This window comes from Myripristis murdjan, chromosome 23 (assembly GCF_902150065.1).
Source record: "Myripristis murdjan chromosome 23, fMyrMur1.1, whole genome shotgun sequence".
NCBI lineage: Eukaryota > Metazoa > Chordata > Actinopteri > Holocentriformes > Holocentridae > Myripristis > Myripristis murdjan.
The window spans coordinates 13,014,637-13,133,460 of NC_044002.1; the positions used below are offsets into that span (position 1 = coordinate 13,014,637).

General features: G+C 41.5%; 3 protein-coding genes across 3 annotated transcripts; all 3 read right to left on the minus strand.

Moving 5' to 3' along the window:
• Positions 1-56,401: 56,401 nt before the first annotated feature.
• Positions 56,402-77,540, minus strand: rassf8b (Ras association domain family member 8b). Its single transcript, XM_030045941.1, has 9 exons — positions 77,239-77,540; positions 65,331-65,500; positions 62,596-62,946; positions 61,987-62,192; positions 61,453-61,656; positions 61,103-61,177; positions 60,135-60,257; positions 58,788-58,914; positions 56,402-57,793 (listed from the first exon to the last, which is right to left on the minus strand). The coding sequence occupies exons 2-9, from the start codon at positions 65,440-65,442 to the stop codon at positions 57,678-57,680; spliced, it is 1,314 nt and encodes a 437-aa protein (XP_029901801.1). The 5' UTR covers positions 65,443-65,500; positions 77,239-77,540; the 3' UTR covers positions 56,402-57,677.
• Positions 77,541-84,711: 7,171 nt separating this feature from the next.
• Positions 84,712-97,922, minus strand: pkp2 (plakophilin 2). The gene is made up of 13 exons (XM_030046384.1): positions 97,575-97,922; positions 95,857-95,927; positions 94,257-94,876; positions 93,813-93,951; positions 93,453-93,660; positions 92,989-93,166; positions 90,331-90,448; positions 89,820-89,981; positions 88,042-88,218; positions 87,320-87,473; positions 86,768-86,960; positions 86,444-86,531; positions 84,712-85,786 (listed from the first exon to the last, which is right to left on the minus strand). Exons 1-13 carry the CDS (start codon positions 97,765-97,767, stop codon positions 85,718-85,720), a joined length of 2,370 nt encoding a protein of 789 aa, XP_029902244.1. The 5' UTR covers positions 97,768-97,922; the 3' UTR covers positions 84,712-85,717.
• Positions 97,923-98,903: 981 nt separating this feature from the next.
• Positions 98,904-115,111, minus strand: nudt4b (nudix (nucleoside diphosphate linked moiety X)-type motif 4b). The gene is made up of 5 exons (XM_030046184.1): positions 114,629-115,111; positions 107,835-107,945; positions 105,141-105,185; positions 103,586-103,673; positions 98,904-102,701 (listed from the first exon to the last, which is right to left on the minus strand). Exons 1-5 carry the CDS (start codon positions 114,725-114,727, stop codon positions 102,487-102,489), a joined length of 558 nt encoding a protein of 185 aa, XP_029902044.1. The 5' UTR covers positions 114,728-115,111; the 3' UTR covers positions 98,904-102,486.
• Positions 115,112-118,824: the final 3,713 nt, after the last annotated feature.

The window sequence follows — 118,824 nt, forward strand, 5'->3', positions numbered from 1 at the left end:
CTGGTTTCATCAGAAAAAAAAAAAAGACGGCTAAGGCGATTCCCCCAGACAACAACCAGCTGGTGTGTGTAGGCGAGCTCTGCTGTGCAAAATCCAAAAGAAAGTGAAAGACTCATGCTGTGCCTCTGCAATTCATTCCGTGCAGAAGTCCTCCCCTAAACAATCCTATCGGCTTATGTGCCGTTTAACAACTTTATAGGATAACATGGTGCAGGAAGTAATTACATGTTCATTTTCAACATATCAGGGAAAGTGATTGTGATGCAGTGATGGTCGATTTCATGGATTTATAACATATAGACATGCACTGTGCTGCATGAGCAATTATGGCAATGACTGGAAATGTGAACAAATCATAAGTACTACAATAAACAGCTTTAGTTAACCTAAGGCATATATGATTTTATTGTCACAGCACTTCTTCTCGTGTCCTTCGTTTCTATTTGATAGTATCCACATGTAATATAAACCTACTGATATACTAATTAGTGCTTTATGATGCTTACTTACCACTAGTTTTTAATCCTGGTACTAATATTGTACCACTTCATTGCTGCTGCTTTCCCATGTTACAGTAACTAACTTGCTATTTCGCTGCATATTGTGCACATAAGCCAGCCTGTGCTGCAGTTATTGCCTTGTCTGTGCTGTCGACTTTTACATTTCCTCAAGGATCAGTTTGTGCCTCTGAGTTTAGAAGCATGACTAGCGGGAAGAGATCAAAACTGTGTACAGGCTGTGTGTCCTGTCTGTGAATGCTTGCATGTGTTTGCGTGTGTATTTGTATGTGTATGCGCGCATATTGTGTGTGTGTGTGTGTGGCATTTGAAAATAAGTTTGATCGAGAAATTAGACAAGAGGTATGCATCAGGTTGAACAGGCGTGATTCATAATTTATTGAGTAGCACTGAGGTTACGACAGGGAACAAATGAAACACAGAGTGCAAAAGAGCATTATTTATTACAGAAAAATCAAAGTATACTGGAGGCCGGAGGAGGGGAGAGATACAGGGGCACAACACTGATACAGTACATGTACACAACCACACTAAATACCTCTTTGCAGTTGTCAGGAGAAAACCCCACAGCACCAGTTTGGGTGATTTTCATCTTTTTTACCTAGACTGAAAGAAAGACTGTGTGGTCTTGTAAAGGCTGAGCAGGTGTCATGACTAAAGGAGCCACGAAAGCCAAGTGCAAACCCAAAACGAGGCTGGTGTCTTCTTATTCAGCTGAGAATTTGGAGATATGAGGTTTACAGTCGACACCCAGATCATTACTGGGAATACAGGAGACGCGTACACACCCTCAGGCAGTGAAGAGGATGGCAGCAATCTATTCAAACACACTCTCCCTTCATATGCCAGCGCCTCGTCGAGTACATTTTAAATAATTCAGACTCGTTCCCATAGATGCCATGATGGCTAAGACTCCACCTTTGGATGCCAGTGGACCCCTGCTGGCCCAGGATCGAATCCTCTCACAGCTCCTCTGGCGTGTTTCCCCTACTCTGCTATTCTCTCAGACTTTCTTACGTCTCTATGAGGGGGGAAAAATACCTAGTAGAGGGAACTTGAAAAATTAAACTGATGCGTTATGCAAGCAAAAGAAACTTCTCATTCCACCTACTAAATATTAGATTATAACAAGTTACAGCGTTGAATTATTGAACAACCAGCTGACCTTATCAATGGCAGTGTGAAGTTGAATAATTATCCACTCCTTATTGGTGCAGAAATAGCGTAACAATTGCAAGTGTGTGTCAAATTATTTTAATATCTAGGGATTAATAATTCAGTTTTTGGGCGGCAGGAGCAATCCATTTAGGTTTAAGTCAGAGTCTGGTCAAGGGTTGTGTGAGCCATTTATCCTGCACCAGAGAAATACAAATATAAATAGAAGTTAGAGCTTGACATTTAAATCCAAACCCCACAGGAGCCGAAGGGAACCAACAGGAATAAAATAGTTTTTGAATTTCCTCCTTAATTGCTTGAATTTGGGTTTAGTTCAGGCGGAAAGTTTTTGCTCATAAATACCATTATTAGCAATTCATTATTAGTCATTTTGGGCTTTTGGCAAATTTAGGCTCACAAGAAGTGCTTTTTTTTTTTTTCTTTCTTTTTTCTTTTTTTGTCCTGGACCTATTTTTGGAGCAGGTGGACAGAGGGCCGGGCCCAATTTTTCAGGCCTAAGCTTTAAAGAAGCAGTGTAACTCCACAGTGAGCGTAGGTCTGATCAGTGCAGAGAATTTAAGAGCCTTTTGGAGATTTTGCAGACGTAATCCCATAAAACCTCTAAAACAGGAGGTCTGCATTTGATAAGTGCCATCGTTTCCTCTCCCTTGTCTTGTAATATTTCAGCCGGGCTTCCATGTCGTCACTCACCTTAGTTTTACAGCACAAGGGACAGTCACATCAGACGCTGAGTGTTAGTAAATAACACCCATGACTTACCTTGGAGAGTTGTTGCATCCCAATTGTAGCATCCACTCCTCCTGTTCTCTATTTTGAGAACTTCCCAATTCGTACAGTGACCCCAGGGCAGAGGAGCGGAGGAATGAGTTTGAAATTCAGGGCGCATGTACGGCACCCTGCATGCAGTTGGGAAATCTTTGTGAAAAGTAGGTCCGTTCACAACCGAGCATGCACTTGCTCAGTCTGATTTCTCAGCCCAGGAGTCATGGCCTACTGTTGTCGACGTCAAATCGGTCAATCAGGTAGAATATCCATTTAATTATGACGTTTGACGTTGGCGTTTAAATTGCGAAGCAGGTCTGAAACGATGACCTGAAATACACTGCCGCTCTGCAACTATTGCTCTGCAGCGCTGTGCTATTTTTACTGTACGGGTATTCTTTATCGCCGGCAGGGCTTTGACGTATACGTGGCAGCTGTCACATCCACAGGAACCTCACCGCATGTGTCAGGCCTGCGTGTTGAACACTCACCGTGTGTTTAGTGGCTTCTACTCCTACATGAACCCATCTACCATCACGTAGGAATAAAAAGCCATAAGACACAACAGCAATCTCACAGGAGGGAGGTAAAGGAAGGAAGGAGGGAAGGAATATTAACAGAGGACTCCGTGTAACAAAAAGGGAGGTTGTGCGCTGACCCAGAAGGTTTAGAGGAGTGTGGAGATTGATCCTCGAGAGAGCAGGGAAATGGGGATAGCGTGGTTGAGAAGAAAATGCAATTTGAAGAGGCGGGTAACAAAGAAGGAGAGTAAAGTAAAGTAGTTGATTTCACAGGCATGCAAAAGGCAGAGGTAACCCACAGGTGATATTTGCCAGGCCGTGCTCTATATTTCTGCCTATTTCCCATATGTCTCTGTCTCTTTTTTCTCTGCATGAGTGTGTGTGCAGGAGTCAAATGCTAAAGGCTTTGTTAGAATCTGAAATCCCTTCAGATGTAAAATGTTTGATATGCTCGGGGCAAACTAACCAAAGTCCATCTCCCCTGTTTCGAAATATTAAAGTATTAAAGAGAACCTCATGTGCCCATAGTTTGGGGCAAACGAATGCTTTTGTTTCTTCAGAATAGCCCTGAGTTACAAAAATAAATCCAGGAAAAATAGATATGGTACCTCTGTAATGGGCTGGATTTGCAATCTTTGTCCACAGCTCTGTAATAAACTTCCTTACTATCTCCTACAGTAGAATGCCAAAGCGAGTCATGCTGCTGTGTACAGGGATACAGTAGGCTACAAGTGTATGCATGCACAAGTCAGGCACGTCCAGATAAATATGTATGACTCCACCGCGGTAGGTTCCCTGCTTTGTATGCTAATGAGCTTATACAAGTTTAATAATGCAACCGTGGTGTGCGATGAGCCTGGGGGTGGGGGGGCTGACACACCGAAGAGCGGAATATTAAAACACGCAAATCCTCAGTTAGTCCCGAAGAGGCAAAGCCTTGACTTGGGTCTTTGTGCCGTGGCATGCAAGACTCAGGGGGAGGTAACAGATTACATGTAATCTTGGTGCGCTAATCAGATGGCAAAAATTTGGATTGCAATTCTGAAAAATTTCCATTACAGCCACTGAAGCTGCACTCTCTCCCAAAAACAGTGCATAGATTACTGTTACTGAAAAGGCAGGCTGCTGCTTGTCAAGTTACTGAAATAAAGACACAAACATAATTTTGCACAGCTTGAAATAATGGATGACCACAGTGGCAAATTATGATAGTGAAAATTTTCAAATTATAGCTTTCAAAATAATAAAATGGCCTTTTGCTGTAAGTGACTTCTGTTTTAACTGTATTTTCTTGATTACAGCAGGCAAAGTAGTCTGAGAGAAACTGACAGTAATGTGACTATGATTATAAATCGGTTCAGTCAAATACACCAATAATAAGTAGGTAATCTGTAATCTGAAGATGTTTACATATGGAAGTCAACCTACCTTGGCCCTACCTGCTGATGTGATGCTGTGACTTTCGAGGCCATTCAGCACAGGCTTGTTAAAATGCAGGAAAGGAATTCCAGCTAAACCGTAGTCTGTATGACCAAGGGTTCAAATTGATGTGTATGTGTGTGTGTGTGTGTGTGTGTGTGTGTGTGCATGTGTGTGGAGGGGAGGGGGATTTAGCTCATTCTTACTGAGTGTATGTGTACTATGTATGGTATTTTATGTAATTAGCTATGTGTTGTGTATGATTGAGATCAGTGTGTTTATGCTGGGGTGGTGTGAGGTGAGCTTGATGTGGCCAGCTGTGCTCCAGTCTCCTGGTGTCGTGGGTGTCTGAGGCAGGAAATCTTCTAAATCCGCGCCCGGAGGATCCTGTTACAAAAACAAAACAGAGATGTGAGATGTCTTAGCAAAAGAAAATGAAGAAAACTCCAGCTGTAACGTGAAAACTTTATCACTCCATTTCCGATGGTGGATTATTTACTCAATCAAATGCTTATTGGCTGATTATTGAATCAAGGGTTTGCATGGTTGTGTTGCTGAATAAATTCAAAAACACCGCAGGCCCAGCCAGCCCATTCACAGTGCTTTCTATTCTCAAACTGTTTGTCAATCTGGAAAATGTTGTTCTCCCACTTCCTGAGAAAAATTCAGTCTTTCGAGCTGTGAGGTTTAAAACTAACAGCAGTGAAATGTAGATGGATACTTTGCATGGATATAAATATTTAGTGTAGAGAAGCCATACTGCTCCTACACTATATTGCACTTAGAACTGCACTATAGCAAAGATGTCACAGTGAACTATAGAGCATTTAGTGTTGTAAGGCTAATAGGGAGTCACTATTAGGCTTACAAGGCTGTGTGTGTGTGTGTATATATGTGAAAGCACAGTATGAGGTCTTAATCAGTCATTAACCACAAACCAATTACGTCCCTTGTTGAGCAACAACCACCTCTTGATGACTTGTATGGTTTACAGTGCCTAATGAAAACTGAATAGCTAACACACTCAACAAAGACGCTTTATGTACCTACTAATGTCTCCACTAAAATAAAACGGCTCACAATAGTTGAATTGGAGACTGAAATGATGTGCCGTATGGGTGCAAAACTCCCTGTACTTTCAGAATACTTTCCTCTTACTTAGTGCATGCCGACAATATTTTGGAGTGGAGAACCAAAAAGTTTAGCTTTTAATTTATCATCGAAAATGGTCTAGAAATTGTTTGGGATAACACTCCACACAATGAGCTGTGACATCTTCATTGAAAAATGATTGATTGGCCTGCCAGGGAGAGAGGCTGTTTGAGAGACAGATCACTCACACAGTCAAGCTGTAAAAGCCCAATAATATGATGAATGGTCTATTTACCCAACACAAGAGGAAAGACTTGCATAAAGATTAAACGTGTGGTTTTGGACATGTCCCGGTCAAAGAACAGATAGAAATATGAACGATACGTCTGCGTTCCTGGTCAGAGAGCAGGTTGGAAATGAGTTTTAGTTTAGCTGATCTTTGACTGCGGATAACACAATTGGGCTCATGTTTCATTTCGGATTGTCTTTACAGCTGAAGAAATGGTGTTGTCGATTACGGGGGATTTGCCTCACACCCAAGCTTGGATTCCTAACTGAGTGTGGAGCTCATATCCTGCAACCATGGACCACCACTGACCCTGAAAGATCCTGATCAAGTGTGGGAAATGTAAATGTAAGTGGCACAATCCATCCTTGTCCACTCTAGTTTGGATTACCATTCATTCCCTCTGCTTGCAATTTCTTTAAGAGAGAAAAAAAAAACCTAATTCATGGCGATGCTTTAGACACATCATTATAGCTGCATACCACTTCTCTCCTATGCCGAATGACTGCCCTTGTCTCTATATACCCATGTGTCATAAACAGAGCGTTTAATACTTCCAACATGCGCAAACTGTGTCTAAAAGTCAAGTTGCTAATCACTTAACCAAACACTGTCTCTGAGGATCGAGTGCGTGTGTTGATAGAGCGACCCAATTTTTTACACATACCATCTATAATTGATGCGCAGTAGATGTTGCCGCCTCAGATCTGATAAGAGGCTGGCTCTGATGGATCTCCAGATAGGCTTTCATGGGGGGAACAGATGTAGAGTCGTGCATCTGAGAGGGATGGGGTTGCCTGTGATCGTTTCCACCCTGCAGTGAACAAAATAGCCCTCATATATCCCTGTAATCTGCATTAGCGCCGGAGCACAAGCCAGGAGACAGCGCGGAGGGGGATGAGTAATGGGGCTACCGCTGATTTGGCAGGCCTATATTACACCTCAAAACTGTGGCATGCCCAACTGGCGAGAATATGAAATGAGGATGTCACAAATGAACATCATCTCCCCAACACAGCATTTATCCAGCATCTCCACATTACAGCCCCAACAACAGGAGTTTGAGCAAGCTACTCTGCTACTTTTGCTCCTCTTCTAACATATTTTCTAATCAAGCATCCTTTCCCTGACTTGAGTAACATTTAAGCGAAATACTAGCGCTTTTTTTTTTTCGTCGAGTAAAGAAACGTTTCAACAGTCTTTCCACCTCTGCCCAGAATCTCAGTACGTAGGGGGAATGAGTAATGACCTACCATTGATTTGGCATCCTCTGTATTATAACCCAAAACCAAGCCATGAGCAATTCTCTAACTGGCGAGAATATGAAATGAGGATATCACAAATGAACATCACCCCTGAGCCAATGCTAGAAACTAACTTTTTTTGTACATCAGCCATAGCCGCCTGTAAATCCCAAAATAACATCCCAGATGAAGCGCATTGCGTGCCAAAACCAGATATGGAAAGCGATTAGTTACAATTACTTTACATCTAAACAACTATTTACTCTTGAATCTTGAAACTTGAATCGCCTTTGATATTATTTAGGTAATTTTAGATTGAGCACTTGGGTGTTTTTAATAACTTTTTTAAATGACTAATTGTGATTCTCAAGACACAGAAGTGTTAGATCTAACCTAAATATCAGTTTGTCTTCTGCATATTTCAGTAATCTTTTCCATCTGTCGGTTTCAAAACAGCTATGACCTGATAAGTGAGAAAACGAAATGTGAACAAAAACAAACATCATCTCCAGCGCAGCATTTGGCATTTAACTCTTGTATTGGCTTGTAACAGGACATGCTTACTTGCTTTCTGAAATTAAAGGGTAGATTTTACATCCCTTGAGGCCAATCAAGTAGTTATGTACATTCTGCAGGGACGTTAATGTACTCCTTCACAAATGTGTGTGTGTGTGTGTGTGTGTGTGTGTGTGTGTGTGTTTCTTTGTTGTTTCTCTGCATGTGTGTCAGTTGGCACTTTTTTCATGAATATGTTTGTGAGAGCAATTTAATTTCCTCTCATAATTTATGGCCTCCCACATTAATAGATTGATTCTGGTGCAATCTTGTTTCACTTTAGAATTAAAATCTTATAAACAACAGACACAGCTGAGGGAAGGAATATATCTGCACCCTGCTAATTTATTTGTGGTCCACGTTGAACAGAAATTCGATTATCGTGAACAGCAACTGCCGTAACTTATCAAATGCTGCAAAACTTTTACTTTCCTCATTTGTAAGCGAGCCGAGAAATTCCCGGCGTGAACTTTTTCATCAGATATAACCAAATCATCCAATGACTGGTGCCTAAAAACATCTGCGTAAGGTGATATTGAATTTACATTGCAAAAAAAAAAGTGCTTTACTTCACCCCAACTGCAGCTCATATAGGATATGAGTGCTTTTGGTAGCGTTTCATTATTTAAGCGACAAATCAGCAAAATGGAAATGCCTCCTGCCTGAAATAGAACTGAATTAATTAAGGGGAAAGTCTGTGTTCAAACAGTAAGAGCCGAGATGCAACCTTAAATAGATAATTAGTCCGTAAAGATGAACAAGATTGTCTCCATTAACTTAACTTAACTGGATGGTTCAGTATAATGAGGACCTTTATCAGACACCCTGTTCAGTCCTATGGAATCCTTAATGGTAAAATCATTCACTCCAAGGCTTTACTGGGCTTCAGACAAATATCTGTGTGTGCTGATGTTGCTTAAAGACTGTAGGGTTTTCATTAGGTCCTTGTTGAACTGCCTTGTGTGAAACGCCTCTGGCAGTAACCTTTATAAACCAGCAGGCCTGGAAGTTTCTGCTCCTGCTGCTGTTTTTCCACTGTATTTATTTTGCACTGGAAGATTGAGTTCTCCATTTGACATTTCTCCATGATACAAATTGCTTGTGGAGGTGTTTCGCTAGTGAATAGAAAAATCATTCCAAGGCTCCTGCTTTCCACCTTATAAAGTAGAGTTGTGTCAATTTTAGATTTAGGTTTTGTATTGTTTATTGGACTTCAACTGTAAGTGGGCTTAATCCTTTGTTAAGTGTATGTTAGCAGTAATGTAATGGTAGCAAGCTATTATTGGTAATTTGGTTTTATTACAGTCTGCATGTAATAAAGGCTATTTGCAATGCAACATCATTTAAAACAGTTTACAATGTGCCTTAACAAGCATATGAAGCAAAAGTCAGACTCAGTGAAATTAAATCAAATCACATAAAGGAATAATGCAACAGAAGATAAAAGAGATAGAAGCGGATAAAAAATAGAATAAAAAAAAAACACAAAAGGCATCACGTAAAAGCAAATCTATAGAAATGCTTTCAGAAGTGGTTCAACAGAGGATTCTGCCGGTCTATAAGCTCCTTATGGAGGTTGATCCAAAGCCTTGGGGCCTGGTCATCTTGTGTCAGTGTCACACCTGCAGAAGAGTCCTGGGCAAATGTTCCTCAGGAGAGGGACGCAGGGGACCAGTTCACTCTCCTTACAAAGTGTTTAAAATGTTCATGTTGTGAAACATTTTTGATAGAAATTTACAAGAGTCGGTACCATAAATCATATGAGACTCATATGAGGAAAAGTGGCTGCTCTTCATTTATTAGTGTGGACATGTTTTTATATTTTTATGAATGTAAAGTGGTCATTAATGCACACGCAGAGTACTTGCCAGCTCCTTTTCCCTGCAGAAAATCAGGTTTTCTTCAGGAAGTGAAGTATAAGCCCATGTAATTGTGAAATTCTGTTGATTTGGTTGTTGTTTACCTAAAAGTGTGGTGGAATATGAGGAGGAGAGAGTTTGTTCATCACATCACTTGTTTTGCACTGACAAATTTAGTTTGTTATTGTGTTTTCTTTGCACTACAGTATTTCTCTAGCTTTTTAAGTCTACATAAAATGCCTTAGTGCTGCATAAGATTAAAGACCTAAGATAACGGTGTATATTCTCCCTTGACTGAGGCCAGGATAATGCTACTTGCTGCGACTTCTAAATCACTTTGCCCATGTCCAGGTCATGAGCTGCTGAGCAAGATTGAGGCTCACTTTCTTCTTTTTTTCTCGCCATTGAATATTACTGTAAAGACTGGATGTTTATGTAGTGCGGCTTGTAAATGAAGACAAAATTAATGGTCTAAAAATCGAAATCGTCCCTCCCAAGTATTCAACAAATCACCCTTATCTACTCTGTCGTTCTCTTTCACTCTCTCCCCTCTCCATCCCCACTTTCATTATTCATTGAAGGTTTTCTCTCTCCCGTTGACTCCAAAGCGAGAACATTTTCACGGAGGCAATAAAAGGCTCATCAGCAAAGGGCTGAAATGATTTTTTAATATGACGACGTTTTAATGAGGACTGAAGGAGATGGCTGGTTTGGCTGATGGCAGCGCCTCTTTATCAATGAGTGTCAGAGAAGAACTAATGGCACTGAAACAGACTGGCTGGCTAGTCTCTGCCTTTTCTCACACACACACATCATACAAACATATATATATATTTTATTTATATTAACTAAATTAGAATTTACACAGGGTTCTAGTATTACAAAGGTTTGATGTGGCTTCAGGATAAAACAAATACAGAACTGCTTTTGCTGTCGGATTTAAAAATTGCTTGTCAGGCTGCCTATTCCTTTCAGAAACTGGATACAGTTTTAGTAGTTGTTTGTGCTTTTTTGGATAGGCATACACACACACACACACGCACACCTGTCTCCCTCACTCCTCCTCCTCTCACCGTCCTCCTCTCCATCCCGCTGTTTACGTGTTTTGTCATTGATTGGAATTTAATCTGAGCACTCTACAGTTTTGCTGTTTGAGAAAATCTGTCAGGGGTGCCTACTGAGATTGAGTGGAGTTTCATCGGGTCACGTTATTGGAGGAAAGAGGTTATGATGAAATTACAGATTGTGCCAGACAGGTTTGAAATAGACGAGTCGCGAGGAGGACAGCTTTGTCGCCTGTTGCCGCGAGTGTTACTATCTGCATTGGCCCCAAAAAATAGTCTCATGTATCATCTGCATTGTCACTCAGGATTTATACTGTAGCTTTTCACGTTCAATGGAAATTACATTGCCCTTTGTAAGGATGACCTAAACCTCAAAACTTTAAGACTATTTTGCAGCCGGGATATGTGGCAAATTAATGTCACATAAGGTGAAAGGAGATGTATTACTGCCAAAATATGTGCTAAATGACTGTCAGAATATGTATTGAATGCAATGTTCACTTGAAGTCTTGAACCTAATGAGTTGTCAAGTAAAGGAAGCTTTGAAATTGTATTATAGCTATGATAAGTGGCAAATTAATGCCAGAATAATGTCACTCTAAGATGCTCTACTTATTACACTGTGTTACATAATACAGTATAATAAGTAGACTGCTCACTGCACTGTATTATGCACTATGTAGCTTAATATATTTTTAATGGGACTTCAACTTTACACCCGATGAGTGGTCAGACTTGGCTGACTTTGCTGCCCAAGGTCAGGACAAAGGCAGCTAGCGGAGGAGAGCCCCCTGCCTGGCAGATGATAAACAAAACCACTTCTCTGGCTCCTTCCTTATACCATACAAGGTCGTCTCATGCTGGCTACGCCTCCCCAATTAGCATGCAGCCTGTGGCGTGGCCTGTCTGGCGGCGAACACGCAAGCATGGCGCTCCGCTATCCTAATGAGATGCCAGTCAGTGAGGGTGCCTGCGGGAGTAAAAAAAAAAAAAAAAATCCTGGGGTGTTTGCGCTCCATCTCAGGGGTGGTAGAGGATGGTGGAGGAGACTATTTAAGTGCACAGCCGGCCCAGGCAGGGCAGGCAGCTAATTTTACATAACATATACTTAAATCCAAAGTGCCACACTCTACCATGAATGCATACATTTTTAGCCCGGGCAGCCCCAGTGGGTATTGCAGACCTGAACCTGACTTTGCAAATGCTCTCTGAGCTACACAGGGCCACTATAGATGGGGAAGAGAAATTCAACGGCAGTTTTATCAGCTGAATCGGACTTTTAAACAGACAAGAACGAGTGATGATGGTTGATTACTTAACAAAGTGGTTAGTAGAGTCATCAAACTCACCAGGCAGTCACATTTTGTCATTTGGATGATGTTTTATTCAATTTCTGAGACCGGGTGTTTAGTGAGGTTGCTAAAATCAACATGGGCAATGTGTCATTTTGCCTAGAAGATTTTCTGCATTGGTTTCGATGGAGAGTTTTAAAGTCATGGTCTAAATTCTACTGTAGAGGCATTTTCACCCCAATATGAAAAGGAAACTCTGACAGAAACACCAAGATGACAAATTTGAACACTGCATGTTCACATTTCGCTTGCTCCTGCAGTGTGTTGTGCTGCTGTGTGTATATATAACTACTTAGATATGTACCATTCCTCAACGCTGCATGAGGCACAAAAACACTGAGGACTGTTTCCTGGTGAGTGAAGTCATTGTAATGCAACTCCAGTCTCGACTGCTACCTACAGCAAAGGGAGGCTCTTAGGTGACATGTGCCCATTTTAAAACATAATCCCTTCCACCCAAAAAACAAACCAAAAACAACAACAACAACACATTAAATGATTCTGTTTGATGCTATGAAAACATAATATGGACAAATCGGTACAACATTGAAATGACAGTGTAAATTTGTCAGTTCAAAAAGGCAAATGGAAAGTTTCTGTCTCTGGCTAGAATCTGGGTCTGATCCTCTGAGGCATTATGTACACACAGTTATGTACCATGTTTTGACCCAAATCGCTTCGTTCTGCAAGAGGATTGATGTAAGTAGGCCTTTGGAGGGATCTGCACTAGATGTTTTACCTTGTTAAATGACATTTTCTTTTTAAAAAGGTACCGCTGTCTGTTGAAAACCATGTACTTCCAAAATGTCAAATTTTCAGCAGCGGAGAAATAACAGCCGTGCATTTTTGAGTTTATCCAAGAGTTTTTCAAAGAGTTTGGTAAGCCCATGAGGACAGAGCATTTTCTCAGCCCACAGAGGAGCATGTAATCCTTGAATCCTTCACTTGTGATAACATGGAAAATCATGAAATTGGAGTTAAAGGGCTTTCACACGATGACAGCGGTATGTTTTAAGGACATTGATGTAATCTGGCTGTTTATTGGTCTGTCTGCCTACTTAAGAGTAAGTGGCAAAGAACACACACAGGATGGACAATATACAGCTCTAATACTGCAAGTCTTAAAACAGCCCTCTGGGCTAAAGGAGTGAAGCACTAACATGCTTCACAAAGCCCTGGTGCCTGCTAATGGCCCCCTGTTTGTAATGGCATCCGTATAGCAACGCTTGACGAGCTGCCAAAGGGGGTGTTCTGTTATTGCGGAGCCAATCACCCACTAAGTATTTGCTGGCTCCTATTTCCTTTCTGCTAATGTGCGAGCCTCCCCAATGCCGCAGCTAAATCGACTCTTTACGCCTGACTTATCACCCTGCAGCGACGCGCAGAGAATCCCAAAGATGCATCGTCGGAGGGCAGCCCAACATCTCTGTTGCCATGGATACGTTTATGGGGAGGGATGTGGCTGGGCGGGTTATGACGCTTTTACTGCAACCCTAAATCACGGAAAGTGATGGTCTTCAATGATTAGGATGATGAAGCTGACATGACCTTTGCGGGGATGTTGTTAGGCAGTGATTGCTCAACCTTAATGTATCTTTGGATCCACTGTGTCAGATTGTGTGTGTAGAGGCAGCGGTTGCAGGCGTCTAAACTGTGGCAATAAAAACTAGAGAATCTGTGGACCTCGGTAAAGTGGTTGCTTTTCATTTAGTGTGGATATCAGATGCTTTTATATTCTGATTAATGTAAAGTGGTCATTAATGCACACATAAAGCCTATAATATGAGCAACTTCATTAAAGTTTAATGTTATTTCATCGTTGTTACTACACACAACTGTATCCAGGGAACCGATAAGAATAACAAGGAGAATGAAAATCACTTAAAATGATTTTACTCCAAGATGTAAGTTTTAAAATAGAGGTTGCTTTTGTTTATTGACTAATAAATATTCTGAAAGTACAAAATATCAGGCACAAAATATCTAGAGCTCTTTTTATGTAATATTATCCCAGATATTCAAAGTTTAAAAATCCTATAACACACATGTTCATCTTTATCTATATCTCCACCTTGGCAAGTGGTGTAGATTTAATAAGAAAAAGAAACTAGTGATAACAGCCTTTACCTGGATTCACCTCATCAATGGGCTTTACGAAAGGGGCAAGGGCCCATAACATTTTGTATATTCAGTGTGTATTATGGCATTGTGTAAATGTTACTCATTTATAGGTAAAGACTGCAAGATAGCTGAAATGTTCTATGATGATCAATTTAACTTTTACATATCTGGCCAGGCAGCAATGTTGAAAGTCCAGCTGCATGGTAAACAGGAGGGTATGAGGCTGATAAGAGCGTCAAAAGGCGAGCTATGAAAGTGAGAGGCAAAGATGTGAGTCCTCAAGAGGTCTCTGTGAGAAAGAGAAATATGTGAAAGCGAGTCGACAGCTAGAAAACCCAGACATACTTTGCCCCCCGTTATCGGCCCGCGCAGATGTGCCTCAGCCTTCTCCGCAGCGCTCCCCTTCGCCACATCCATCACAGAAGTGCACCTTGGGAGATTGAGAGGATGGTGCAAGCGCCAAGCCCACCATCTGCCGTCGTTTAGAAATAAATGACAGGCCCAAACCTAGTGGGAGCCCGTCTCGTTCCACTGCCAGCGTTGGTGTGGTGACGGGTCCGCCCAACCTTCCCTTTTCCCTGAAATCGATGTGTGAGACCCCTGCCAGTCATGCTGGAGTGTGCCTCGGAGAGAGACTTGGAGTGGATTTGGTCGGTGAAGCACAGCCCTTTACTCAGGGGAGCGGGCAGGTGGAACAGTGCAGTGAAACCAGCTGTCTCCCCACTGATTACAACCGCCAACATGGAGAGTTGGAGAAGTCGAGGCTCAAAAGTGGATCCGACTGAAAGGCAGCCTTGGCTCCACTTTATTTGATTAGGCTTTTATTGATGATCTACAGATAAAGCGAGTTAATTATAACAAGTTGGGAATTTTATGGACTGTCAGAAACGGCACGCTCATCCTCACATATTCCTACAAATTGATACGTGCAATATTTCAGGCGTGCAAACCTCATGCCAGAAGGAAACAAAAACTGTCGCAACCTTACAGCTCCCCCAAGGTGGAGATTAAGATAAATTAAGTAGTTAAGTGAACCGAACGAGCAATTCAGCTACGCCATGTGAATGATAAATGAAGAATTCTAAAACTGACATGTTTTGCCTGACGCAGCCCTCATCCGGCGAAAAAGGGGTGCAACCTGAAAGACTGTAGCCCAAATATTGTTCGCCTCAAACAAACGACAAGAACAACTGCAGTTTTTCTCCTTGTCTTTCAGCAGCTTGTGGCGGAAGATTTCCTAAAGCCTTTCTTTGCCAACAGTAAGGGCAGACAAAGCACTACTTCACTGAGTTCTCGTACTCGACAGCTAATATAAGTTTGGTCCCTGAACTGAGATGGGAGGTAGACTTTATTAATTTCATGGATTTGGAAATGAGCCGTGGTGATAAGGCTATCACTCTCTTATCTGGGGATGGCGGGGGCGTAATTAAGCCGATAGCCAGCAATGATGAGGAAGTGGTGTGAAAAAAGGCTGGGGGATATGAGGGCGGAATCTTCAGGGCTCGTTTACCAGAGGGATGATTAGATTGGCACTTAATTGCCACCTTTTCTATTTTTAGGGCGGGAGGTTTGCTCATTCCAGGCACCCTCCCCCACTTGTTCAATTTTTTTTTTGTGTGTGGTCAAGGTCAGTTTAAAGTACGTCCCTGTTCGATTGTTAGATGGGCTGAGGCTAAGCCAAAGGGGTATGTGGTAGGCGTGATTGAGAAGGAGGAAAGCGTCCACATGTAGCACCACATCCACCTCCCCTGCCTCTGTAGATGTCTGAGAGATTGGGGTCAAGAGTAGGTGGACCGCCACGTAATAACAGAAACCTGAATGGTTGCGAGAAACGGTAAAGTTTCATCTGTTGAACTTTACCAGGAGCCTCGAACTCTTGATAATTGTTCAGCAGCACAAAGCCGGGCTTACCAATCATCGGTTTTTATTGATCCCTCGTCTCACTGTCTCACTGCACCGGTCATTACAATCGGGCCGTTGCAGCGGCACAGACAAAACTCAAAAGCCTGCCAAACCTCTGAATCTCTGGATCCTATTTCCTGTGTGGCTATTTTCACGCTGACCAGACCGGAGCTTCAGCCAGAGAAAATAGGCTCAATATTCTCGCCGCGGCTCAGGTTTGGAAACATAATACATTCCAATCAAAATCTGGGCCTTAACAATTACTGTCGGGGTAATCTTGAGCAAGGCAGTGGAGCTGCCCAGAGGCCATCAGCAGAAGCCTGTGCGGTTGGAACTGGACAGATTCCAGCTATGAATGTGAAGGTGTGAAACAGAGTTAGAGAAAAAATAACAATAATAATAAACACATACCAGATTCCTCCTGCAATTCCTCCTGCATGTCAAAAGTCCGGTCCACTGTCTGTCTTATCTCTGGTCATACATTTTTAATGGAATTCAAGGTATATCTAGTCTGCCCTCAATAGGCTTAATTAAGGTCCAAAACCCACACTGTATAATTTTAAAGACTTGTGGATGACAGGTGTTTTTCTTGCCCGTGTAGAAACACAACCATGGGACAGCAGGGTAATGTGTCTCTGCACCAGTGTCACTGAACAAATTCCTGCAGATTTATTGTACTTGGCGACTAAAGTGATTCTTATTCCAGCCGTGATGCAGTTGCGCAGAAACCACTGACAGTTACTGAACAGAAACAAATTATGAATACAGTCTTGTGTACTGTACATCTTCAAAGTTATTATTTCTCCATGAATCTTATTATCATAGGAATGAAGTGAACTTTGATTTCAAACTTCTTGTACATGAGAAGATGCAATTATTTCGAGGTGCAACAAATTCTCAAAGTTAATGAAGACCTTTGCGCAACACAGATGTGAGAATATTTTTTCCTGTGCCCCTGTGACACCCACGATACTGTCCTATGTCAACATCCCAGTCTGCAGGAAAAGGGGCTGCAAATCAGCAAAGCTTGCCTGTAAACCCATAATCCCTGCTCCTCAGACAGACACAGAGGAGAATAGAGTGTTATCATCCCGGGTGACACACTCCTGTGTTTTCTCCCAGCATCCTCGGGGGTTTATCACACTGCGGCACCCCGGCATTTCATTCCATTATCCAGAGCGCACCGGGGCTGTCCTCGGAGCAGGGGAACGAGACGACTTGTCAGGGCCGCGGAACAAAGAGGGAGCATGTAGAGCCACGGATTAGACCGGGAGAGGAAGTGTGGGGCATCGTGGAAGGGAAAATCAAGGAAGGAGGGATGGAGGAGAGGATGTGTGCAGGAACAATGAAAGGATAGCAGGGCAAGGGTGAGGAAAAAGAAAAAAAGTTGCAGGTAGATGGGAGACAAAAATGGCATGTTTTTCATGGTGGATACCCCTCTTTCTTACCTTCCTCCTCTATTTGTACCTGATCTAACTCTTATTTGCATCAACAAAATCCCCTTTGTTCTTATTTTTTGGCCTAGCTCTTCTGTTACCCATAGAAACTCCAGGGCCAAAAGGATTTTTTTTCCCTCTATTGTCTGGATGCTGTTTTGATTAGTGGACTGTGATAGGATGGCCAAAAATATTTCACAAAGGAAAGCTGAGAAAAGGATGCACCGTAGGAGGAGAGATATAAAAGCATGGCAACAAAGAGGAGCTTGGACAGCTGTTGCAGGCTGATGGGAGAGACTTTCTAATTTTTGGACTTGGATTTTTTTTTTTTTTTTTTTTTTTTTTTTTGATTTGTGGAGGTAATGTGGTGTATTCCCTCCTCCCTTTCCTCTGCAACTAATCTAAGCCCTATCACATAAAAAACTGCTTAGCTCTCATTTTTCAGCCTTCAACACTTCTGAAATATACATGAATATTCAAAGGGGACACAAGTATATTTTTGCTGTAACTGTCTGGGTGTTGTGACTGCTGAGATACTGTTTTCGGCCCGTAATGCTGCAGATTCAGACAATTAAGCTCATTCAACTGTCACGGTGATCCCAAGCCAAAATGCCTGAAATCTGATGTAATATAAATGTAATTGTGAGCAGATTCACAAAGATTACATACTTAAGAATTCCTTCACATGTTGAGCCTGACGAGGGGGGATGAGACTTTTTTTTTCTTTTGTTTAGGCTAATATGCAAACTCATGCTCTAAATTTAAATTGGTAAACTTGGCATTAGCATGTTCCATCTGCATTTTGAGCAGCTCTGAGGTAGGACGCCTTGAAATTTAATCTTTTTTTTTTTTGCAATCTGCATTCTTCTAAATAAAATCCAAAAAAAAATGCACTTTGAACTTGAGACGCTGCAAAAGCGTTGCATGAATGTGTAATTTACATATCAAGGTGCGCCGTGTGTAATTCCAAGGTTACGGGGTGTCGAAAAAAAACTGCAATCTATCAGAAGATGGGTTTTATCAGTTCGAACGATCGCAATATTTCTCTCCACAGCAGTCAACCGGGCGATCAATTACTCACTCAAGCAGAGTATCCTGGACACAGACCTAATTTTGTGCTTAACCACCGCAGAACACACCTTACCATCTGCATGCAAGCACGTACACACACACACACACACACACACACACACACACGAGACAGGTGCGTGACAGACACATCATCACACAATGCATCCAAAAAGCTATAAGGCGCAGACAAGCGCACGTGGCAACCTCTAGATCCCACACTTCATTACGCGCCTAGCCAACCTTGACTGGAGTAAATCGATGCAGGATAATAGCCAGCACCCTCACCCCTCCATCTCTCCCTCCTCTATCCCTCCATCCCTATATCCATCCACTCCATCTTTCCTTCCCCCCTTCTCTCTGTCCTACATTTCCTCGGTCCGCTTATCCTTCCATCCTACCATGCCCTCTTCGCCTTCTTCCCTCCTTCTCTCTATTCCTACCTCCTTCATCCTGCCATCCGTCCTTGTCATTATCCCGTTAGTCTGTCCCTCCATATCTCATCTCTACATCGTTCTTTTGCTTCTTCCCTTCCTGTTCTACAATCTCACCTTTCTTCTCCCATCTTTCTCCCTCTCTGGCCCCTCTGTTTTCCTATATCCTCCATTCCAGTAGCGCTCTCTTGTCATCCATGCCTGTTTGTCCTGCCATTTCTGCATCCACCCCTCCCTGCCTCCCTCTTTCCTCTCCATCCCACCTGTCTGTTTTCATCAGCAGTGCAGATCATTCCTCTTATCAGGCCCGGGACAGTAATACCTCTACCGTATATAACATGTCTGTTGTGATCACTGACAGCTTGGCTGCACTACATTGACAGTAACAGGGATAATAAGCTCATTTCGCATGCGTTTCTGTGTCACTTCTGTCTGTCTGAGCCGTTTCCTATAATTTAGGCCCGTTCCCTCTCAGGGGAAGGAAGTGTTATTGGTCCACTGAGGATTGGCCAGGGTGTTTAAAAATTCCATTTCGTTAAGCTTGTCGGTTTACATGCACGCAGAGAACCTGCTCTGTGCTACTCTTTGTAACGGCTACATTACCTTCGTTTAACAAACTAAATTGATAATGCTTGGCGGTGGAGGGCTATAAAAGCCATTGCAACGGTCAAAGTTTTTGTAATTCTTCAAACAAGCTTGGGAAATAATTTATTGTGGTTAATGGCCCACTGCAGGCTTGTTGCATGCAATTAAAGCTGCAATCCATTATCGCCAAAAAACAATAAAATGGCCTGTCATGCTTGCTTTATTCACATTCATGAGGTTCAAACAACATTTGAATTAAACAGCCTTATCGCTGTTGTTGGACAAAAACACAAATCTGCAGAATGTTTTCAGGAAGGTAGAATAGAAGTTTTTTTTTTTCTTTTACTTTGATTTTCAATTATGTTTTTTTTTTTTTTTTTATATCTTTTGAGAGTGTACAGTGAGTGTTTATCAGGTTGAAAGGGTCATGAACTCACCTTAAATGACCTCATGAAGTTTCAGTTCAAGTAATAAATGCACCAACAACAGTATGTGTTGTTTTTGGTGACAACAGCAACACACAAGCATCCTAAACTATTACAAAATATTAAATAGCTCAATTCATTCTGCACCATTCAGATCAGGCAGCTATAGGCCAGCAAGTTCACTTTTTCTGTCAATCAAACAAAGAGTTCAAAAATACAGAATATTTACTCTTTAAACAAGAGGATCTGATGTGGTTTAAGATCCAAGGGGTTTCTGTTTATTTCACAATGATCGTAGCTTGGAAGAAAAAAAGATAAATGAAAAATTCAAGGGAGCTGTCAGAGAAAAGGGCTCACGTAAATGGCAGGAGGACAAGGCAGCTCTCTGGGAAAATTCTGTGATCAAAGACCATGAACCTCCCCTGAAATATTTCTCATATTCAAGGTGCAATCCATCCCTGTGGTCTGAATCAAATTTACTGTTCACCAAATATAATAAATTTGCAGAAATTTGTCTTGGTGGACAGTGCAACTCATACATTAGAGAGTGGGCCACTCGACAAAATGAAGAGTTTTGCTCCTAAATGGAATATTGGAAAAAAGTGAAATGTGTGCGAATGATGTCAGAGTCATTTTAGAGTTAAGACTTTTGTTTACCTAAAACAAATATATTTATGGTAGGAATCCATATTATTGAACCAATGCATGAAATTCTTCAAGGATTATTTGTGTAAATATGGATTTACAGCATTATGCAATGAAGACCTTGAAATATGCAAACAAAATAACAGTTTTATTAATCATTTATGAAAGGGAATGAGTTAATTATTAGTGGATCTGATGCTGGGCAATGCACAAGTTAACTATAAAAATACAATAGTGGTCAGTTAAGCAAAATTTAAAACACACGCAGATTTGCCAAAGCAAAGTTGAAATAAGTCAAAATTTGCATCCTAAATACCAAGAGTCAGATATTGACTTCTCCCTGAGAGTCTGGCTGCCTGAGCAGATGTTTTAAAACAAAAATGTGAATTTGAGCTGGGGTATTCATTTGACCAAGGGTCGCTGCGATTTTATTGTTTTCTAATGTGTTTCTGATGTTCTGTACTTGTATTTTATTGCTGTTGATTTGTCTGCCCAAGCGCCCACCAAGACAAATTCCAGTGTTGCATTGAAAAGGCAATAAATTTATTGAATCTTGAATCAAGCATCAGAACAGTTAATAACAAGCTCGATGGTAAAATAATACCATTCACAGCCTCTTTAAACCGTCCCTAACCCTCCATCTTTAAGTCCTCGGGTGATTCATTTCTCTCATCTTAAAGCTGAAATTGGACTTTAAAGGTTGGAGTCAGGGGAGTCGTTCTGACCCACGTCCACAGAGGACTGAATAATCATTATCTTTTCCATGAGAGCAACCTATAGACGAGCTCGGCTGATGCTAACAAGCAGGATATGAAGTGGATGTAACAGGCAAAGGGTGAGGCAGAGCTAATACTGCGGCAGCAGCTGCTCTCTGCAGTACAACCATTAAGACGGGAGGAGGCGACGCTCCTACGAAGAGGTGCATAATTAATGTACACTGGTGACGCGCCTCAACATCTGCGCACCCCTAAGCCCCACCGTCCCTGCACCCTCTGTCTCTCTGCCTCAGCCCTGCTCCCACCCGGCGCTGCTCCCTCACCAACTTAATTTACTTTATCTGTTTTTTGTTTTGTTTTGTTTTTTTACTACACCCAGCACCGTTTCCCTGTTTAGTGTTCATTTTTCATTCTGCATTTGTTAGTCTTCTGCTGCATTTTCTTGTGTGTGAAGGCAGGGGCAACGTGGAAGGGAAGGGGTGGCGGTGGTGGAAAGTTAAAACTCGAGAGAGAGAGAGTGGGGGGGGGTGACAGAGGGATGGAGAACATCCCCATCATCCCTGCCCCCTTCCACCCACCCCCTCCACACCCACCCCCCCCGCACCCTTACAACTTCTCTTTGGGGGCTGCTTATAAACCAACCATCTATCTCCATTATGCCCCCGAAATTGCTATTTGTCGCTTTGCGGGGAAGAAATAATCAATATGTCTTGTGGGGGCAGCGAGCGCATTAGAGGAAGCAAATTGATGTCTCTCGCCCCAGCGCTCCTCACCCAGCACACTGCACCACAGCTAATGGGAAGCCTCGCTGGTCTGGCAGACAGGGAGCCAGCATGTGTGTGCATGTGTGGCATGTGTGTGTGTATGTGTGTGTATGTATGTGTGTGTGTGTGTGTGTGTGTGTGTGTGTGTGTGTGTGCATGACTGAATGAATGAGCGAGTGGGCAGGCAATAGGGAATTTGTTAATGCAAAGTGAATGCCAGTGTTTGGTTGCGTGTGGGTGTGTGTTTGCGGATGTGTGCACGTATGATTGTATATGCGTGTGGGCAAGTGTGTCTGCATCAAATATGTGTGTGTGTGTGTGTGTGCGAGTGTGTGTGTGTGTGTCCTGTCTATTTGTGTGTGTCCAGTGCCGACAGAGCCTTATCTCTCCCAGCCATCCGGTTTTAGGTCTTTAGGCTGTCAGAGGCAGATAGCCCTGTCACTACCCCAACATCCCCTTTCCCAGAGAGCCTTGAAGGCTTCCTATACCCAACTGACACTTCCAGAAAATCCCCCACCTGATAAGTGCATTGCAGACAGACGTGACTCGCCCAGTGGTCTATCTTCTCCCCTCGGCTTTTACTTCATTACCTAACACTTCTCTATCGTACGTGATCACAGGAAACAGAAAGCAAACATCCTTTTCTTCATTCGGAAAAACAGGCTTTTTTTTTTTTGCATGTTTAGTTTAACAGCAAATTGTTAAATCGATTGTCTGAGCACCCTGGATTTGACCGTTTACACGTCTCTCCATCGGCTGCATGGTGGCAATCTAGGAATTTAAGCTCATTCTGTCGCCCTTGCACTCACTGTAGATTGCGCTCAATAAGAACAACAGCCAAATGAGCGAAAGTCTAAAATGTAAAAAAGGTGTAACGATTCGTTCATTGTATCAATTATCGATTCAGCCAGTTCAGCCACATCAATCTACTGGAGGGAATAAACAGAATGAACTCTGACTTTGGCCTGAATCAATATGAAATGCTTTGGATTGATTTGTTAATGATTCTTTAAAAAAATAAAAAAAAGGGCCTAACATTGTGGTGATTTAGCAATACTACAAGTTCGACGTCTTGACAGCTTTTTATAGAATAAGTAATGTGAATACAAGGCTTTTACATTTAAGGCCTGGATTGAATTGTTGACTTGGATCGCGGTGAGCTCAAGTTGTTCCAAAAAAGATAAGACCTTTGTTAAATCACCAACAAGTGAACTGTGGATAAAATCAATGTTAAGCCAAAGGCTCACACCCCTATGAAATGCAAGATTTTTTTTTTTGTTTCAGATGGATGGTTTCGGTCAGTTTGGGCACTTTTGGAAACCGTATTCCCTGTGATCACGTTGGCCCTTCTTTTACACATTCTTTTTGTTCTGGGTGGGAAAGAGTGGATGGAGAGGAAAGTGCAGAGAAAAGGTGTGAGCTGGATTCGAATCCACAGCGTCACCTGTTCACCAAGACCCCTGATATTTGCTCTTTTGATGTACACAGAAAATGCACAACAAAATTGATGCAGCAGAGGTAGCAGCAGAATAATATTAGTGTCAGCGCATTATGATATGAGAAATGAATATGTAAATGATGTGATTGATACTATGAAGGTCAGGGAATGAATTCATCTTTCTCTCATTCTCCCACATACACAGGCATGCATATAGTCACACACACACACACACACATACACACACAGAGAGAGACACAATCAATCTCTGGCTGTGTCATCCGAGTGCTCAGATGGCTATGTGTCTCATTCCAGACTCAGGATGGGGGGCGTCACAACAGGATTCTCGATTATCCATTTTATTCGCTGCAGAGGGCATTAAGGCCTGTCAATCATAATTTACCTGTGCTACTCTAACACAAAACTAGATGCAAGACCGCACACACACACACATTTGGTATGGGCCTGATGCTGCTTTTGCACAATGCCACACAGGATCCAGCACTTTCCCACATGTGCCAGTTTCTCATTTCTACACCAACAGCTGAAAAATGAAACATCCTCGCTTAACAAAATGTCTGCTGGCATGAAAAGAAAGAGTTCTGTGAAATGCTATTGGTTTTATTAAGTTATGTTGAAGTGGTTATCTGCAAGATCCTGTTTTTTTTATTATTATTATTTTGTCTCCATCTTTGGTGAGCAACATGAACAACACAAACATGAACCTGTCAGTCTTTCTCCTTGGATTTTCTATTGATAAAGCTGACGTTTCTGTAGGTGGCGCTCTTCTCTTTGTTCAGTTGTGGTGGCTATCAGCGCTAATGTTCTTCTTCTTCTGTTTATCCCAAAATAACCCCCGTTGCTGCTGCCAGAAACGTGCAAAACACTTCCTGTGTGCCAGAGGATTTTAGCCAGGACAGACCTACCAGACACCACAGCAAAATCAAAAGCCACTGTTGTGTCTGATCAATCAGTGATTAGTAGAAAAGCAGCGATTTATTGATTAGAAAATGTCCCTGATTATCATTTAGGATGTTTTGGTTACACCACAATGATGTATTTGGTAGGTAAAATCATCTGTAGTTTTGAATTACTGAGGTGTGGCATAGCTAGTATGACATTTGTTTGTTTTTAAAAATGAAGTGTAGCATTTTTGTAACAAAGCCTTTGAGTCACTGTGCATTGTGTTTGGATTTGGGCAGGTGAGGGGAACATATTCAGTGTTCAAAAATGCTCAATACCACTGTAAGACACTTTTCAGGGTCTTTCACAATATAACACAACGGTGTCAGAGAAATAATTCCACTACCAGCTGCATGTGACAAACAGAACAATTGTGCGGCGCTGCAGGTTAATTCATGGCTTTGATGGATGCCGAATCTAGGCTGTCGCTGCAAGCACAGAAGGAACCATGGCAATTAGAAAAGCCCTGTGTGTGAGAGTTGGCTGCTGCATGCACCGCTGGGCATAAATGAGTCTAGCAGCCCGGGCAACGTAGGCAGGGCTTTAACACAACACCACAGACACGCCTAAGACTCCCATTGTGCCTCTCGCTAATCCATTTCCACCCTAACAAGCTGCTGCCTTCGAACCCAGCCATCCAACCGCAAGTCTCTCCACCGTCTGCTGGGCTTGATTCGGCTCCAGTATTCTGAGTTACAGCGGCCATTTTAAGCTCTATCTGGCAACACTTAGCCTTATGTCGCTCTCCTCTGTATTGAAACAAAGCTGTCATATTTTAATATGGAAGTGGTGCTACTGTACTTCTTAAAATGCAGGCAGTGAGAGTGGCTGGCTTGGGACAGCAGTCATTTTTGGTGTGTGTGTGTGTGTGTTTGTGCGTTTTAATCTGGTGGGTTTTTTTGTGTGTGTGTATGTGTGTGTGCATTTGTGTATATCTAAATTGATATTCTGGCACTGACAAGTAAGCCAGAGATATCACGATTTGCTCTTGATGTGAGATAACAGAGCATAATAGAACACATAAAAAAAAGGACAGAAAGAAAATGAGATCAAAAATTGTCCTTTGCCTCATCTCAGCTCAGTTTTATTATATTTGTTTAGCGCCTGCATTATGTAGATCACTTCTCTAACCTCCAGGTACCAGTAGTTTGGGTATTTGCTTGTGGTCCCTGAGTGGACTGTGCCTTTTCTCACCCACAGAGGAATAAATAAACAGAGGAATAAATTACCCTTTAGTGCTGTGTTAGTAAAGTGGCGGTGACGTACCACAGAGGAATCAACAGAGCATTTTCTCTATTGAGCTGAAATTGTTGAGGCCCTTGAACAGCGTAGTTTATTGTCCTCCTGGCGGTGGAGAATGTTACCCCAGGTGACAAGAGCCGAGTAGCCGGCAAATACAGTATCACCGAGCACAAACAATCGGTATAAAGAGCACCCAAAATCTGCTGTTTTAGTTTAAAATAACCACTTCCTGAGAACAATCAGTGCATACTTAATTCAACATTTAGTACATAAAATAAGCACTTTCCTTTTTTTCTGTCATAAATATATGTATATATAATATTATAATGTTGATGTGCATATCATACATGGCCAAAGTTTCATATAATAAGGTAAACACAAAATGTTCCGACTTCACACTGCTCTGAATACGAGGTTTTAAATATTTTCTTCAGCACGCAACGAGAGAGAGAGAGAGAGAGAGAGAGAGAGAGAGAGAGAGAGAGCAGTGGTGGTCGAACCAGCTAGAGAGTGAATGAAGAGAGGGACTGGCAGTCGCAAGAACAAAGCAGTGAATCAGAGAAATTATTTTCTGATTGTCTGACAGCACTTACGTTCTAGACCACAAATAAACAAGCACAATTCAGTGTGAATGCAGCCTTAGCAGGTTTATAGTTTGTTTTTGGAGCTTCCACACCAGCATGCTGGAGCTTTTTTTGTTTGTTTTTTTGCTAGGAGAGCGATGGGATTTTTAATTAACTTACATTAATTCTCTACAGCCTTTCCCTTATGTTAACCATAACCAGCTTATGCCTAACCTTAACCTTAACCAAACAAAATCAATTTGTCCACCAGCACCACAGCTGATTTAAGAAGGTTGGCCAATGAGAAGGAAGTAGACTTTTAGGGAGGGGGGTCTTAAAGAGACCAGGGCTGTAATGCCTTGTTTCAGAAGAAGAACAGGAGGCGTAAAGGGCCAGTATGAGATAAATAAGGATTTTTTAAAAACTGTGAATTATGCAAAGCTGTGGAATCCCAGCATAAAAATATCAGGCTAGAAATGAGCATAATAGGCCCCCTTTCAATCTATTGTTTGTCTTCCTCTAACTGCACCTTTTATCACACCTGTACCACCATTTTTCTATTAAATAAGGTGACAAAGTTCCCTGCTGGCCTGAGCACCCACACACACTCACATCCAGACACCGGCTGAGATGAGATAAAACAAGAGCAGCAGCGACGATGTGATATGCTGTCGGAAGTACGTAGGTGTTGAGTAACTTTATAATAGAGCCAAAATGCCTATTTCCTTCTTCTTAATGATATCTGCTGAACTGAATAAGAACAAAGCAAAAAAAAAAAAAAAAAAAAAACCTTGAGTGCTAAATAGATTTATGAGTGTTAATATGATTCATACAGTGCATTTTTAGCTGAGATTGTAGGGCTGCTCTTGTGGCTGCACGCCCCTCAGATTCAGGCTGTTTAAAGTAGCTGCTTCTTGACACACTGGCAGACACAGTGAAAATGAACAGAATAAACTCCAGACAGAAAAAACAAAGCACATCAATAGCTGCAAGTCTGGGCTTAGCAGGGGGGCTTATTGGTTTCATTCTCAAAATATACTGAGATGGGAGACTGCATAAGAACAAATAACTGAAGGGTGTGTGTGCGCGTGTGTGTGTGTGTGTGTGTGTGTGTGTGTGTGTGTGTGTGTGTGTGTGTGTGGGTGTGTGTGTGGGTGTGTGAAAGTGTGTGTGTAAGCGTGCGTGCACAATCCAATCTACCATCTTTTTAAACACGTACAGCAGGCCTAGTGCAAATATTAGCACTGCATCTATTGGGAGACAATCTGGCTGTCACCATATTGTTTGAATTTTTCAGTGGCGTCAGTAAACAGAGCTGAGCAGACAGAGAATGTTGCCTCAGTCGTTCTGCTGCACTAAGAAAGGTTGTACTGGTAATGAGCAGCGAGTTCAATGGCTCCCATCCTCACTGTGGCTCTGCCTCGCTTGGCTTGTGCAGTGCTTTGGGGCACCAGCACTGTTTATGTGTTGTTGCACTTGAATGTCATTCTGTTTACAATACGAGCAAAATGAACACAGTGCAGGGCGCAGAACACGCTGGTTATTTTGGTGGCTGCTAACCCAACATGTTAGTTTTACAATCTGGTAATCTGGTATTAGTCAGCGTTTCAAATTGGAGTATCATTTCTTCAATTTTTCTTTAATGTTGTTTCATTTTTAATAGCGCAAATTAAAGTTCAAGTAGAAAAACGCAACAAATCCTCCAACCCACCAACAGGAATGTTTCCTAGACTAGCCACCAAGAATCCTTAAGGTTAAAGTTAGGATAAGGTCATGGTTAAGGCTAGGGACACGTTTGTCATCATGGTTGAGGTTAGGAAAGGGTCATGGTTAACATTAAGAAAGATTAGCTCACATTTGCAAACATTAACTAACTCTAAAAACCCTAAAAACACACACTGTTCTTGCTTCACGAGATTCAAAGTCCAGTCTCGTGAGTGATTGTCCTGTTGATCGATCCATACACCACCTTCCCTTTGTCAGTCTTTATAATACAGATTACTGTTACTTAAAAGGACCACTAGAGCTCGATGAACTTTAAAACATAACTATAGGTCATAATGAGCTGCTGGTACAAACAACCATTTTGTGCAGTTGTTGCGTATTGGAAAAAAAGCAATCTATGTCTGATTTAAAAACTCACAGAGCAATAATCTTTTATTGCATTTTAAAACAATAACCAACAGCACAAGCCATATTACTCTGGCATGTTTTTGCAGAAGTCCTCTGATGAGTTACTTTTAATAAAGAATATTAAATTAAGTAGTCACTTTAAAGAGTTCTTTGTAAAGTACCTAGTTTGATTTCAAGGTAAGTAACAACAGAAAGTAATTTCCCTTTAAATTACTTTTAGCATTAAGCTTCTTTAGGAAGCAACTTTATTCAACACTGGAGCAAGACGGTGAACACACACACACACACACACACACACACACACACACACACACGCATATCCTGGTCTGCCTGACTTATGCATTGCAATGTAAGTATTAGCAATGGATAGTGAGTATCTGCTGAATGTTTTAAAATGTCAGCATGCATAAATGCACATGAACACACATGCACACACTGATGCCTCCGTGCCATACATTTTAACATCAGCATCAGACACACACATACACACACACACCTAGAGATGTGTGCTGTATTTTTGTGTGCTTCCACTCTGAATTGGATCATGGTATTGGGTATCTATTATGATTATATCTGCTGAACATTTTTAACAACAGCACGCATGCACACAAACACACACATACACACACACACACACGCACACATGGACATGCCCATGCACACACCCGGGCAGGCGTGCTGTGATTGGATGGTAGAGTTGTCTCCGTATTCCTGCCCTGTTGAACGGATGACTTTCTCTCAGTGATAATGTGAAGCCTCTATCTTAGGGGGGGAGCGCTGACGTCTATTAGATCTATAAATCATGTTAGCTGAGAGGTGGGGGGGCGGAGGGGGGCAGCGAGAGCTCAGGGTCGTAAATCTCATTACCTGAGACTGCTGGCTCCCCCTCCCCTACCCCCCCAACCCCTCCACCCTCCCCAACCTCACCCTGTCCTCAATCTCTCCCATTATCAGCTGACCTTGACCGGCAACGCAGACACTTACACTCAATCAGGGCTGCAGGGTGTGTGTGTGTGTATCTGTGTCTCTCTCTGTGTGTGCGTGTGTGTGTCTGTCTTTACCTGCCATATTTGTGTCCTGATATTTTGCACAAATGAGCCCCACCTCAATCATAAATGAGGCCCACTTTTTTTTTTTTTTTTTAATGAAAATATCAATTTATTCTTGGGCTTGTTATTGGCTTATTTCCCTCTCGTCTATCGCTGGCTAACACTCTTAAAGGTGAACACCACTTAGGGATATCTACATAGGTTATTCCGTCTGTCTAGACAGTATAATTAATATTTGCCTTACACATAAAAGGTGCTGAAAATATGATACCTACTCTGAGAATATGATTGATTACACAAAATAGATGAGTGACTTTTAAAGGCCAGTGGCTCACCTAAGTCCTTGACTGATAAAAAAGATAGTTCCTTCTACATGGTGAACTTCAGGTAATGAGGGTTTTTTTTTTTTTTTTTTTTTTTTTTTTTTTTGATATAATTCTGTCGTGAGAGAGAATTGAGGCAAACTTGCGATATCTAAAGATATAAATTGTCCTCTGGAGAGAGAAAAAAAAAAATGATAGAATGACGGTGAAGGTGACTGGACAAAAAAACCCAGGGGTGTTTTCTGGTACAAAACTGACAACAGGCACTATTAGCATAAATCTCATTTGGGTAAACACCATAGGTACATAAATTTACTCCCTCATCCACTGTTTGTGATCACTACACAGATTGTTCCGGTCCTCAGCTCTGATTGCCTGAGTCATGTTTGAAGCCATTGTGAAATCCCATGAAAGCTCACCTGTAGCCGCATAACAGTTCATTTAACTATTTATGATAACAAATAATATTTAAAAACAGGCCTGTGTCTGCACAGGAATCATGCACCAGCTGAAAATTATCACTCACAATGCTTCCTGTATGTCAAATAGCAGCCATGCTGTTTAGCTAATGTTTAAGAGGTGCACTGCTCTCCAAAAGATGAAGCATTATAGATTTTAGTAAACATTTGCATGCTTCCATTTGTGAAGCTTATCGTTCTGTGTTTTTGCTTTCATTTGATACAGTAAACATGAGGGAGAGTGAGAGGGATGATGTGTTGCAAAAGTACTCGGCTGGATTTGAACCACTGATGTCGCAATTACACGGCTCGCTCCTTTGCCAGCTGAACCACCAGGATGCTGTTGCTCTTTCCTCTTGAATAAAACGGTGCGTTAGTGTTGTTTTATGAAAGCGCTAAGCGATTTGAAGAAGCGCCGTACAGTGATAATCTGTTGTTCGCCATGCCAAAACGCTGCCTCTTGGCCCTTCTAAAAATACTGCAGAGTGCGGCCTCTCGGGGGCACATTGCCTAACTTTATACCTGATGACATCACGGCTTTGATCTGCAGTCAATACATCTGCAGTATGCATAATGGATGTCAAGGGAGCACAACTGCTAACAATCAGCAGTAGTACTACGGTAACATTTCCTTTTGGCATCAACAGCTAAACTTGGCAAAACTTAGAGAAACAAAAAAAAAAAAAGTCAAATCCAGGTCACATAGGGTGAGATGTTTTGTTGCTGTGTAAATCAAGCCTTTGGCGTTGCCCTTGGTTTCTCTGCTGGCTGGCTGAGTTCCCCTACTGCGTTCCATCTACCAGCACCGGGGTGAAACAGACATAATGAATGTTAGACTTCCAAACAGAGTCTGGCACTGCTTGCAGTCTCCATATTTCTCTGTCTTTCTGTCTGTTTCTGTCTCTTGTCTGATTTCTCTCCCTCCTCCTACTCCTCTCTCTCCTCCTAGATCTTTTGTGTATTCTGTGTCTCTCTCGCCTCTCAAAAACACACACACACAGGCTATTACAGACCAGGTCACTGCTGATTGACGCCCCTCCGAGCTTTTTGGTATAATTTGCTTTTGGAAAAACACAACATTGCATACAATTTCATCCAAGAATATCCCATCAAGTCACCACGATGTAATTCCTTTGTAATCAAGCTTTGCCTTTCAATGGCCAAAAAGCAGCAATGATTTAATTACTGACACAAAAATCATTTAGTCAGAATTAGTTCAAATGAATCCAGCATGCAAGTGGTAATAATTCTAACGTTTATTATGCAAAGTTGTTCCCTGCTCTTCCTTATATCATTGCTTCAACTCCTTCGTCGCACGATCCTTCCTCCAATGCATCTTAATGGATTTTCATGCCTAGAGCGGATTCAAGGCGGGAGCAGGAATCTGTCGTATATTGTAGACCTGGCTGCTTCAATAATAACTCAAATGACAACACTCTCCGCTATCACACAACCTCGAAACTGTCACTGTTCCACCACTGTACCCTAAGGATAGACATGGTGTAATATTTTTGCAAGTTCACCCTGAATAATTTACCCATAGTAGTCAGTGAACAGATCTGCCCAGAGGAACTTACTGGAAAGTGCGCCACGTCTGCCCTTAGGCGCACACCGTGGGAAGGTGACAATCTTGGTCATGTTTGATAGCCGAGGATGTGCAGGACTAATCACTGGTAAATCCAGGTATATCACGCTATAATAGAGTACCTGGCTCGGGGCATGAGAGTTCATGACTGTTCAGTCACCCTGACAGTGAGTTATAAAGAGGTGATTCAAAAATCGTCCTGCTGTCTGGATGGTCATGTCTCAATACAGCTGCTAGTCACATGTGAGGTGCCTCCGCTTCACGAGATGACTGCTTGTTTCACATTACCCATATTGTCACATTCATTTCACATAAAAACCATCAATATATACAGTTATAGATAATGTCATGTTTTATCACTTCAGGTTTATGGGGTCCCGTGTAGAAACAAACAAAGTCAAAGGTGGAACACGTATTCCTGTGTGAAATTTGTGTTATTTATCTCCTAAATTCCATCCCACTTTTATGCAGACATCCAAAAAAATGATACACGGAGACAGAGATAGAAGAAAATTCAGAAACTGGGTTCATTTTCTCTTTCACACACGCATACATAGCATTTGTTTCTACTCTCTCCTTTTTTCTCTATGTTTCACACACACACACACACACACACACACACACACACACACAAACAAACACACATTCCAACAAACTCCTCCTCCGCTCTGGCAAGCTCTCAGGACCACCTGAGGGTAGCACATCACAGGTTTGTTTTTCCTGTCTCTGCTCCATCAGAGAGGAGCAGGCCTCATTAGTGTGTGGCCCCTGTAGGTTCCCGGGGCCGCTCACCCCACCCAACCAACCTCCAGTGTCCCCTTGGGCCCCCGGCCCCAAACACAACAAATCACTGAAACAAAAACGCGTGCTAGCTTCCCTAATGCCCGGATCTTTACACTTCAAAAACACAATTATGCTAATGCCAGGAATCATTTGCCATTCCAACTCTGATTTAATGCGGCCTTTTAGTGGGGAAAGCTAATTAGAGGCTTTAATTAACATGTGCGACACAAACTGAAGAGAAGCGCGAAGGAGCCTGTCGATCATGGAGGAGCACAGCGAGAGTGGCGCAAGCGGAGAGAATATGGGAAGTCTGAAAGCTATGCAAATGAGGCGAGGGAGCGCCACGGGGAGGCGTGGATCTCTGCCGCTACACCGGTTTCTGTAAATATCACAGTGACCCGTAGACGGAGAGGAGTCATCTCATTAACACAGATTGGAAGGTGTCGCCAGAGCTCGGTCCACGAGGGTCAGAGCTGATACGTTGCAACCCGAGCTTAGCGAGGGTATCATCATTATAACAGTGACAAAACACAGGATTTATGCCTGCGCTTTATAGTGCTAATAACTTATTCCGTGCACATCTTTCGATTCAGTGCTACCTCAGGGCAGACTGATACAATGCACGGCTGGACACTCGGCATACCGCCTCTGTAGCTGCAGCCATACGATGTGGCATGCCGCCTGAATGCACATTTTGATTGAATTTATAGTCTGCCCACAGTCGTATGCACTGTGCCCTTGGTTTCTGTAAATATTACTGCAACATGTAGACAGAAGAGCTATCTCATTAACACAGATTGGAAGGCGGTGCCAGAACTCGACGAGGCTACAAATTGATGCAGCGTAACTGATGCTCAGGTAGGATATCATCATTATTACGGGAGGCAGACACAAGCAGATACAAAAAAGGTATTCCCTTCGGTCTACAGCAATTCTGCAGCATTTCAGCTTAAAATGGACTGAGCCACAGACAGTGTATATGAAAAAAGCACTGAATATAGGAAAGACGAGGAATCATGTAGGAAATCATCTCAAAGAGCCGCATGTCACTAATGGACGTTTAAGCTTTAATTCTCTTCTCACTTAGATTCTCGCTTTTCAGCAAAAATGCCACTGAGTCAAAATTAGGCGAGGCTCTGCTGCATAGAGAGGGCCGTTTAATAGCTGATCTAAAGGTTATTTCAGTTCTTTATGTCCATTTCTCCTCTTTATTGGCTAAAGTGACCTGGGTGCATAGAGCTTGAGAGTGGCTCTCTCTGGAGTCGCATTAAAACACATTTCAGTGAGGATTAGGCCGTGGGGGTGGGATGTAATTTTCCATGCTTGATCTATCTTAAACTATTACCCTCTGATTAACAGAGTTGGATATGAAGTATTTGGTGCCAGTTTGTTATTTGGAGATCAAACTAGAGGCTGCCTATAACCAAACGACAATGCTGCAATATGAAAGTGGACATTACTGAAAACACAAGGTATTTCAGCTTTCCTGCGGGGACCCATTCACATCATTCTGGCACGTAGCAAAGCAGACATCGTTATCCTGCAGGGTGGCCGGAGTCTTCGCAGGTAGCCGTCGCAGAAGTCACTCTGCCTCAATCCTGCCTGAGCCCTCAAGTCGTCATCAGCGCAGGAATTTACCCACATTGCCTCAGTCCTGTATCAGCAGTGCAGAGTTTTTCAAATATTTCTCTTGGGGATTTAGCACAAAAAAGGGCTTAAAAAGTGTTGCTTCTCTGATGGTGATGTGTGTACCACTTTAAAATTCATAGAAGCAACAGTCTAGCCAAGACTTAAGCCAAGGATTATGGTTTCAGAGTATTGATTCTCTGTCTCAGAGTTTCTGACCGTTTTGACTTGTATAGCTCCCATATCTAATAGGCTCCATGCACTGTTTGCTGTAGTGCTTCCCTTTATCTGAACGAAGCCAATACATAATAAGAAATCATTTCTACTATTTACTACTTTTTCGTTTTCTTTTTCTTTTTTTCTGCTTTAACAGGTAAATGGGGTGACATGACAGAAAGGGCATTACAGGCTTATAGTCTTAAAACAATGACATAATGAATACATGACACTGAATGTGCCACAGAGTGCAAACCGACCAAGATGCTCTTTTCATCAAATTCTTGTCGTTCCTGACAGATCAAGAACAGATGACTCACAGGCCACAATGGATCATCTGTGCCTCTCTAAGCTTTGGCCGGCCAGCCATCATGTCAAGGGTGGTTCTGGTAGTCCCTACACTATAAGAGCAGAGAGACTCACCTGTGAATTCAGGACTTTCCTCTGAACGCTTTTCAGGTTGGTCAGCCGACTTCATGGAACATCATGTCTTCCTCTTTTCCTGGAAAAAAAAGGCAGACAAAAAAGGTACAAAATTGCAAGAAAATACCAGCATTGGCAGAACATTCCTGTAACTCTAGTGAAACTAAGTGATGACTTGCCGTTAGCTAGAAGGCAAAGAAAAAAAAAAAAAACGTAGTTCAGTCAGTTTATGAGGTGGTTGTCAGAATTTGAACAAATCTGTTCAAATTCTTAAGTCTGCAGTGAGACAACGGAGCAGGCTATCTTTCTGTACATCCATCAAAGGCAATATCACAGCTGCCACCTCAGACACATCGTGCCTGACTGTGACGAAACTAGTAGGGATGATGTATCCTCACACCGTGTTGCAGCATTTAAAAAACTACACAAGTTGGTTCTTTGCTTGACGGTGGGGGGAGTGTGTGTGTATGTGTATGTGTGTGTGTGTGGTGACATAAATCAAGGTCCAGTTTTCAGGCTTTGAAGGGCCATAACTTATACACCATCAACATGATTTTGATCAAACATTTTGGGATGATGCATCTTGTTACCCATTGGCTCAAGGGGCGCTGAAGTCATTTGTGTTTATTTGGTGAAAAAAATGGACCTGAATAGTCATTAATGTGTAAAATGTTGTTTTAATGTATTTGTTGAGCTGATTAATTGAAACGTGAAATAGATGTGAAACAGCATTTTTGACGTTTAAAGAAAGACAACAGCATAATAAAGGCTTTTTAATAATTACCTAACTTCTGAGTCCCAAAAGGTTTTTTTTTTTTTTTTTTTTTTTTTGTTTGTTTGTTTTGGGGAGGCATTTGCAGACAATAGCAGTGTTGGATTCAGTGTGACTCAGTATGACTGCAGTCATGATATATCAAACAAGGTGCTCTTGTTTAAATGATTTGAATTCATAATGCAGAAGGGTAACATTCATATGCACTTCGGTGCATCACGCTCAAGGTCAGTGACTATTAAGTGGTTATAAAATATGTGCTTCGCTAATATGATACAGCAGAAACATCCTTGCCTGAGGACATCAGGAATGGGCAGTGTTACTGGAGGTGGGGGAAAGAGTGGTGTGTGTGTGTGTGTGTGTGTGTGTGTGTGTGTGTGTGAGGGGGTCTACCATATCTAGAGGGGTGAACTGATATCGTCCAACACCACGTCTTGGTTAAGATCCTAGAAGTCCTCGCGGTTGCTCGGGGAGCAGAGCACATCTCCATGTATAGATCTTAGGTAACACTTGAAGTTTTGCTCCCAAGGCATTTTAAGCGCTGTATAGCATCGCTATTGAGTGAAAACTTTCAGAAAGTGAAGTTCCTGCAAAGCACTTCCAGGAATGTAGGAGAGAAGAGCAGAAGAGAAACGCTCATATTGGCAGCCAAACATTTTTATCTTATGGAATTCAAAGGCCGTTGCATCAATCTTAATACATCTATAACTGAACAAGTAAGTGTACTGGGTGTTATGAGTGTACTGTGTTCATTTTAATCAAAATATGCTATGATCACAAACTCGCAAAGTGCAATATCGCCAGTGAGTGAATGTCTTCTGGCTAATGCACACAAAATTAATTATTATTAATCATTAAACAACAACCTTTTACAATACTCAGAAAACTAGCCTGGCGTGCATTCAGCAGTTATTCCGTCCCATATTCAGTGTTAAAATCTTGTTTTTCTTGAAGTAGTTGAAAAAAAAAATCTGTGATTGGCATGAGGTTTTTGCAGCGCGCTCTGCGTTAGCGACATATTTTGGGGTCGGCATGTGACGTTATTAACACCTCCTGTGTGTGTTGCCCCAAACGTGCTCAAAATGACACATCCTTTCTGAAAGTGCATTTTAATTTATATCTGTCCTGGAAGAGCAATAAACCCAAGAGAATTCTCATTATGCTGGGTAACAGAATTTCATACCTCGCTCATGAGGAAATCAATATAATTTAGAGAGAGATGAGCAGGAATAAAAAAAAACAAAAAACAAAACACAACACAAAATGGTAGCGTTGCTGAGGTTGGCATCAGAGGGGCCTTTATACTGAACTTGATTAAAAGAAAATTGCTTTCAAGTGCTCTCAGCAGGCCAGGAGGTTGAGTGGGAGGGCACTTGTGAGCAGCACTGGTGGAGTTTCACAAACTAGGCTTTCAGGGTGAGGAAACAAGATGAAGAAATGCTTTGAAACTGCCAGAGGACAAAGAGCGTGGGGGCATCGGATAATACGGTGATTACTATCATTCTCATTGCAAAGGCCCGTTGTGAGACTTTTCACTGTTGGCTCAAACATTATATATTTTTTTAACACCCATCCAAGTTTTAGGCAAATATTTGATTGGATTCTTCTGATTTAAGACACCCCGTTCTCTTGTTATTCACACTTTATCATGTTGAAAGAACTATTATGTGACTATTTATGTATTTGTATGCACTTTCACCATGTATACTGATTCCTCTACATTTTATGCACATGAGGCATGTGACTGATTTGCAACTTTTTAATATTATATGATGCCCCAAAATCAGATAACTACAATATTAAACATCTTCATTTCACTGATAGATATTTTTCAGCTTTTCAATACCCAACCACTGACACTGTAGGCTAAATGAAACAGCAGGATGTGCATGTATGTGCGTGTGGGTAGGTTTGTGTGCTGTGTGCATGTGTCACATCACATCTCACACACACACACAAATCACATAATTGGGGATTTTAGTTTGTTAAGTATTCACCTGACAGAAGTGTCAGATGGATGAGGTTTTTAATTTTGGAACTGTCAAATTTGTGTAATTTATTCCCTCTTGAATTCAAAATGACATCAGGAGATCAAATACTGTTCCCTGATTTCCATGAAACGTTCACCTAATTGGCTTTAATAGGGTGGAGAGAGCTGCAGTAAATCATTCTCAGCTACTTGAATTTTAAAGTATTCCAACTTTGGTGGAAATGCTATCAGAAATCCACTAGAGCACTGGTTTGAACCTTTTTAAAATCCTTTACAAAATAAAATTGGCCTTTAATTTGATTAAAATTTAGTTTCTCACCCTGTATCGCATTAAAACATATTGCTAGGTTTGTCAAAAATGGGCCCAGCAATTTTTTTCTGACTGGACGTGCGGTTAATTTGGGGAAAAAATATTTGAGAAATTCTAACATTGTACGGGCCTTTCTACGGCAATTTATTAGCTCTACCAAAAACCATCTACTTTCCAATGTTTGCAGTGACAGATACGTGAATTACATCACTCCATTATTGGGCGTAGGATTTTCCAAAAGCATCTCAGTAGTATTAAGATAATCTTTTTCCATCGCCTCGCAGGTACAGCAGATCAAAGACTCCACAGATGACGAGAAGATTAGCTGCAGTTTCACCTCTGTGTCCAGTTCACTTTGATGCATGCTAATGTTTTAGCACACACTGTAGGCATATTTAATGATACAAGCAATCTTCACCTCATGTGAAATGCATTAGCATACAGGATGCACTGTAACACGCTAAATATCAAAATAATCCTCTCACTGCAGAATTATAAGCTCTTCAATGAGCCTGTTTGCCAAAAAATAAATAGTATATCCTTTGAAAAGATGCAAGGATTAGATTTTTCAGATCAGGCTCCTTTGTTGGTGTTGATCACAAATATTCCACAGTACCGAAACGCTATTGAACTGTAGTGAGTTTGAGTTCACCTGGCAGCAGTGAATGTTCCTCTGTAAGATTGAACATCCTGAACATGGAGGTTGAAGGATTTCGTTTCTCCTGATGTCCTCACCTGAAGTTCATCTGAAAATTTAGGACCCGGTCTGTGCGATGTTATCATTTTGTCCGACGAATTACCTTTTACCTCACCGGGCCAACCGTACGTTATTTTTATATTGTGTTATCAAGCACTTCGCAAATGATCTCGTTTTGAAATGAAAGTCTTTATGGGAGACAGAGCTGATGGTACTGTGGACTTGGCATTTGCCAGAGGATGTAGCCCACGGACAGACAGAGACAGCAGGGGACACTTCAGTGACCACACCCGGATGGGTGAAATCCCCTGGTCCAATGAACTCATCCCACACAATCAATAACCGCTGTGACAACAGCCCCTCTCGTCACAGGCTGAAGAACAAGCTGTTGTAGAGGCCTGACAATGGAAGATAGGCCCCGGAGGGGAGGCTTGATTTACGAGCTAGAGTCAAGATGGAGGCACACTCGCCCACGTACTGTAGAAGGCCTTCCTGCCGCATCAGTCTCCCCCTCCCTGCCTGCCTCTGTACTTGTCCTCCTTCCAGTGTCTATTTGCTTGCCTGTTGACAGGAGTAATAGTCTACCCAGCTCCGGCTGAAATGACATGCCACCCAGAAAAACATCATTTCATCGTGTTTCTTACCTTGAGCTAGTTGTATTGGATGGTAGCATAAACCTAAATGTCACCCATTGCTTGTTTTAGTTATTTTTTACAAATTTAGCCGGGAGAGGTGCTTGTCGACGTGGATAATGCAAGACAGCTAATTTGGACATGTCATGTAGCCGGCGACCACTGGGAGGAACAAGGTAGTGACATTCAGGAGGTTAACTGCGTTCCTGTGCAATACAGCCTCCTTGAGATAAGACACACAAGGAAATGTTGTGGGTTTTTTTGTGGCTGGCATATCACTTTAAAGCATCTGACCATTGGGGATTGTAGAGTCAGTAGTATCTGTGTCGTAGTGGAAATTATAGAGTACACACATTTGTAGGGTTTTTCCATTGCACCAGGCCCACTCGGCACCTCACCGGCCTGAGTGTCGTTATGGCACAGAGTCAGCACCCTTAGCTTGTCCACTTATTGAGAGCATTGTTTGCTTGTCACTAATGTAATAATAATAATGTGCCTGTAAGCACCTTTTTGAAAGTGGAGCTTGTTGAAATTGGTTTCACCTCTCGCGATTGCTTTCAAAAGAGGAAAAGAAAATGTTGTATAAGAAAGATAGCGGTGAAAATCTCACAGTTCAGCAAAGGATTATTTTGTTGTGTGATTGAAAGTGGTCCGTCTGAATATCACTGCTAGATACACACACAAAGCCCCGCGCACTTATTCATTCTCTCAGACAGATCAGAGTGCAGCACAGCATCTTATCAGGCTGTAATACCTCTATCAAGTGTGGGGCTGATATAATACCCCAAAACATAAATCAGTTACTCTGTTTTGTTGCTTTTAGGATTGTACTCTTGCACTCATACGTTTTCTAACTAAGGGTGCCAGCCACAAATAAAGACTGTAGCATGTAGTTAGACCCAAAGCTTTAACACCTTTTAGAAAACTAAAAAATGGTTGACTGACCGCACATTCTGGCTACGTTCCTGTGGCAAAGTAAAACGGGGTTTTAAATCCAAAGTCCCTCCAACATAGAGTCAGCCCCCCCCCCATCTTCTCTAATTTATCGGGCTGCTGATGAGTGATTGAAGATGCCCTGCCTCCATCTCTCTCCTGAGCCGTATCAATATTCATGGGTCTGCCGGGTGCGTTTGTGCGATGGCTGTCTCATTAGCCTTTGATCCCCTTGCGCGAGGCCTGTCGGAGCGTTGCCGCACCAACAACAGAGCGCCGTTTGAAGTGAGGAGAGAACAGCTGCTTGCATTGATCTCCATATACTTTCTTTGCAGTCCACACACACATGCACACGCGCGCACACACACACAGATGCACCCACATACAAACACATATGAACATTCGAAGGATGCACAGACGGAGTCATGCCCGCAGGCGCACAAATACATCTGGGCCTTTACTCACTACAGTCTGAGCTGAATCAATGATGAAACTGCATGGACGGCAAGTGTATCAGTCTCATGATGTCTAGCTGGTGTATAGTCTGTAGGGTAACGGTGCACAGTATAAGCTTGCAGTCCTTGTGTTACATCGTACGTGAAATGCAGTATGACAGTATACAGTATGAAATTAACTCCGATTATCTGTCATTTTAAAACAATACATGTAGGTTTCCCCGTAGACTTCATTCTGCCTTGTCAACAGGTTAAGCATAAACCATGTCCAGTAAATAAAAGGTGGACGCTTTAATAGGTGAAGTGAGAAAACAAGGAGGAAAGACTTGTTTGAGCCGAAGTGACACAAACTGCATCATGAAACGGGTTAAAAATAAAAATGAGGTTATACTGGAGGAACGCTGTGCCACTAAACTGTAATGCAAATCGGAACATGGCAGTAAAAAGCTCTTATTGGGTGTCGCAAGTCTGTAAAAGAGCCTTATTTCAGCCCGGGTGAGACGCTTTGACAGAGACTGAGCTACCATAAAATTATGGAATTACCTGTTATAATTACCTGGGATATTTTGGTCTCTTCCTAAAAAAACTCCAATCTGGTCTGTGACAATTAATAAAACCTGTTTTTTTTCCCCCCTTTTTAAAATGTTTTACAGTGGAAATGACCTTGTTCCTGTGTATTTTCAACAATACTTTGCTGTTAAGACAGAATACAGGGAGCCAAAAAGTATGACATCATGACATAAGCCTGCAGTATACAGCCACAGCACGAAAACTGCTGTACCAAGATTACACTGAATAACCTCTGCTCAATTCCTATTTTTTTTTTTTTTCATGAAATGCTCCCTATAATGCACAAAGAATTAAGACAGGGGGATTGTCTGGTCCTCAAGCCAAATTTCTTTCAAATGATGTTTCAAATGAATCAACACTCTGAATTATCAAATTTTCATTTCCAACCTTCTCTACTTTGGTGCTCCACTCTGCTCTTTGTCTGTAAAGAGAGTCCCAACCTTCTCTTAGTGTTTTTGTTAGGATATTTGCTACCGAGCAGACAAGAAAGAGGTCCAATAGGCATGACATCATGATCTGGCCTGTTCAGCCACAGGACAAAGACAGTTCCTGCGCCAGTCCACTCACAAACTCTCCACTCTCTTACGGATTCTGAGACGGTTCCTCCTACATTAAGAGCACAGATAAAATTAAGACTAGGAGGTTGTCTGGTCTGTTGCCCCCAGGGGAAAAGGTTAGAAGATCAATATCGCCAATGTGCCTGATAACATTACCCTTGCGTTAATGGCAGTAATGAAGAGAGCTGCTAACAGACAGTGAGGGAGAGTTCGGGTCATGGAAACAGTCTGTTAGCTGCAGTGTTTTCCCACATTGTGGATTTTTTAAACAGCACGGTTTTAACATTTTTAGACAGATTTCAAATGGTTGCACTGAATACGTACGGACTGTTTTTACAGAAATTGTCCTGTAGCACATTTTAAAGACTTGCCACTAACTGCAGGTCAAATCCCAACTTAATCTTAATCACCAATCTTTCTTTGGCTGGAGATGCACTGGAATTTCAGCAGCAGAAGATCAAACGGCAGTTGTGGAAATATGCAACAGTTACACATATATATCTCCTTTTCTTCATGACCAGTCACGAGTAAAATATTCACAATGACTATAGCTGAATGTAAATAATTTTAAGCAAATGATTCAAAACCTGACACCTGACTTGAGAGTAGAGTTATGACAGCATCAAGCTTTGGTCTGCCCTGCACAGCCAAGAATAAGCTATAAGAATATAAGAGCGACTGTTTATCGCTCCAAGTGATGCACAATAGCAATTATTAGTCTCTGATAACAATTACACATAATTCCACACCACTGTATAGCTGTGAGTAAAAACATGAAAGAATGCAAAAACAACACCAGAACCAAGTTACAAGGTGATCACCTCTCCTCTGTGTTGTTTATTACCTCAGGTCTCTCTGCGCTCTGAATATATTTGATTGCAGAAAATCTAATCAGTCTTCAAATGTCAACGAAACAACATCTCAACAGAATCACTGCTGACATTTTGATAAATCAGACCCTGTTTTGCTCCCTGTCTTTCTGTGCCACACACACACACACACACACACACACACACACAGCCACACATACACACAGCTCCAACCTGGTACTGAGCAGCACTGTATCTCCACACATAGACCAACTCACACAGAGCTCCAACCTGCTGCTGAAAAAGCCTTGCACTTGGCAGGATCTTTACACCGTACTGCTGCACTCGCATTACTTAACACCCCCAGCGCCTGACTGAAGCCGGTCCACAGTCTTGATGAGGGGAGATGAGAGGAGAGGCACAAAGGAGACAGTGAGGGGTAACATACCTCACAGCGGACATCTTCATTTCAAGTTGAGGAGCCGCAGCAGCTGGGATGGACCGGTAGGATGGGACTGTGTCGACTTCTCTCTCCCTGTCTCTCTCTCTCTGTGTATCTCTGTCTGTCTTCTTCTCTCTCGCTCTCCCTCAGCTCTGGGATGAAGACTCAGCTTCCCCTCAGAAGGAGAGCCGTTCCCTCCTCGCCTTCCCTCCCTCTGGCTCGCTCAGCTACTGTCTCAGCCCCTCTCACTATCATACCTCCCTCCATGCTGCCCCCCCTCCTCTTTTTACTCCTCCCCCTTTCTAACCTGCTCCGTCCTGTCTCTCCTCTCTCCTACAATGGAAATAAGTAGTCATAATACTTTCTTTTTCTTTTTTTTTCTACCACCTTCTTTCTCCAACAAGGTGAAATCAAATCAAACAACAACAAAAAAATCCCAAATCCTGAAACCTAGTGAGCAGAAAGGTGAGCTCTCTTTATTCCCCAGTTCAGTTCATGAAGAAATCCATTTTCTGTGGCGATGACAATTAAGCCAAATATGCATGCAAAACACGACTGCCCAGATGTGGCACTGTATGTTTACATAATGTAATAAGGTGCTGAGGTGATAATGGTGCTGTGTAGCTCAGCGGGTAGTGTGCTGCACCACTGCTGCCACGGTTGGAACTGTGTTTCTCTCTAAAAAATCTCACACTGAATGTACAAATTATCAGGCAAACGAAATGCACTGATGAGGTGAATCCAGGAAGAAACTGTTTTTTAAAAAAAATTGATTTCCATTATTAAATCTATGCCAGCCACAAAGGAGGAGAGGTAGATGAAATAATGCAAGAGCAATTTTAAAGCTCGATATCAGGAAGATGTTCCTAATATTTTGTTCATTGAATTTGTCAGATGCACTTCACTGGTCTGAAATCACATTCGATTCTTCTCTATTGGGCGTCTTCAACTCTATGTGCCTTATAGCTTTCCTGCAGTCTCATTATAACCTCAATAAAAAAGGAGTGGACTGCTCACTCTCAGAATAAAAAAGCAGCACGGTACGGTATGGATCAAATTTAATACCTAACAGAACAGCTGTGCATCTCCAATACTGACTTGCTGAATAAATTTTGTTTTCTGCCTTCCTTTTTTCAGTCAAATCTGAGTCAGAGCACCAAAGCCAGATTCCACAACAGTAGCCAGTTCCTTCTCTCTCTCTCTCTCTCTCTCTCTCTCTCTCTCTCTCTCTCTCTCTCTCTGTCTCTCTCTTTCCCCCTCACTCCCATAGAGAGCCCTCCACTGCCTCTGCCCCTGTTTCCATAGTGACACTTTCCCCGACTCTGGCTCGACATAATCAAGTAAACGGGATAGGGGTGGGGGTTGGGGGCGAGAGAGGGAATGCCCAAGATGAGGGGGGAAAAAAGCGCAAACAGCGAGAGATAAAGGAGCAAATAATGAATAAAGAGGATGTCAATAGAGACGTTTTGTTGCTGGAGGTGGCAAACATTGCTCCGGCACTGCTCCACCTCTCACTGGTGCTGGGTTCAAATCAGGTGATTTAGGCATATGGCTGCTATAATTATCATGCTCATTGAACAACTGGATGGCCACTTGTGCTCTGTGACAATGCTCCCATCAGAGCAGAAATGAATTATGGGATAGAGCTGATCAACCTGAATTTCAATGTGAGTGGTGCTCAGCATTGGTCTGCTGCATGATGCCAGATGGAGCTAGTGTAAACTAGCTTGAAGGCTGGAACACTTTAAAATTTAGAAATAATAATAATCAAAATATTAAAACTCTGACAAGTAACTTGCTTCAATGCATCTTTAACAAATGAATAAAATTTAATAAAATACAATATCCAATACCTGCAGACAATGTAGCCACAAAGACCTTTCACCATGGGAAGACTGATATTTGCATTATTTTGTCCATGCAGTATAATTATATAACCGCATATTTATATTTAACAGCTTGGACGGAAATGCATTCCAACCATGCCAATCACTCCTCAAAGGAACAGCTGGCCTTCCCCAGATAAAATAAGATATGCCAAACATGCTAAACATTCCCAAAACATGCTCATCATTGGCTCTATCGCTTCGTTTCAGAGTAAAAAAGGTCTCCGCTCCCTTGCCTCATCGTTTTCTGCAGTGGCTTCTCCTCTTTATACAGAGGAGGATGTTACTAACTCAGATTATGGGTCCTCAGTCAATGCTGAGGGTGGTCTTCTCCGCCTTGTACCTCACTACATCACTGTCATACCCATTTTAACAGTAAATAATGGCCTGTTGTCTTCCTGCTATAATTTACCAGAGGGGGAAAAAAGCACTGGGATGCCCTGCTCAAGAAGAATTCCCATTACCTTGCTGAAACTTCACTGCAGTGTACGTAACCTTACTGCAGCTGCATTTTAAAAATTAAAAGTTGCTAAGTTACCCTCCAGAAAACCGTGCACTGTTTCATGTGATCCTCTTTGTGTAATCTTAAAAAAGAAGAAGACAGCTGAGTACAAATTAAATTCTTTCAATTGCAAAAGAAAATTACAAATTAAATTGCGCAAACAAACAGACAGAACACTTGAATATATAAATATATAAAAAGCTGCTCAGTTATAATAACTGGAATAAAAGCCAGTAAGTCCTCCAATCCATATGACCACAAAGGTTGTTTGTTCCAGCCCTCTGATACGAGCCACAGGACCGTTTCCTGAGCGATTCAGCCATTAGCTCACTAGCAACTAAAAATATTTGGTTAAGGTTAGGAAAAGGTTACTGGTAAGGTAAGGGAAAGTTTAGGAGTAACGGTTAACGTTAGGAAAAAGGTCAGGGCTAAGGTTATGAAACGTTATGTTAGTGAGTGTTTACTAAAATTAGGTTAGAACAAACACAGCTGTAATTTGGATTTGAACTGGGACTGGCTGAGTGAAAGGTGTGTTGATTTTTCACGCGGGGCGATTACATTCAAAGACAATGCAAAGATGCAAATTTGCACCAGGCGATGTGAATGAATTTCAATGTTGGTAATTTGCATATTCGCATCAGTTTAATTTTTTTTTTTTTTTTAACTCCAGCAAAAATTTGACCATATTCATGCGAGTCCACATGGCGCTTAATACTGCACCACACTGTTGTTATTTACAGAACCACTAGAGGTCGCTCAACTTTAAAACATAACTACAGGTAGCAATAAGCTGCTGTAAAAAAAAAAAAAAAAAAAAGAAGAGATTTTTTGCCAGAGGTTGGTCTCGTAAAAGGAATTAGGTTTTTCCACACTTGGTATGTACCGTGATGAGCAGCAGGATTGCAGCCGAAAAGTTGTAAGATTGAATCCCAGGTGAGCAAAGTAACACATGATAACAACTTAACTACAAACTTTAATGCTCTCTTGAGTGAAATACTCAAAATCAAATCGTATCATATCAGTCCAGTGGAAAAATGCAGTGACCAGGAGGAGACTGCAGTTGTGCATGTAGCGCTCAGGTGTGAGTGTGCATGAATTTAGCAGGGCATTGTTTAAAATACAGTCCACATGCTCAGTAAACCTCCCCTGGACAAATGAAGCTTATCCTCTTGTTCCCCAGCTAGTCCTTAGCTCCTTTAAAGAATCGCACAGCTCTGGATCTGATGACAGCATCTCTCAGCACAGGTGGGACAAGTATCATTGCTTCAGTGCAGCTTATCATTTTGTTGAATTAATTTCTGTTGAGTAGGATTACCCTCTACTGTTGTCCTTCTTGTGTGGTCAGCTGGGGGCTGCAATATGGTTTGCGAACTTTGTAATTCTCCACAGATCCCTGAAGCATTGTGTTATTGCCTCGGTGGCTGCAGTAAGGTCAGATCACAGGGTCAGCCTCAGAGGAGCGCTCCCGGGGCTGGGAGGGATTCGTGATTAAGGACACTTCAGCAGGCTGGACACTCGGGGTCATGAAACCTGGGACCAGACTGGTTACCGGATGCTCTCTCTGATCACTGCTGTGGTTGTCATCAAGGAATCATAAGAAGAAAAAAAAATCACATTACCACCACCAGGAAGAGCACAGAAGCAGATCTGGATGTTGTGCTGCCTCTCAGCACCAAGTCGGGACAAACTGTGCGGCTGTTTGCTTGTAAGATTCACACAGAGACGAGGCCTCCAGGGAGAAATACAGCAATGGCACACATTTATGATTAACATCGAAATTATGTATTTCAAATTAGCAAAACAAAACATCTGTTCCTGTTGGGCTGTCTTGATGTTGGCCACATGACATTTACATGTTTGTAACAAATAAAAAAAAAGTTCCACATCCTCTTTTCCTCTGTGAAAGCAAAATTGGATGTTGTTTCCCCTCGCCACCATGTTGGCAGCAGCCCTATCATCCAATTTGGTGATAGCGCTGCCTATAAAAGTGCTACCTGCCCAGCACAAACTTGTCGGAGAGATTTATGTCTGTCTAACTCTAAATTCCAATCCCAGGCTGTTAGTTATCCCCGGCTTTAGTTTAGTTGGCTGAATGATTGACAGCTAGCTGATTGGGGAGCTGTGGATTTCTGTGCCCTGAAGCTGGATTCTGGAGGGATTCAACCAATTACCGCTCAAGGGCATCAAGACAAGGTGCAGAGGGTTGACACCAGTGCAGGTGCCTCTAACCCCTCATGGCGCCTGTGCACGCCAGAGGGGAGGATGCACAGAAAAGGAACAGTAGAGATTACTGAAACACAATCAAACCTGGCAGGTTATGTCTCTCGTAATTGGACATGGAAGACTTGGACAATCTCTTTCAGGGGTTTTCTCTCAAGCAACAGAAACAAAAAAGAAGGAAGGAGGAGGTGTGCGAGTAACCTGTGGCATTCACCACTACTGTGCATTTCTGCTTTAAAACAATACGCCTCACTTTGGTAGCACAAGCAGGCACAAAATGTATTGAAATGTATCATCTGGGACTCAATCAAATAATATGACTAGGTTTTTGTATTTCTCCATCTTTGCAGATGTGCTGGGATTGAAGAATCTATCCATCTAATCAAAACTCCCTGAACTATTGTCCCAAATGAAGGCTGTGTTTTTGTGGATGTAGCCATGCACTTAAATAAATACAAAAATACAGTTGTGTTCAGCACACATATGAATACCAATCCATTTAATGTCAGTGTGCTCTCTAATTAACACGTTGTGTTGAAAGGTAACGCAAGAGGTGTTATCTCATTAAGTCACATCCATTTTGAGTGTTTGCCTGAACCATCCATGTGGGTTTTCATTACTCTGCATTTCATGCTCTTAGCTGCTGCTGTGATCCTGAATGATTTACAATTAATTACAACAGCAGAACATCACGTCTTCCACCGCTGCGAGATGAAAACTACCTTTCAAGAAAAAGCAAGGTTATGTATTTAAGCAAGAAATTTAAGTGAGAAAGTAAAGTGAGTGTATTTCTGAAAAGGGATAATGGGGTTCAAGAGGTTTCAAGGGCCCAATTGTCACCAATCCCATTTGACACAGAACATATATAGACTTTAGTGAGAAAATAAGTAAGAAAAAGGAGATTTTCTCAGCAGTGATGTGCTTCAAACATCTGTTGCCATACTGTATGTGCTGTGTGCAATATATCTGTGTGGGTGTGTGCATGCATAAGCTCCACTTTTCATTCAAGCCGTGTCAGGGACCAGACACCTACTTGTAAATGATGTCTTTCATCTCCTGACTTCAGATGTGGCTGTCATCCACTTCCATTATACAGTAGGATCAACTGAGACACACAAGACAGACTCAAAGACAGGAGTGTGAGAACAAAGGAAGGCAAGAGACTTGTGCACGTGTACAGACACACACACTCACACACACACACACACACACACACACACACACACACACACACACACACACACACGTATGCTCATGAGCACGCAGGTTACATATACCTGCTGTACATGTGCATGCATAATCACAGAAATCTGAAAGGAAATTCTTTCTACTTGAGCTTGAAGTATTAGATTTGAGGACAGATAATCTGAGAAAATCTTGGTGGGGAAAATGAATAACACTCTCTTCTCTCGCAGCAAATGCCACTGAGGTGCCCTTGAAGAAGCCACTAATCCCCAGTTGGTCCAGTGGAGCTGCTAAGTGCCCGGCAGCAGCAGACTGTGGCTGTACTGGGTGGCTCCCAATATGAAAAGGTGCACAACTGGATGAATCTGAAGTGTGTGCTGAAAAAGAGCAGTCACACCTCCCCACCTGCCCACCCCCATAACAAATGAAGGTTTGACAATTTTTTTTTTTTTTTTTTTTCATTTTCTAAGATGGTTAGAATACACACCGAGAATATGAATCCAGCACCGGTGTGCAGCTGAACGTCACTACATGCAAGCAGGAGCCACAAAAGACAAAATAAAATTCCCTGGGGTGTGAAATTCAAGTTGTGATAAAAACAGCACATTCAGATATTACACTAATACAATAATCTGTGCTCACCCAGGATATCACAGATGCCATTGTAATTCCATTAACACTCACGCACCAGAACCGCTTTATGTTTTTCAGTGATGCCGCGGACAGCAGTCAACGGTGACTTCAAACTGAAATTGCTTTATGGTGTTTTCAAACTCGTGTTTTCCTTTTTGTCCTATAGTGCACACACATCTACAAGACGCACATTTCTTTGTGTATGAGTTATCCATGGCCAGACTTCATAAGAAAAAGCCTGTCAACCCTAAACAAAATAGTTCAGTGTCCAACCCAAGACCCAACTGTTCTTTTTGGCTATGTACAACACGGTTTTAGATCAAAAAATAAAAGAAAATGTTACATACATACATATTTCATAAGCAGATGCTGATAAAAGATTTGCACCTGAGAAGTTTATATGTACATTTCCTCATATATCTAAGCTCATCTGGTCTGCTAAACTTTCATTTTTAAACCCAGTTGTAGCCCCCGTTTAGCCTATTCATCTACAGCCACTTTGGACCCGTTTGATTTATATAAGCAATGAAATTATTCTTTTTTGGGATGCAGGTTGCCAAAGTGTCTTCCAAGCTTAGGGGCAAAATGATAAGGGAGAGCACCTTTCAGCTAGAGGCTCAAGCACCCATGACAGCAAATGCAGTACCCACCCCACTGAAGTAAGAGACCAAACAGAATTTCTCAGATGTTAATAAATTACATTTATCAGTATTAATAAAGTAAAAAAAAAAAAAAAAATGGACTGGGTATCAGTAGAAAAAAAACCCCACTCAAGAAGCTCCATTCATGTAACGTCTGTTAATTTTTCCACTGTATTGGATTTTTGTTGGATCAAATAACGCCAATGAAAAGTGCACAAATGGAATTTTCAGGATGTGTGTTTTGTTTACTTATTTATTTATTTTATTTATTTTATTAAGGACCCCATTAGCTAATGCCAGAGGCAAACACTAACCTTCCTGGTGCTCAGTGAAAAACACAATTAGGACAAATTAATGGTACAGTAACAATTCTCACAGTGATAGGACAACAGTGTCAAATAAGTTTAACAGACATTTGCTTCAGGACAGAGAAGGAAGAGGCAATAAAAAAAAAAAAAAAAAAAAGGAAACGGGAGGGGTGATGTTACTACCAGCAAGCAAACATGATCTTAATGAGAGTTTCATGCGGAAAGGGTGAGAGGCACTCTTCACCTTGCATGCCAAGACCCTGGGCTGCTGAGACGGCTTCATTAAGCACGCCGGACTATGGGCTGTCACTCCTGAAAACGGACGAGGCGGCCCAAGGAATGGGAAACAACAACACAGTAATAACGTTGACATTTACAATAGGCGTCGGATATCATATCCAATTTCTTCCTGCACACCCTTAATTCCTTTTTAATTGCTTTTCCGAGTTGGTTCCCGAATAAGGCTGTCTCTCTTCATTTATGAATATGGAGAGATGGGGACAGTGGTGTGGGGGGATGGAGCGTGGTGTGTGTGTGCGTGTGTGTGTGTGTGTGTGTGTGTATGTGTGAGGGTGGGGTATCAGATGCCCAAGGGGGTGTTGGTTGAAGGAGTGTTTTCCAGCAGCTTCTTTGGTGTCTTCTAATGTTGAGATAATTGGTAGCCATTTCAAACAAATCTAATTAAACATATTTAAGAGGAGTTTCGTAAATACCACAGAGAACTTCTTTACAATTAGATGTTTATGTTACATGTAATTAACCGTCCTGCAGGGTACCAACGCATCAATCTGGTCGCCGGGTTCAAACACACACCCTTGAAACCGGATTATGGCGCCGAGGAGCAACTTGTAGGCCAAAAATAAACCACAAACTCTTCAGAATAAGAGCATGATGAAAATAAAGTGATATTTTTAGATTAACTTAAGTATTTTAGTCGTCAATAATTACAATAACATACCAAAATGTCCCTGAAAGACTGTTGAATCCTATCAGAGTAAGAGTGATATTTGAACTGCAAAGAAATAAAAAAACTGATAGAAATGTCTACTGAACATTTGGACACACTTTCGCTCAAAAAAAAAAAAAAAAAAAAAAAAAAAAGTGTTTTTAGTTTGTGTTTTCTAGATTGAGCTGTAAACAACATCAAACATGGAGCGTAACCTACCAGTGAAGCCACACTCCGTTCCATCACACTGCTGACTGACTGGTGGCACAGCCCAATGCACCACATAACTTGGCAACCCTGGAGTTACTTTTATCCAGCAGAGTGTGTGGTGGTTAATCAAAGCCCATCATTTCCATAATTCATGGATGCCCATCTGTTTGCCACCTACTCCTATGCCCAGTGCAGAATAAACAAATTCAGGAGAGGGGCCAAGGGGCTATTTAATGACAGCTTCAACCATGGCATGTGCAATTACACACACACACACACACACACACACACACACACACACACACACAGTAGTCCAATCAATCTTCTGCAAGAACTATAATTCTTTCTAAACACAATCATTTAATCCATCTAAGGTACAATATCTGCATCATAATTCAGAAAGTGAGGATGACTAATTGGGCTTCACAAGCGTAACGCTATGACTCATTCCGGTCATACCACGCCTTATAAGACTTTCAAATAACTCGCAACCCGGGTACCATCTCACATTTAAAAAAAAATCCCTGATCTCCATCCAAGCGGTTTCCCACAAAAAAAAAAAAAAAAAAAAAAAAATCTTATCACGCTACAGGATCATACAGATTTTCTTCTGATAAAATCAAACATCTTTGATGTTATTGCAAGCCTTGGGACGGTTCGATGATTGAGTCAGAGGAGCTCAGCCTAGAAATGGGAGACGCTATAGCTTAACAAGAGGGGGATTTATTGTATGATTTAAGGATAAATTCTCACCCAAAGAACAGTTAAGCAGAGAGCCACCCAAAGTAGAGCCCAATCTGACTCTTCCCATGATTCTTTCTGGGAGACATAAGATAGACCCTGCTTATTTTTTTCTTTTTTTATATATTTGAGAAGTGATTTTGATATAACTGGGGTACTGCAAGTGTTCAAGATGACATATGGTAAGTGAGATGCCAACAAGAAAAATTTAATGACTGCACTGACTCCAAATGACCCTTGTCCAATCCAATTTAGCCCACAGCCTGTCATCCAAGTTATGTTTTGGCATTTGGCCTTCTGCGTGAAATCCTTGGGCAGCAGTACTTGAGCAGAATATAGTTTTGAATCGTATAATGCTTTACTATTTTAATAGTGAGAGGCTTGCTCGGTGCCTGGCTGGTGAGGGCTACTGCCACAGACTGGAGAGGTTCATTCCTTAATGACATGTGCACCATCTAATGAAGTGATTCCGGCTACAAATGATAGCAAAATATTTAAACAGATGATGGTTAATATAACAGTGGTAAACTAAGTCTCTGCTCCCGAAAAATAAAGCAACTATCACAGGCTGGATGGACACACAGCATTTTGGAATAGAAATCTTGAAATATTGTGTGGTGTGAGGGGGTCATAGATGTAATCAGAGCCCCTGTGACCCAACTGCTCTGCTCTATTAAAGTATTAAAGCTGGAATACACTGGGGAAAGACTGAAGGACAAATCAAGAAACTTTTCTCCCCCAGTACACTAAGGCGTGATAGCCAAAGTTCTCAAACTTTGCAAAGTATCAAAAGTATTCCTTTTAAGTGTTAAAAGTTGAAAACAAATCTCAAATTGGTCTTACTTCGCCCTCCCGACTCCAGAAACTATTCCGATCGATCTTGGTAGTCTGTCTTCCAACACAAAGCCTGCATAGTCGGAAAGCTAGGAGTGGGTTTGACAGTATCCTGACTTTTGAAGAGCAGGTAAAAAGGGAGGAAGTGCAGTCCAGCAATTGAGAAACATTAAAAATTAAGTTGTTTTTTACCCTTCATTGAGTTAGAGAAGGTCATCCCTGCTTTTATCTTATTTTGTTTAGACAACTGCAGAAGTCATGGCGAACCCCTCACGTCTGCAGCTCGGTCAGGGCAGCAGCAGTTTTACAAGTGTCAGTTTCTGTTACTAGCCCAAAATCTGGTAAATCAGCTTTTCCTCATGGACCGAATGTCACCAACATTTTCCACTGATACTACCAGCAATTTGTGACCTCACTGCTTTGATGTCAAGAGGAAAATACACAGTAATGGATGCAACACTTGGAGTCTGGAGCGTTTCGATGGCTACGTATGCCGTAGCAAATATCATGTCACTCTTGAAGAAATGTTTACTATACACCATGTTTAGAAGAAATGCCATAAAAATACTCAGGAGACATCACAGTATTCACAGCACAGCAATTTGCAGGTATGCATTTCTGGCTTTTTTTTTTTTTTTTTTTTTTTTTTTTTTTTTTTTTTTAATACATTTTATTTATTCATTTTACATTGTCGTTGTATTCCATATTTTTGATACTCAGAGCCTGAATGATGAACCAAAGTAAAGGTAGCTGTTATAAAGTTTTCAAAGCAACAAAAAAAAAAAAAAAAAAAAAAAAAAAAATGTATATATATATATATATATATATATATAGCAGATGCAATTGCAAATAAACAGTGATACAAAATGGCAATAATAATAATAATAATGATAATGATAATAAATAATTGTCTAAATGGGGAGTTAGCGCAAGCACAACAGCGATGTTAGCCGAGCACAGTTCATCTAACCAGCATGAAGGTTGAAGCTGTGTTCATGTAAACAGTACGAGGGGCGTTTGAAGAAGCAGTATTACACCAGGAACCTGATGGCTTTCAGAATGATCGGGGAAACCAGTAAATAGACCAGTAAAGACCAGTAAATAGTCTCTTGATCTCCCTGGGAGCCATCTTTTTTTTTTTTTTTATTCTATTTAAAACCAAGCTCTTATCAAACCATTATCAACGTCCCTTAAGAGCCCATTTTCATTTTATACATTTTCAACTTGTCAAATAACTGAAGACATCATAAACAGCACTGACCATAATTACTCTCTCCCATTTCCCATCAGGGTAATTCTGTTTCTTGAAATATCCCCAATACCTTACCCTTTTTTTGCAAAACTTCAACATTTCTAGTAGCTTTTGACATGACTTGATGGCTGTTTCCATAATAGCTCCATCGCAAAATTTGTACTCGCACTTTATTGAGAAGCATCCTTAATGGCACAATGGAAACCAATTATTGGCTTTTTTTTTTTTTTTTTTTTTTTCTCAAAGCATCAGCCAAAAATGATGCAACCATCACTATTAGCAACCTAATGCTGTGACAGAGGAAAACAGGCAATGTCTGAATGCAACTTTCATCTCTATCATTTTGCTTAATCTTGTTTTTTTTTGTCACAATAAATAAAAGGAAAACTTTCAGGGTACAAATTTGACCATTTGTCAGCTGAGTCACACTTGAACCAGCATCTTCACTGGATGCTTGCACACATCTTGCCAACAATGTGATTGTATATTTACTGAATTGTACCTTTAAAACAAAAAACAAAAGTTTCCAAGCCTCAGATGAATCGGTGCATCCCTCGTAGCCACTAATTGGAGTCCAAATAAAAGGAATCACCCATCATTGCATGCACACAGAGCTGCCTGTTGAATGGCGGCGGTAAATGAGGCGAAACTCAGGAAAAAACCCAACCTCTTCAGCCCTGTGCCGATTTCTGATTTCAAAACTCTTAGAAAATACTCCATAAAGTGGCGTGATATGCAGACGTTATTTACAGTTTTTCAGTAAGGCATGCCATTAGTCAAAACTTCTCCAATCAACAGGAGCTGTGGTTCTTGTGTTAGTGGGTTACAGTCTCTGTGTCACAGCCGAAGCAGTTGCCATGACGATAATACTGCATACTGGGTGGGGTGTAGGGACGAGGGAAGGGAGGGGGGGTCTTCTGTCACTGAACAATCTCTGAGATAGTTTGCCAACTTCTGATATGAATTCTTCAAGTTACCTTTGCACTGCAGAGCAAAACAACAATCCTAGATCCTTGGGAGTCTGGAATTCACTTTCTTATCATACGTTCACACTTCCAATACCGGCTTCTCCCAATCCAATTAGTGTCAATCTAAACTCAGAGCGGAATCTCTTTTGTCTGTAGCCAGAGATTAGCATCACCTAGGAAAAACACAGGCAAGTACATTAGGAGCCAGACCTCAGTCAGATAGTAGTCGCAAATAATTTTTCTGCATTTGTTTTAACCTGTACCGGGAGACCAGGGGGCTGAATGTTTTCCGCCAGTTCAGACGGAGACGAGATAGGATGTCAATCACTGAAGAAGAGGAGCACTTGCTTCAGTTTCAAATGCTGTCCAATCCTGCGAGACCTTCTGTCATGCACTGTTGTTAGCATGTGTGTGACAAAACCTGCCCGTCTGGCCCCTGAGACTAAAACAAACCATTAAAAATATCTGCAACTACTGTTTGACTCAGACTCCATGGGCATGTTGCATACATATCAAAAAAAGTACATTCATGTAACTGCTATTATGTCTTTTTTTTTTTTTTTTTTTAAATCACACTAGCTTTGGTTCATATGAGACATCTTTAGTTCAGATAAACAATTAGTAAACAGACGGCACAGTTACTTCGTCAAAATGTTATAAATGAGGGGGGAACACAGACAAAAGAATATAGCCTGTGGGCATAATACTGCTTCTAGAAGTGTGTGTGTGTGTGTGTGTGTGTGTGTGTGTGTGTGTGTGTGTGGTGTGTGTGTGTGTGTGTGCACGTCTTTCCCTGCTTGAGGAACACAGTGAAACATGTAAAACGCTTGGCCAGCATTGTAAGTGGCACCTCAAAATGATACGTCGAAAGTTAAAGTGCTAAGTCTCTGTTATAAAACAATACACAAACTATTTAAATGTATCATGAAAATGAATGACAGGTATAGTCACAGCCAATGTGAATAATATCCTGTATGTTTTGTCGCCACCTAGTGTCAGCACTGGGTAAGAGGAGAGTTTTCTGGACAAGCTTGTGATATAAAGGCTGGATTTTCACTGCAGGCTCCAGCGACCTCATCGCTTCATACAAAATTTTCAAAGCTCCTGGATCATGTGGGGTAAAAAAAAAAAAAAAAAAAAAAAAAAAGATTTATGAGTGTCACAATGCAAGTCAAAATGAAATACAGCGACAGATGTCTGCAGGAATCAATTGCTCCTGCCAGAGAAAAGATTTGTTTCCCGAACTTGCTTGAACGAAGTCAAAAGGCTGATGAGGTCACTGGAGGCTTTACAGCTTCTTCTATTTTCTTTTGTTTGCTTCCTCCTAACCCATTCAACCCCTCAGATTTTTCCATTGCTTCTTAAACATGGAAAATTCATGGGATCGTTTCCCCCCCCCTGTTGAAACAGCAGTACAAAAACTCAAACTCATTCGGTGAGGAAAAAATAAAACATTTGAGCATTGTTCTGTTGTACTGACATCAGTAACCCTTACTAGGATTCACCTGAAATGGTGACACACATTTTGTCAAATATTAAATTTATATGGCGCTTAAGTGTGTACAGTAGCTACCTTGTGTTTTGTCGTAACATTAAAATATAGACATATTGACAGAGTAAGGCAATCAGATATGGCTATGGTTATAGTATCGGTGTGGTGTGTGTAGGTGTTTGTGCATTTGTGTGTGTTGGTGTCTGTACTTGCTGTATGTGTGTGCGTGTGTGCCTGTGTGTATGTTGGTGTCCAAACTTTCCATCATGATTGATTATCTGTTTACTACGCTTGTCTTGCCCTTCAATGACATTTACTGTATCCAGTGCAAAACAGTGCAGAGCTGACAAATACATCTGCAGTGCTCGCCTCAAACCCCCTCAGTCATCAAAAGTGTGTCCACTGGAGTCAAAAAGTTTTGCACACACACGGCTTAAACCAAAATCTTGTTCTCCAACTCAGAGCAAGCGCAGACTTCGTAGACTAAGGGTGTTTGTATGTGGAGGACTGACGTGTACGTTCACCCACTATCTTACATACAGTAGATTGAAAACTTCAGTTTTGCACATTTTGTAAATGACATCAGTTTGACTTTCAGTCCTGGTAAGATGGAAGACAAGCCGATGCAGGATCTAGAGGCTGAGAGGAAAGATGCAAAACACATGTAGGCTTTCTGGTAAAAAGTTGTTTTTTGTGTGTGTGTTATCCTCCACAGTAATAGTTTGCCTTTCCACCAGACTCCCTCCACCGGGAATTCAGCAGGCAGCTCAGCCACACAGCAGCCACCTTGGAGCTGGGTTGGTTTAAGTGTCTTGCTCAAGAGCACTGCAGCAGTTTGGGCTCACTGGGAGGCAAATTCTGTGGCCGTCCAGTCACAGGGATGGTTTCTAGTGATAACCAGGCCACTGCCCTGCTGCCCAAATAATGGTTCCTAGGCAGTTTAGGGTCAGACATAGATGCCTTCAGGGTTGAGGCTGGAGGAGGCAGCATTTTGAAGAGTCCGGAGATCGCTGGGTAAGAGACGCGAGGAGCCAAGCCGCTTCAGAGAACCAGAGTCAACTTCTGCAGCAAGACGGTGAGGGAAAAAGAAACGGATATTAATCAATTAGCCAGCCATTCAGAAGGACCATCGAGGATTCCTTAATTAAGGGGGACACCCCTTAGTTAAGGGATCCTCTTTGTCATGCTCAGCACCTCAACAGGGTCATAAATTTAGATAACCTCCACGTTCCTTTCTTCCTTTCCTCCTTTCCTCTCTCTTCTGTTCCTGTCCTCCTGTGTTCCAAATGAATCTCTAAAATAGTCATAAATGCATATTTGAGTGTGTAAATATATTTAGCTTGACTTGTCTAAGAAATGTTTGTGCCTTTGTTATGCCTTTTAGTTAATCTGAAATCACAGAGAAATTCTATATAGATGCAAAATCTTGAACATTCAGAATTTATAATTTATCAACTAGCTACTTTTAAATAAAAGCATCTTATATGTACGGTATTTGTGTTATAAATATAGTATTTTTCAAATGATGGATATGAAATTTTCAGAAATTGTTATAGAAAACAGTACTACAGCACAGTGAACAGGGACAGATTATTAGATAAAGGTTAGAGGAAAAACATCTTTCTGAGGGTAATGATACATTTCCTTTTTCAGATAGATGATAAGAGAAAGGTAGTTTCCATCAAAACACTCTTCCCATCCAATTTACAAAATGACACTCAACTGCCAATATATAAATTAAATTATATAAATCAAAGGTTGGCTAGGGCACTCTATCAAATGGGTTTCTGTGATGGTCTTGTGGTATTTCATGGCTACTAGTGATTAGACCAAAGCTGGTGATGCCACAACAGCTGGCATTTCAAGTCTCACCTGTCATGTCTCAGCATGTCCACAAGGTGGCACTGCATCCATACTTTTGCTACAACAACATGCCTAATTTATAAATGGCATGTTTTTGAATGAATTTCTTTCCAAGGTGATGATACTGTGATAAGTCATGGAGTCTCTGCGAACGTGTGTGTGTGTGTGTGTGGATGTGTGACAGAGTGTGTACCATTGTTATTCTCCTCGGCGGGCTGAGCGGGCAGCACGGTGACCTTGGTACCAGTCTGCTGAATGAACTGCTGGAGGTTAACTTGTCTCAGCTCCTTTGTCAGCTGCTCAAGCTCCTGCTCCTTCTCCTGCGGTGGGAAAAAAACATCATGAGGCCTCAGCGGGGTCCGACCCTTAGGGCTGATGTGATGTAAGGAGTGCAACTTAAATAAAACATTAAAGTCGAAATACTAGGATGGCTTTACTAAAATTGAGTTTAGGATCACGGGCAGGATTAGATTAACTGCTGATTTCTCTTGGTGACACTGGTGCAGAAATGTAACTGAATATTAGGCAAACTTTCTTGACATATTGAAATCACAATATAGCCAAGTTCAATTTTCAAGTCCAAGGAGCTGCTTTTTTGTAAATAAGGTTAAAAAAAAAAAAAAAAAAAAAAAAAAAAAAAGTGACAAAATGTCATTATGAATTAACTGTTGTGGTGATGCACTAGCCTATACATTGTATACAGTAGACCCCAGCAAAGATCACACTGAAGCTGCAAGTGGATATCCCTCATATTTACTATATTCAGTTTAGATGGGATTATTTTAACCGCCACTGCAGTCACACTTCATTTACATTCGTCCTTTGTGACTGAGGTGGATTTAATAGATGAAATCCAGAAGGGATCACAGCTTGTTCAATATTTTGACTCCAGAAGCCATAATCCAAGTAAAGATAAGGTAAAGAGGAATTTGTTAGGCTGAGATGAGTTAGTTCCCAGGTGGTTACGCAACTGCAGGCAAGGGATTGTGGACTTAGTCGGGCCCCGCTCTAATCACCCAAAGAATGCCGTAATACCCTCCCCCCTTCTCCTTCTCATTACCTCATACTTCCCACACCCTGCTGGACCTTGCCTGTAAATATAGCAGTTCAACCCATACTGGGGTATAAGCAGCCAAGGACACAGTACACGTTTCTGAAAGCCACAGATTAAATTTTGCTTCACTGCCCACAGCTAAATGAGCTTAGATTTCTGCGGTCCCACTTGTATTCAGAGACGTTTAAGTGTTTTCACACCTCACAGGCCCAAACCTATATAGAGTTTCACTGAATTTTTTTAAAAAACATTTTCTGAAATCAAACTTCAGTTTTCGCCATGTGGTGATCTTCTTGTAAAGCCCTTTGAGACCGTGAACAGTGATATGGGGCTTTAAATAAACTTGAACTTGTGGAGAAACATACTGTAATTGGAACAACCTTTTCCTTAGCAAACTGCAGAGCACAATCTTATGATGTATGATTTTAAGGTTAGAATTTGGGAAGTAAAATAAAACACAAGCCGTAAATAAAGTACGGGCCGGACCTGTAGCTTCTTGCTGGACTGGCCGAGGGAGCGGTCCAGCGCCTTGCAGCTGCTCTCCAGCCGAGCCGTGTGCTGGCTCTGCATTTCCAACTCTGCCCTCACTTTCCCCAGCTGGGCTCGCACCTGGAACACAAAAGGGAGCAGAAGCCAATGCTCATCACATTATTTACAACAGACATAGGTTTGTGTGAATGAATATGAACAAAAACAATGACTGCATAGTGACGGATGTAGGCGTCTGCTTTCCTAGTATGCATTTAGAGCTTCAGGCTGTGATTCTCTGTACCAGGAAAGTCAATACAATAAAGTGTCCTTCTCTCTGGTTAGTGTGAAGATTTCTAAACTGACTTGGATTAAGACTCCAACAATATATCTGTTGTTAAATCTGATTTAGCTGAGAATCACATTACCCAATAGCTGGAGTAATTAAAAGCCAGCCTGCCTAATTCCAGCGTATGAAATAATGCAAAAATTACTACAATTTTTTAAAGACAATTTCAGAATCCCCTCAAGGATTTTTGAGGCTGTTCAGACTTTCTGCAAACCAGTGAGTTATTAGACTAATAATTCAGGATCTCATCAGTGCTTATGGTTGACTGCTGATGGGATTTGACTGCTGATTAGATTCTGAGTCTCCATCAAATTGTGTTGTGATTGGCGGTGGTTTGACCCCGTTCATAAAGCAGCATGTGTAGTCACTCACACACCAACACACAGTTTCATTCTCTCTCCATATTGTTCTATTCCTCTTTTCTATTATGTACTGTGTTTATTAGGTTTTCCTTTTGTGCTCTATTATGGTTTTATTGGTTATAATTTAAGCTTCTTCATTTGCCTTCTTTTCTTGTTCTAAATATCTATGTAAAGTAAAATGCCTGTGTAAAAGATGCTTTTAATACATGTTATATGGTTGATTTAATTGATTGCGAGGGGAACAAACACAGACAGATGACTGGACTGGATCGTACCTCCTCCTCATTGGCCTGCTGGTTGAGCTCGGCCTCTTGTTGCAGCCGCTCCTGCTCCAGTCCTGCCTCCATACTCTGTGCAACAGAAAATAAGAGTAATGTCCTCCGAGGAAACCCCTCCCAACCAAAGAAAAAGAGCAGGAACTACTTTTGGTGGGATTTGTGAGTTCACCCAAAGATGCTGTTTCATCACATTCTGAAACAATAATACTTCTGTAGCAGCAGGAAATAAACTTGTAATCATTTTTTCCAGTTTAACAAATGCGAATGAAGATCCACAGGAAAGGGTTCAAATAGAAATATGTTTATATATGAACCCATGGGTGTCCAGGTGAACATCTGGCGCTCACCTGTATGCGGGCGAGATACTCCACCAGCTTGGCCTCACAGTCACGCACACGGCCCTGCAGCTCGGCTAGCTGCTGCCGGAGCTGCCGCTCGCTCTCCTGCTCGATCTGCAGCTCATTCTGCCAGAATTCCTCCTCCTCCATCTCTGCCTCATTCCTTCTCACCTGCTGCTCCAGAAGTAGCAGCTCCTCCTCCACGTTTCCTCCCTGGCGAATGCAAAATGATTACACTTGAAACATGTACATACATAAAAATACAAAAAAAGTTACACCAATTAGACATGATGAATCGTGAGATATAAAGTACCATGGGTTCAAAATATATGAAGGATAATAGGAGGGAAACAGATTTATATGAGTCAGGTAATAGATGTAAAACTGGGCTTGAAGGGAAAATTGCAATAAAGATTCAATAAAATAGCAAAAGCTTTAATGTATCGTGCAGATATATCGTTTTCCATTAGTGCCTTTATTCAGCACCTGGCCACAACCAGGCTGGATATGTGCACGCAGACCCTGGCAGCTGCTTTTAATGACCTCACTGGCCTCTCCGGCGGCCTCCTCCCAGTCTCGCAGCTCGGCCTCACAGCCCAGCAGACGGCTCTCCAGGGCCTGGAGTTTGTCCTTCTGCAGCTGCACCAGTCGGCTCAGCTCTCTGGCAGGACTCCCAGGTACAGATGCCACTCCGCCACCTCCAACCCTGCTCAGGTTGAGGCTCACCCCGCACTGCTGGGGCTGTTTGGCTGCATGGAGGGATGGACGGATGGAGGGTGGATATGGAGGGAGACAGGAGAAGAGAATATATACAATAAATGCAGGCATTTGGCAGCTAATAGAGATGGAGATACATTGATATACAGTGAGTACACAGCCAATTACATAATAAGCACTGATAATGGGCCTGGTGCCTGGTGGGGAGAATCATGTTTCCATAAATAATAATAAAAACTTCCACACATTAATATTTATGTTATGCTTTAGGACGGTGACACACAAGGCATATTTTTGGCTATATAAATAAATCATTTCATTCATCCATTGCTTCATCCATCCTGGGACTGAGGCAACATACAATACATAACTCCAGCTCTCTCTCTCTCTCTCTCTCTCCCAGAGTTTAATAAACACAGGAACCTAATACGCTACCCTCGGCATCACGGCTTTTCCCAAATATGTCGCGGAGACCCTTGGCCCCTCCAGTGAAGGTCAGAGACTTGCGCTTGGGTTCCCTGCGTTTGAGCGAGCGGTCTGCCGCTGTGGGGCGCAGTTTGGCCAGTGGCGGGAGGCTCTGCCGGTAGAATCCGCGCTCCGGGACGCGGGCCTGGCCGTCCGAGGTGGGCCGCTCGCTGACTGACGGGCCAGTGCGTTGGAGGATGAGCTGAACGTCGCTGGCATACTGACCCCACTTGTTGAGCGACACCACGGGGTTCTCATGTGGGGCCAGGTGACGTTCTGTCTCTCGCCATTTCTCGATCAAAGTGTATCTGCCTGTTCGTCCTGGGAGGAGGCACAGCAAAATTAGATTCATCGGGCTTTCAGTCTCAGTTAAATGGCTTAAGCACTAATAGTGGCTGGTCCCACTGGTGGAAAACATGCAGACACAGGTTCTGTGTGCCCTCCTGTTGTACATACCCAATGGACTTTCTGCTATGAACTGATACACACTGTAAATAAACATCTTGTCTTAGTCAAACTGCCTGCTTAACATCTAAAAAGTATGCAAAGTACAGTAGTAAACAGCATGAAAGGTTGACTGAATTCATTCACAAAACTTTCCCAGGCTTGTACACCACACCAGTGTCTAGTGAGAGAACTTTACGGGAAACAAAAAGAGACAGTGTGCGGGAACAGAGCAGGTCAGCAGTTCAAGACTCTGTGCATGTGTGTGTGTGTGTGTGTGTGTGTCTGTTTGTGTGCACGTGCATGCATGTCTGTATACATACAGATAAGAGCCAAACACTGCCCATCCACCCTCACCCCCTTTCCTCCTCCTTCCACAGTAACTACCCTCATAAAAAGAAACACATTCATCACTATGGCTTCAGCTCACAGCCATTCACATCAAAGTGCCCTGGCCGGGACAAAAGGCATGGGGAGCACAAAAGACAGTGAACGCCATAACTCCTGCTCCACCGACACCGTGAGAGGTCCATGCATTTTAACTCTCAAAGAAATCTGTGTAAGGCTAGTGTGAAATCCCTGCAGAAAATAAGCGAGTGATAAATCTGTCCATTTTGAAAAGCAAACATCACCCATTTTTAGAATTCATGCTATTGTTATGGGCTTGATGGTCCCGTAAACATTTGTGACTCAAACCTGAGTCATAGCTGATATTAAAGGAGTCTGGAGTCGCTCCATACAGAATTCATGAAAGACTGATTTTGTGGACTTGCATTATTATTTTTTTATTAGCCTTTATACCTGATAATATCTCAAGTCTGAGCCTTTAATTTCCTGGATTCGACATCTGGGAGTATGTTTATGTTTGGAAATATTGTTTGGACAATTCTACATCACAGGAATAACGTCAGCATTTCTGAAATTTGACTGTTCCCCGTTAAGACCTAAATTTATCTGAGGGGCAGCGTCACAAAATGATTTCCTCTACCTATGATACATTTTCTGGGCTTGAATTACGCTTTGGCGAATCACGTAATGGAATAAAAAAATAAGAATACACAGTGCGACGTACGTGGTGACTAACAGAGGCAGAGTGTCACCTTATTTCTGGGCAATTGTGCAGAGCATGTCAATAAAGCAAAGTCTATAGTGTGACTCATCTCGTTTTGCGCAGCTCATTTGTGGTGGGAAAAAAAAAAAAAAAAACTGCTTGTACCCTCTAGTCACTTTTCATTTTAGTGTAATCTATCATCTCCAGTGTGTCTGACAACCCGCTTTGCCGATACTGGACACGACCAACAGCACAGACGTCCCAGAGGAGGGATTTATATAGAACAATATATCATTTACACCAGGAGTTGTTATTAAAGTTTTTCAGCACAGGAACCATAATTAGTTTTTAATTCAGCCGTTCTGTGGTGATGGTCTTTGTCACCAAAACATTTGAGCATTTGGATTTTGTACCTCAATGTACACATGTGGATTTATGCTTGATATTTGGGCTGTAAACTATGGAAGCCCATTTCCACCAGTATGAAAAAAGGGATAAAAAAGTCAAAATCATAAGATAAAGTCATAATTATGACAAAGTCAAAATTATGAGATGGCTCCACACACCAGTCAAAGCAGTGGCTCTTTGGAGTGACTTCTGATTCAAATGCACCTTTCAAGAGGATTTTAAACAAGAAGCAGCTCTGGCGTTTAAATAATACAGCCGATGTGGCTGAGGTGGCAGCTTGTAATCTTTTTTCTTCTTTTCTGGTGGACTTGGGCATAGTAAACCTCTCTCCCAAAACAAACAAACAAACCCCAAAAAACAACAAACAACAGCAACAAAACAAAAAGCCCACTAGTTCCAGACAATTAAGACAGTGTATTAGTGCCATTGTAGAGATTAAAAAAAAAAAAAAAAAAAAAAAACATAATGGAGCCAGAGGAGGGGGAAATATGCTTAGAAAAAAAAACCTCTGGATTTCCAAGATTAAACTGAATTTGTGACTTTATAATCTCAGTTTTTTTCCTCATACATTTGAGTTTTTTATTGCAAATTCACCACTTTAATCTCACAGAATATCCAAGTTTTTTCTCATAAATTTACAACTTTAATGTCATAAATTCTGAGTTATCACCCCTGTCCCCTGCCTCTGTAATTGTTTTTACATATGGATACGCCGTCATACAGTTACATGTGACGTTACTCTCTGCTCTCGGATCTGTGTGTGCTGCTCTGTGTGTTGCTGTGGCGGGCGAGGTGAACGTACCGATGGCTTGTGCCAGAGCGATGACCACCTCCTGACATGTGGTGAACTCTGTGACCCCGCACACGATCCGCTGCACGCCGTCCACCCACACTTTCAGCTCCATGGCCTTCATCCAGAGGCCCTCATTCCTCCACACCAGAAGGAGGCGCCAGAAATATTCTGTCTGCCATCTTTCAAGGAAAAAGAGATAAAAAAAAAAAAAGGTTACAGGCAGGTTCACTGACAGTAAAGAATGTGTAGGATTAAAAATACAATTATAATTTCATTGTAAAAATAAAGGCAAGAAAGCATCTTCCAGTCGAGGTAATCCTCCATATCCATAAACCAAACGGAGCAAATCATAACTATTCTTTTGAGGTTACATATCGTGGAACAGAGTCATTGAAATTCCCAGATCATCAAAATTCTTATGAGGCTACTTTCAAATAATGTTTTGCCCTCGAGCTTTAAAACCCGAACTCATTTGTGAAATTAATACATTTGGTTTGGGGGGGAGAGAGAAGCATGGCAGATATTAACATGATAAATGATGGCCTTTAAAATGATACAGCTGCTGTAATTTGTTGCTCAGTTGGTGCATTTTCCTGAAAATGGACAGTTTAACCCTTTATAGGGCACTCATTGAAATACTTTGAAATTCAAAAAAACAACCCTAGACTGTTATTAGAGAACATGACAGGACTTTATTACTTCTATAAAATTTTTCTAAAATTTTCATTTTGTAATAGAAAATCAAAGCCATTGAGATTGGTCAAATGCCACAATCATGTGACCTGGGATGTAGAGCGATCTTTGCTGATTGGCTGGGTGAAGACCAAATGATTATTGAACTAACTGAGACAGGGGATGGGCATAATATGTAAAATTTCTGAAATTACCAAAAATAGTCACTTGCCCTATAAAGGGTTAAATACACACATGACCCTCAAATACTCTTTACAGTGTTATTGTCCAGCAATCTGTGATGTTCCATGGATTCCAGGAGTTATTTTATTTTATTTTATTTTGTATACTGGCTCACCCTTATCCTAGTGATCTGTACATTTTCCAGAATGCATTTTGACAAGCTCCAGAGGACTTGCTCCGTTCACTTGTGGGATTTAGTTGGAAGGAGCAATGACAGTCATGGCAGTAAGATGGAGATCATTTTTCTCATCAAGAAAAAATACTCATGCTCCTTATTCAACACGTCTTTGGCTGTATTGCATTTTGGTGTACTGAGGCTGAAGAAATCAGTGTCTCAGCCTCCTTTCTGATGGATTTCTACCTGAGTATCAGTACAAATGGTGGCTCTTGAATGAAGCAGTGGCTCTATAATTTGGAGAGGCTGTATTTTAAATCTTAAGAATATCACTGTCCCTTTGTGGCTGCACTGGAAATCTCAATATGACACCTTGCATCCGTGTGGTCAGGGACCCATTTGAGAAAAATGAACCACCAAACAGTTGCTGCAACAACTCTAAACAGTGTTCAAGTGTTGTAGGCTGGATTTTGCATTTACTATAAGAATAGTTTGTGGTTGTAAAGACTCATTAGACTGCGATAATCCTTAAGGTCACAATAGGTCATTGTACAGTGGTCCCTCGTTAATCGCGGGAGTTACGTTCTAAAAATAACCCGCAATAGGCGAAATCCACAAAGTAGTCAGCTTTATTTTTTACAATTATTATAGATGTTTTAAGGCTGTAAAACCCCTCACTACACACTTTATACACTTTTCTCAGACAGGCATTAACATTTTCTCACTTTTCTCTCTTGTTTAAACACTCTCAAAGTTCAAACCTTCGTAGAAAGATAAGGACACAGAACACAATGCGCTGTAAAAAAAACAAACAAACAAAAAAAAAAACAAAAAAAAAAAGCATGCAAAATTGCACTAAAAAAAATCCGCGAAACTGCGAGGCCACAAAAGGTGAACCGCGTTATAGTGAGGGATAACTGTATACAGTAACATCAAGTTTCAAAAAAATAGTCTCACTACAATGGCAAGGTTACTGTGGGGGCCAGCATCATCACTCATAAATAACATTGGGGTCACTGAATCCACAAGAGTCTCAGCTTTCCAGTCAAACACAATTTATCCAAAGACTGTTTTTGCACCAGTATGCAGAAAAACACCATTTTAAAATGATCCAAAATAAAACATTTATACTGCATGCAAACACCTGCATGGTTTGTGGTCCGAACTGCATGGGATTAGCATAAGGTGGGCATGTCTGCGAAGAGGAGACCCGTGGGTGCCCAGAGAACCCATTTTCATTTAGATATCTGGAAGTCAGAGGTCAAGGGCCCCCTTTCAAACAGCTTTTCGCTTGCTTAGCCTAACTTTGGAGTGATATTTAATCCCCAACCTAGTATGACCTGCTTGGTACCAATGGATCCCTTATGTTGTCTAGTTTAATATGCAATATCTTTACTCTAAAATTGAGTGGGTAATAAGAAAAAAAAACAAACAAACAATTAAAACATTCAATTAATTTTAAAAAAATGGGAAAAAATCGTTAAAAATAATTAACCTAAGTGAGTTGAATTTTAGCCCCTCTCCCTAATATTAGGTCTCCTGGTGTGGGAACAACAGGACCTCATGTGTAATGCAAGGCAATAGACCTATTGAAACATTACTGTATAAATAAAAAAAGCTAAAATTATGATTGATCAGCCAAACAGATGACACATGGTTGTACACGGTGACTTCAGCTTACTGTGAGTGAACAACTCGCTGCAAAGTACAACACAGTCTACCATAATGCTGATAAAATGCTCTAAGAATTTCACTTTTGGTGCAGTGATTTTACTGTCCAACAGGCCACATCCAGTATCTTTTTCATTTGGCGGTGCCAGTGCAGGAAAGCTTCCAGCGGTCGCATGCTCGCAGAACGAGAGCCATTTCAAACTGCTGACACAAGCACCTCGACAGCGAGGCAGTCATTATGAACCTGGCAAGGCCGTGACAGCGGGCCGGTGCGGCAGTGCAGATCGGGGCAGTGCAGCAGCAGATGCCTAACGCTCCGACGTTTGCAACCTTACTCAGCAGCGGTTATCCTTTTTTCCTGACTGGGCCATCAGCTTGGCTCTGATCCTTGACTTCGATATCGCCTGAGGCCTCCCTTAACAATTTAGACCGCTTCCATCTTCACAGCTGGAATGAGACTCCCATTCCTCCTGCACTATAACCACTAGTCCCCCTTGAGGCCTTTTCCTACTAGAGACCACATTACTTTGCACACTCTTCTTCGCTGAGAGCATTTGGTAAGGCCAAGGCCTGCATTTGGTGGGGAGCAGGATGATTTGTTACTGTAGACAGTTACTGCGGGATGCCTCTGAACCCAGACGCCTGTTATAGCCCAGTAAATGGGACTATTCCCATGAATACAGCTCAGTGGGAAGGGGAGGAGAGGGGACACAGTGAGGAATAGAGGCGTGGGTCGATGAAAGGGAGAGGGAAAAGAAGATAAAGATGGGGGGAAGGAGGAAAGTAGGCAATAGGGGTGGATGAAAAGAGAGAGCCGAAGATTGAAAGAGAAAGGGGTGAGCAAGAATGATGCAGTTTCATTTCACTGTGCATAAACGTGCATGAATTCTTCCAAAGGAGCTCCCAGCAGAGTGCAATCATTTTTAGTCTGGGTGACACCTGTGGCAACGAGACTCATAACTTTGGCAGGGCTAGCGCCATACTCCACCCACTGAGCCGCACAGGAACAGCAGGGAAGGACAGGGAAAGTGAAACAGGGAGGCAGCCAGTGGTGATTCAACCATGACACACAGTAAAAAAAAATATTCTCTTCTCCTCCTAAAGGTTGACTGGTTTTTCTCCCTGACCAAACTACAGCATATGAAACTACAATCTGACAATAGAAACATTAGAGTGTTTATTCACTCCTTTGTCCGGCAGTGAGAGTAGAGAAGCAAACATGTCACGGTTGTTGCAACATTCTCTCATCATCGAGGTATTCAACATCTGTCATGAGTTAAATATAAGTGAAACCATTCCTTATCTGAAGGGTGTTGTCCACTGGAAAAGAACTGGACGCTGAATTGCCTTCAGCCTCTTAAAACTTAAGATCCATGACATGGCTGCATAATACACAGCACGCCAACAAATGATGTGATACTGGAAATGTCACTGACTCCCATGACTGGAGGATATGTTGCATGATTGATGTTGAGTTGTTATTATGTGATACAGAGAGTATGATCTTTTTTCTGTGTTTTATGAATTGTTGCTGCCAGATGTCATCTCCCACTCTGAGGACCACAATGGAAATATATCTGACTTTTTTGGGTTTTATTCTGGATTGTTTCTTGAGCAAGTGCAGTACGGTGTATGTGCACTGTGATTTATAAACGATCAAATGAATCAAATGAAATGCTTATTCAGTAATGTGAAGTATCTAAATCAGTTCCAGCTGACACTAGTTTGTAATCTCTCTCTCTCTCTCTCTCTCTCTCTTTCACAAACACACACACACACACACACACACACACACACACACACACACACTTGGCATGAGCACTTCTATGAGAAAATGCATGCTGAGGCCATGATTCAATTATCATAGCCCTACAAATTAAACAGAGTATAATAAGCTATAACTGCAACAAGATCAAGGTCAATTCACATCAAAATATGTATTTAAAAAAATCCAAATGAAAGGCCATAGTGCCTGCATCTGATAAGGCAAAGGAATTAAAAACATTAGAGCCAACAAAAGCAGTGTTTTACAGTAATTTCAGAACAGAAGACTCATTGGGCGTGATGTGAAATGCCTCAAGTGGCATTACTTATTGCTTTTATTTTTAAAATAGCAGTTAGAAGTATGTGCTTATCTGATAGTCAGGTACGCACATACTTCTACTATTTAACTTTTTAATCACCAAGCTGAACAGGACTGAAGGGCAGGACTGTTTTATAGTGACAGTCCGGTGTGATGATAAGGTGTCCAGATTATCAGGAGGCAGTATTCTGGCAGGATGGTGAATCAGGGACGGGTGGAGGGTGTTTCCCCAGGAGTAGAAACCATCTTCTGTCTTGTTGGAAAGATAATTCTGGTCCTTGGAAAGGCCTTCCACCTGTCATGTGACCTGCAGTCAGATTTATTTGAAGCGGCCTTCACAATATCAAACACGGCCATCAGAGACAGATGACAAAATGTGCAGTATCGCACTTTTCAGTCCTTGACGTAGCTTCCCCTCGTTCCTTCTGACCCTCCAACACAAATACGGCAACTTAGGCCAGCTGGTGTGCGGTTTCAACAAAAGCACCTTTAAACATGGGAGCGTTCATTTCAGGAAGCTGAGCAGAAGCAGATGTTCAGGCTTGCTGCAATCCTACTGAGCAGGGGGCTATCCTTTTTCCTGAGAGACCCGTAAGCTCAGCTCTGATCCTTGATGTCGATACTGCCTGAGGCCTGCTTTAACAATTTAGATGCGTTCCACCAGTGGCTCCAGTGGCAATCAAAATCCTAATCCTGGCAGGTTAGTGCCACCATGTACCAGTGGAGCCACGGAGGATATGGAGCCAGTGACCCCGAGAGGATGGGAAAAGGCCACCACGGTAAACAAAATTTCATCACCGGCAAAAAGACGGATTTGTAGAAGAAGGAAAAACTGGCTTTGTGACTCTGTAGTGTGCTGAGGCCTGCTAGTGGAATTCAAATTGTAACCCACACTGCGTCACCGTCTGCAACCAGTCTGTAATATTTTGTCTGGCTGCCTTGTTGCCTCCATTTCCTTTTCCGGGTTATTGCGGTTGTCACACCAACATCTCAAGGGCAACACTTTAAAAAACAGCTATTAGTGAGTGTCAGCTTAATGAGGTCCCAACAGAATTTCTGCACCTCTATAACTAACCAAATAACTTCAGAAACTTCTGATTTCCTCTGCCATCTTTGTTGGTATTTCAGAGATACTGTTGTTCTGAGTTTTTGTCACTTTGCTGTAAGCATAGCCACCTCAGTATGAGCCTCGACTCACTGAACTATACAAGATCATGCTAAATAACGTCAGAATTGGTAGGAAAGGCAATATAGCGGTTGCAATTTCCTCTCCCATTAGTCATAGTTTAATAAACAACCCAACTCCGTTCTCCACATTCCAACTGGATGCTGAATCCTCCCGCTAGTAATCCATTAATAAAGCATCTGAGACAGCAGATGTAGCTCTTTTTATTGCCCCATATTTCAGGGAAGACACTCTTCTTAAATCATAAAATGCTGAAAAGGTCATTGTCTAGAGAGACAATGTCAAACACTGATGTCACCGCTTTCAGGTGAAATGACTCTTCAATGGATTTGAATTCCAATCAGTGTGAGACCTCTTTTATAGGTCAGCCATCTGGTAGAGATTTACTTGACTCATTTAATTGGCTTGCCACTCTTCGATAAAATTTAACTGGGGAGCGTGAGGTTTGAAAAAAAAAAAGGCTGACCACTATTGCATTTCAGTTCTGGCTGGATGGGTTTCATGCTGCGGTGGGCCTAAAAAAAAATCCACATGGTTGAAATGTTGTCACGCTTACAGGGAAAGTGTGATTCGATCATGTTTTTTTTTATGTTTACAGGAGCTGTGAAGGGTGGAAGGAAAGGTGGGAGAAAGGGGAGATGACCTGTGATTGGTTTCTTGAGCTGGATTTGAACCGAAGACTTATAGTGCTCAGATGCGCTTTGGCACTGTGAGCCACCGGGATCCCACCTGACGTGCACAATGAGTGGGATCCTCGTGAGGAGTAAGATCTAAGGAGAGATACAGAGGGGATTTTTTTTTAGAGCAATTAGGGTGAGCAGAGTAAAGTGGGATTAAGTGAGGACAAGGTGATGTGAGGTACTTGTTGAAAAGGTGGGAGGGTGGGACGTGATCTAGCTGTCCTGGCTGGACTATGATCGTCATCGCTGTGTTTGTCGGATCAGTTTTGATGGCAGCCATCGGATCTCAAAGATAAAAAACTATTACACATGTCTGCGCTGTAAACTGCCCTGCTAAACTTAGATTTGACTTCAGTCTGCCTCACCTAAAGTTACATTCTCTGCATGCCACACGGAGGCAGAATCAGGGAGGGGACATAGTTTGGCAAATCTGAATTTCTTATTTATATTTGCTTAGCTCAGGATGGGCAATTAATATGGGAGATTAGAAAAACGACAAAGTTTCTTAAATATCCGTGTAATTGTTATCACTACAGGTGCACAGTGTGTCTAGATTGAAAAACAGCATGTCATAACTTTCACATTAATGTAATGGCTTTTAACAAAATTGCCCAATAAACTCTGACAAATGCCCAGCAAAAAGTTGATTTCTGACCCTGTCTCAGCCCATTACACTCTCAACCAGTCTCCAAATTAAACTTTAACAAACCCACAGACTCGGTCTGATCTACTTAACCTGTGCTTCTTTCACATGGGGCCGGCCCACAAAACCAATTAAACAAGAATGACTGTGCTATTACACGAAAAGCTGCAACTTCAAATGTAAGAATTCCAGCGATACCAATACACGGCTGTTCATGGTTGGTTGCACACGGTACAATCCAGGAGCGTGGGCCCCATGAACCCCAGCTCAAAAGCCATTGTGCGCTTTCAAAAATGCATCGATGACAGTCTAAAAATAACATTCCCTCTGAAAGCATGACAGCGTGGAGATCTGAGGTTTTTCAAGTGACAGCGGCAATGAGCAGCCCGGCAGCTGATGATGCAATCAGCAGTCACTTCACAAGGAGAGGAGGGTGAGGCGAGAGGAACGGGGGAGCTGCTCTAACAAGTGGTGCACAGACAAAAGAGAGAGGGTGGATGGGGTGGATGGAGTTGGAGTGGCGAGGGGTGGGGGGCACATGGCTCGCAGCATGACTGGATGCAAACAATCCCTCACCATGGCGACACAGCTCGGGCTTTGTCCAGGCCTTACACAGATGACTGGATTGATTGGAGGGCACGGTCTGGGAAAGGAGACCAAACAATCTCTAACAATTAAGAAGCAACCCGTGCTTTCCTGTCACTTCCTTTTTGTTTCTTGCTGGGAGTAATCAGTAAGGAAGCATGGAGGTGTGTGTGTTTGTGTGTGTGTGTGTACTAGTGCAGAGTTTCTCAAACTCAGTATTAGGCTTCATTTGTGTGTGTTTCTGGCCGCTATACAGAGAGACCTTTACACTGAGGCAGCCCCTGGGCGTGGAAATATTAAGGTGATGGATAAATTTTTGCTTCATGTTGCCTCCAAAGTGAGAATTTGACCTGGAACATCAGGGAAGACTTATTCATGGTGTGAATATTATCCACTTCATAAAATACACTCAGTCCTGTTTCCTTCACCAGCTCTTTGTATCAAATAAGCACCAGGCAGAAGTCGGTGCAATTTCTATAAGGAATTATTCTTTTCCGTGTCTGTGTCCTGAAGATAGGCATTACAGCAGGCCGTTTTATACATAAATAAAAACAGGGAGAAAAATACTAATACAGCAAAGAAGTTCCCTATTTCTTCCTAGGATAGTGAGTAAACAGCTCTATACATAGTGGCACTAAAAATGTCTTCCATCCATGCTGAAGGGTAGGGTTTCTGAAATCATCTGCAGTGTACAGTGACCATCCCGTCCTTCTTGGAAAGCGAGCCACAGGAACAGACTGGCCTTTAAAAAACAGCCGCTGAAAATGCTGGAGTGAGCGGGTGTTTCAAATGTGAAGGAATGGAAATGGAAATATGAGGCTGTTTTTTAAACCTTGGAGGGGGTGACATTTTCATGTTTTGATGTTAGGAGGTACTTCGTTTGCCCGGAGCATCCTGGTTGGCTCAGTGGTCTGTGCTCATGCTCTGCTACAGGGCTGGATCTCTGTCCTGCCTTTCCTGTCAGTCTCCACTGCATTATAAAACTGATAGGCCATACAAATATTTTGACTATGAAAAATATATTGGTAAATCCTACAGATATTATGAGCGCCATATTATCCTTCTCTGTGGAATCAAACAAAAATTGGCACTCACTAATTGGATTTGCAGAGTTTTGAAACTGTCAAAGAAGTTTAAAAAGTGTGTTGCATTTTCTTTGTACTGTGATTTATGTATTTCAATGATTCTGCACCAGCTCCTTGTCTTAAAATTTAAACAGAACCACTGACAAACATGATATTTTCAGCTTTCATGTATAATACAGCCGATAAGTGTTGGAAAGGCCTTCACGAATGCATATGGGCGTTTCTCAAATGAGGCTAACAATACTTTATTTACTTTACAGGACTTGTTTGACCATCCAGCGCCCACCAACTCTTGTTTTTTTTAGTTACTGGGTCAGGTAATCCATGCCAGAACCTGTGCCAACACTTTTAAATGTGCTGTGTCCTTCAGTCCCTCTTCCTGTGCCGGAGTCTCTCTCTGTTAAACGAGTGGTTTGTTAGATCCCGTCTGTGCCTCTTAGCGGAGACATCTCTTAAAGATTACTTCCGCATCAGGTTTGTCAGCTGAGGAGAGTGAGGCGGCTGCAGGCTTAGCAAAAGCTGGAGTAAGCTGAATGAAAAGCTTCGGAGAGTAATTGGACAGAGCAGCTTTCCATTCAGGTATTGTCACAAACAGAAGTAGCTGAAAAAAAAATAGAAGACGCCTGAAGACAAACAGCACTTTGTGAAGAACAGTGCATTTTGGTGGACACTCTTAACCAAAGCGCCTTACATTTGCATGACTGGAAACATCTTTAGCATGGGCGAATGAGTGGAAATCACCCCCCATCCCAAAAAAAAAAAAAAAAAAAAAAAAAAAAATTAAAGGTTTGTGCTATGCTGTAAATGCCATACAAAAGCCAGCAGCCACAGCTTCATGAGCCTGACAAATGGCAGCCATCAGCCTGTCATCAAGTCCACTGACATGTGTGCAAAAAAAAAAAAAAAAAAAAAAAAAAAAAAAATGGTTTTGCTGAACTGCTGTAGGCACTTGGAAAACAATGGTCTCACATTCAAAATACAACTTAGTATTTTTTTTTCCACTGATGCCAGCATCCATGTTGGACGCTGGCAAATCAAAATCATTTTCCACTGAATCGCACCCGACGCAGACCCTTTGCTGTCTCAAAAGTTACAACTAATCAGCTTGGTGGAAATAATAAGCCTTTAACCCTGTAAGGCCGAGGGCTTAGCTGAGCATGAGGAGGTGGGAGGGGGGCAGGCTCTGAACAATAAACAGGTCTGGATTCACACACTGCCACGGCAAATCTGAATTTTTCACTCAATCCAGATTTAGTCTGCAATGTAAAGATTAAATCTGTGTTGCTTGACCACATGAAACCGGATGTTCTCCTGTTTAGACAGCAATAAGGAGACCTGAATCCATCAGATCTGAGCTGGCAGAGGAGCGCAGATTTCTACTTCCTGATCAAATCAAAGTCTTTACACCCCTGTGCACCGCCCTGCTCTCGTCATCGCAGTCACATGGTACAGTCACGTGAAAACAAACATCCCGCTCTACGGAGAGTGAAAAGAAAAAAGGTCTGTGAGAATATGAATAAGTCAGATTTCAGCAGGATGTGTAAATGGAGCCGTGGTGTGTGGAGCTGATTTGGGCTGAGAGAGTCAGACAAATGGGATGGGCAATTTGGGTATACTTTTGAGATGAGGCTAAGTGAAAATTGATCAAAACAGGCAGTAAAAAGAAAAAAAAATCACATTTATTCTGATGTCCACCAACCAGAATGCTGAGGCATTTTGTGCATTCAAAAAAGAAAAAAAACAACAACACTCTCTTAAGTTATAAAATAATAATGACTACATAACTTAAAAAATGGACTGCGGTGTGATATTCAGGATACAGAAAATATTCCTCATTTGTACAGAAAAATGTTGTCAGTGTCACACAAAATGAGTCAAATTATCTTCTTCTTCTTCTAAGTATTTGCAAATTTCATGTTGGGTACACTCAGATGTATGAAGTGAACAGTCCTCAGACTAATTGAAAACAAAAGTTAATTAATTCATGATCTATCACCCTTTGCATGATGAGCGAGGAAATGCATTACAGCAAGATGCCATTTGTTTTGGGTCGATGATAATGAAAGACTTAATGTTTCATAAAAAAAAAAAAAAAAAGAAAAATCTCTGAGCAAGTTTACCTGTACAGTCTGTGGAAAACAGTGATTCTTCAGCTTGTTGATACACAAACATTTGCCTGGATGTGATGCTGAATACATGATCCTCTTAATCAGCTCAGCAGGATGAAATAATTTACACATCATCATCATCATTTGGCATGTTTGTGTCACTGCCTGTGACTGTATCCTCATCTGTTTTGTCCTTCCCTCCTCACATACCGCACATTATTCCTCAACATGCCTGACTTTGGTGACCACGGGACTCAGTTGAGCAAGCTCCTTGATTAAAACCACTGCTGAGTGAGCGCTTATACCCCCAACTCTATTAAGTGATTCATCATGGCCAGGATCAGCAAATCCACTTACCAGTGACCACCCGAGTCAGTCACTTCCTGCGGGGTCATGGATCAGGTATGCCACCATTTCCACAGACCTGACACTGGGACAATCTGACAGGAGCATCAGCATCACACCATCTGAGGATGTGGGCATTAGTGCTGCCTAAAAGCAGATCACACATTTGGCCACCATCACTGGGGAGATCTGTCAGCATTTAAAGGGCCAAGCTACAGGAGGCTGGGGAGCAGACAAATATGGGCAACAGCTATTGGGGAAAAATAAAGTTATGCAACTGCTGATCAGCTGAGCTCCCCCCTGTGTTTTATCATATTTCACTAAAAAAATACTCATCTATCAAATCCTGTGCGGTGTGACGTTTTACTAGAGGCTTTGCTGGAATAGCCACAGCTTTCACATGTTGGCTTGACTGACGCATTTAACTTCCACAGCCTCAGCAGTGACAGATTTCCCCGCATTCAGCCCGCATGTAAAAAAAAAAAAAAAAAAATATCCTACCTCTGTTCAGCCGCAGATGTTGGGTGTCAGTGCATTTGAAAGTCCCGTGTTTTGCTGTAGCCTCAGTATTTCTCTCTGGAATAAAATCCGGTACTTTCCACCGCATGTTAGGTGGGCCAGTAACGGGGCGATCCTGATTTTTTTCCCCCCTCCGCGCCTGGATCAGCCGCTCGGACGAGAGTTCACGGTGTGCGCACATCCACGCCTGGAAACATGCGTCCCGTCCGCTCCTCGGACATCCGACATGGGGCATTCACGTTCGCTGCTCTGCCTGCCCCTGCTCGCTCCCCATCACAGGGCTTGTAAATTACATTGGAACAGAACTGGGGCACCGCAAGGCATTATGGACCGGTTAAAGCTGCACTGCACTGGCGACGCAAATGGACCCTGAGATCTGATGCAGCCACAGAAACGAGGGGGGTGATTTGAAAAGCGAGTGGCATGACTATTCTGATAGGTATAAACACATGAAACCATTTTTTTTTAACATGCTGTGTTGACATGGTGACATGCTGCATACGTGACCAAAAATTACTATTGCTGCAGGAGAAGTAGCTTGAGTTTATAAATTCCTATAATTTAGCCTTTCACTATTAAATTAATACAGGAACTCTCTGTATCTGTGATATCCTCTATTTTCTATTTTTCCATTAACCTGCCAGCTAACCTGATGCAGGTAGTTTATTTATAGATATAGTTATGTTGGGATGCTGCCATCAGAAGGGATTGTATAGCAGTCTTTTTTTTTTTTTTTTTTTAATTATAATTCTTTTGTAAACGCTCTGTTTTAATAAAACTGTGGAATGGGCTTTTGTTTATTATAATTTCCTGTGCATGTGAAGCATTTTGTATTTACATTTTCTGCTTGGTTTCATTTGCACTTTCTGTTTTCTAAAATACACAGAGAGAGGATAACCAAAGAGAGAGAGAGTTTGTTTATTTTCTGAGATCAGAATTTTTGGACCATTTTGACAACATTTAAGCACATCTGTCTCTTATTTTATCTGCGTTTTGACTTTGTAACTCTGGTAAGCGCTTTATCACAAACCCATTTTAAAAGCAAAGGTGTCTACATGACTCATAACTTTGGTAGTAACTCATGACCTGCCTCACTTCCCTGTGCATTTTGTAAGTGTAGCTGTTATTTTTTTGTCCTGCAACCTGAATCTATATATTGTTTTGGATTTCAACATACAGTTGAACTTCAATTAAGCCGTGGCTGATTGATTTTCTTGGAGGTGATGGTGAGAGTGATTGGCAGGTGTTTCCTGGATTTACAGTCAAAGTTTCAGGTTACTTCTCAGTCTTAGTGGGGCTGCAGTGGGGTGTAAAAAGTCGGGATTTGGGTAGCCTAAGTGTAAAAATGACTGAGTGTTAGAAAAAAAGTGTAAATACAGCAAAAAAAGGCATTCACTGGACTGAACACATTCAACCTGAAATTTAGTCATAGCTTTTTAGGTACAAAGACTGACATTATGTGGCTCCATATGCAATTTGAAGAGGTATAAATGTTTGTTTACATGTATTACGTTGACATTTTGAAACAGATTTGCATTTTGAGCAAGTAAACTTCCACCACACCAGTTTTCTATCTGGGGGCCAAAGTCTTTGATATAAGAACACACAAAATTTTAGACAGCCCCATACATTGCAGACAGTTTCCTGGAGTTGTAGGATTTTATGCACAGCAGGAAACGTGATTCATGGTCACTGACAGTTCACATGATCGACCAGCAGCTCTTACAGTGGATTCTTTGGTTCACCAGCCACAACTCAAACAAACACGCAAAATACACCTCCCTCTCATTAAATGTTGGCGCTAAATGGCAGCAGCCCCAATCAAGCTCTGCTGGAGCTTCCCCAGGTGTGGGCTGAGACTTCACACTTTCCAGTTCTCTCATTTTAATTACATGCTCCCGTTTCTTTTCTTTTGAATTTATATTCTCTGAACTTAAGTTTCAAGTTTAATCTTTCATTTTATGCTTTCATTTCCAGCTCACAGAGCTGAAAGGGTGAAACCGGGTCATCTTTCATGGTCAAGGTGTGTGGACTGAGAGGGGATCTGTGATGGGAGACTTTCGCTTTCATAAAATCTCCATCCTCTCAGAGAAAAGGTTTCTATTGACAGTGTTTCCGTGATCTCTAAAATGGTTGCTTTTGCACTGCCAGCTGAAACCTGAATGTCTATTGGACAAATTAATCAGCGGTGCTTTAGTGTAGCCCTGCACCGGTCCAGGGACATTTAACAAACGCTGCCAAACTGGGATCCAGGTTTTTAAACTCGTTCCCCTCGTTCACTGTTTAGTAGTGAAACAAATCAGGAAATAGTGACCACAAGTAAAATGTTCTGACAAAAAATGAAAAAAGAGATCCTGGAGGGGCCCAAGGAGGCAGTCTGCCACAGGCGGCAGTGAGGGGTTGGGAGGTTTGGTGGGTGACAAAAACAGACAAAACACAGGAAAACAAATATCTGAGCTCACAAAACAAGAGGGAGAAAAAGGGTTTTCTGAGAGCTGTCCTAAAATGTTGCTCCCCAAAGAAGTGCAAGGCAACAAAACACTAAAAGGGGCAAAGAAACTTTAGAATCAGAAGTAAAAACAAAGGTAGAGAAAAGTTGAGCAGCCAAACATGTGCTCCAGCAAACGGAGGCTTTTTAAAAGCTAAGCTCAGCTGTATGCAATCCCACCTGATGAGCAGGCCCCGCCCACAAGCCAACTGAGGCACAGGGTCGAAACAAAACAAATAAGCCTAAAGTGCATCTGAGCAAAGGATAATTTTACTGTAACACCTACATCAGATTGTGAGATCCACCATGAAATTCCATACTAAACAATGTAACTATATCATGTAATATCTGGTGTCAGATATTGGTTTGTTGGCTGTGTTTTGAATGAAAGCTTTGAATAATCATTTATTATGGGAAAAAGAATCCGTTAATGTCTGTCATTCAGATGGTCTAGCCACGACTGTGTGTATTGAGCCACTTTGTGCTGTCCCAAAGATTTTCTGCAGTCTTGGTATTGATTCTTTTTTTTTACAGCACGTGCTAAGTTTGCATTTTGCCAATCAATCATGCTGGATACCAGATGCCCTTTGTGCTCATCCCCCCCTCCCAGCCAAGCTCAACTGCAGTGTACTTCAAGGAAGCTATTATCACAAAGCTCCAGGAAATAAATGGAGAGATATTCCCTTGGCGTCAGAGGAACACTCCAGCTGTGCTTCTGCAGGCTTGTAAGCGCTGAGAAAAAGGTGCACGGGCCAAAATGTTGACTGAGAAAGATACAATCAGCTGCACAGTCACCTCCTGACCCCTTTTGCCTGGTGTTCAGGGTGTGCAAGCCTCTCTGGGGAGGTGGTGCAAACTAACGGTGAGATCTGTATTTATAGCCGTCTTGTTCTGACACAAAACACCAAGCGCGCTCGATGATTCCCATAACATCGCCTGGCTGTGTTTGTCACACTGAAGGGTGGTACTTCATTCCATACATTCTTAAGAGATCAGAGGGGTGTTGGAGCCACATGGAGCCCCGAGGACCCATAAAATGGCTTGTTTGGTTTGCCCTGCGCAGACCAAACCTCATGAAAGCGAACTCTTGTAGCTGCTCTCCACGATGCCGCACAACATGACGAGCCTTTCGACAGTGGCTTCATCTTACAGCCCAAATGTTCTGCAGCGATTATGTCAATGGACAGAAATTTGCCCTGAGTGCTGACACTGTCGACAATGGACTCACTGTAAAGGAGAGGGCTAAGACACTCAGATTGGCTACTCTTTTGCCCGCTTCCCACCACTGAAAGAAGCCAGTCTTCCTCTCTGAAAATGTGAACTATGTTTTAAATCTGCTTGGTGGTCATGTGACTCCTCCACTCCACTTTCATAGCAAACAAACGTATTCTCATGTGTCTTGACACCTGTTACCAGCGGCTATTTTGGTATTTTGGATGTATATTATATGATATCTATGTTGGGCTATAAATATTGCTCTTCACTCTTCGGAGTGACCTATTTAACTCATGCATGTTGAGTAATGTTGACAAGAAAAGTTAACTGGGGCAGCTTTCAAATGAAAATTACATCCACATCATATACATTGAGTTTCCTGTTGCCATTTTTGAGAAATTGGGTTTGATTGTTCATAAAAGGAAAAATAACCTAATTTCTGTAATCTCTCCATGGTTTTCCACAATTTTTAGATGAATAATTAGTTACATTACAATTGGTTGAAGCTGGTAATCCCTATAAAATAAAAAAAATAAAAAATGACCATTTCACGTCACAGCATAAGCTGTGGAAAGAAAAATATTGTTGGAAGGATTTAGCTTCATCGGATTTAGCTTCATAGCTTTTTCTCTCCTAGTGCTACAAATAAGGCTTAGAAATCACGGACTTTGTAACCCAACTAGTTCACTGAGCGGCGTAATTAGAGAGCATTAGAGAACTGAAAAAAATTATTGAAACATGCAGAGAAGTTTCGCTCCCAAAATAGAAAGGCTTAGAGTTCAATCGGAGTGCTGAGCCCATTTAAAATGTGGAATAATGAACTTATGAATAAGAAAGAAGTTTTATTTGAGGACAATATATTATTTGGGGACATCTGAGCTTCATAAAAGAGATCAGACTGCAGTATGGCCTTGTTTTCTGCCTACCACAGCCCTCACTGTGGCGGCTGATGTGTCATAATTGGTAAACGTTACTGCAGCAGCACTGCCCTCTGCAGTATAGGTTAAGAAGATACAGAAACTCACTCCACTGACCTGACTGCAAAACATGAGTCCTACATCTTGAAAGGCGTAGAAATTCATGTCTGGAGGGTGGATTAATTTGTCATTGTGCATACAGATTAGTGCAAAATAATTTGTGCAAATACATTTTTCAGTTAATCATCATAATGAAGGTGTACATCTTAACCAGAATAACCAATCAATTAAGTTAAGATTACCCAATCTATACATTACAAACATCAGTAATTAGTCATCATTGCTTCTAGTCATTATTCGATGTGATGTTTTGTCTCACAAAAGGAAGGAGGGATGAGATTAAGCCTGTGGATTTAAGAGAGACAGAGGCTGTATGATGCAGTTCTCATGTAAAACTATGTGTAAGAAGTGCAAAAGTGTAGTGTAATGATAATGATGATAATGATGATGATGATGATGATGATGAGTAACTGAGCCAAAAGACACAGGGAGAACCCAAAAATACCTGAGGTCAACAAAACATACAGGTTAACATAAACACGAATGCACAGCACTGACATTACCAAAATGACCGGGGAGACTGAAAATGGCATTTTGAAATGATTTATTTGAAAATGATGAAAAACATCTTACAAATATTTGCTTCAGTGAAACCAAACTAAACCTGATTGTAGATAAATATTAAAGTCATGAGCTTCACATAAAACAGCGCTGGTCATGGGAAAATCACGTTTTAGAATTTTTATAATGTCAGAAAACTTTTTTTTTTTTTTTTTCTTGGGCATGCAGTCCATTTATGAATTGATGTCTTATTTTGCCTACCATATACTACCTGTGCTACAGCTTGTATTTTGATGAGTTGCCAACACCCTCAACACTGGCACACAGCCACAGCAATCCAGGGAAGAGCAGCAAAGACACAGTGTGGCAACATGAAGGGGCAGCCAGCCGCTTGTTTGATCAAAAAATATGTTTATTCCTAACAGAAACTGGCACTAGCCCATAGCTGATGCTTTTTGAGGCAGTGTGGCTCAGGAGGTAGAGTGGTTGTCCGGTAATCAGAGGGTTCCTGGTTTGATCCCCAGATCCTCCAGAGATCATGTTGAAGTGTCCTAGAGCAAGACCTCTGAACTTGAACCTCTAACCCAGCCCCTCCATGGCAGATGACTGGACACCCCTGCTCTAACCACTCCTGATGGGCAGCTTCTTGCATGGTAGCCTCTGCCATCGGTGTGTGAATGTGAGGCAAACACTGTAAAGCGCTATAGAAATGGAGTGAAAACAGCTGATTTCATTATGTATATAATGGCTGATACAGTCTTTAATATGTGTTTTTTTTTTTTTTTAAACAGGGTTGAAGGCAGGTCCAAAAAAGCCAAAAGCAGTATACTGTGTAATTATATAATACTGCAAATAAATAGATGCTGTATGGCCCAGAATCTTGACAATGAAGAAAGAAAGAAGGAAGGAAAGAAAGACAAGAAAATCACATTCCTGTTTGACAATCAAAATCAATCAATCAGTCAATCGATGATGCTACCCACAGAAAGGAGCTGATGCCGTCAGTGTCCCACAGTCCCTGGACTTTTTTTATAAGACAAAGCCATGACATAAGGAGTGAAGTCTTAAATAGTATCATTTCTATTGGATCATGTCTGATCATCGTTTTCCGGTTCTGTATTGGCCAGGTGTCCAAACCAAAGGCTACAGATGCATTAAACAGCACAACCATTTCCAAATAGCTGATTCCGATTTCAGGCACTTTTTTCAAATGGTGGATATCTCATTTGGATAAAATAAACCAAAATATACAAGAAGAACCACAGAGATGAAGCTGTAACTGCTATGTGGGCTGATCTTAATTAGACTCGGGAAACTCCGTGATCAAATCTCGCCTCAAATTGAGTGAGGCCGTTTAGATTTCCCTGTTGGGATCGGCTTTATTAGACAGATCGGGTCCCTGGGGTAATTTGGGCTCTTAACTAAAAACTGCCTGAATAAGGAATTTTCTCAAGGGGAGCATTGTTATTTTGGGGCATTGTGGAGTGAGGAGTGTACAGGGTGCGCTCATCTCTGTGAGTTCAAGCCAAGATCATGTATGTTGCATTTCACACCCACTCTCTCTCACTCTCTCATGCACACATTTCCAGTCTCTCTGTACTCTCCACTGTATCAGAACAGTCTAAAATCCTTGAAGAATACCATTCCTCAATTTCCCTCGAAGTCTGACAGTGACGTGGGCCTGCACACACACTTTGATGCAGCCATTCAACTTGTTTTTGCCCTCTGTCCTGTCCTTCAGCCTTATGCAGGAGGGGTGATGTTGATTGGCACCCAGCCCCCCCCTGTCCGCGCCTCCCCCCTTTCAGCTGTACCGCAGTGCAGCTCGCCCCGCAAGGTCACAGCAGCTTCAGCCCCTCAAAGTCACCAAGATGTGCTCTTGGATAAAGCAGTGACCAACACAAGACTGCCTGACAAACATTGTCTATTCCCCGGACGCATCTCGTCTTGCACAATTAATTTGCAAATCATTGCCGGGATTTTTCAATATGATTTGCATGCTTCCAGATTAGGTAAAAATGTGGGTATGTCCTGCAGTACTCAAATGTATTCAAGTGTAAAGGCCCATAATTATCTTTGATTATGATAAACTGTACTTTACATAGAGTGTTATTTTCTGGTGAATGACAACTTTTGCTCACTGATGAATTCTTCAAAAGAAATGAAAAGGAGAGTACTTTGAGGAAAACGGCATGTATTAATGGGGCGAACATACTAGACTGCAAAATTTGTCACTATATAATGACTTGGCGATGACCTTTTTCAAACATGCTTTTTTGCAGAGTACTCATTTTTAAAATAAAAGTGATTTAATTGGGAAAGCAAATTAGTAAAAGATTGAAAACTGATTACCAGTTCCCCAAAAAGGCTAAATGCGCCAATATTAATTGATTTACAAAGCATTACATAGAAATTATGAACAACAAAGATACTTTAAAGAGGGTTTACTTTCATCTGGAACCCATTCAAGTCAGAAGGCAAAGAGCAGAATTCAACTTACTGTGCATTACAGTAGGAAGTCATTCTAATGTTTATTCTATATACATTTCTATATACTAGTACATCAGTTTGACAAATTGTTTTTCCTTCTTTGATTTTCATCCTTTGCAAGTGCTTTGCTCTTCTGACACTTTCCCTCTGGTTTTCTGTATAATTACATGTGAACAACATCTTAAATGCTTGAGAATACACAGCAGGAGTGTAAACCTGTTGAGCTGCCGCTATTGTGTTTCAGTTTCAGCTTACGCATACTAACAAAACAAAACAAAAAAAACACTACACAAATAACAAAAAGAACATCCTGATACCTTCAATTTTAGTTTCCTCATTGTCTTCAGATAGTTGTTGATCATAGGGAAAGACTCTACATTTGTACATCAGTTTTCCTGCAGGAAAGGCTGGTAGGATTCACTGGTAGGATTCACTGGTTTCAATGAGGAATGCTAACAAAGCTAAAAAAAAAAAAAAAAAAATGTAAATACTTTACACATCTGTGGGTCTTCTTTAAGACAACACATTTTTCCACACAACATATTAATGGCAACACATTTTAACACAACATAGAAAAACAACTAAACATGACAGCATAACTTTATGAAACTAACAATCAGAAATCATATGCTTATTTACAGTAAACAGTGCATTTAGTAAATTGAGACCAAAATTGTCAACAAGGTCTACAAGAGCTGCATCTTCAGTTTGTTGTCAGGGGGTCTTATGCTCAGTCTCGCAACGAGTTCACAGCCTTTGTTGTCCTCGCATTGATGAAATCGGATTTCCTATAGCCGCCCTGTTGAGACACAAAAGACAACTGAATTTATACCGTTCTGCACAGGGTCCTGAAATTGATCTGGACACAATGAAGAAATTTACTGTATTTTTTTCCTCATCAAAATATATGAACACCCACACAACTAGGGCCCAAAGCTGATTCTGGCTCCAAAATCAGGTAAATGGATAATACCAGTGTCATTTAGAGATACAGCCAATTTATTTCTGTCTGACTTTAATTTACATCTCCTCAAATCATTTTTCATTGCATAACAAATTTGCTGTACCAAACCTGGCTTTAAATTAACTAAAATCCCAGATAACAAAGATGCCCCAGAGGGCATGTTTCTGAGGAATGACTCCCTGGTGGAGAGTTCATTTTCACTTAGCCACAACGAGCAGCTTGCATAGGTCATTCTGTCCAGTGGTGGGCTTATTCAAGCTACACCACATAGGCCCAGTGAATTGAAATGCACCACTCTTGTCACAGATTATCAAGGATTACAGTAGTTCACACTGTGCAAGAATGAATGACGGAAAAACTAATACTTCTGAAAACTAGAAAATGAGCTGCAACCTTGACTATTGGCCAAAACGTGAAAAATAAAACAAACAAACAAACAAAAAAAAAGAAACAAAAACAATCTCATGGCAGTGTAACATGCATATGACCCACCTTCTTGTAGGCCCCGTGGAGCTCACTGTGGTTCCACATGCTGTGCAGCAGGATGCATGCTGCCTGACCCGCCCGCGTTGGTCCATAACTAAGAAATAAAGGATAAAATTATTATTTTTTGTCTTTCCTGTATGAATGGACTTCAGTCATCTTGAGCTATCTCACTGGGCAGAAGACTGCTTGTTCATTACTGGAAGTCCACTCACACTCTGCCTCTTGGAGAGTGATCTGCTAGCCAAAAAAAGAGAAAAAAAACAAAAGAAAACAAAGCTGCCTGGTGCTATGTTCAGCTTATGATCAATAATGTGTTGAGCAGTAACGAACCCGGTATCCTTGGTGCTGATGTTGATGATCTTGGGGAGCGCTCCATGGTTGAGTATGGCTTTAACGTGCTGTGTCTCGTTCTGGCTGAGGTTGATGAGGATGTGGCACAGGGAAGCCGTCACCTCCGTGGGCACGTCTGAGCCCGTGTCGTTGTTGGGCAGCATGCCCACCAGCTCTGGCAACACCTGTTTGACTTCAGGATGATGAGCAAAAGCACAATGTAATCAAATCTGCTGTGACCATGCAGCGTTCCAAGATGCTCAAATTAAATAGTGAACTGCAAAGCTGATTTCTGGCTGACACACGGTGATGCTAATTCATTATTTTGTTTTAGGTTACATAATTACACAGTTTCCTTTCTTTTCTTACTCTAATCTGTTTGCCAGTTGGTAGGTTGCAGCTATTTGTGCCCACTCGTTTCACAGAGCATTACTAAATATTTTACTTATCAGAGCTACTAATAGAGACAAATATTCCTAACAAAGAAAAAAGTGTCTTGTGGAGAAAAATTTTGGGCTAATATTCAAAATGTCAAAGAAGTGGAGCAATTACCAATGTCGGCGTGCAGTTCCCTGTAGCGTGAGAGGTTTTTCACTAGAGACACAGCTGTCCTCTTCACATCGCTCTCTCCCTCCTGTAACATCTTCCTGACCTGCTGGAGGCCATTTTCACGTTGAACAATGGTGTGGGCGATGGCTTCAGTCACCTGCCAGACCACAGTCAGTATGAAACATTTGTACAGTACAGTGTGTGCAGCTGACTGCTACTCTTGCACAATGATTTACAGTGCAAAACCGAAACACATTATTGCACTTTTAAAGGGCAGAAGGTAATTTAACACCAAAATCATGAAATTTTGACTGATATCTCAAGATATGTAAGATATATATGTTATTTTACTCTATCATGACCTTTATATACATTATATACATTTTGTTATATAAATTGTGCTATATAAGTGTTACATGATAAAAGTTATACAACAATAAAAGCTTAACAACAAGCCTACTTTGATCCATAACTACAACTTACAAAACCCAACTGAGAGTTTAGCTGATATATAATCAGTATCCAGAACTGAAACCTCTGCAACACCCCGATGAAGGTACAAACACACACGTGCTGTTTTATCTCTCTGATTGAAGACCTTTTAACGTATGAACCCATGAGTGTGTGAGCCTTACGTTTTCAGACCAATAATTTTTTTTTGTTGTTGTTCTTTATACAAGTCTATGACTCTTAGCTTCTATGGACACCAGCGGTGATTGTATTACCATCCCATTTCCAGCTGTGATGTTCTGCAGGGCTCCTATGGCAGCCTCCTGCGTGAAGTGACGCAGGCTGCGGGCCATCAGTGACAGGTACATCCGAACAGTGATGGCACTCCACAGCCACTCTATTCCATGAGGGTTTGCCTTCTCCTCCAGCAGGGGGCACTGCCGCTGCAGATCCTAGGAACAACAGGTTACAGGCAGAAGGAGAGTTTAGTTCAGACGGTTTGCACTGTCACCAAAAGGCAACTGGTATGCAGAGGATTAACACTGAAGACAAGACTAACTATAGCTTGTTTGTGTGTGTGTATGCATGCAATTTAAGCTACATTTTAATCTGTGAGTAAGAGTCAATAAGCATGCTTGCTCTTTTTCAGCAACACTCTGACACAGATAAATAAATTACTGAATTATTCATGGCTGTTAACTTTTACTTTTTGGCCACTGCACTAATAAAAGTGTATGTGTGTGTACAGAGAGGATGAGCAGACTGATACTCACAAGCTACTCTTTTAGTATTGATTCCTTTTAAAAAATATATATATATTGATAATAAAATTATATTAATACTAAATGTGGGTGGCAGTATCACTTCCAAATGTTTTCAATACTTTTGTGTAATGTTTGAGCCAATAAACAGCCCTGGCACATTTAGCTGGCCTGAGTCTCATGACTGTGGAAACCTAGGTGACACACAGTTGTGCACCCAGTTCACACACTTCTGCATCAAAGACAGTGGAAAGGAATTGTCATGCGGTGTGGTGCTGCTTTTATTAGCATATAAAAATGCAGCAAAATGCACTATTTGTGACGAGAAAGTGCCACACTGCAGCAACATGAGAAACCTCTTCAAACGTTTCACAAAGCAACACACCCTGAAAGTTACGAGGAGGCTGAACAAAAACAAGAAGATGCCCACACGCCCAAGCCTCCTGCACCACCCTCTGTTCGACCAAAGACACTGCAGGTGAGTTTTCAGAGAGGCAAAGCTAATCCAGGTAGCACCAATATCACTTGTTAATTCTCCAAAGGAAGTGGTGTAGGTTATGCTTTGTTTGTCTGTCAGCAAGATAACGCAAGATGTTCTGCCAAGTAATAAATTTGTTATTAATGTCCAGTATGTGTCATATGATTTGCCTTCAAGTGTAATGATCTTTTTTTTCTGAAAATGGTCATTATTTTGATAAATCAGATACTCTTTTAAGACATGATCAGCATCGGTATCTGCATTGTTAAAAATGTGACAAAAAGTATCAGTATCATATTGAATTAATAAAAAGTTTGGTATTGCCCATCCTTAGTGTACAGGTGCCTGGGAGGAGCAGATCGTTATTTTTTTTTTCACTTTGGGCTTTAAAAATCTGAAACAATCTAAGCAAAATCAGTCCCATGAATTTCAAAACACACCATATGATGCAATTTCCTAGCTGCATATTAAAGGCACCTATGTACATAATGCAAGGTATGCATGCACAGTTGTGCTTGGGGCACTATTTCAAGGTAAGGTGTCTTATTTCATTGCAGCCTGCCTTGCACCTTGGTTCAAATGTGCACAACGCTGAAAACTTTGAACAGCTTGCACAAAATGTGTCATTAAGCCTTTATCATTTCTTAAATCACCCTTTGAAAAATAACAGAAACAAAAAATAACAAAAAAGACTGGTCTTTTAGCAATGAAGTGTGCAGCAAACCTGTCAATTTCACCAGATATTATCAAAAATTTGTTCCACATAAGGACAACGTTTGCACTGTCAGGTTGGATTACTGTGTGAAGGGATTACCTCTGTGATCTTGGCGCTGCGATAACCAAAACAGCCTGGACTTTTGGCCTTGGGGGCCGAATTCTGCCGAGATTCATGGATTTCTTTGGCGTACTTCTGGGGAAGTTCTGCCTCGATCTGATAGGAGAGGTTGTGCAGGATACACACGCAGTTCTCTGTGGACTACAGAGGAGATGGACAGACAGTTACACAATATGTGACCTACTAACACACACAGCCAAATCACTCTGAGATTTAAATGGATATATGCAAGTGGACAGGCATAGTGCACTGTCTGTTTGATCTGTTAGTTGCTATGATGTCAAGACTAGTGATTAAAATTATGTGAATTCTGATTTTGAGGAGAAAAGGTACATCTATAAATTTCTGGGAATAATCATTACAGAAGTTCAGTTTAGAAAAATGCTAAAGAAAGATTTGACAGCGTTGGAGATAAAGGAATTCAAGCCAACCAGTGGTGCACTCAGTACATGAGAGAATAAACTTTCTCTCGAGGAGCTTATCGCCTCACCTTATCATCTGGCTTATAATCAGCTATGGTGCCACGGATGTAGTACACCAGAGAGTCAATGAGATTCTCACACTCCCTCATTGCTTTCCTGCCATCTGGACCAGCTGAGCTTACATTTCTGGGAGAAAAAAAACAGAAAAGTATTTGGTCACACTTAAGTTGAAGTGCATTTGTGAATCTTTAATCAGGATGAGCAGGAATTCTGCAAAGAAACTGCTACAACAGACAAACTGGAGGTGCAATTACTTACTGGGTGGACAGTAAAAGTTTCCCAGCTCATAACAAATTACATAAAACATGAACCATCCATCAATATTGTACAATTTAATGGATGCACCATTTTGCATTTCAGTGGCAGTTTTGGCAATTGATATCTTGACAAACAACCGACTCTTTCTGAAGGATAAATATAGGAAATTACTTTCATTCATGTATAATGTTCTTTGTGTCCTGATGGACAACAAATTTTAAAGGAACTCATTGTTTTATTCAGCTGCAGGAGGGAGGAATGCCGTCTGAAAAGGTTTAGAACATGATAAGGAGAACCTGATAACACGGGCCAACGAGGAGCGAGTGATTTCAGTTCAGTGAACCGGAGAGAAGAGAGGCCTCGATGAATAATTCAGTTGGTCACCGTTTTCATTTGGCCATGGTTACTAGGGGAGCAGCATTTCTGATATCCCCTGCTTTGTAAACAGTGAGTGCTTATCTGTCTGAGCAAGCAAATGGTCAACTAGAAGCCAACAACTTGATACACAATCTTCGACCACAATGGACAAATTGTGGCTCCCCTGGCTCCATGATAACAGAAAAATGATGTAACAAAAGTAGCGTGGTGATTACTTCTGAATCATACTGAGTGTGCTTCAGTGAGGCAGCGGTATCAGTTTGCTTTTGGGTTTTAGTTGATGGTGTGTGTTCACTGGCCCACTAAAGAGGGCGGACTCTCAATCTTACAGTGTAATTATCTGTTTGGTTGATGATAATCTTACCACGACATGGTAATTTGCTGCACATAAATCTGCAGCAAATTACCGGCAGTGCTGGTCCTACATTTTTATAGATAAGGTCTTGTTGATTCACTTGTTTTGTTCCTCCTCCAGTTTTACATTTACTTGCAATGTTGTAAAGAAAAGTGCTGCACAAATTTAACTTTAGTTATTAAGACCTCCTCCTTTTTCAGCATTGCATCCTAATGTGCTATTCAGGCCCATGTTCAGACGTGTATTACTAACGAAATTGTGTATTCATGCTTGACAATCATAAATTAATGTTGTGTCTGTCATTAAAAACATGTAGCCACCTAAACTCATGCAATAATAAGTGGTATCCATTGTAACTGTTGCTGTGCAGAGAACAGAAAAACAACACTTTGTACTTGCTACATTTTGTTTTGTCTCTATCGTGGGCGAAAACGCTGAGTCAAGTTTAAGGGACTTAGGTTCACACTAATACTTGTGCATGAGAGATAAGAACTGAATCAGCTTCTTCTAGTTAATTATACATGCCACTTTGCATTTTATGACCTAATAAAGAAAATGTAAGACTTTGTTTGTTGTTCAGCAACAGCCTTACCCACTCAGAGTGTAACCAAGCTAAATGATACGCAACAAGAAAATACAAAGGAGGCAAATGCAACAGTTTTCATGCTGTATTGTTGTTCCATATTGCAATATTAAAAAGCTGAATAAAAGTCTTCTGCTCTTCATTAAAGACAGGTCTCATCTGGAAAATCATGACCAGAGGCACAGTGCTTCCATTACAGTCCCATCACACATGTCTCCTTATAAAGTTGAATTTAGATTGGAATACACTAAAAATCATCGTAAATTGTGAGATTGCCAACACTGTATGTAACTAGTAGCCATGAATGCAAAGATCAAACTTGCAGCGTCCACACAACTGATGTTACTTTGCCTGTGGAAGGTTCATTCATGTTAGAGTACTTTGCATTATTTGGCTGCTTTATCATGTCAATGCCTTGCTCAATAGCAGCACTGCCCACATTTTATTGATTCTAGTTCGGTGGAAATCGCTCATCAGCCCTAAAACAGGATTCTGACAAGGACTCATGAAAATCAGCATGATAGTGAGAGATTACGCCGTCATAATTTATTTGGGCTGGACTGTAACTCTTGTCATAGTATTACACCAGCAATAACTTTATACAGTAATAGCACACTTGTATAATTTATCAGCACTGGTTAATTGCCTTCTGTTAACCTTTATAATATCATAAAATTACTTCCTTGTGATGCAAACTACACCACCCAACACAGTGGGTGATTAAACACCAAACTGTAGAACTATTCATAGAGCAACACAACTTTTTCACTGGTGGTAAGTGAAAACTTTCACAACAGCCAATAAGTGTACAATACAGTGAACAAGAAACTTAGACTGTGATTTTGGGGTCAGTGGCAACAGAATCGCTAAAATATGATCCATTTTTCTTCAATACCGAGTCAGTTATTTGATGTCTAACATATTACAAGGCTCCTGTTGTTAGACTTTTATATTCTCAGATATAACACCTTATTTTCACCTGGTATCAATCAAATATCTGATACCAGTGGTGGCATCTGTTTACCCCCTTCCATCATCTACAATGAAGGAGCTCAAGGAGTATCCAGTTTCAGAGCTAACAAAGCAGCCTACCGCAGACAGCCCGTGGCGTTGTGGAAAACCTCCGAGTCAGCTAGGAGCTCATCTTTAGGGTTCTCACCCTCAGATAAACCAGAGCTGGGCACCAGGACTGTCTTGGTGAGGACGGGTAAGGCCTCCCTGGAGAGGTGCTCCTTCAAAAGGTCATGAGAGGAGAGGTTCCAGAGCAGACCTAGGAAACAGGTTACTAAGTTATTCTCCAAAATGAAAATGAGGGGCTTACTGCAAACAATACAACATGCAACATAACACACTCAAATTTAGCTATGATATAGTGTGTGGCTCTATGTCAAAAATCAAAACAATAAAAGTGAAGAAAAGTCTTAAATCCAATATATCACCATGTATAGAAAATAAAGCCAGGGTCAGGTCCAAATAGTGATGAAACTACACATCACAAGCACAGACTGGGGTTCATTGGTGTATCTCCTCATCAAACTCCACAGCTCAGAACTGACCTGTAAGCTGCCGTCTGGTCTCCACATCACGGCTGCTCTTCAGCACATCGAGGATGGTGCCCACGCCTCCATTCTCCTTCACCTCCATCTTGTTTTCGTTGTTTTGGAAGACGATGTTGCGCAGAGCCCCCGCGGCGGCACGCTGCACCTCCTCGTTGTCATTCTGGAGGAGGGGCAGGAGCTTCACAATCCCATGGAGATAGAATACCTGAGGATAAGAATTGATTATTGTTTAACAGATTTATAGATAGACACACTGTGACACCGAATAAACCGCATGAGTCGTGACAGCAACAAAAAATGTCATGTAACCTCACAATCAAGGTCCATATGTATAGCATCAGAGATAGTAGGGCATACCATTTTTTTAGCATCAGCACTGTTAAAACATTGATTCTGTATGAGGCTGGCTGCACAGATCAGTGTGTCCTCGTTGTCCTGAGTCAGCAGATTCACAGCTCTCTCCAATGTCAGCTCTGGAGCCTTGCTCTCCAACTTTCTGTGCAATGGGAGACAGCAAAGGTTAAAGAAATACATAACCCACAAAAAGACATTAAAGAATATAAGTGTTCTCTTTTTAAAAGAAGTTTCAATCCCCTCCACAGCACCTGTCTCTGTAGCACTGTGTTTTATTCTTTCTTTTTAACAATATACTCATTGACATTCACTGAGTGATATACTCAACCAATGAATTTAATCCCCTAAACCATGTACCATGACTTCTCTCACTCCTACACACACACATGCTCACATAGAGGCATAGACTTAAACACACATGGAGGAGAGAAAAGAAGAAAATCTTACGATGCTGTGAGGTTCTTGGACTGTATCTGCTGAATAGGGAGGTCTGGCTCCAACCTCTTTGCCATGTCCACCTCCATGCTGACCACTGAGGGTGGGTATGAATTCAGTCTGCGTAGTCCCTGGCTCCTGACCTGAGCTAGCCAGGCCACCCCGTCCCCACGCTGGCTAGCACCAAGGGTTCCATAGCCACCTTGTCTCCGCACACTACTTCTCTCCTTTGGGATATCAGTTTTGAGGTGACTCTGGGAAAAGTGGTTGCGTTTACTGTGCTGCAATGTGGCATCTGCCAACAGGGGCTGTGGCCCTGCTGTCTGTTTGATGGACGTGCGGCCATAGCTCCTGTGAGCAGACGTGGATGCGTGCATCTGTGTACCACGGGGCACCTCGGAGAAGGCGTAACGGCGAAATGAATCGGACCCGAGTGAGTGGTTCAGCGGAGGGCCTGTTGCTGGTGGCTGACTGGGACCCGGGGGAGGGCATGTCCCAAAACGGACCGTCCAGTGAGCCATGTGGCTGCGAGGCGACAATGGGCTTGTTGCAGGAGACACTTCCACCCTCCTGGATGGTCTCCGCACATGGCCGTTTGACAAAGAGTGATCACTGTAGCCCATTCCATTTACCTGCATTTGAAAACAAGAGCACTTAAAAAATAATCTCAGCTATACCTTGTGTCTGGTTTATTCTAGATGTGCATTAACTGCATCAGCTAAATGTCTAAAATGTACATGAAAGTCATACTGATCCCCAGTGAGGACATTCTCTTCTTGCTTTCAACTCCTACGCGGTCAGGGCACCAGTTCACTGACAGAGCAGCACCCTGCTTAACAGCACCTCAGCAGGCACGATGCTTCCCACCATGGTGGCTTGAACCCAGGGTTCCCTACTCGCTACATGACCCTGCTGTCCAAATGTAAATGTACTGGTTGTACCTTGAGCATCACATCAATTCTATATTACAAAACTGGACCACAACTCCCTCTGTGTTGATTGCAATGGTTATAACACCTAAAGTTTAATTTTTCCGAGTGCTTGTTAAGACAAACTGTACAATAGATTACAGAAATATGAATGCACAAATTGACAAGTTCTAATAATATATTGTTCCTCAAAATGGGTACTGGTGTCAATAAATCATAAGATTTAAATGTTTTGAACATTGTCTAGTCCTAAAAAGCAACTTTGTATAACAGAATATGAAACCATGAGATCAGTGATGATCAATTCACTCACTGTAGTTTCCATTCACAAAGTAGCCATTAAAAACTAAATAATTTCCCTATAATCATCAACAGCACTGCGTTTGGGTGAACCTGCGGCAAACATTAAAACATCAGAAAGTACTTATGCTGTAACCATACAAGAGAAACAATACCATTCATCTGATAAGCAATCACATTTCAGTTTTAATGGTGGGACCATAAAGCAGCAGAGGGCCTGGAACTTCCCCATTTGACTATAGTCAAAATAACACGGCCCAAAAAGTCAAAGTGCAAACTAATATGCATCCATCCAAAGGCTCCATGTTGTTCCCTCTAATGCCCACACAGTATTGAGTGAGGGTCCAGTTAAATCAACAGCGTAAAACATATAAAGTACTTACCTTCATATTTGGTGAGGGTCCATCTCTAACATCAGAATGCCAGGGTGTGTTCTTCTGTAAATGGATACTACCTAAAACAGGATGAAGAGACTTTGTTAGAGAGTAGTGTTTCACAGTGTAATTACCTAGCAGCATGGCACCAACAATATCTGGGTCAGCAGTGTGATTCCCTCTGGGGATGTAGCTACACCATGCACCCCTGCTACTGCAAGACTCTTTGGATGAAAGTGTGATATTTGATAAAAACAAAAATCACATGTTATCTTGTGTTTAGTTAACAGCGAGAATGCAGAAGAGGTAGGAACGTAAGGATGGCAATGATGGCTACCGAACCAAAGTCTACTACACAAAAGCACAGATCAAATAGTGAGATTTTGTAAGATAATTTAACAGGCATACACAGGTATGTATGTGTGGCATATATCCCAAAAGCCGTGCTGAAACCCTTTCAGTGCTTTTGGACAGCATCCTCCCAGTGTATACTATTACAAGATGCCAGATAACAAATGAATAACCAAAGCACTATAGAATAAAGCTTGGCCAATATCAAACAATACACACATGCAAAGTTTTATCAGGCTAAGCAGGATAATTTAAAATCTGTTGGAATGCACTAATCTGTTTTCATAGTCCTTGTTAGGCATTTTTCACTAATAGGCCTAAAGCATGACGTCTCAAGGTTTTTCAGATCCAATTCAGTTGAGGAATTTAATCTCTCACCCTCAGTACTCATTAAAACATTACTATGCCGGGCATGTAGAAAACCAGCACAAGCAGGACTGCAGTCTTTTTGCAGCCTTGACCGATAGTTAAGAGAATTGGTATACTTTCTAAATTGTAGTCTGACAATATATAACCAGAGAATTTCACCAAGTTAATCCTCTTTATCATGTGACAAAGTTTTTCCAGCTTTTAGGCTGAGCCTGACATTATGAGTATATGAATGATATTATTGTGAAGTATTAGCAAAGCAAGCCTATGTAAATTACAAGAGGATGGAAGGAAAAATGTAACATTTTTCCGAAGATATAATTGAGTTTGTTTATATTAGTAGCACATCACTGCACTTCATAGTTTACCTACTTTTTTATTTACCACTACATCACAGTCTGTAGCTAATTAAGGGGTTACTATCCTGTGGAAAGCAGGCCACAGATTGACATCAAACTGCTGATAATATTAACCAGGTTGTGCTGGCTGTCACTGTCATCTGCCTAAAGGCAAGTGGAAGTGACAGCCAGAAACCTGCTGGCCAGAAACCTGTTGGACAAGGGAGACACGGAGACTGCATTCTCGCCCAAAAAAATGCTTGTATTTAATCTTCATCACTGACAGCAGACCTCCAGGTGACACAACTACACCACTGGGATATACTAAAACCACTATGGGATATATTAGGCTTACTCATCACGCCTAGGCTACTCCCAAACTAGGGTCTCCAGCACAAAATGCATCAATTATTTATTTTCAGTATGGAAAAACAGAATCACTGACGCAGGGAATATTTACTTCCACCTCCTCATTTACAGCATTATAACATAAAGGTGAACTTTATTCTGAAGTATAAAGTTGTCCTCTCACATGACCTGTTTTGTATGTTTTTCTGAATGGCTGGACAGTACTACACACCTTAAAAAAATGTGAAAAGCCTCTTCCTCCTATACGGAATAGATAAATAATGACAGAGAGAGAAAGGTAGCCTAAAACAAAAGCTTTACCATTTGACGCTGCCCTCTTCCCCCTTCGTGCGAGTGTGAGCTGGACTTGCTGGTGAACACGCAGGCTCTTCTCGTATGAATTAACTTTGGTCGGGGATATTATATTCTCCTCGGCCGGCATAGCCAGGCTGGTGTCCTCCAGCACAAGCGACTCCTGAGCAGGTAAAACCGATTTAAAAAACACCTCATCCATTTTGAACCCGTCCGCGGCTACTGGAAGTCAGAGGCGCTGGTTTCATTTGGTGCGCATAATTTCTCCCAGGATTGATTTTTCGTGCTGCTTTGTTAACGCCGAGCCGTCCAGGTGAGTATCGGCCCACGTCCTCCTGTCGCTGAGGGCGGGGCTGCGCTGCTGGGCGTCACCTGGAGTGTCATTTTACCACGGCAACTGTGGCTGCTTTACGATACTCTACTCGGATAGTGCCACGAAATAGTTCCACGAATAACGCTCTTATCAACAAACTGTGTAATATTTAAGGTGAAAACATGTTGAAAGCACACCTGTTGTCATGCGAGTGTTCCAGGTGGAAATGACTCACACGCGCCTGCTTTGATTTGACCTTTTATTTTTTATTATCGAGGTTTCTAAGAGGATGTGACCGCAAATTTCCCAAGAAGGCTATAACACTAACAAGAGGTGTCACTATTAAGGCTACTAGTCCCACTGAGATCTAGTGTTTTGTGACAGGGAGTGAACTATGACTCATTACTTTTAATGAGGAACCCAGCGGTGCGTTTTTTTCCACAGTGGGATGATGCACACCGCCTCTGGGCTGCAGCCAGCACAGCTCCCATCACTTTGTGGCTTTACAGCTCGTCAAATATAGATATATGCATTTCTCAGATCTATTTCCACTAATCAGCTAGTCTATAAAGGCAACAATTTTCTCTTTTATAGGCTAGAGACTAAATCTAATGCTCCGAGGCTCTGCTGCAGACCATGAGCAGCACCTGGCTTTGTGGTTCCTACATGAGAACAAAAGCAGTTTCCATAGGCTTTTATGTAGCCTACACCACAGTTGTATTCAGTTTAATTCAGTTTTATTCTATCTAAGCCCTTGTCCATTTAAAATCACGCAATCATAGTGCACATAATGCACATAGCCTACTTTTTACAACTAGGATTAATGCACAAACACGATTAGTGCACATATTTGTATACCTTATTTTTTTTTTTCTGTTTCTTAGAATTTCACTTATGCTTATAACATGTTCTCTTGAGAATTTGAGCAACTGCAGCTGGCCCAAAGTGTTTCTGATTCTGATTCTAATCATAATATTTCACCTCAGAGATACGGTAGAAAAGTGAACCCATAACAAAAGTTGCAATAAGTTTCCCCTTTTTTAATGTCGAGAATGAGAATGAGTACAATCTTTCCATTTCAGGCCTTTTGGTCACTTTATCTTGTTCAACTGTGCATGACACTCATGAAAAAATGGTGACACTTAAAAGCTTCAGTTTGCTTTCGCTGAAAATGTGCTGGACGCATCCCTGTGACATGTTCAGCAAACATTCAGAGCTGTCTGGATCCAAGTAACACATGACATTTAGAGGACGCTTTCATCCAAAGCGCCTTACAGCATCAAGAGTACAGACATTTTTTTTACTTTGTGTGGCCACAGTGGGAGTCAGAGCTCTACATAAGCATGCTCTCTCTGCCCACTGACATGTAGCACCTTTCACATGTCAGCACAGACCCAAACATCAACATGTGGCATTCAGCAAAAGGGGGGAACAATCTGATTGAGATTCAGGGGACTCCAAGTTGATTAAAAAAACATGATAAGTACATCTCATGCTGAAAGTGGCTTGCACAATGCCTATGGGCCCAGTTAGAAATCCCAAAATACTGTATGTAGGCATTTCTGAAGGTAAACTCATCTGAAGTTCATCATTTAAAATGTAAAAAATGGAGGGTAAAGTCAGTCTCTAAAATTATAATACTTATACATGTGGAGAAAAATAATCTGCAGCTGAGTTGTTGGGGGAAAAAGTTGTATAACATTAACAACTCACACCATGAGTTAATATCAATCAACACCAAATTAAACACTCCTCTATGTCCATGAACACTAAATTTCAGCTTTAATTTTCTTTCCATATCCTTCTTGTCATCCCCATCCTGACTTTGTTTCCTAAAATTTAACGTTTTATGATGGACACTAGATTTCATATGTGCCAAATTGCACGTGACAAATTCATTTCCAAAACACTATATGGTTTGTGTGTGTGTATATATATATATATATATATATATATATATATATACACATATATATATATAACACTGATGCTTTTTACTCAGTAACTCTAAAATTTCAAAGATCCAATCTGTACAGGTTGTATTATTTTTGTCCAGCTTTAATTTTAACTTGGCTGCTATCCTTTTTAGGTTTTGTGCTATCAATCATTTAAGACTATCGGATATCCCTTTTTGACATGAAACTCTTCATTTATTATGGACGTCAGAGCGTTTCACCAGAACATGACTTGAAAATGCAGTCGTCTCCGTTCTGCACACAAACACACAAAACAACCTTCACATCCTCAACCTGTGGCACATCAACTGCCTATAATATAAATGTACATATTGAAGAGGATTTTTTTTACACGTTTTTTCCTGCTATTTGTTCACTGTTTTTTTTTTGTTTGTTTGTTTTTTTTTTTTTTAAAAAAGAAATGATATAAAATATGAAGAGAAATTGCACAGGTTCATTCAGGGTAAAAATTCAAACATTTTCTCTTCGATGCTATTTACAAATCGCTGTTCATGTTCAGGTTTCTGTCTTCATTCGGCTGTCAGCATGGGCGTGTGTCTGTAATCCTTGGGAAAACAGTAAGAAGTTCTATATATTCTTCTCAAAGTTAGAGAGGTACAAATCTGGCGGTAACGGGTAGTGTCAAGGTGAGAATGTGTTTTCTTTGTCCACCCTATAACTTCTCCTCAAGGCTGCTGCTTAAGTGCACAGCATGCCCTTTGTTTATGCATGTGACTAAAGAAGCACTAAAAAATTAATCTGAAATGTGATTTTTTTCATCTCCAACACGTGGACTACTTATGTTTTTATAGCTAAGCAGGGAAACATTTAAGATTCTGCTTCTTCCGACAGCAGCGTAAGTGAGGCTTAAAATATTAACAACAGTCATACCTGAAATTGTGCTACCTTTAATTTTCTGGGCCAAAAAAAGAAAAGAATAACTGTTTCCTGATGGTGGTGGAACTGTAGGAAAACCGTGCCTGGGCTGAGAAAACAATCAGATCAGTGAGTGTCTGGGGTTTCCCGGGATGTAAGTAATTGAAGTCATTGTAAATGAAAACAATCATGATGTAAGGCAGGGTTGGAGCCAATGCACTTTAAAAATCAATCAGGTCAGTACCTTAACGCAGACTTTTGGCATCAGGGGCCCCAGTGTGATCACAACTCGTAACTCTGGCAACGTGCCATGCTCTGCCTGTTTAGCTGCAAAGGGCATTAATTCAGTATATTATAATGAAAAAAAAAAAGCTTACCAATAGAACAGTCAGTCCCAGTAACTTCATTCAAGGTTTACAAATTGTTAAGAAAATAAAAGTGTGTCTATTTTTGGATTTTGAAGAAAACCAACTTCCTGAATTAACTGAAGTGAAATGAGTTGACATCCACCCTGGTTCAAGGCAGTACATACAACTTAAGGCAAAGATACATACTTTGCATCATTATATACATCTTCTTTAACAGCATAGGGCGATCCAAGAACTGGGCAGATTGGTTGATGAATGTTAAACAGCTTTAAAGGGACAGAAAACTGATTTGTTGCATCAGTCTGTTTTACTCAACTTGTATTTTACAGACACTGGATTGAATTGAACCAAACACAGGGTCGTGTCAAAGACAAAAACAGCATCATAACTTATTTCCAGTCATTTGTTTACTGAGGTAGCAACTCAGCCACAGCTGGTGCAACGTCAAGTGAGACAGAAAACCTTTGACCTTTGAACCTGCCACTCTGTTATGGCCATTTTGGATCACTCACTCCTAAAATGAGCTGATCACTCTACATTTAATATGAAGATGCCTTTCAAAAATATCATATATTCATTTTGGGAAAATTTCCTCCTGATAGTAAAAGCTCAATGTTTCCAACATAGATTAGCAGATCTTTTAAAATAGTTAGTAACTTAACTCAGATTTATATTGGCTTTCAGTTTGGAGAGGTGGCCTGAAATATTTCAGCTGGGCAATATTTCATTTTACCACAAACTTTTCATCTCCAGAAAAGAGTTTCTGTGGTGTAAAGGAAATTTCACCCCGAAATAATAATAATAATAAAAAAAGATATCAGTGACACAGATCAGTGCTGTGCTGTCTTTTTTTCATCACCACAGGCTGCTAAGATATTCTTCAGTCTAGATGCACCACTTATTTCATGGTGAATCGCCCTTTAATTTACAAGCCGGTATAATCATGTCACTACAAAAAATGATGAAATAAAATAAACCATATAGAACATTCATACAAAATTTCAGTAAGGCATTCCTTCACCGGGTGTCATGGGTGCCATTCATGCCAGCAGAGTCTGCAGCTTCCTCTTCCCAATCTTGAGCTCATCAGTCCTGTGTTTGCCGACACGGTAAGAGGGCACACCACCACCGAAATCACCAAAATCAAAAAAGCATTTTTGATTTTGCTGAAGGTCAGTATTTGTACCAGAGCTGTGAACTTGAGCTATTTCTCCAGCATCATTATGTGAGTCATTAACACAGTTCCAGCAATGGCTTTGATCTGTCCTGGCACTAAGAGTAGGAATTTTACATACATACGAGCTGTAACTCTGAAAAGTCATAGATTCATGCAAGGGTGTAGACTGTACAGACTTTCAGCTGACTGTCCAGGTTTGAAGGTGGACAAGACAGGAAAGTTCGGGGTAGTCCTATCTGCGCGACGAGCCCAAAACACTGGCCGTAGAGGGGGCAGTAGCACTGTAATGGGGGTAGTTGTCATTTGCTGGTGGGCTTGGGAGTAACGAGTTTCCATTAGTGGGGGAGCAGCTGAGCTGAAGCCTCCGGAGATACTCGGCATGGACCGGTTTGTGACTCTGCAACACCTTGATGGCTTCTTCCACGGTGAACCACTCCCTCTTACGGCCTGCAGAGGGAGACAGAGTATCATGCATATGTTATTGGAAGCTACAGCATTACACTTACCTGTGTCCCAAAATGTACTGTAATTAGTGCAATTACAAAACAAAGGAATCCCAAAGTAAAGCAAGACTGGAATATTATACAGCACACATAGGCCAGTGTCTTTAATGCTTTACCTCCCGCTACTCTGGTTAATAAAATTAATTAATACATACAGGGAAAAGCAGGTGCTGGACTGTATACATACAAAGACATGTATGCAAACACATTTAAGCCTACACATAGACATGCCTGCACACATATGCACACAAACATAAACAACGCTTAGAAAAGAAAACACGGTGAAACAGGTCTGTAGATCAATGGTTTGAAAAGACCAATTTTACAAAATAAAGTTTGATTCATTTATTCAGAGTGCTTAAGCTATACTTACGCACTCAAAAAACAAAGACTTGAATGAGATGTACTCAAAAACATCAAATTTATGAATTAACTCTTTGCATCATCAGTAACTCAAGCTTCCACAGTGAGAGCTAATGCAGCAAGCTTGGATTTACAGTAACTGGCAGAGGACGCTTTACACCGAGTGCCTCACAAAGTAACCCTGGATACTGGCATCCAGGCTAATGACAGATGTAATATACTGCTTACTGAATTACAGCTAAGGACTACTGCAACTAAGAAGAGAGGCCTGGATTTATAGGCACCTGTTCTGCATACCCCAATGCCTGTATAGCCCCCATTCAGTATATACCATAACACACAAATACACACATAGGCACTGGGCACATATAGGTACTCACATATCACATCCAGCAGTGTAAATATACACACACACAAGCACACACTCTAGGGTGAAGAAAAAAATAATGTGGAGAAAAACTGTACCTATGTTGACAGAATCCTCCCAGGCTTCCAGGGTTTCAGTGACAGTGAGGACATACACATATGTCCGGTGCTTCCGATCTTGGTTTTGCTTTAGGGATAAGAAGGAAAGGAATATGAAAATTGAACGATGACACATAACATAAGCATACTGTAGCCAAGGGCAAAAAGCTCTGTGACAATGCTCAGTCTCTCAACCTCAATACATGAACCCATACAGAAAAATTTGCATCTGTCCATCTCAGCTCTGTTTTACCTGTTTACATAATTTGTATGTGAGCTGCTGCGGTTCTTGTGCTATGCATGTCGGTGTGTACAGCAAATCCCTGCATGTTGTTCAAGCCTCTTTTCCTGTTCATTTACTGTACATGAAAGCTATTCTAACTCTGATTCCCTCATTTGTTGGGATCTTGATAATATACACTGATGCAAAGGAAAGCCCCTGATGAAAAATAATGATAATAAATAATAACGATAACAACATTACTTGCGCATAGCCTTTTGAAACAGTAGACACAATAGAGGCAAAGAACAAAAGACAGCTAAATAAATAAATAAATAGAAAATAAACAGAGATGAACAGTGATTTTAAAGAGTGCACTCAAGTAGCTAGATGATTATCCCTGTTTAGGAGTTTTGGGGCTCTAACCACAAAAGCATAATCACTTTTTGCTTTGTCATTGGATCAGTGTTCCCAATTAGGTTAGTACCTAATTAGCTCAGATCATTTGAAAGCTCATTTAAAATAACTAAAATCTTAAAATCTATTCTGAGAATCCAGCGTAAGCCAATGGGAGTTTTTTGGAGCTGCCATTCATATGAGTTCTCGAGGTGAAATGAAACAAAACTCAGTTATCTCATCACTGAGTGAAAAAATGTTTTTAGACATCCTACCTTTAATGTCAGCAAGATAGTTACTAAATGAGACCAGACTGCTATTGTTTCCATTTTAGGACTTTAGAGTGCTGAGTCTCAACGGCATAACCAGGAAATGACTAGAGTAGGAGAAAATGTCCAAGTGGAAGCATATATATGAAGAATAATAAAGGACCAAAGAAGAAGCCCTGTGGGACTCCACAGCTAAAAGTAGCTGAGGAGGATGGGGACGTACCCACAGCAACAGAAAACATTCTGTTTGTAAGATAAGAAATGAATGTATTCAGGCTGATGTCTGACATGTCTACATAATTTTCTATATGACTGAGAATATTGTGATCATTCATAAATCACTGTTCAGGTTTAGTAAAACTAAAATGGAGTCTTCTCTAGCATGGGAAGCAAGAAGGTAAGACAACATTTTCTTGGACCTTTGACAGGAATGTAAGTTTCAAAATAGATCTAAAATGACCACTTTGTTTTGTCCAGCACATGTCAAAATAAAAATACATATTCCATACAAATTACATACTACATGTTGTGGGGTGAAAAAAAAAAAAAACACCCGACCGCAATTTGAAATTTTTTCATATTTTTATCCAAGCACAAAGTTTATGTGGTTGTCTGTGAGTTTCATGACCACTGGACGTACAGCCCAAGACTAATGTGATAAAGAGCTTACCTCAAATACACCAAGCAGACGTCCCAGCTTGCCCTTCACACCAGCCTAAACAGGGAACAGAAAAAGGAAATCTTTTTCAACATCTACCTCCAGTGTACAGGGTGTCCAGTTCCAATAGTTTTGACTGCTGGTGGTCGACACAATGATTAAAAGGGAATGTATTTTGAACTCAGCTCTTTTCATAAACAGTGGACCTGGTGTTAAATTTCAATTTTCAGCATATTGTACTCCCACTTGAGTTCATCTATTCAATTGGAAACCAAGCAGCGTAAATACCACTACTATCATAATAAACTGGCATCAAAGAACACTGAATAACACCAACAGAGTGAAGCAAGAGAGCCTGACCATACAGAATGTGATGTACTCCACCTTACCCTGCAGCCTGTTTCAGCCATGAGGCCTACTTTTATGTGCTGCACTCCACAGTATCAGACATTGTTTTGATATATGAATGCGGGGCAGTCAACCAATCGTTAACTAAACACATACAGTTCAGCACTAAGTGACACAATACGTCCCTGTACCCAGAATGAACTGTTTTTGTTCTCCAGTTCATTTTCATCTTCTGTGGCCTCTCAGGCCTTCATTCCGTGGGAATCTCGGCTAAACAGTCTGCCAAAATCTAACCATTGTTTGTTGTTTTTCTTAACTGTAATACGGCATCAACAAGAATGCCATGGTGCTTTTTTGAGAGTGCGATCTTTGTGTGAGGGCATAAAGGATAGCATTTTTGCTGGGATGAGTCTAATAATACATATTATCAAATACAAGTACAATTTACCAATACACGAAACCTGATGTGACTCTCTGTTGTGCTGTAAAACAAGGCTGAGAGGGAACCGAGGAAAGCTGAGCTGAATCCTGAATTAGTTTTATTGAAACTTTCATTTATGTCCTTTTCATATTACTTTGCAGTTGTTATTTAATTTATATTCAAGTGGCGGCAATCAATTTATTGTCAAGACATATGAATTTGTCCTTTCCCCTTTTCAGCATACTTCCTAACTGTTACTGTGTCCCATTGATCTGTCTAGTGGGCCAGGCTGCAGGGCCGGTGAATGCCCAGGAATCCAAAGGGGAGCCAAGTTTAGACTGCTGACGTGGCTGAGGACACAACATTCCCATCCTGCGGGACCTTTGGAATACCACCGGACTCCTCAGTCATGCAGCCACTGACACCAAGGACCTTCAAAAATCTCTCCCTTCACATGCATATTGCTGCCATCTGGTTTTAGACCTTGCAATTCCAATTTTGGTGTTTGTGCCATGTTTTTACTGGAATCAAATGATTGCACAGTTCTCCATGGCTTGAGAAATATCTGTAGCATGCCTGTCTGTCAATCTAAAAACTTTTACAATTTTCGTGAGAAGGTGGCAGGATGGGATAAAGGTTAGAGAAACCTTTTCTTAAACATAACGTCACAGGTCACACAGCGGTCTTATGTCCATCAACAGCGTTATGTCCTCTCAAGGTGCCTTTGAGTAAGACCCCATACCTGCTCACTCACTATCACATGCTCTGGATAAGAATATTAACTTAATATCCAACATATGAAGTATAGATTATACTTTTGAATAAGATTTTTATATCATAGCAGCATTTTTACTGCTATTGGTGCTCCTTGTAATTGTTTGAGGACTGAACTGTATTCAGGGTAAATTCTCTTCATACTTTAAATTTCCCCAACCAGCCCTTCCTTTATTGACACAGATATGTGGGACTCACCTTGAACAAATAAAAATTCCTCTGTCTAAAGTGCAACAGATAGGGATCTCTTTTGAAAGAACCATCACCCTCATGAAATACATACCCAGGGCACTATGAATGTCTATACATGTACATACACAGTTATCCAGTATGTCACTTGGTTACAGCATTGTTGCTCTCCAGTAAAAGAAAAGTGTTTGGACTTCATAGTTCTAATATGAGATAGATGTAGGAGTGGTCGATGGTTATAATGGTAGGTAGGTGTACCTAGGTGGTGTGGTGGCGTGCTGTGACTACCAAACCTTACAAAGTGCTCTATATTCCATAGCATCGGAAGTTTATGCAAATATTAAGTGTACATGTAAGTTCAGTCAGAAAAGCTACCTTATACCACCCAGCTCTCAATCACCTAAGTGGATGGTAGTAAAAAACCTGTCGCCTTCTATGTTATTGTACTACTGACATAGGTGTGCTGTATGCTGTTGTCCTCCCAGTTGTGCTTACCTTAACCCCTCCTCCACCTGCAAACACTTTTGTCTAAGGGGGGATCCTAATTCCAGTGCCTATTCGCAGGTGTACTGCTAAATAAAGTTTCACCACTGGGCCTCTGCCAAAGTTTCCAGTATATTTTGCTTTTAAATAAAGTTTTCAGCTGAGCATTCAACTTAGTCTCTCCTCACTGGAATACTTTAAGATCCAGTCAAACATAGCGGTACCCAGGGAAAACTGCAATGTGAAATAAAAGCGTTACAGATTCTGCAATGATTCACTGTGCCTACAAACTACTGTTCTGTTTCTGACTAGATCATCCCAGTCTTATTCCCTACTCATTTTTATCTAGCCTATCGTCCAGAAAAGGGTCTCTTCCAGTTATGTTTGTAATGTGTCATATACAGTAATCTAAAGTGGGAGTGGAATCTTAGGTGGTATGGCATTACAACAAAATTTAATGAATTTATCCATTCAATCGTAACTATATTCACCTCCTCAAACACCTCCCGCACTGCGGCCCCACATGGCTCCTCTTCTGGCTCCATCCCTCCTCCAGGGACGATCCACTGGTCCGGGTGCCGACTGCTGCTAACCAGCAACACCTGCCAAAAGAGAACCCGCTTTAGGAAACTGAGAGCATGTTGATCATTATATTTCTGTTTGCACTGAGCAATTTATGTGGTATACCCAAATGAGTCAGCGGACCACACATGGGGTTGGGACCTAAAGACTGTAGATAAGGGTGCAGTAGTTTATTCATAATCAAGACCAAAAACTAACCTCTTTAACTTAAGTAGTTTATTTTTATGAGGATATTGCACTTGGATTGAAATTTGAAGCATTTTTAATACGCCCAGTTACACATTCAGCTTTGCCTCGGTGCAAGTTCATACCTCTGACCTTAATTACACATCACACTGGAACTTAGGACTGGCCTTGTGCCCTAACCCTTGACCCTTCTGACTTGAGACTTCAGCCCAGATGACTTGGCCTCCCTTCTGCCTCCCTCTGCCACCGCTTACAGGAAATCTACCCCAGTCCACCAGTACTAATGATGTTTCATGCTAATAGGAGGTCTTCTGACTGAGATAATTAGCCTATGTGGAGCTGGTGTGGTGTGATAATCTGAGGGGAAAAAATGGTCCACATTTAAAAATAGCCAGGCTTTGTTAATTTACATTTAAATTGGCATTTTAATTCTTGATATCAATGCATAATATCAAACAAGAGTGTGAGAGGTCTGGATTAAAGAGAGTTAGCTGACTCAAGTTGGAACAAATTGATGGTTTGTTCTCACATTTTTGATGACTTCAGCACTTTTATTACTACTAATAATACATTTTTAATTTTTCCCATCATGACTTCCTTCTTGCTGGCTTCTAGTATTTATTAACCTTTCAGATTCAGATCAACAGTGTTACACTTTTGGGACACCAGACTAGTGAAGCCACTCAATCAAAGCCATGGTAAGGAAAGGGTTGCATGAAAATTTGACCCTGGTAAACAATGCAGGTAAACCAAGCAGGAGGGACTCAAACCCTTTCAGTGCTCCCTTGAGTGGCCTGCCGAGCTTGAATTACACTACAGTTGCAGCGCACACTGATACGCAGGGATCAGATATGCCTGTGTCTGCGGTTTCTGGCAGTATTCACATAGCGACCACAACACACAGACACAAGCACCCCTGCTGTAAACATAATCACTTTTCCACAACTCACCTCAGCTGTCACACTAAACAGAGCACAGATTATAAGAATATAAACATCCAATACAAGTCAAGCCACTGAGAGAGGGCCTCAAATACAAGCCCATCAATGGTGTCTTTTCTCACACCTCTACTACTTTTGGGAATGTTTGAGCACTTCAATCGCCACATTAACAATAACTGGAAATTTGTTTCTTAGAGCATAACCACACACAAATATAAACATGTATTGCACCAGACAGGCCAGAGCACGCCAGCAGGGCCACCAGCAACGCTGTTGGTAGTAAAGTTTGACAGGGTTTGATGTTTTTTTTAAAGAATGATACTGATCACGATATATATATATATATATATATATATATATATATATATATATATATATATATATATATATTTTTTTTTTTTTTTTTTTTTTTTTTAATAAAATGGACTATTTCTGATATTTTGCACCAATATCTGCTGTCTTTAAATTAGAGAATTTTTACAATGAACAAACAAAACCAAACTATTAATTGAGAAAATATCTTTTTAATGAAATTTCTAAAATAAACTAAATGAAGAGAGAGAATATTGCAAATGCAAAACAAAAAGATGGCAGATACTGTCAAATATTACAAAACATTTCGAAAAATAGCTAGAGGACGACCTCTTTCATGTCGGAGAGCGAAGTTAACATGGAAATGCAAATGTCTGATATTCAAAAGAGGCTTTCAGTGTCTTGCTCAAGGGCACTTTGACAAAACAATGCCACACAGATCAAACCTGTCAGCTTTCACTTCAGCCTGTCTCGAAATCTCTCTGACCAGCAGGCTGCCTTTGCTACCACTTTTTTTAGGACATTTACTCTACAATACACAACAAACGGCACATGTTAACATATGACCACGTTAAACAGCTGTTGTGGCAGATGGTGACTTCCACCTTTCCTCTGAATCCTACTCTACCTGCCCTATCACTGTATCAGCTAATCCTGCCGCAAGAGCCCGTCTGTCTGCTAATCCCGCCTCAGCTTTCACATAACCTCCCTTACGTTCCCTAATGGGATTGTGGGTACGACTAGCAGAGGCCCTCTGAGGCTCCCGTGAGGTGCAGCAGGTGACTGAGCCGCGGGCGAGGGCCAAACCGATTGGACGGCACATGCGGGGGCCTCGGCGGCGAGCTGCTGTCGACATCACGTGCCGTGCTAACCCAACTCAGCCACCTGCCTGTTCCCACCTGTTGTAGTTCTAGAATCGGGGAGATTTACGACATCGGTAGCTGTGAGGCTGTTTGGATGTCTGGCACGGTGTTGCAGAAAAAAGTTCACGCGTGCACAGCAAAGCTTTCTTAGGAAAAAAGGCAACATGCAACAGGTGTCTGTCCTATTTATGTATATGGTAAATGATGCGTGTTACAGGAAGGTGTATTAACACCGCACCGACTTCTCAGAAGATTGCAAAGACAAAATCGGCAGACCATTTAAGCCATCTCTTTGTGTTTCCGTGTGTGTGTCTATGTGCATGTCAGGGAGAGCAGTCCGACTCTGTCTCCCCTGTCTGAGTGGGCAGAAAGCGGCTGTTGTGGTTATGTTGCTAAGTTACAGCCAGGCTTAGAGGGAGATCAAGAGTGTCAACGTGTCCTAAACCGATAGTGTGGATGTATACAAAACAAAATCCACATAACTTCCGGGGCAGTGAGGACAGAGCAGTTCCATTTTTATTATCTTGTTGCTGCTGTGGACCAATGTTGTCATTTATCCATCCTGAGTCCACAAAACAGGCTACATTTAGTTGTTTTTATGAATTTAGGAATGTTGAGCACTGAATCGACAGATCACAAACTTTATGTTATGAGGAGTCTTTTATGGATCAGTGACTGTAAAATGGACATCACAACATCTGCTGCTGCAAAAACAAAAATCAGCTTGTTAACTTCCCATAAAAGACAAACGTATCTCATCATCTGGACATTGTAGATGCTAAACCAACTCGTGATCACTGCTTCAGCTTTACACAATCTCCTATCTCTCCTGTTGCTTTGGACTGGCAGTGACTTTTATGCTATCTATAAAGTGAAGTGGTGGTGAGGTGAAAGGATACACCCCAGAGGGAATACCACAGAGTTTCCCTGTGAGAGTTCACTGTTTTGCAATTCCCATCCCCCCAGCCTGGCCCCCAACCTGGAAATGAAGGTTGGAATATTCCGGGACAAAACAAATCCCTGCTCCTCCCCATGAGCATGACTCAAAAAAAGAGTACCTGTGAACATCGAACATATCAAAAACCCCCAAAAGGTGCTTTATTTACACTGACTGTCACAAACAATGACTGCAGCAGCAGGACAGGCTTGTATTCTCAGATAACAAACATTACAGGCGATCAATAGTTAAGAGCAAGGGTCAAAGCAACGGGATCTAAAGCTCTCCACTCGTTTATGGGCATATTTTATGAGGACATCAAATGAGCTTAGCTTAATGATACACAGCAAAGCAGAAAGCATGTGCCTAGGCAACACAAAATGATATGATGCAGTGCTCGTTCGTACAGCATATAGTGTGCAGCTGTAACTGACTAAAAAATAGACATATTGTGTTGGAATCAGAATTGAATTTGCAGTATCAGAACTACCGCTGGTATTAAAACGCTGGCCAAGATAACCATTCAAGAAGGGCAGCAGGCAGGGATATTCTGGAGGACATAAACACCTCCCGCTCCCCGAGGAGGAACGCATGTAGCTGTCAAATAAAGAAGGCTCCAAATGCCAGGCCGGGTGTCGCAGGGAGAGAATGAGGGATGGGGAGAGAGGGGTGAAGGAGTGTAAGACAAGATTGAAGGAGACAGAGAGAGAGAGAGACTAAGCGATTTATTTATCGCCGGCGTTACAAACAGCCATAATATAAGAAGTACGAAGGCCAAATCAATGGCACGAAGACAGTAAAACAGTTAATCAGAGATAGAGGCAGAGGGAAAAAGTGCAGAAAGAGGCTGATAGTCTCCATTGCTGACTCACACTGACATCCCTGTTTTCTCATTTTAAAGCAGATGGTGCAGGACAACACTGGATGTCGAACAATAAGTTGAGAAAGCTGCGACAAACTTAAACTATTTATTAGCTACAAAACACCTTGCAAATTGCATATAGTGGCTTTCACTGTAATTGCCTCTACCTAATAAAAAAAAAACATATTTAATTTGCTGTGCATCAAAATTAAAACCTATAGGGACCCTAGTGAATTTCCTACATATATTGTTCATGTGCTGTGGCTTTATATGTTGTTTTTGTCTTGGCAACCTACAAACTTCCACTGTTTATACTAGAATTTATGCTTTCCAGGTATGACTGTCGGCCCAGTGCCTCAGTATAATGTAAAGAAGTCCTGTCTTGTTCACACAGGCTGCAGACGACTCACATGCTCTGAAACTCAGGTGGCTCAGCCGACTCTGCCTGTGCTGTCGCTCGGTGCTGTCTGGGTCTGTCTGCTCGGCCTGGGAGCTTAATTGCTGTCACAGTGTACCTTGCCGCGAGGGCTCAGCTTTCTGCTCTCCTCTCTAAAACACAACAGTCCAGCAACACGCACAGCTCTCGTTCCGCCACAATTACAAAGACAGCTGGACCTCCTGTGTCGAGGAACTGTGTGGGTTTTGTTTTTGTGTGTGTGTGTGTGTCTGCGTTTCATGGAGGAAGAGAAAGAGATAGAGGGAAAGGGGGCACAAAGGACGATGGTGCTGATTGTATTGACATCACAAAGTCCAACATCCCACAGGCTGCTTACAACATGTTCACCATTACAGTATATGAGAGTTGCTATCATATTCAGGGACCCTAATTGGCTGCTTTACTTTGAAGCGTGTGATCGCTGCCACTGCATGAGTCAACATGCCTGTCTGAGCCTGGGGATCCTGATGCCTCTGTTGTCACAATCTTTTATTCTCTCTCCTATCTTCTGGTTACCAGCTAAATGAAAAGCCACCAGAATTAACCCACAGTGCATCAACAAGCTCCTGCAAAAAAATAAGCCAAAAGCACATGTATAAGCAAGAACACTGACAACAACAAAATGCAAATGCATGTAGATATCCAGAATTTAATTTAGGATGTCTTGCTGTCTCTTTCTTATAATAATCTCAATAATGAAGTGCCCTTTAAACTCTGACATGAATGGTACTTTCCAAAAAGACCACGTCAGTATGTGTTTTATCTCTCTCACTGCATGTGTATGTGTGTGTGTGTGTGTGTGTGTGTGTGTGTGTAAACAACACTGCAGGGCTCAGACAGGGCCACTGTGCCAGTCTAGTGATATCAGACTTTGTCGTGTTTTTTTATGATTACTATTGCATAACAGTTGGCCTATGCCAGGCTTACAGGGCGGGGTAAAGAAATTTGGGCACTCCTTTATGAAAAAGACATGTGGTAATCCATCAGTAAAATTTAGAGGGAATCAGATATAAACAGACATCCAATATTTTTTGAAGACTAAGGTATGACTTTAATTATTATCTCTACTGAATACCAGGGACACACTGGAGTTATTGTATGAGTACCAGACGATTAAAGTGATTTTTAATTAGGAAATGATGTCACTGAATCAGAGTGCAGGCACAAATGCCTTTGGGAGAAAAGCACTGCCTTTCAACACCTCCTACAAAAAAAAAAAAGTAACATTTAAAAAGTTATCTTATGCACATATCATATCAGTGGTGAAACAGTGATGAATGAGACTCCCAGAAGCAACAGCAGTATGTCTGTCACCTCTCACTGCATTATTTACATGCTGAGGGCTGCGCAGCCCCTTTAAATCCTCACACAGATTATTGCAACACAGCTGCCCGCTCAAGGCCGGGCTGGAGTCATGAATGGGCACTGCGTGGCTGTCAATTACAAGCCTGTCGCGCTACTTTGAATGATACAGAGATTGATACGTATATTTATAAGACAGATGTGACCTATATTCTTATCTCCTAAATCAATATAACCCGCGCTAGTAACGAAAACGTGCAACAGAGCGCCTCGCCCCCTCTGTCGGCTCCAGTTTTTGTCAGGTTGGCAAGAGTTACACCGGAAATAAAGCGGCTCTAGCTTCAAAATAAAGGCATCATCTCTACGCATTACGCTTCCCCGTCACGATAGCGTCAACAGAAGTTTTATTTTGAAAAATGCTGACCGGTAGTCGTGTTTATTTTGTTGCAGCTACCTTTATCGCAGGTCCCCCTTTCTGTTTCTCTGTGTGCTCCTCAAACTAGCCTAAACTGGATGGCACCGTGCGCACAGCAGCAGGAAACTCTCCAAGCCACAATGACAGATAGAAAATCACTGTTCGGCGTCGGTGGCGGCCGGGATGAACAAGTCAAATATAAAATGAAAATGTCACATGCATAATTATATGAGTAGAAATGGAATAAAAAGAGATAAAACGTTTTTGCGTTTTAATATTGATACATCATATCTTATGTTAGACTGGGTATTTATAATGAACACCTGAATGTGAATGCAGGATAGATGTTTTAGGCCACAAATTAACACACAACCCCATAGCACCCAAGTGAATTGCTTATTGTATGTGGTCCAGCTGCGGTGACCACAGACATTGCGGGATCAGCCTACCTCTTCTTCACGCTCGTTCTTGAAGCACAGACATGCCGCTCGTTTCTTGAAGCCCTCGCCATCGTAGGTCCTGGTCTGGTTCGGCTTGAACTTCATCATGGATTTTTTATTATTATTATTATTATTACCACCAACTGGAACCGGCAAAAGGAACCCGACGAGTAGAGCAGAGTCACCGCATCGTCGCTGCGCTCTGCATCGGTGATCCGTGATGGTCAGTCATCGAGGGGCCTGGAGAGATCCTGGACAGTCCGTCAAACTATCCTGCATTTATGTTTTCCCATTTGCCGGAGTCGTACCTCGGTGCGTCTGGAGGATATGCGCGTAATAACACTTATGCATGGAAGTCAAGGCTCTCAGCTGCTCCCCATAGTCGACAGCGTCTGCAATCCCCCAGACAGAGGGTGATCTTTATACAACCTACACAGCACAGCCCTCCTCTGGATCCATTGCGCATGGCCGCTGAGTCAGTACAATGGACAGGCGGAGAGGAGCTGCACATACAAGTGTTTCTCTGGGGGCAGAAATAATCTCATTGGCTGAGTTAAGAGCAGTGGGCGGGGTCAAAGAACCGCAAATTGGCTAGTTGGCAAAATTGAATGGAAAAGGAAATCTGGTCCAAACATATGTAAGCATGCCCTTAATTTGATCTGATCAGAACAGGCTTATTGAGGCAGATGTTGACTACAGGTGGTAGGCAAGTCTCAAGTAAACCTGCACTTTAGCCTGTAGATCACTCACTTAAGTAGGCTACTTCCATGAAAAGGACATCTGATCAGTGATCAGCTGTCATGACTGTCCCACATCAGTGTTTACCACACTCACAGATTAATTGTGATGTGGGGTGTATTTTTTTTTCTTGGTATATTGATGGAAAACTGTTATCTTATCTGGCACTGACCATGTCAAATCGTTTAATGTAAATATTCAGTGCTTGTTGGTTTCAAAAGTCAAGCTCTGTGTGAATCATTTGCAAACAGAACCCCTGACCTTTCTGTGAAAATCTGTTGTCCACAAAGTGAGCAAAGCTAGAGCTCTTACTTCCAACCGCGACTGTGAAAGCACCATTAGGCAGATGAGACAGTATAATGTTTAAAGACTTAGTAAGCAGCATGACATCCAGATGTATTTTAGTAAAAAAACAACTTTGTAAAACAGGATGATGACATTAGATATCAGTGGTGAATATTCTCAAATACCAATACTGTGTGACAGTATTTGTTGCCTATAGTTATAGTTGTAGTATTTGTTTCTATAGACTGCCTTTTGTGTGTGTGTGTGTGTGTGTGTGTGTGTGTGTGTGTGTGTGTGTGTGTGTCGGGTGGGGGTGGGTTTTTTTAAGCCCTGCCCACTGAACTTAAATTGAACCAAAAATATTACTTCTGCTTCCAGACATAACACACACCACTCATCACCTTTTGTTAGTGACAGCACATATTCTCAGTCGCTTCATTTTTGAACAAAAATTACCAGTTGTGCGTTAAAAAGTAACAAGTCCTAGAGGAAAAAAGGTGAATGGAGACATTTAAAAGACACCACAGTAAGAATTCAACACCTGTTTTAGCTTTATTTATAAGCTGGGGCCCTTGTTCAAATGTGACACAGGGGTGGTAGGGGCTGGGAGGTTACAGGTTCAACTCCCAAAACAACAGTCCATGTGTCCATCCCTGTCAAAGTGTCCTTGCTCTAGGGGCCGCCGCTTCGCTCTGACCCCACTTGTTTAGCTCAAACATGCTCGTGTGTCTCAGAGGAGTGTGAGGAGAAACAAAGTCCTGGTTTTACTGAGAGCAAAACTGCAACTGAAGCTCTAAAATCCTCCAAAATATGTTAGGAAAGCCGTATTAATCAAAACTACCCCCACCACCCCACCCCGAATCATGACCACCTTTCCTCACATTTTGAAGTCCCAAACTTGACTCAGTGTTTTAGCTATTCAAGGAAAAAAAACAACAACTTAATATTATAAGCCCACGTGTATTAGTCAGAATACAGTCCACCATGATCTTTTTATTGCATTGTTATGTAAAGGACTACACTTCCTATGTGTTTCTGTGGGAGTCCCGGGCCATTTCCAGTTCCACCTGTTATGCAAACACATATAATTGAACTTGAATTTGCGTGCTTCTGGCTATTCGGTCTGCTCATATTTGCTGAAGGAACGATGTGCATCTTAAAGTATTTTTTTATCATGTGCAAATATTCCAACAGCCTGAAAAACAAGCCTGTTGGCTTCTCAAACCGAACATTGCACTATAATGTTCAGTGTACAGTGTTAGTACTATCATGTCCAGGAGTACGAGACAATATTGGACTTTAATACTACAACATTACAACAGGTTATCATTTATCTGGATGCCTGAAGTGCATGGGCAAAAATGATTGAAAATGCCCACTTCACTCTTTATGAAAGTCCATTCCCATCTGACCCACTATTCTCTAAAATCCGACTCACATCTGTACATGGGTGTTCAGTAGCTCATTATAGCTGGGTCAAATTGGTAAATGTTCATTATCAGTTATCAACACGTTTTAGGTCATTTTCTGAGTCCTGATCTGCAGTTTTTCAGTAATCAGGTCCAGGTATTACGCAACCGTGTAAGCAGTTGCTCAGAGGTATTTATGACTCAGTTATTTGTGGTTATTAAACTAGAGTTTGGTGTTGTCATTCGGTCTTTAACCCAGGGTTGCAGCCCTCCGTGTTGCAATGCAGTGCGTTAAAGGGAGAGTTGTCACTGTGATCAAAAACCACACCTAACCCTGACTAAACACATTAGAGTGCTATCAGACGGCACTCCTGTGTTGTGTTTGGGTGTAAGTTAGACTTACATATTGTAAAGTGAATGAATAACCCCCAACCCCCCACCCCACCCCTCTCATTAGATGCCATAAAAGCTTCCTATCTGAGAATGTATATATCTGTGTCTCTTTTTTATGTGACCTGTGTGTCCCTTTTTTATGTGACTTTCCTATTACAGCTTTTGTACAGCTCACATAATCAGTAATCCAGATTAAACACATTATTTCATTTATGTCATTCTCAAAAGATATGCGGCAATTCTCATTTTTTCTCACTTAGATAGTCAAAAGAATATTTACTAAATAAAAGCACTTTGTAATGCAGATATATTTAAGTGTATGTGTTGATGTATTTCTCATAAATCCCTTATGGTGAAAACTGTCCCCAGGTACTATGACCTCTTCACCCTCTGTTGACCTTTGACCTGCCGGCTCCAGGACATCTGGTCACAGTTTAGCTTGCATCCACATACTGTAACACCCCAGATAAGATCACACCCTCAGACTGACTTTCAGGAAACAATGACCGATCAAGGAGGAGGATTGATCAGAGCAGGTCAGAGCACTGAGATAGTCTGCCTGTTTGTGACAGTGACTGAAACGTGTCGTCAGTCCACAATCTAATCTGATTCCTGCTGTCATGCAGCTGTAGGCTGCATCTCTGGGAGCCCTGACAAAATCTGACACTGAGTGTCCCACTTATTGTATCTAACTTAGTACCACCAGGCCAGCCAAAAGGAATAGGTTAGCTACTAAAAACAGAATGCTGCTATTGGCAACAGGCTGTATTACATCTGTGAGGAAGTGACTTGAGCATGGCTGCTTTTACAGTGACAGTATTGATTAAAGACACAATACAATGAAAAATGACCACAACCCTGGTAGCCCACCCTCCATATCATAATATAGACCATTAACAATAAATGCCTCAAATATTTGTAACTTTTTAACACTGTAGTTAAGTCCCTCCCCGTGTTATATTACATCCAAACAATTTGTTTCAACCAGACATATAATTACCAAAGCAAGACACCATCAAAATGCTGTTTTCTTGTGAAGATCTCTAAACTACCTCAGTCATGTGTAGGTAAACATCACAAAACAGTATATAAACTGACAAATCAACTGCTACGCTTAAAAAAAAAAAAAAAAAAAAAAAAATCCTCCTTTCATTGTTATTGATGTTTCAATTGATGTGCAATGGGTGAAATCTCTCACTTGCTCATTTGCTGAGAATCACTGGGAGGAGTTCTGGGAGGACAGGGATTACTCTTGAACCTGCTGGATGTGTCAAAGGCCAAATGCAGTGAAACTGAAATGGAAGGTCGTCACTGGATGACCCCAGAGACAAACCTCCCATCTTTTTCCCTCTGGCAGCCGGGTTGGCTCTCTGCGTAGGT

What these genes read in the sequence shown, in the direction of transcription:
- nudt4b (XM_030046184.1), bottom strand. Translation starts at nt 114,727, where the DNA reads ATGATGAAGTTCAAGCCGAACCAGACCAGGACCTACGATGGCGAGGGC. An exon ending in AGAACGAGCGTGAAGAAGAG is followed by an intron (nt 107,946 to 114,628) that starts GTAGGCTGATCC and finishes CTCTTTTGGCAG; the next exon opens with GTGTTGCTGGTTAGCAGCAG. An exon ending in TGCGGGAGGTGTTTGAGGAG is followed by an intron (nt 105,186 to 107,834) that starts GTGAATATAGTT and finishes TTCCCTGTTTAG; the next exon opens with GCTGGTGTGAAGGGCAAGCT.
- pkp2 (XM_030046384.1), bottom strand. Translation starts at nt 97,767, where the DNA reads ATGGATGAGGTGTTTTTTAAATCGGTTTTACCTGCTCAGGAGTCGCTT. An exon ending in GACCAGACGGCAGCTTACAG is followed by an intron (nt 93,167 to 93,452) that starts GTCAGTTCTGAG and finishes CCTGTTTCCTAG; the next exon opens with GTCTGCTCTGGAACCTCTCC. An exon ending in AACGCCACGGGCTGTCTGCG is followed by an intron (nt 90,449 to 92,988) that starts GTAGGCTGCTTT and finishes TTTTTCTCCCAG; the next exon opens with AAATGTAAGCTCAGCTGGTC.
- rassf8b (XM_030045941.1), bottom strand. Translation starts at nt 65,442, where the DNA reads ATGAAGGCCATGGAGCTGAAAGTGTGGGTGGACGGCGTGCAGCGGATC. An exon ending in CGCTCTGGCACAAGCCATCG is followed by an intron (nt 62,947 to 65,330) that starts GTACGTTCACCT and finishes GCCTCCTCCCAG; the next exon opens with GACGAACAGGCAGATACACT. An exon ending in GAAAAGCCGTGATGCCGAGG is followed by an intron (nt 62,193 to 62,595) that starts GTAGCGTATTAG and finishes CCCTCCATGCAG; the next exon opens with CCAAACAGCCCCAGCAGTGC.